This window comes from Amia ocellicauda, chromosome 4 (genome assembly GCF_036373705.1).
Source record: "Amia ocellicauda isolate fAmiCal2 chromosome 4, fAmiCal2.hap1, whole genome shotgun sequence".
In the NCBI taxonomy this organism is placed as follows: Eukaryota; Metazoa; Chordata; class Actinopteri; order Amiiformes; family Amiidae; genus Amia; species Amia ocellicauda.
This window is the reverse complement of record NC_089853.1, coordinates 52,726,468-52,870,646: the sequence shown is the minus strand read 5'-3', so window position 1 is coordinate 52,870,646 and position 144,179 is coordinate 52,726,468. Positions and strand designations below refer to the sequence as shown.

At 38.5% G+C, this 144,179-nt stretch overlaps 2 protein-coding genes across 5 annotated transcripts in view; both read left to right on the top strand.

Moving 5' to 3' along the window:
• The window catches only part of atp9a (ATPase phospholipid transporting 9A), a 79,616-nt gene extending 34,811 nt beyond the window's left edge, over positions 1-44,805 (top strand). Inside the window, exons 13-28 of the mRNA XM_066702750.1 lie at positions 1-95; positions 1,984-2,193; positions 11,394-11,555; positions 14,274-14,366; positions 14,796-14,879; positions 17,864-18,034; positions 19,978-20,076; positions 22,714-22,803; positions 26,528-26,672; positions 27,585-27,649; positions 28,175-28,330; positions 28,773-28,837; positions 30,109-30,217; positions 33,041-33,098; positions 35,040-35,243; positions 40,259-44,805. The exon at positions 1-95 is cut by the window's left edge and continues 18 nt beyond it. Coding sequence (XP_066558847.1) covers positions 1-95; positions 1,984-2,193; positions 11,394-11,555; positions 14,274-14,366; positions 14,796-14,879; positions 17,864-18,034; positions 19,978-20,076; positions 22,714-22,803; positions 26,528-26,672; positions 27,585-27,649; positions 28,175-28,330; positions 28,773-28,837; positions 30,109-30,217; positions 33,041-33,098; positions 35,040-35,243; positions 40,259-40,395 — 1,943 coding nt within the window. The 3' untranslated portion in view covers positions 40,396-44,805. The remainder of the gene's footprint in view (positions 96-1,983; positions 2,194-11,393; positions 11,556-14,273; positions 14,367-14,795; positions 14,880-17,863; positions 18,035-19,977; positions 20,077-22,713; positions 22,804-26,527; positions 26,673-27,584; positions 27,650-28,174; positions 28,331-28,772; positions 28,838-30,108; positions 30,218-33,040; positions 33,099-35,039; positions 35,244-40,258) is intronic.
• Positions 44,806-55,843: 11,038 nt separating this feature from the next.
• nfatc2a (nuclear factor of activated T cells 2a) lies at positions 55,844-139,002 on the top strand. 4 transcript variants are annotated; one of them, XM_066702746.1, is made up of 11 exons: positions 68,244-68,658; positions 70,222-71,158; positions 73,438-73,606; positions 88,516-88,718; positions 89,144-89,316; positions 94,620-94,760; positions 113,659-113,714; positions 114,036-114,168; positions 114,390-115,115; positions 133,249-133,330; positions 134,239-139,002. In XM_066702746.1, the coding sequence occupies exons 1-10, from the start codon at positions 68,514-68,516 to the stop codon at positions 133,290-133,292; spliced, it is 2,727 nt and encodes a 908-aa protein (XP_066558843.1). In that variant the 5' UTR covers positions 68,244-68,513; the 3' UTR covers positions 133,293-133,330; positions 134,239-139,002. The 4 variants fall into 4 exon arrangements, with proteins under 4 accessions (XP_066558846.1, XP_066558843.1, XP_066558844.1 ...); XM_066702749.1 differs by lacking the exons at positions 68,244-68,658; positions 133,249-133,330 and adding an exon at positions 55,844-56,286; XM_066702747.1 differs by lacking the exon at positions 133,249-133,330 and having other exon boundaries at positions 114,405-115,115.
• The last annotated feature ends 5,177 nt before the right edge of the window (positions 139,003-144,179 follow it).

Sequence of the window (144,179 nt, the reverse complement as noted above, 5' to 3'; positions counted from 1 at the left end):
AAATGGTTTTCAGGCGTCTTCACTTAGGCACAGTAGCCTATGGGATGGACTCCATGGATGAAGTGCAAAGTCACGTTTTCAGTGCTTATACTCAGGTAAGAAAGTACTTCCAGCTGCTGTCCACATAACCTAAATGTACAAAGCCATGACTAATTCAGACCACAATGACAAGTTTGCCCATAGTACCTCTGCGCTTACTGTATACATTGCACTGCCATTTGTTTTGTTAATCATTTATTAATCATTTAAAATAGAACTCCAGAATGAGAGTTAATAAGACAAGGGAGACTTGTTTATAATGATTTTCTTTCAAGAAATACTGTTCTGTTGAGTTATAACATGTTTTATTCAAATGTGCTCTTTGTGATGCACAAGTTTACCAGATACTTAGTGGGCAGTTGGGCTATAAAAAAAAAAAAAAAATCAAGCAATTAGCCCCTAATTATTATTTCTGTGAATGCCCCACTGACCTCTGCTGACAACTTTTGTCCCTTTGACACTAGAGGTTAGTGCAGCAGGAAGCAGGATTATCCTATAACCCAGCTCTGCCTAAGCTAATTTTGAAATTGCACAATTAACCCTGGAAACACAGCAGTCCTAAAAATAGCAGAACATTTTATTTACTGTTCAGTGTTCAGATTTCCTTAAGTTGGCATTCATATCTGCATTAATGTTACATGCCAACAGATGGAATATAATATTTTGCTAATCTCTGAATTCCAATTAATTGAATTCAAGATGTGAATTAACACTTTCTTACTACTGATTTAACTGGTTTTGAGTTGTGCTTTCCACTGCAGAAGGAGGGCTGATGAACTGGAAAGCATCCTGAGAAAATCTGTTCTCATGAGCTCAGAGGAGTGAATTGATCAGTAATTAATGCACTTTCTTAGAAGATGTAAGATTCCAATACAAATAAAATAAAACCTGTATTCTCAAAAAGGCAAATCACTAGCAGTGTATTGTACTTATAATTCAAACCGATATGAGGAGCTTTCATTCTTTTAAATGTTACCCTATTGCTGAACACAAGGGGGCAGTACTAAGTTAATTGCTCGGGCAGACCCTTGGAATGAGAAACGCGAGATCTGTATGAGGGATGTACTTGTGGTCTGTTAAAACGGTTCTTTGCATATAGATAAAGAATCTAAAAGCTAGTTTCATGTTGTGAAGAAATACAACTAATAGTATAATTAAAGGTTGCTGATGTATTTAAACATCTCCAAAAGACCTACAGTCTACATAACTGGGAAAAATTGAAGCACTTTGGTTTATTTCGTGTTTTGAAGGAAGGTCCTAACTTTTATCTTTGAGTTTTGCGATTATGAGGAAAATTAGATCACATACACAAGCTTTTTATTGTACATTTACTAAGTAGTAACTTAGGGGAAGGTGAAGTGATTAAACACTTTTCTAATATTAGTTAACTTGAAAAAGCTTAATGCACTTGTAGTTCAAACCAAATATTTCATAACTGAAAACATCTGCTCCTGGATAAATTATTTGTGTTTCTGAATAGTTGTTTACCATTAATTTGTCTTATGCTCTTCAAGACCTCAGAATGGTCGTACTTTGCTGTTCTGTGTAGTTGTGGTTGTTTAAGTGACTTCCTTCCACCTCTAATATGGTTTGGTTGTCACAGTTAACCCATAATTACAGTTTCACCATGATTTTATTTTGCTTTGTAGGAAATCCATAACCTCTACACATCTAAACTACCGAACAGTGCTTGATATTGAGTATTTGTTAACTCTTCACATTAATGGGTGCAATTTCTAATAAATTATGTATGCATACCACAGGAATAACACAGGCATGATGTTGACTTCATTTATAAGATTTAAGCACAACTTTTGTCTGTAAACCCTCTCTCTAACTCTGACCATAATCCCGTCGTACATGTGATTAACTTCAGAACTCGGAAGAAGTGTATCCCTCATTCTTGTGGTGTTCATATTGACCTTTTTCTTTTTGTTGTCCTAGCCCTCCCATGACCTTCCAGCTTCCAGAGCCCCAACTGCCACCAAAGTCAGAAAGACCATCAGCAGCCGTGTTCACGAGGCAGTGAAGGCCATCGCCTTGTGTCACAACGTCACCCCCGCCTACGAGTCCAACGGGGTGACGGACCAGGCCGAAGCTGAGCAGCACTATGAGGATGCTTGCAGAGTGTACCAGGCCTCCAGCCCAGATGAGGTATGGTCTAATTTTTTTTAAACCAACAGTCAGTTGCCTCTTACACCCTCCCATTTTCTGAGTCCCCAATTGTTAATGTCCTCAGCTTACTGTTAAAATGCCTGTGCTTATCGCGAGAGGGATGTCGGCAAGTAACACACACTCTCATGCACTGACACTCATGTGCACACCTGTGTCCTCAGAAAAGTGTGTTCCCAAGCCCTGTTTCTTTTCACACTATCAATCTACACCACACAGCTGCAGCATTATAGCGAGGACTTCTGGTTAACTGGACTACCTGATACAATCTAATTTAGAACCCGACTGTAGACCAACCCCTGAGGTTGTCTCCAGTTAGTTTCTCAAGTACACTATTCAGTTCTCTGTAGTGTAGATGCAACCATATTTAGCACTTTTAGGTTGGCTTAAATGCGTAGACATGGGCAAACGCTACACACTACAACCTTATCTTTGTATCAAACTGTCTGAGGGCCACAATTACAAAAATAATGCAGCCGCAAAGAGTTTGCATAAAATTCTTCTAAAGAAGTGTAAGACAATCAAAAAAGACAAACCCATTGCCTATAACGTTTCAGATTTTTCACGAGTGGAATTTAAGAATCCCAGATGATGATTCTGTTTTTTGCTTTATCAGGCTCCAGGCCTTTTACTCTAATCCGAAACTCAGTGTACATATCTAATACAGCTCCATCAGTCAGTGTGGTGCCTGACCCAACTGCGAGAATACAATTCGGGCGTAACCTGGAAAGACATATTGACTGGCCGATTGGCGGACAGCTCAGTCTAGCATCCAACCTGTAACACCGGAGATATTTTGCATAAATCTTCCACGGAGTCCACATATGTATTTAGATTTCGTAAATATTTATTCCTCTTCAAAGTATACAATTAAATTGGCTTAAACAACACTAAGGTCATGATGCACTATGTATTGGACGTTTCCATTGACAGTAGCCAGACAAACTTGTTACATCTAAATCTCCACGGGGTCATTAAAACAGCTTCATAGACTGAATATGCAATAAGAAAGATGCAGGATGACAGTTCTGAACAGTTAACGGCTTGTAAGATCACTAAAATACCATACACTCACCTAAAGGATTATTAGGAACACCTGTTCAATTTCTCATTAATGCAATTATCTAACCAACCAATCACATGGCAGTTGCTTCAATGCATTTAGGGGTGTGGTCCTGGTCAAGACAATCTCCTGAACTCCAAACTGAATGTCTGAATGGGAAAGAAAGGTGATTTAAGCAATTTTGAGCGTGGCATGGTTGTTGGTGCCAGACAGGCCGGTCTGAGTATTTCACAATCTGCTCAGTTACTGGGATTTTCACGCACAACCATTTCTAGGGTTTACAAAGAATGGTGTGAAAAGGGAAAAACATCCAGTATGCGGCAGTCCTGTGGGCGAAAATGCCTTGTTGATGCTAGAGGTCAGAGGAGAATGGGCCGACTGATTCAAGCTGATAGAAGAGCAACTTTGACTGAAATAACCACTCGTTACAACCGAGGTATGCAGCAAAGCATTTGTGAAGCCACAACACATACAACCTTGAGGCGGATGGGCTACAACAGCAGAAGACCCCACCGGGTACCACTCATCTCCACTACAAATAGGAAAAAGAGGCTACAATTTGCACAAGCTCACCAAAATTGGACAGCTGAAGACTGGAAAAATGTTCCCTGGTCTGATGAGTCTCGATTTCTGTTGAGACATTCAGATGGTCAGAGTCAGAATTTGGCGTAAACAGAATGAGAACATGGATCCATCATGCCTTGTTACCACTGTGCAGGCTGGTGGTGGTGGTGTAATGGTGTGGGGGATGTTTTCTTGGCACACTTTAGGCCCCTTAGTGCCAATTGGGCATCGTTTAAATGCCACGGCCTACCTGAGCATTGTTTCTGACCATGTCCATCCCTTTATGACCACGATGTACCCATCCTCTGATGGCTACTTCCAGCACGATAATGCACCATGTCACAAAGGTCGAATCATTTCAAATTGGTTTCTTGAACATGACAATGAGTTCACTGTACTAAACTGGCCCCCACAGTTACCAGATCTCAGCCCAATAGAGCATCTTTGGGATGTGGTGGAACGGGAGCTTCGTGCCCTGCATGTGCATCCCACAAATCTCCATCAACTTTCAGCACCTTGTTGAATCAATGCCACGTAGAATTAAGGCAGTTCTGAAGGCGAAAGGGGGTCAAACACAGTATTAGTATGGTGTTCCTAATAATCCTTTAGGTGAGTGTATATTGACATTGTAACACATCCTTGATCTCCCTACACAACAACAGCAGATTCTCCTATAACAATAAAGATAAATCACCTTTTTTAAAAATATATTTCAAGATACAAGTATAATGCAGGGAAGAACAAGTTTATATGGCTCTTTTTATAAATATTGAATCTATTAATAAATCAAATCATTTCATCTCAGGTAATTGTGCAATCAGTGAATAAAAAAAAAACCGAATCATGGAACTTTTTACAGAGGACATTTAACAGAGAAATCGTCACTTTAAAGATCTGTTATTTTGAAGAAGCCTAGCTGCATAATGCTCAGAAACATGATCACTCCCTAGAAGAATTGTACTGTGTTACAGTTAAATGGTCAGAGTAGGGATTTGCCTTGGATGTGACACAGGTCCCTGTATATCACTAGGACCTCACTCCCTCAGCTCTGATGGGCTGGCAGAAAGTTAGTGGTGGTGGTCAGGGAAGTTCAAATATCTGAGTTTCTTGATTGGAGAAAGCAGTTGTTTTTCTTCTAGACAGCCTGTTTGTTTATAGACCGACCTTTGATACAGAACAGTTGGAGGTCACAGGCTAGGTCTCATCTTTGATGATAATTTACTACCAGAAACTAGATGCATTTTTTAAAGTTAAGTTTGGCCACCAGATAATTATTATATATGAAGAACATCTGGTAGGCATGCATGTTCCAATTAACTAGAATGATAATTTGTAGGTTGGTGCCCATATTAATTCCATCCCAACTGTATCCTATTACAAAAGATGTTGATCCCATTGTAACATTACAAGCCTGCTCACCCATAGTCTTGATCTGCACCTATTACTACATTATGAATAGTCTCTACTGTAAGTGCTGGGTTGATGCAGACAAGAGTGGGCTGTAAGCACAGGCAGGTAACTCACTCACAGAGTTTATTCTTGAACAATATAATTGAATTGTTGCACAATGAATTGCCAGTACTCGGCAAGTTTAGAGTTGTCATAACTGTACCACCCATTCCCTCCCCCATCCCACAAGATTAATGTTTCCGTTAATTAACAACCCAAGTCTCTGATCACTGCCAATGCCTGAGCACCATGCATTTAAGTAAGGCCCCTTGTTTTCTTCATTTGGATCTTGAGGAATTAGAACACAATTTTAAAATAAGGGTTAGAAATAAGAAGAGGAATATAAAAAGAATATCAATCAGATTACACCTGTAGACCATCGTAACATTGTCATTTTAATCTTTTGCCTTCATTATATTCACAGTCATGTGCAGATGATTTTTAATAGTTGATGTTTATCCTTGTAATCTTGTCTATGTAAGATATTGTATTTGTGAAACCATGTAAGTCACCTTAAATAAAGGTGTCTCCTAAATAATGTGAAAATGAAAGAGAATTCTTAAATAAACAGTCATCTAAGAAAAGGCTCTCCTCCCAGCAGTCTTCTCCATCAAAGTGATGAGAGCCCATCGCAATTACAGCGGCCGTTGCCATGCTAACAACAGACCAGAACTTACTTTGTTATTCAGGTTATTGTCAAAACTCTCACAGGATTACTGTTTTTGGAAGTGGTTTTTTTTTTTTCCTGATTCCCGCAACAAGTTTCACCGTGCTAGTATGTCGTGTATGTTGGCTATCGTGCATTGTGTTTAATTTTGATTTTTATGACTGATATCGTAATTTTGACTTACTTGGAATGCGCAACAAGCGTAACAGGTGTCTGGATTTTTTTTAGCATTCATATAAGAATCTCATCTGAAACAATCTGATGTACCCAGATTTTCCAATGAATCATGTGGCTGCTTCAGCATTCCAAGTGTAAAGGCTCTTTAGTTTGATAGTAGTGAGACATAGTTTACAGTTGACAGTTTTGGAAGACCATCATTCCAGGTCAACAATATTTTTTTTAATGTTTTGACCAAACTATTGTTAGCTATGACAGATTTTAGTATAATTCTTGGAATAATTCCGGATCATGTTTTCTACTCTTTAGCATGAAAAAGTGGCAGGAGGGCTGTCATTACCCGTTGGCTGTTTTTATTTCTAGTCTTTAATTTTAAGATTCCAATGGATCCCAATGGCATGGAGCTACCATGGCACTTATTGTATTCTGTATTGGACAACAAGGGTAAAACAAAGCTCTTTACTCCTTGTTTTTGAAAGCCTCATACAGAACTATCAGATCCATACTATTTGGAAGAAGGAATTATCCATTCTTGATTAAATATTTTGGGACACTATTTGGAGCAATTTAAGTCATGCCTTTAGGAATTCTAATAATCATTTAATCAATTTCAATTTTATATATAGTACATACTTAACCTCTCGGAAGCAATTTCTGATGAAAATTGCCCCAATTCCCTTGTGTGACCTTGTGTGTGTTGTTCACAAGTGTAGCTACTGAACCCTGTGGGCAGACGTGATCTGGGAATGCCCATATGTGGCCTTGTTCGGGTCTACACAAGTGTTGTTACTGAACGATGGCTCTTCTATCGCCCTGACATTACAGCAAAGGAGGTTATGGTTGGCCGATTAGTGAAAAAGGGGGAATTCCTTTTTTATAATACTTTTGTCGTGTTATTGTCTATTCCTCAATAATAAACATTTGATCACCAAAAAAAAAAAAAATGCATTTCAAATTTAATTCTCATGATGTGAGATGCATTGATAGAGTAAGTTATGCTAATTGTAATTACAATTCATCTGCCTTTATCTAATGGCACATCACTTTTGCAGGACAAAGTCCAGGGCATTTGAAGCACACACACAGGGCTGTGGGGGAGTGCAGGGGCAGGAGTTGACAGATTTGTTTATTTCACTTTTACACTTTGCTTTTCATATTTCACACTTTCTACCAACCGATCTACACAGTTGAAACAAAGCACACCATCTAAAACCTTCTAAATGAATAAAAAAATAAGTACTGTTATTTATCAAATAAAATAAAGCATCTGACCTAATTTTGTAAAAGTTACATTTAAGTTAGTGTATTAAGATGCTGTGAAATTAGACGTATTTGTGTGTGGTTGATCTGTGAAGTGGGACAGAACCTTGTGTTAGAAATTAGCTGATCTATTTGGACTCCCCTTTGTGTGGTTTGGAAGCATGTGTAACATTGGCAAAGGTTTACCAGACAACTGCGTCAACAAAATGCATTTTTAAAAGCTTTAATTGAGTTCAGACATTTGTCTTTGCTTTGTTCGTGTTTTTGTTTCAGATCTTTACGTGAATAATTTTGAACGAGTACTATGTCACAGCCAAGTCCTTGACGTGAAGAAGAAATATATGCAAGACCACAACCACAATATTTGAGTCACTCATTCTTGTTTGAAATGGCTTTAGCCCAATTTTTGTTTCCATCAAAATTATTATCAGCTATTGAAAGTCCTAATGAGAAGTTCCCTACACAGACAACTGGTAAATAGATGCCCATGCTGGAAAGAAATACTTTATTCTGGGACCGTAAATCGCACAGATAATGTAGAGTGAGGTAAATACAATAGGGTGACACTGTGTGAGATGGAACAAAAAGGTGGAAGCATGTTTACAGACTGCATGGATGAGCAATTCAGTTCTGTGCGGTTGCTGCAAATTTTTGGCATGAGGGTTACGTATGAGGGAGTCCCAGGCAGTGTTATTTCATAGGCACAGTGGTCAGGGATAGCCCACGCAAACTCACTGTCCAGGGATTGGTCAGCCAGCCATTGTAAGACTTGTGGGACTGAGATATGTAATTTTCAATTATGAATCATGGGAGACCCTTTGGCCCAGTTTTAAATAGCAGATCAAGATAGTCAAGTGGGCCTACATGTTTTGCCAGAAGTGGCCTCTACCACAGCTGACGCACACAGTCTGAACACCCCCTCCTCTCTTTACAGCACTTGGATTTTTTTTCCTATTTAGCATTGGTTCATTCATTCTGCTGAAGGAGCAACTCCTTTATCTTACTATAGGCTTTGTAATATGTAGAGTATTTATTGATGTATTTTAATAATGTATTAATTTGTTTATTAAATTTGGCTCAGACTTTGTCCAAAGGCTTCACATTAAACAAGAAAACAATGTGCAACTTTGAGCATTTGTTTATACGTGGACACACGCATCCGTCATTTCAGAGGCTATTGCCACTTGCTTTTCCTCAAAGTATCATAGAGAGTCCCTAGGTCATGTCCAGGAGTGGTTTAAATTAGAATGTCTTTGATCAGACTTCCTTCATCATAATAAGGAAAGGTATTCAATATCTAAAAGTTTATATGAAACCCTTTTAGCAGCATTATGGAGAGACTAACTGTTCGAGTCTTTAAGTCCTGTAATTGTGATGCTGAAGGTTGCCTTGGATAAAGCAGTTAGTCAATTAATGAATTAATTGATCTTTAATGTAGTTCTTTAACAATTAATCATTGATTTAATTAAATTAATTTGTGTAAATGAGTCTTAGCTCCCTTCATCCCTTCTTCCAAATGTATCTAAAAAAAAAAATCCCAGTAGTGTTCTGAGATTGCCAAAGTGAAAATATAGGTCAGAGGTGGGTTTCCCTCTAGCGGTCTTTAAACACTTCCGTCCAGAGTGCGGTTTGGTGTTGTGACTCGCGCCAGTGCTGGCCGACGCTGGCTGAACACCCCTTGTCTAAATAAAGGACAGGCGCAACAACTGCCTGCCAGTGCAGGGAGAAAAATAGAGCGACAGTGTGAAGATTTAAGATAGTCTCTGTTGACTTGACATGTCATTGTGGTGTCCTGGGACGACCCAGGGGCTGGGGCCGAAGGTCAGAAGTCAAAGATGTAAGCCAAGTGGCCAATGTTATTTATGAGCCATAGGATCTACGGATTGAAACTGGAGCCTGCTTGTGCTTCGGGTGTGGGAAAAAAAACAAAAAACGCAGAGAGGCCAGATTGATCCCCTTTACATTGACATCTGGATTTTAAGAAATTGCATTAAACTTTGTTCGTAGCTAAGGGATAAGTGAATAAGGCCTTTGATCTGCGTCTAACCTCCACAAGTTATTGGGCAATAACTCGCTTCTTTAAGCATTATGAGTGAAAGTCATCCATCTGCTTCCCTTTAAGAAAGACAGCACTGTATCAAGGCGGGCTATATAAAACAAGGTTCATCTGTAATTTCTGACGCCTGTTCTGTGCACGTCACCAGAAAATATCCATTATGCTCACAAACTGGAACAATGATTTACATATCGCTTGAATTAACACAGATGCCTTTAATTAAGTGACCTGAAAGTTATCAGCTGCACAAATTTGATTTACAATATCAGCCAGGCTTTTCATGAGCTAGACCGATTCTTTGATCTTGATGTCTGTAGATGTGCATTATGGATCCAGCCGTTGTTTTGCAAACTGTCAGTCACAGCTTAAGCTGATTTTAATAAGATGGAAGTATATTTGACTTTGACTGTACAACAGGGCAGTGAATTTGTATAGATCATCAGGTATTCATTTTCAGATGCAGCACATTAGGTAGATTTAGGGTCAGTTAAACCTGCATTCAAATTATATAATTGGATTTGATGTCAGTTGCTGTAGTTTTTGTCCACAAATAGTGTTGACCCAACAGATATTTGAAAATTATGAGTAGAATATTGGTAATCAGTGCATTTAAGATTTTTGATTGACTCACTGTATTTTTAAACATTGATGGGAGACATCACATCAGCATAATTTAGTACTCGGACTTCGGTTTGCATCCTCATGTGAATCAGATTGCTTGTTCCAAACTGGTTTAATAGTCATATTTTTAGGACTTGGGAAGCCTGTGAAAAGAGACATTTTAATAACAAACACTGTAAGAGGATGTAATTGAGGCCCATAATGGAATTGCTGTTTTTATCTGTACTTGATATGTGATTGAAGGCACCTTAATGTGGCTACCTGTAAGAAAGACACACTTGGATAGTGTGGGAAATGGCATAATTAATCATCTGGGGAATATTTTTCAATGGGGAATCCCCAGTTCCTTTTTTTAATGATTTATTTTTTGTTTGAAAGATGTCTAAACTATTACCATGAAAACATGGAGACCAAACAACTAGTCATCTTTATTCAAAGGCCAGGGGGGAGAAATGCTTGAGTCAAACTGCTTTCAGACCCAACTTTCTAGCTTGTGCTGTTCTGCTACAATGACGTTAAAATCACTGCTTGATTTGGAATCATATGCACAACTTTCAGCCACCTTGCATATTTAGCATCCAAATTGCTTATTTATGAAATGCATGTTTCAGCATAGACCACTGTTCCAATAGCATTATCTGTCTTGAAGACAACTTATAGATATGGCCTCAGTGCAGTCTGGTATTATAGTTATTTAAGAGTCAGATAAGTGATTCCAGATTTTCAAAGGCTAATCTTGAATTAGAATTAAATTGGCTTTTCGTTGGACATACTGATTATACCTACATTTCCGTCCCTCCTTTGGTCCACATATCAAAATAATGTATTTTTAATTGAAGAGACGCAAATGAATCTTAAAACAACTCCCAAGTATTGCCTACATGTCTGTCTGTCTCCTATCTGTGTCTGTCCAGATGTGGAAGCTTCCCTCTCTGTCTCTCTGGATTTATTTATTTTTAATTTAACAAACACACTGAAATGACTTTTTCTGTCCCACTATCTAAGATATTCAGATTAATTTTAGTCATTTATTTTTCACTGTTGCTAAGATTTTGTGGTTTGCACATTCTGAACCAGCTACTTATTCATCTGTAGATTAAAGTCACAGCAGTGCCACAAGAAACTGAGGTAAAATGTCCTTTTTTGCATTTCATGGGCAAGGTGTAGAAGCTGATTCCTGTTGGTTTGCTTTTGTTAGGTTTTCAATGCCATGATTAAAAAAACATTCTCAAACTGTCCATCCCCTAGGCTTGTTCATTTAAATTACCTTTTTTCCCCCTCGTCCAGCAATCAAGATGACCTTTGTCCTTTTCCTGTGTGTATAGGTGGCCCTGGTGCAGTGGACTGAGAGCGTAGGCTTGACTCTTGTTGGCAGAGACCAATCCTCCATGCAGCTGAGGACACCTAGTGGACAAATACTGAACTTCACCATCCTGCAGATCTTCCCCTTTACCTACGAAAGCAAGCGCATGGGAATCATAGTCAGGGTAAGTGTCACCAAATAACACTTGAGAATCTTGTGGAGAAGGATGTGACTAACAGACAGTTATTTGTAATGAAATGTAATCTTATCTCAATTGGTGTATTTTTTCAACAAATAAAGAAGCAGCCATCACAAATTATGTATATTTCAGCTGAGACAGTGCCTTTACTGATACCAATTAATGTATATGGATAGAATGTAAGGTAAATGTTGTGATTTAAATGTTATTGTCTGCTTATGTTGCTAAGCTAATATTAATTGATATCTGGTGGCTGAATGCTTATTTAAAGAGAAGTTGAGAAATAGCTTTGCAGTTTTCTGACCCTGGCTATGAACAACTGCCAAACTCTCTCTATAGAAGAAAAACTTCAAGGATTTGAAGAAGAACTTGGTAAAATTAAACGGGACAATATAGGACTTGGTGAAATTAGAAGACAATGAAAATAACTTATTGAGCTGAAGAGTGGACATATTTTATTGTATCATGGCACAAATGATTGCACAAGTGGCATGGGATTTATTTCACACAAGAGACTGAAGAATAACATCAACAAATTTGACAGGACTTGTGACAGAGCAGCAAGAATAGTTATCCAGCTGAACTACTAGACTGCTGACTAACTTGAAGACAAGAGCTTGCCCCCCCACAACCCACCACCCACAAGATCAAGCAAATAAAGCTAATGAAACTTCATGAAAAAGGAAGAGAGCATATTAAAATCATCAATGCAAGAATTAAAAAAAAAAAAACTACATACATCAGTAGGTAAATATGGATGTAGGGACCGGAATGAAAGAGGTGATAGATTCGTGGAATTTGCAGAAAACACTAATCTTTTTATCACAATTTCTCTAAGAATAAACAATAACAGGAAAATGGACCTGGGGAAATCCTAATGGAGGAAACAGTGTAATAGATTGCATCTTAACGAACCGTGAACATATAATTGAAGATTGCACTGTCCGAAACAGATTCAATACTGCAAGCGACCACAGAATGGTTCAGTGCAGAATTCATCTCAATGCTAAAGTGTAAAGAAGAAAAATAATGAAGAAACCGAACAAGCCAATCGACATCATGAACCTCAGAAATCATCAAGCAGAGTACAAATAGGAATTAAAAAACAGCTTATATATACATATATTTATTTGTGTATATATTTGAGTCTTCTTCAAGGTTTTCTCACATCAATTACAAATGCCCAACAACTGAAAACCATTTAATCCACAATAACTATTGCATATTTAATACCCCACCCATGTCTCAAAGTAAATAAGGTTACGCTCCTTCCTTTTCAACTGTAACATAAGAAATAACTCTTTGGCTAACTAAAAACAGTCTCACTGACCTTTTTGATTTTTTAAATGTATTATCATAATTTGTATTAGTAGTAGTGGTAGTAGTAGTAGTAGTATTGCTGTTTTACATGCATCTACAGGTACACAGAGGACAGCTTTATTTTGTTTCCTATGCCTAACCTGTTGCCAAAGAGATCCCACTCTTGGACAGTACACTCCTGTTTAATCTCCGTCAGGGGAAATCTTTGTGGAGTGGCACAGCTCACAGTTGGATCCCTCTGCTGGCTTCATTTTTAGGGTTATCTGAGAAAGAACTAACCCTGCTTTGAACTCTAATATAGGAAATGACTAACCCGAATACTCAAATGACAACGTATTATCCTTGGCTTCTAGAGGCCCTGCTGCCTCAGGAAGCTAGACTTTTTCACTTGGCTTCCCAGATCAAATGCTTTTTTAAACATCACTTAAACACTAAATAAACCAAACAAAAAAAAACATGTCAACTCCAAAGACAAGTGTTCCTTTCTCCTGCACAAGAAAACAAAAATATATTGTGCGTACTCCTAACCAGGACCTGAAAATAGACTGAGGGAAACTTATTTTTAAGCGCAGTCAGTCTAGAGTATTAAGGTTTATTGTGGGGTTCGCCAACGCAAGACACAAGTCATCCATTCCAAGACTGGCAATTCAAACTGATAGTTCAGACGAGGCTAACAATAAAGTGATCTGATGCAATCATTGTGTATGATGTTTTGAAAAACAAAGGGAAATTTGATGCAAACAATGCCATATAATACAATGCACAAACAGTATAGTTGGGTTCAGTGTAAACACTGGAAAGTTGCATATAATTGTTGTGATGATGCTGATGAGTAATACCATTTGCCTGAGTTAATTTATTTGTTCAAAAGCCCTTGTGTCTCCCTAAAAGATGGATTGTGATTTAGAGTATGCATAGACCTACTCTGTTTTTTCTGTTTCTTTTGTTTCTTAATTTGGAATCTTTTTTTTTTTTAATATTATTAATTAAATAAGAAAAGCAGTGGTGGCATTAAGAAACAACAACAAACAAACAAAAAACAGACCATCCAGGACTAAGGACCCTTTGTTTTGTAGAAATAGAGACTTTTAATTTGACTGCCTTTTATCTGGGTTTAATGCTTAGAACCACCCATTCAAGAATATATTTTTTCACATAGCTTCCCTACATTGTCCAGTCAAGGACAAAACAATGACAATAACAAACTCCTCATGCCCTTTCATACTCAGCCTGTTGTGCCCACCTGTTTGATATAGGTTTTCCTTCTTAATGCCTTGTACCAGTCATATCCTGCAAAGATGTTGGGGTCCTGTGCCCTGTGATAGCAGATCATTAATCTGCCATCTTTGTATGTTAACGCTTCATTGAACTCTCTGTGTTCAGGATGAGACGACCAGGGAGATCACTTTTTACATGAAGGGAGCTGACGTGGTCATGGCTGGCATCGTCCAGTACAACGACTGGCTAGAAGAGGAGGTACCGTGGCAATATTAACAGTATATACAATTCAGAGATGCTTCGATTGGGTTGGAAACCATGAACAACTTGGTTGGTTTCCCTTAGGATTCCAGAATGACACATTTGTCATATACAGGGGCCTGGCAAAGATGAATAATTTATTTTCACCTAGTAGCTATCGGCCATAAGAAAATCCAATGTAAACATCTTAAAGAAGCCTAATTGAGTACTTCAATTGCAATATGAACAAATTGGCATTGCTGCCCTCCAGGAACTGCATTTGACACATCTTGTCAGAATACTTTCTCATCCAAAACATTGGCCTTTAAAAAAAACAAAAACAAAAAAAAAACATCTAGGGGTTTGCACTGGTCCATACCTGCTTATTTAGGGTTGTTAGTATTCTGTGAGTGTCTAATTAATACTTAACCAGTGTGTCTATTCCAGTGTGGGAACATGGCGAGAGAAGGCTTGAGGGTCCTTGTGGTGTCTAAGAAGTCTTTAACAGAGGAGCAGTACCAGGATTTTGAGGTGAGACCACTTTCTTGCATAAGAGACTACAAATGTCTCTGAATGGGATTCATGGATATAAGCAGCTGAAAGGACCGCTTACATACAGAAGCCTAGAAGTGAGAAATTAGTTACTATATACTACAGTAACAAAATAAAACTCCCCTCTGCCTGCAATGACAATATTTATTTAGATATTTTAGACAACATTGTGCTGCTAGCTTTCATCACATCCAAACACAAGGACTTGTATGCCCATCAACATGTTAATGCACCCTATGGCACACCTTGGGAGTGTAAAGGAGCTTTCACACTGGTAGTCACCGCAGAGCCCCTTGCATTCTGCATCATCCCTCTTATACTTTCATATTTTGGTAAGCCATTTATTGAGCTTTAATCTGCCCCTCCACCATTTATTGAATATCACTACAGTTTAATTTGATCGCAACAGTGCTGTTGCACATTACACCAAGCAATGTACTATGCATTACAACCAGGAATGTTTATAGTTGAAGTTAAGGATTTCTTCAATTTAACCACAGCTCTGTCTGTTTTCTCTAATATTCTATTTCTTTATATAATTAAACGAAAAAGCAAAACTTAGTATTGCCATTAAGGAGGCAAACTGTGAACCTGATTAGCTAAGTTTACTTTTAATTATATTTATTGGAGTAAATGAATCAATAAATACCAGTGATTCTAATTAAGGGTGTGTACAATGAATGCAACTGTACTTAATTCATTAGGCCTTCAAAACTTAGTGTGTATGCCAAAGAACACCTCTCTGAGAAGATTGGCGGCCAACAACCTATTAAATGCATTGACGGCTGTTGTTTTCCCAATACATCTCCCCCGAAATGTCTGCACACCTTTGCAGGGCACAGAATTTTTCAGTCTACAAGCAAATTCAATTTCTCTGCAAATGGTACGACCAAAAATATATATAACCTCAGCCACTTTAAATTCCCTTCATAAAAGTCATGTGAAAGACCCATTACTACGGTGACACTTACAAGCTGGCTGTCCACACCCCTCCCCTGTGAAATGGCACCAAACCAAAGGTGGAGCCTGTTTTGTATGGGACAATGGAATTACTCTTCTGAAAATATGTTCTGAGACAGTTCTCTCTCTTTAGGGGCTGGAAGTCTCTCTTAAACATGCAGGGCTAATGCTCCCTATCCACCTCGATGCAGTAGAATAGTCTTCGTATTGTCAGTTTCTGCTGCACACTGCACACATGGGATGAGTCACGTCTCAAAGCAGGGCCCAGCCCACCTCCACACAACATGCTTATATCAGGAAAGGCCAACATCCCAGATAGGATTCCAAAACAGTCAAGTGTTATCCTAACCCTTCAATGGTCATCTGTTGTCATCTGTCAATTTGTTTGTGAAAAAGATGTTCATTTTGTAGAAGCAGATTTTGTAAATTATTTAGGACTCCAAAGAGCAAACTAAGTTATTTTTTCTTTTTGGGGGAAATTAGAAAAAACTTGAGTATAGTAAATATTGTTTATTAACCCTTTTGAGCTAGAAATAGCGAATGGCTTTGACTTCAAGATTTGGAAATTGCTCCATCATATCTCACTGAAATCTTAGTTCAAAGTTGAAGTCATGATAATTATACATTTTTATTTAGAAAGCACTTGTTAAGCTATAGGTCAGGGTTTTCAACCGTGGTATATGCGTACCCCTGGGAGTATTTGAAAGCCTAGTAGGGGGCATGTGAATGAAAATGCGGTGACAGAAACCGCTGCCGCCAGCAAAATCAGCAGTCTGGGTGTGTGCGCGCTGTATGTTTTTTTTTTTTTTTTTGGTGGTGCAAACAGAAATTATGTATTATATATTACATATGATCTCTACCCTACTGGTGTTGATATACAGTAGGCTCCAGGAGAGCTGCAGTCTTATAGCAAGTGTTTAAAACACAGATTGGGATATTTTTACTGTTATAATTCTCCTCTATCTCTAGCTAAACTATGCAATATCTGATGATACATTTGATAGTTTACTAAGTCCAAATGTATCATGTGTTCAGTAACTGAGATTTTGATATCCTTAATAAATGCAAGAGCTTTAGTTTCGTTATTGCTTATACTATACAAATGTTGTTTTGCTTTTCATATAAAGTACCCTACATGGAGGATATAGTATTGACAAAAACACCTTTGGGGTTTTCAGAAATTGCTGGTGTTATTCACTCATTTGATATTTATAATACACAACCATGATTGAATACCAGTAGGTTTCCCTTAGATATTTAAAAAAGAAACATACATTGTGGCCTTTAAGTATATCAGTCTCTTTTGCTTGTGTTATCTTTGGTGGGGTGGTGAACTCGCCTGTGAAAGTATTTTGAAATCTCGCTGTAGCCAAGGACTGTGTTTACCGCGGTTCTGTGCCAGGCCGGGTGTCCTTTTGGAGTCTCTGGACAGTTGATACAGTGTATAATTGTGTAAAAGTGTGGGTGGCTGTGAGTCACTCTGTGAGTCAGAGCATGTTTTCCTAAGTGACTCACCAAAATTGTTTGGGTTTCATCACACTTTTTTCTTTTTCATATTTGGTTGATTCATCAACATTGGATTGAAACGTTTATTAATTGACTATTTTCTATGCAATTTTTCTATAATTTGCAACTTTTTATTTGATTAAGACTAGGTGATTGATATACCTGTATCATCATAGTAGTAGTAGTAGTAGTAGTAATAATACTTGCATCCAAGTCTTCCTTGATTAATTTTTTTTTTAGTACAGTATTTTCTCTAATTATTAGAATGCCCAAATTAAAATATTTGAATGACTTTCAGGGTTAACTGTAAATTATATGACAAACAACTTACTCTTGCACCTGTTATTTGATTTATTTATGTATTTATTTATTTTCTAAAGAGGCCTAGCCTGTGTTATCCACCAGCTAAGCTTGAGGTGAAGCAGATGACAAGGCAGTAAGGTCTTGAGAAAAAGTGTCTTTACCGCTCTGTTAAAGTGTGGAGATGTTCCTCACAGGCCCGGTACATGCAGGCCAAGCTGAGCGTTCATGACCGCTCCCTGAAGGTCGCCACGGTGATCGAATCCCTGGAGATGGAGATGGAGCTGCTGTGTCTGACAGGAGTGGAAGACCAACTGCAGGCTGATGTGCGGCCAACCCTGGAGACGCTGCGCAACGCAGGGATCAAGGTGTGTGTGTGTGGGGTGGGGGGGGGGGGCTGTTTTGCTGCTGCACAGTGCAAATAGAACGATTAATCCAAGAGAGTTTTCCAAGAGAGGTAAAGAATGACACGAGCCGAGGCAGTTGAAAAGCATCTGCAAGAGTTTGTGTTGATTCATCAACCCTGTGGGGTGGGGACGATGAAATGAGAGAAACTCATTCCCCTAGTGATAAAATCCTTAAACTGTGGTCAGGGGAAGAATTCTTCTCCGTCAGCATCCCTCAGTACATTACTTTGGCCTTTCCTGTTTCTTTGCCATGATATATTCCTATTCTGACCAGCTTTTGCCCTGCCTAACCTTTGGCATTTCTGGGACTGTTGCAAAATAATAAAAACTGTCTCCCCCACCAGCATTCCTCAGCATGGTCTGTTAATACTCAAGAGCGATTCAGTCGGCACGTGGACAGACCCTTTACTGAAGCTGCTTGGCAATCAATGACTCACTCACAGACAAGGAGAAAGTATCTGGGAGCAGGCCAGAGAACAGCCAGATCAATTCTCATCTCGGCCTGTAAGGACCAGGGTCTTAGCATCTGATACTGCAATTAGAATGTACCTTATTTTATTAATTTCAAAAAGAAATTCTGCATTTTACCTAAAAACATTTATCTACGACTTTACGTTAAAAGGAAGCTGAATTCTGAACTGAACTAAAATCAAATATTTAAAAGATGCTATGGCTTCAGGTTTTGACAGTTATTTATGGATTTTCAGCATTTAAGAAACATTCTTGCTGTGAGCCTGTTTCAATTGGTTTGAAGGCATTGTGGTAATAGGCCATTAATAAAAATGGAACCATATGTTAAGGGAAGCAAAAAAAGCTTGCATTATCAAAAGGAGGTTTTCCGTTAGAATAAACATTTGCTTGAGTATTATAAACTGTTTTCAGATGGCCCTTGCATTTTTCCCTCACCACAAGGCAGATCCCCTGATATCTAATTTCCATAAATAGATACTGTGGATAAAAGGTCATTCTATCATACAGACACATAAATTATAGGATAATTTATGTGGATTAATTTACATGTTAGTGAGGTTTCATATAATGATGCAACAGGAAAAATACTCAACAGTATTTACATTAAGAAGCATTGACGTGTAATTGTAGGAAATTGACCCCTTGGCCATATTTCTAACACATTTATCACTACTACCACCATCATCATCATCATCATCATCATCATCATCATCATCATCATCACCCCCTCTGTATATCGCGATGCTGGATTAAGGCCTCAAGATCTCTTCTCATCTTCAAAGTGGTCATCTCCTTGCTTGTTTGTCCCTTCCTGGGATCCATTCCAGAGCTTCTTCAGTCCATGTCTGATCTGCTCTTCTGGCGAAGTCTGACCTTTTCACTGTGTTAACATCTTTCTTTAAATTGCTGTTTTTAATCTCTTCTTGTTATTCCAAATATGCATCAAGTATAAGACAACCTTAATTTTCATATAAAACAAATTACAGAAAAGTACCCAATCATATCAAACAGATAGACAACTTCAGCAATTAATGGTGAAAGAAACATTTCTATGCAAACCATTAGGGGGTGTCAATGATAACATTTTCACATCCAATAAAGCTCTGATACTTGTTTGGAATGCAATAATCCAAGATTGTATTCCAATATGGTAAAATTCACTCACAAAAGAAAAAAAAAGACATGGTCCAAGAAAATTTTTAATTTCAAATTATTTTATTTCCAATTTTATTTTCCTAAAATAAAAATTTATTAAGAATGGTCTCATATTCAGGAAGATACAGTAAGTTCCTTTAAGTCAAAACTGAAGTTAAAACTATTACGCAGTTTCTCGGCAGAACCATTTATCCCTCCTGTGACCATTCTAGTCTATTGAAATGTGAAAAGAAAATAACACATTGTAAATGTTTCACTACTTTTGTTTTTCTGCTAAGGTATGGATGTTGACGGGAGATAAAATGGAAACAGCCACCTGCACAGCAAAGAATGCTCATCTCGTAACCAGAACCCAAGACATTCACATATTCAGATCTGTAAGTGTGCAATATAGAATGTATGTCAGGGCAGGCTGATTTTCTGACTGACGCACGTAATCATGGAAATGGAGTCGATGCAAAAACGCAGCAGTGACTGGTAACTTTCTCTTGGGATACCATGCAGGCTGTGACACATCCTGTAGTGCAGTAAAGTGCTTTGTCTGCCACCATGGGTGTTGTGTGTAGTGTTGTGTAGAAACTAGATGGTTATGCTTTATGTGAAGTTTGCCATTTCCCTGTTGCAGGGTCACTATGTTTGAGCTTGATAATAAAACTGAAAAACCCTACAGCTACATTGTATAAGTTGGGGAAGAATTGTTTAAAAAGACTTCCTTGCATTTGTTAGGTGATACAGGGGACACATTTAGTACTACACTGAACAAAAATATGAATGCAACATGCAACAATTTCAAAGATTTTATGTAGTTACAGTTCATATAAGGAAATCAGTTAATTGAAATAAATGAATCAGACCCCAAGCTATGGATTTCATCTATGACAGTTTGTGCAGAAATTCTTTGGTTGTGCAAACCCAGTTTTATCAGCTGTCCAGGTGGCTCGTCTCAGATGATGAAGAAGCCGGATGTGGAGGTCCTGGGCTGGCATGGTTATACATGTTCTACGGTTGTGAGGCCAGTTGGACGTACTGCCAAATTCTCTAAAACAATATTGGAGGCGGCTTATGATAGAGAAATGAACATTAAGTTCTCTGGTAACAGCTATGTTGCACATTCCTGCAGCCAGTATGCCAAAACTTGAAAGATCTGTGGCATTGTGTAGTGAAAAAAAACTGCATATTTTAGATGCCTTTTATTGTCCCCAGCTCAAGGTGCACGTTTGTAATGATCACACTGTATATGCCACACCTATCATGTAGATGGTTTATCTTGGCAAAGGAGAAATGCTCAGTAACAGTAACAAATTTGTGCACAAAATGTGAGTGAAATATGCTTTTTGTTCGTATGGAACATTTCTGGGATCTTTCATTTCAGCCCGTGAAACATGGGACCAACACTTTACATTGCATTTATATTTTTGTTCAGTATACTTTAAAATTAAACCTTTGCTTTCAAACATTAAAGGTATAATTGCCCTTTTGGATCTGCTGTAACTTTTTTGTTAATCCATGATCCAAGGTGCCTATATAGCTTGCTGGGCTTTGGTTTGGGGAGGACTGGAGCTTGATGTAACAATCTTCGCTTTTCTAAGAATATCATGGTGCTTTTCTGAATTCACTTTCAGCAGTCGACACATAGGGGAGTCTAAGCAACATTGCTAAAGAAGGGGAACAACAGCCTAACTTAATAATGAACAACCAAGGCAGTGAGCATCTTGACATGACCTAGAAGGACATGGATTCATACAGCTGATAAAAAATACGTAGAAAAATGGTTTTGATTCGACCCCGCCTCTAAATCAGCTTACTAGATGGCAGGGGCTCAATATTTCACTTTGTCGGAGGCTTGCTATAAAGATCACACACAGCTTGAACCGAACATGTGAACAGCTTTAAACTGCACACTTGTAGAAGTAGTAATTTGAAATTAATCTTTAATTGTATTCACCATCCTTCACAAAATAAGTAGAGAGGCATCACTGTTTAGTTAGCCTATAACTCAACTTTACAAGCATCTGTAAAATAGGATCCATGGTGCTAAATTTAGCAGCGGGCTTTGAGTCAAGAGGAGAAGCAGGCTTAGGACTAAAAGACAACAGCTTCCTAATGTGTTTTACAGGCTCCTACCTGCTCAGTTGCTTTGATAGCTGCTCTGGCTTCCTTTTGGATCATTTCCATCTCGAAGAGCGTTGCCATGGAAGGTTACAGCTTGCGTAAGAAAATTCTGGGGTTCCTGGAAAAGGATAACAATGGCTGGCACAGCTTGAAAACAATTGCCTTCTCCCCAGAGGGCATTTACTCTGTGCTGCAAGTCTCTGTGTGAATATCATTTGTATGCAAAGCTGCTTTGTTTGAAAATGACTCCTGAAGCTTTGGAAATATTACCTAGTAGAGTTCCCCTTGATTTTTCTAAAAGCTAAAAAAGTGCTATCCAAGAAAACACAGGCTTTGAGTTTGATATCTATATTTAGTGAATAACAGAAGCCAACGTGAAGCTTTACACTATGCTAATACGTGAAATGCAGTGTAACACAAAATGTAATGTAAAAGCAATTGAGTTACAGCCGTTAATGATAAAATCAAGTATTAGTTAATAGCAGGTCCATGGTTTTGAAGTGAAAGTGTACACTGACATGAACCTCTTAGGTAGTGATTTCTGGGTGGTGGAAACTGCTGGTCACAGTGTAAATTCTGATTCTCATAGAGAGAAAAGGGGGCCACTTTTGAAATGCCTCATACCAAGGCATATATCCTGACAGAAATGCATATTATACTCTATTGAAAGATTGGTTTTGTAATTGAGTTTAATTAATTAATTGTTAACCTGTAAACATAGGATATTGCAATATATTTTTGCCTTTAACTCTTTGAGTTGCTATAACATAAAGCTGGATAATGGTGTCTGTTAAATATCACCACTACTACTAACACTAATAATAGTAATAATCATAATAATAATCATCATCATTTTCTGTATTCCGCTCATATTTTGATCTGATAATTTATTTTTTACTCAGGTAACAACACGAGGGGAGGCCCACTTGGAGCTCAATGCTTTCAGGAGGAAACATGACTGTGCCCTGGTCATATCTGGGGACTCCTTGGAGGTGAGACACTCGTACCTTGTGTGTGTGTGTGTGTGTATATAATATATATGTGTGTGTGTATGTGTATATGTGTGTGTGTCTGTGTGTGTATGTATGTATGTATATACACTCACCTAAAGGATTATTAGGAACACCTGTTCAATTTCTCATTAATGCAATTATCTAACCAACCAATCACATGGCAGTTGCTTCAATGCATTTAGGGGTGTGGTCCTGGTCAAGACAATCTCCTGAACTCCAAACTGAATGTCTGAATGGGAAAGAAAGGTGATTTAAGCAATTTTGAGCGTGGCATGGTTGTTGGTGCCAGACGGGCCGGTCTGAGTATTTCACAATCTGCTCAGTTACTGGGATGTTCACGCACAACCATTTCTAGGGTTTACAAAGAATGGTGTGAAAAGGGAAAAACATCCAGTATGCGGCAGTCCTGTGGGCGAAAATGCCTTGTTGATGCTAGAGGTCAGAGGAGAATGGGCCGACTGATTCAAGCTGATAGAGCAACTTTGACTGAAATAACCACTCGTTACAACCGAGGTATGCAGCAAAGCATTTGTGAAGCCACAACACGTACAACCTTGAGGCAGATGGGCTACAACAGCAGAAGACCCCACCGGGTACCACTCATCTCCACTACAAATAGGAAAAAGAGGCTACAATTTGCACAAGCTCACCAAAATTGGACAGTTGAAGACTGGAAAAATGTTGCCTGGTCTGATGAGTCTCGATTTCTGTTGAGACATTCAGATGGTAGAGTCAGAATTTGGCGTAAACAGAATGAGAACATGGATCCATCATGCCTTGTTACCACTGTGCAGGCTGCTGGTGGTGGTGTAATGGTGTGGGGGATGTTTTCTTGGCACACTTTAGGCCCCTTAGTGCCAATTGGGCATCGTTTAAATGTCACGGCCTACCTGAACATTGTTTCTGACCATGTCCATCCCTTTATGACCACCATGTACCCATCCTCTGATGGCTACTTCCAGCAGGATAATGCACCATGTCACAAAGGTCGAATCATTTCAAATTGGTTTCTTGAACATGACAATGAGTTCACTGTACTATACTGGCCCCCACAGTCACCAGATCTCAACCCAATAGAGCATCTTTGGGATGTGGTGGAACGGGAGCTTCGTGCCCTGGATGTGCATCCCACAAATCTCCATCAACTGCAAGATGCTATCCTATCAATATGGGCCAACATTTCTAAAGAATGCTTTCAGCACCTTGTTGAATCAATGCCACGTAGAATTAAGGCAGTTCTGAAGGCAAAAGGGGGTCAAACACAGTATTAGTATGGTGTTCCTAATAATCCTTTAGGTGAGTGTATGTGTGTGTATATGTGTGTGTGTATATGTGTGTATATATATATGTGTGTGTGTATATATATGTATATGTGTGTGTGTGTATGTATGTATGTATATATATATATATATATATATATATATATATATATATATGTATGTATGTGTGTGTATATATATATATATATGTATGTGTGTATATATATATATGTGTATATACAGTGAGGGAAAAAAGTTGCTGATTTTGTACATTTGCCCACTGACAAAGAAATGATCAGTCTATAATTTTAATGGTAGGTGTATTTTAACAGTGAGACACAGAATAACAACCAAAAAATCCAGAAAAACGCATTTCAAAAAAGTTATAAATTGATTCGCATGTTAATGAGGGAAATAAGTATTTGATCCCCTATCAATCAACAAGATTTCTGGCTCCCAGGTGTCTTTTATACAGGTAACGAGCTGAGATTAGGAGCACTCTCTTAAAGGGAGTGCTCCTAATCTCAGCTCGTGACCTGTATAAAAGACACCTGTCCACAGAAGCAATCAATCAATCAGATTCCAAACTCTCCACCATGGTCAAGACCAAAGAGCTGTCCAAGGATGTCAGGGACAAGACTGTAGACCTACACAAGGCTGGAATGGGCTACAAGACCATCGCCAAGAAGCTTGGTGAGAAGGTGACAACAGTTGGTGCGATTATTCGCAAATGGAAGAAACACAAAATAACTGTCAGTCTCCCTCGGTCTGGGGCTCCATGCAAGATCTCACCTCGTGGAGTTTCAATGATCATGAGAACGGTGAGGAATCAGCCCAGAACTACACGGGAGGATCTTGTTAATGATCTCAAGGCAGCTGGGACCATAGTCACCAAGAAAACAATTGGTAACACACTACACAGTGAAGGACTGAAATCCTGCAGCGCCCGCTAGATCCCCCTGCTCAAGAAAGCACATGTACAGGCCCGTCTGGAGTTTGCCAATATCTGAATGATTCAGAGGACAACTGGGTGAAAGTGATGTGGTCAGATGAGACCAAAATCGAGCTCTTTGGCATCAACTCAACTCGCCGTGTTTGGAGGAGGAGGAATGCTGCCTATGACCCCAAGAACACCATCCCCACCGTCAAACATGGAGGTGGAAACATTATGCTTTGGGGGTGTTTTTCTGCTAAGGGGACAGGACAACTGCACCACATTAAAGGGATGATGGACGGGGCCATGTACCGTCAAATCTTGGGTGAGAACCTCCTTCCCTCAGCCAGGGCATTGAAAATGGGTCGTGGATGGGTATTCCAGCATGACAATGACCCAAAACACACAGCCAAGGCAACAAAGGAGTGGCTCAAGAAGAAGCACATTAAGGTCCTGGAGTGGCCTAGCCAGTCTCCAGACCTTAATCCCATAGAAAATCTGTGGAGGGAGCTGAAGGTTCGAGTTGCCAAACATCAGCCTCGAAACCTTAATGACTTGGAGAGGATCTGCAAAGAGGAGTGGGACAAAATCCCTCCTGAGATGTGTGCAAACCTGGTGGCCAACTTCAAGAAACGTCTGACCTCTGTGATTGCCAACAAGGGTTTTGCCACCAAGTACTAAGTCGAAGGGGTCAAATACTTATTTCCCTCATTAACATGCAAATCAATTTATAACTTTTTTTGAAATGTGTTTTTCTGGATTTTTTTGTTGTTATTCTGTCTGTCACTGTTAAAATACACCTACCATTAAAATTATAGACTGATCATTTCTTTGTCAGTGGGCAAATGTATTTGATCCCCTGCCGATTTTTTACTTTTTTCCCCTCACTGTGTGTGTGTGTGTGTGTGTGTGTGTGTGTGTGTGTGTATATATATATATATATATAGATATGTGTGTATATGCTTTTGTGCTCTCATGTTTACTTCCGTTAATACTATAAAACCAAAAGCTTTTTGCAGTGTTGTCATTTCTTAATTAAGACTTTGGAGGAGGTCATAGGGCATCCAAGAGGTTAAGGCTATGCCACCCGAACTGAAAGCACAAAGCATAAGAATATACATTTTCACTGTGTAGTAAATCAATAGAATGTGGATAGATCGATAGATACTGAAAGAACTGTAGTAAGTTAAGAAGCAGTGCACCCCTTTCTTTTCCAGAATTTGCTCTTTTAGGGTTCACCTCATGACTACTTAGCTTTTAAATAACATAGCAGGGGATATCATAGTCCCAATGAATACAGACTCCTTGTACCCATAACGTGATCACACCAGACCCCTTGGAAGATATTTTATGAGAATATGCCCACCAGCTAATCGGAAAGCAACTGTTATTAGGCTGGAGTATGGAGAACTGGTGATTTTGTAGTCTTCACAGTGTCCACAGTTCCCAGTGTTTTGAAAGTTTTGAACGGTATATGTGCTCCCTTTGTTTGTGTCGGTCTGTGTGACAGGTGTGTTTGAAGTTCTACGAGTACGAGTTCATGGAGCTGGCGTGCCAGTGTCCGGCAGTGGTGTGTTGCCGCTGCGCCCCCACACAGAAGGCACAGATTGTCCGGCTGCTGCAAGAGCGCACGGGGAAGCTGACTTGTGCCGTGGGTGAGTGACCTTTCATCATGAACTCCTACCCAGCACACTTGGACCGTCCACAGGGGTTTGAACTGCTCTCAGTATCAGTCTTGGCAAACCAGATGGCATCAACTATAGACAGTTGAAAGCACATAAGAGAAGACTCAGTTTAGCTGATGACACACATACATGCATACATAAACCTGCCCTGCATACCTACAACAGGGCTCTCCAACTTGGGTGCAGTTAGATAAATAGGCCATCTCAATCACTGCTTAAAAAAAAAATGAAAGCATGTTACTGATGAATGAATAAAAGCCTAGTTCATATAAGGGATATCGGCTCCTCAAGAGCTGAAGTATGGTGTTTGTTCCAAATTGTCTAAGATACTGCCTTGCCAAAACGCAACCTGCTTCATTGATCAGAAATCAGTGCTTCCCCGTCTTTATAAATTGATGGTGTAATTCTGATATGTAAAACCTGCTGAACTGGGCTTGGATATTCTTGGTTTGGAGGAATTCAGGGCATTTATTATTAATATATTTATTTGTTTTGTTATATTAAAATACATCACACAACATTTACATTTTTGTGTGTTTGCATATGTTTTTTGTTTTGTTTTGTACCTCAAACTCAAAGGCTCAGAATAATTGTATCTTTGTATAATTGTGTATTTTACTGTGAAGTTGTGCAAGATTAGTTTCCAGTAAGAAGAGGCTTATTTATATTTATGAGTGTATGATTACAATCAATTGAATGTATGAGCTATGCTGGCAGTATTGAAGGCATTCCTTAGAAAGCCTTGTTATTCTTGAATATTAAGTTTTTCTTTCAAATTAAACTACCACTGTTAAACTGTATTGTTCAGCAAACGGTACACAGGAAGATCATATAAACACTTTCAAAGGGCTAACCAGCTGCTGTTTTCTTACTGGTTCACAGGGGATGGAGGAAATGATGTCAGCATGATCCAGGAAGCTGACTGTGGTGTGGGAGTAGAAGGAAAAGTAAGCACTAATGATAACACTGAGCTTTTCTGATTACCTCAAGTCCAGATTGTCAGGGAATGCACAGCCAGTGACTGCAACCTGCAAATAAACATCATAGTTCTTATTTCTGAGGACTTGCATTGGTCCACTTGCTTAGTTATTTTTTATTTCCCAATAAAGTTATTGGGCTTTGCATTATATTCGGGGGTGGGGGGAAAGCCACTTATTTATGTATTATTTTTAAATTTCCAATGCAGTTCTGAATTGTGGCCCTAACAGAATGAGAGAGTGTAGAGTAACTGAAAAACCTCAGACCAAGAAACCCCTCCCAAAAAAGAAACCCATTGGTGCTGGCATTCACTGCATCTGTCCAAACTTTGAATCACAGCCACATTGGGAGCAAAGCATCAGCCTGCTTATTACAGCTTTCCCCTTCGTCTGTCTTTTGTTGTTTCTTCAACAAATATAGATCACAAAGCAGACCATAATATTGTGATTTCTTTTTTCATATTCATATTTTGTTCTTCACCCCATGTTCTACAGGAAGGAAAGCAGGCATCACTAGCTGCAGATTTCTCCGTGACTCAGTTCAAGCATTTAGGCCGGCTTCTTATGGTTCATGGGCGGAACAGCTACAAGAGGTCTGCTGCCCTCAGTCAATTCGTCATTCACAGGAGTCTCTGCATCAGCACCATGCAGGTAATCCAAAGTGCATTGAAGACTGGTGAAAACGGGGCCTGAGTCAGCCACAGGAGCCCCCACAGCCCCTGGGGAATTGGCCTTAGTGCCGCCAGTGACTCACTGGTGGTCGGCTCTGGCTTTGACCCCAGTGAACTGAACAGGGAATGTCTGCCTGCATCTTCAAGTTCTGCCCTAAGGAAGAGCACTGGGGCCATGTGAACGAAAAAAAAAAAAACTCAGAATTTCTATTTTTAAGCTCGAAGTTTCAACTTAAGTAAAAAACTAAATTCTGAGTTTTAAAGTCGAAAATGACACTTTTCTTTGGGTTTTCTTAAATCTCACCCGATGAGGTCCACCATATTAACTCCAGCCAATTGTTCATCTCAAGTATGAATGAAAGCTCATTGTAAATGCTTTGACTGAAGCTGACAATTGTGCTGTTTTGTTACACTTTTCCTAGGCTGTGTTCTCTTCAGTGTTTTACTTCGCCTCTGTTCCTCTCTACCAAGGATTCCTCATTATCGGGTGAGTAATTCTTGATAATTGAACATCTGTGACTAATATGAGGGTATACTTATGAGTTTCACATCCCTGAGTGTATCATTTAACATCAAGTAAAGTGTTACACACATTTTTTTCTTCTGTACAAATGCCAAACAAGTTACAGATTATAGAAAGCAATCCAAAAGAGTAGTCAGCATTTTAGTCCACATAGATCTTTGTTCGTGTTCAGTGACAGCCACTGCTTCTACAGCAATAGCATTTTCACAGGTTTGTTCATAATCTGATGCATTGTCTATGGAGACATACTCAGTGGCCAATAAGCACAAATAAACTAAAACTAGGGGTTCTCAAAACTATGGTCCCCTGATTCATTTAATTTCAGTTTCTGCTTTGTTGTAATTTTCAGTTTAGATTAAATCTTGACCATGAAATTAAAACTGAAATTAAAGCACACATTAATAACTGTGATCCTTGTATGGTTAGTGTGTCTTTTTCCATTTCCTGGAGATCTTCCCGAAGATTAATGATTCCAAATATGCAATATTAAACCATGTTCTGTCTGATCTGAACCACTGCTGTTAAAAAACCTAAAGGGATTTTGCACCTGATGTACCAGTACATGTTTGATCTTGTGACATCTCTGCTTTGTAGCAGTGGGGTAGAAATGGCTCTTATCTAGGCTTGTTCCCTTCCCACATCTTTTTTTTTTTTTTTTTTTTTTTTGAAGAAATTCCCATGGCAAAACACCTTGTTGTTAGTCATGTAAACCTGTGCAAGAGAAACAATAAATTAATTGATTTAAATACATAGTTGCCTTCTTAATAATCCCTTTGTTTTAGTAATAGATCTTACGAGAATAACCAGAGATCCATCTATCTCCCCCACATTGAATAAAAAACTGCATTGCCAGGGTGTGGTAGTTTTACGATTAATACCATTTACTTAAGAATCAAAAGAAAATGAGTAATTAATTCATCGTTATGGTATTAAACATAAAGGCTCTTGACCCCCTAGGCTAAATTGGCATGCTTAATATGTGCCTGAACTTGCTTGAACCAGGCAGCAAAAAAAGGGTAAGTGTTTTGTTATGGAAAGTGTCTGTTTTTAACAAAGGAGCGTACTCATAAATAGACCTGCTCTACAGGAATTACGATTTCTGTTTTTTAAGAACAACCCAGAGCTTGGGAATACTCTGGAAGATATCTCCCCGGATATTGCGGTATTACACACTTGCTTCTATTTGTCTGTTTGTTGGTGTGTCATTCAAGGGTGTTCTCTTTGTTGTATTTCAGTTACTCCACTCTGTACACCATGTTCCCCGTATTTTCTCTCGTCCTCGACAAGGATGTCAAATCAGAAGTGGCCATGCTGTATCCAGAACTTTATAAGGATCTCCTTAAGGTTGGTTTACATTCTGTGCATCAGAAGGCTAGGAATGACCACTATGTACAGTGAGGGGAAAAAAGTATTTGATCCCCTGCTGATTTTGTACGTTTGCCCTCTGACAAAGCAACGATCAGTCTATAATTTTAATGGTAGGTGTATTTTAACAGTGAGAGACAGAATAACAACAACAAAATCCAGAAAAACGTTATAAAGTTATAAATTGATTTGCATGTTAATGAGGGAAATAAGTATTTGATCCCCTATCAATCAGCAAGATTTCTGGCTCCCAGGTGTCTTTTATACAGGTAACGAGCTGAGATTAGGAGCACTCTCTTAAAGGGAGTGCTCCTAATCTCAGCTCGTTACCTGTATAAAAGACACCTGTCCACAGAAGCAATCAATCAATCATTCCAAACTCTCTACCATGGCCAAGACCAAAGAGCTGTCCAAGGATGTCAGGGACAAGATTGTAGACCTACACAAGGCTGGAATGGGCTACAAGACCATCGCCAAGCAGCTTGGTGAGAAGGTGACAACAGTTGGTGCGATTATTCGCAAATGGAAGAAACACAAAATAACTGTCAGTCTCCCTCGGTCTGGTGCTCCATGCAAGATCTCACCTCGTGGAGTTTCAATAATCATGAGAACGGTGAGGAATCAGCCTAGAACTACACGGGAGGATCTTGTTAATGATCTCAAGGCAGCTGGGACCATAGTCACCAAGAAAACAATTGGTAACACACTACACCGTGAAGGACTGAAATCCTGCAGCGCCCGGAAGGTCCCCCTGCTCAAGAAAGCACATGTACAGGCCCGTCTGAAGTTTGCCAATGAACATCTGAATGATTCAGAGGAGAACTGGGTGAAAGTGATGTGGTCAGATGAGACCAAAATCGAGCTCTTTGGCATCAACTCAACTCGCCGTGTTTGGAGGAGGAGGAATGCTGCCTATGACCCCAAGAACACCATCCCCACCGTCAAACATGGAGGTGGAAACATTATGCTTTGGGGGTGTTTTTCTGCTAAGGGGACAGGACAACTGCACCGCATCAAAGGGACGATGGACGGGGCCATGTACCATCAAATCTTGGGTGAGAACCTCCTTCCCTCAGCCAGGGCATTGAAAATGGGTTGTGGATGGGTATTCCAGCATGACAATGACCCAAAACACACAGCCAAGGCAACAAAGGAGTGGCTCAAGAAGAAGCACATTAAGGTCCTGGAGTGGCCTAGCCAGTCTCCAGACCTTAATCCCATAGAAAATCTGTGGAGGGAGCTGAAGGTTCGAGTTGCCAAACGTCAGCCTCGAAACCTAAATGACTTGGAGAGGATCTGCAAAGAGGAGTGGGACAAAATCCCTCCTGAGATGTGTGCAAACCTGGTGGCCAACTACAAGAAACGTCTGACCTCTGTGATTGCCAACAAGGGTTTTGCCACCAAGTACTAAGTCGAAGGGGTCAAATACTTATTTCCCTCATTAACATGCAAATCAATGTATAACTTTTTTGAAATGCGTTTTTCTGGATTTTGTTGTTGTTATTCTGTCTCTCACTGTTAAAATACAACTACCATTAAAATTATAGACTGATCATTTCTTTGTCAGTGGGCAAATGTACAAAATCAGCAGGGGATCAAATACTTTTTTCCCTCACTGTATGTCCCAGAAGCAATACATGGCAATGGTCTCCTGAATCTGGGGATGCCTAATTCAGTTATTTTTATAGATCACTCTAAATCAGTGATTCCTAACCCTGGTCCTAGGAGAGTCCCTGAGTCTGCTGGCTTTCTTTTTAGTCGCTTTGTCAGCTACCCTTTTCTCCTCCTTCACCTCCTCCCTTGAATCCCTGTTCTCTCACCTATCAGCTTTCCTGTCCATCCTTTCTTCAGGCCTGAGAAGAAATGCTGCTGAGAAGAAATGGGGAAAAAAAACAATCTCCCTGCAGCCCTCAATCTCTCTCATTCTCTCCCCTCTTAATTCCCTTCATCTCTCACTTCTGCTTCTTTACTTCTCAGACATTCTTTGAATCTTCTGCCATTATCCACCGCAAACTCTTCTCCACCTTCCCATCACTCCTGTTCCTACACCTTAGATCTCTGCAAATTACTTTGCTTCCTTTTTTCTCCTGTAAAATCTCTGAAATCTACAATATTTTCAACCTCTTCTCCCTCACAACTCCCCACTGAAGCACCAGCTCTCTCCATGTCTCTCACTGACCTTCCCTCCTTCTTCTCTTTTTCACCAATCTCTAACTCACAGTTCTTCTCTGTTCCAAGGCCACAAACCCACTACACGTGTCCTGGACACTTTCTCCCATGATTTATATGCAATAAAATGCATTTTGGCATGCTGTCATACCACAAATTGATGGGCCACAGACTCACTGTTCAAAATTATCTCTTGTTGACTAACATCACCAAAGCACCTGCTCAAGTGATCAAAATGTGTTGTTCCCAAGTCTTAAACTGGTGATTTAAGCAAGACCTCAGAAGAGAGCTTGTTTGGGCCTCCTGCAGGACCTGGGTTGGAAATTTGTCTGTAGTCCAAATCACATATCAGTTTATTAGTTTACATTTTTGTAAACCTTGTAAAAGTACAATTCATTTATTTGTAATTTTGGAAAGGTGTTTGATCAAATATTACCTCTATGATGATGATCTGAGTAGCATTTTTCCCCAGTTTATTTGACAATTATATAGTCTATTCTGTCTTCATTCTGAATGTCTCCAGTCAATTATAAATAAGGGCCATTGTTTGAAAATCAATCTACAAGCCCCCGAATCAAATCAAAGCACATATATATTTTAAACTGTTTTTCCTTTTTTTTTCTCCTTTTGCAGGGTCGCCCGTTATCTTTCAAGACATTTTTAATATGGGTTTTAATATCTATCTATCAAGGTAAGGATGTTCATATTGCATACCCTTCACATTTGATCAACTGATTTTGGTCTCTGGCTGTTTGAATGTGTGTTGGCCTGGTTTTCTGAATCATGTGCCAAATCCATTTATGCAGCATCGTAGCATTACAGGATAATACACAATTCAGCTTAAGAAGTGAAATATTAAAAGCCACAACACTTCTAGATCTTAACATTTGGCTGTAACGTTGATTACAAATTAACTGCTGGTTTCATGTAATTCAATTTTTGGTGTTTTCAAGTGTTATGTTTTTAGTTTTTAGTACCTATTTAGTTTAATTTCTCCCTTTTTCTGTCATAGAACCTTGCACTTTCTGGCTCATTAAATCTATTACTCATGAATGTCTTTTGCGTATTTGTTAGAATGAGAAAACAAACCTGTTCAGGGATGCCAAAATATAAGGCGGGAAATAGAGTGCAGAATGAGCAATATCCTCCTCCCCACCCCCACCACACCCTTACTCCCTCTATTTAACTTCTGGCTGTTATTGTATATGTTTATGCATGAGTTTGTCTGCATGTTAATATTTAAAGCTCCCAAGGTATATCAATAGCTACCACTCGAAAAACCTAGCTTTCCCACCCACACACACACAACAAAACAGTTCACGTATGTTTTGATTCAAAGGAAACCAGGCACATTTCAGATCGTGTGTGGGCGTGGGGGGGAAAAAGGTGAAAAAAACCAAAACAAGAACATGTTAATCTCCTTTGATGGATGTTGTTTTAAACGCCTCATAAAACCCACTTCAGCAATGCAACCAGTGCACCCCCCCACCCCGCTCTTCACGTTAAAACAACTTTATAGTCTGTCAATAGCTCTGTCATTTACCAAGACCCTCCCACACCTGTTATTCTTTTCTAAATTATCAGCAGTTATTTTTTTACTCTGGTTAAAAGTTGTTGTTTTCTCAAAAGGCCCAAGGTGGTTTTCCAGAGTCATCCTTCAAAACAGTCATTGTTAGTGTTTTTATTTCTTACAGGCGTTTCCCAGTTTTACTCAAAATTACACCCCAAAACTTGTGCCATCTGTAAGTGTAGCACTCCCCACACAGCCACCACCCCCTCTCTGTTTATTTTTGGTGCTTTTGGTTTGTGAGCAAGTTCAGTTTTTCTTGATATTTTTTGCTGGGCCAAGTTAGGTCTGATGAAATTCTTTGTACAAATGGCTTTGAAAACTCAATTATTTACAGTTTCATGGGGAAATTAATGTATTAGGATATTTACACTATTGCTTCAATGCTGTTCTCTTGCTGCTGACTATCTTTGTAAATGCTTTACCCTAAAACAGGGGAATACAGGACTGGCGTTGCATGTATTGGTTCTAAAGCACAGAGGTGGATTGTTGCATCACCATTTTCAGTCTTGGTGGATTAATATTTTTGGCGAACATTTTGGCAACAATAATTTTTAGTTTTCCAATTTCTGGTTAAAGAGTAATATAAAGACTTTGCTTTTCCGCTTAAGAATAAGGTTTCAGTGTGTTCCGAAGCACTGCTGGTGTGATCTGATTTGGTCACATTTTTAACATTTCAGGAAACGTTTTTTTTTTTTCTTTTTTCAACATTATCAGTATTTCAAAGGTCACAATAACAGTATAGCAGGAAGTTCTGGAAGAAATGTGAAGTTATGGAAAACTATGTTCCATTTCCTGTGAGAAAGTGTGTTTGGAAAGCAAATAATGAAGATTTTTTTATTATTATCATATTAAAAAAAAACATGCTTTTCTCAGTGTTATCGTCTCATTTTAGATAACCTGATATCTTTGAGTTATTTTCTCCAAACAAAATCAAAGCACACAAATGACTTTAGCACTCTAAAGGCTTGGGTAAAACATAAAGTGACCATGTTCTCACAGTTGGCGACAATCGGTTTGTTTTAATTTTTTCTTGACAACTTCTCTTTTTTTATGGGTTTCCAGGAAGCATCATCATGTACGGGGCTCTGCTGCTGTTCGAGTCTGAGTTTGTGCACATCGTGGCCATCTCCTTCACCTCTCTGATTCTCACTGAGCTGCTCATGGTGGCCCTGACCATTCAGACCTGGCACTGGTTGATGATCGTAGCAGAACTGCTGAGCTTGTCATGCTACATCGCATCCCTCGTCTTCCTGCACGAGTTTATAGGTGAGAACCCGATGATATCCACTGTGCTGTACTTCTTGTCCAAAAAGGCCTGAGTGCAGGAGAAATTCTTGTGCCCTTTTTGGATTCATGAATTCATTAATTACAACAGGATTTCAATATCTGTATGATCATGTTCATCATCCACCTTTGTCAATCCACTAGCACTGCCTGTTTTTCAGGTTACTTCAGCAAGGATTCTGATCTCATCCTCCTATCTTCCAAGCAGTAAAGCTCTTGACCTTTTTTCTTTGTCTCTTTGGGATCCATTCCATAACCATAGGCCAGCCTGCCTCTGAAACCTCAAACATTCAATAGATCTCAAAAGATCAGAGCAAACTGCTCACCGGAATTTCACTGGACTCTCTTGGAAAGCAAACCATTATGAAATTGATATATACCTTTATATATATAATTATTTAGCCAATATGACTTTTCAACACAAACAATGTGATGCCTACATATATATATATATACACTCACCTAAAGGATTATTAGGAACACCTGTTCAATTCCTCATTAATGCAATTATCTAACCAACCAATCACATGGCAGTTGCTTCAATGCATTTAGGGGTGTGGTCCTGGTCAAGACAATCTCCTGAACTCCAAACTAAATGTCTGAATGGGAAAGAAAGGTGATTTAAGATGGTTCAGAATTTGGCGTATACAGAATGAGAACATGGATCCATCATGCCTTGTTACCACTGTGCAGGCTGGTGGTGGTGGTGGTGTAATGGTGTGGGGGGATGTTTTCTTGGCACACTTTAGGCCTGCTACGGCCTACCTGAGCATTGTTTCTGACCATGTCCATCCCTTTATGACCACCATGTACCCATCCTCTGATGGCTACTTCCAGCAGGATAATGCACCATGTCACAAAGGTCGAATCATTTCAAATTGGTTTCTTGAACATGACAATGAGTTCACTGTACTAAACTGGCCCCCACAGTCACCAGGTCTCAACCCAATAGAGCATCTTTGGGATGTGGTGGAACGGGAGCTTCGTGCCCTGGATGTGCATCCCACAAATCTCCATCAGCTGCAAGATGCTATCCTATCAATATGGGCCAACATTTCTAAAGAATGCTTTCAGCACCTTGTTGAATCAATGCCACGTAGAATTAAGGCAGTTCTGAAGGCGAAAGGGGGTCAAACACAGTATTAGTATGGTGTTCCTAATAATCCTTTAGGTAAGTATATATATATATATATATATTGTGGTAGTGTGGGGAGTAGGTCCAGCACTGCCAGGGTTCTCAGGTGGGATTAAGGAACCCATAGACAGATTGTGCAAATTAATTATACACAAAACCAAAACAGACAGACAAAATGGTAAACAACACCCTAGTTCTTCCTACAGCCTAAACTAACACACATTAATGGGTCACTAACTACACAAAGAACTAATAATAAAGACGAGCACAACAAACACTATCAACCAAGCAAAGAATACAATCAAAGTCGTAATCAAGGTTCATGTACAGTTATCCTGTTCTCACTAGTTCTCTAACACTCACTGTTTCTCCAACACACCCTCAACCCAGGCTAGCCTCCTGCCTTCCCACACCAGAAAGCTGATTTGCTTTTCTATTTTATAAAGGCAGGGAGCCAGTCATGGGGTAGTAGCGTGTCAGGTGCTTCCCCTGTTAATTCACCTCCACCTGGGTCTGGGGATGCACAGTTTATGGCAGATCCTCACTGCCCCACCCAGCGCTGTGTCACAATATATTATCAGCTTTTTGTGACCAGGTTGGGGGGCCTGTTGCAAAAATGGCTCGTCATTAGAGTCTTGGAGGGGAGGTTTTGTAGTCTCCTCCACTAAAAGATCCGCCCTGCCCCAGACCGTACCTATATCACTGTCAAATTTTAAAGAAAAGAAGAAAAGTAAAATACAGTCAAGACCCCAAATCAAAAGTCGGTAACATTGAGCTGTGCAAAACAGTAAGGAAACGTATTAGTGAAGATGTAAGAAAGTTTAGCAATTACTTGATTAAAGAAAATAATAGGAACATCAAAAATGCAAAACATCTCCTAATAAGAAAGGATCGAATAATTACCCTGATGATGATGGCACAACAATCAAAAACAGGGATGTGATTACCAAGGGAGTGGAGGAATTCTATATAAACCTATACAGTAGTGATGACCGCAGTAAAGAAGTAGTGGTCTCAATGAACACAAGTGAAATACCAGATTCCAGAAGTAGCTTATGCCACAAAAAATGAAAAATGGGAAAGCGCCACAAGATGACTGAATCACAGTGGAGATCCTGAAAGAAGCTGGAGAAGAAATGGAGAAGATTCTGGCAAAACAAATCCCTGATAAATGGAACAATGCCACTGCCTATACATCTCATCTGCATGGAAGGGTGTATATTTGACATAACAAGAAGAGACGGAAAAACAAATACATGAATCGGAGAACAAACAAAAGTATGTGACATAATTGAAAGAGTGAAAATGCTATAATGGCAATGGGAAAGACTCATTCCAAAAGAACAGACCAAAGATGGACAAAAGAAGCATCCCAAGAGAAAAAAGAACTAGAAGACCTCGTAAAAAATGGGAAGGTGAAATAAACTTAGCTGGCGTAACCTGGAAAAGAAACGCTGTACATCTAAACAAGGAAACTTGGGGAGGCCTTCATCCAGCAGTGGATTGATTTTAGACAAGGCTGATGAAGATGAGATATGAATATACTGTCACCTACAAAATGATGAAGTGAAGACGCTGCACAAAGTTGACCTTAAATTTGAAAGACTTTGCTGATTGAGTGGCATCTCTAAAGACAACAGGGTTTCAGGTTGGTCAGCCGGTGTCACCACAGGGCCTGTTCTCGGTGTGCCTGCACTGAACTGTAATCGGAGTACTAGTGTGAATACCTGCCTATATCCCTTCCAGTGCTGTTTGCTTGTTCAGAGTATGGAAGAGGAAATTCCTTAGTGTGTTCTTAATTTCCTGCCTTGTGGGCCTTATATTGCCAAGGCCATTGTGTTTATTAGAGAAATAACAGCAAATCAAAACAGCAGAAAAGGTCACAAGGCTATTTTCTTTCAATCACAAGAGATGTCTCAGTCTTGCTTTTCATGACCAAGAAGATTATTATTATTATTAGTTTTAATTTTTTTGTTTCACTGTCCAATTTGTCCAATTAATGTCATCATAGACAAGCAAATTATATACATCTTAAACATCTTAATTATTCTCTACCAATATGTGCCACATTTTGTATTCAGAGAATTCTCGAGCATGTTCTCTGACATCTATGACTATGAAGTGAATCAGGGCCTACCCCCCCCCCCCCCCCCCCCAATGAATCAGCCCCTCCATTTGTTCAGATTGACCCCCCACTCCCAATAATGCATCATAATCCTGATTAATCAAAGCCAGGCACTGACCACATATGAATCCATACTGGATGCAGGACGGACTTGAAAAGCTTATTTCCATTATTATCTCCAATCGGGGAGAGATTACAGACACATTTTAAAATGGGTGAGAGTTCCCACTCTTACTGAATGGGGCGGCCAAATACAAATGGCCAGGATTCACAAAATTGTCTTCAGATGGAACTGGCTTCCTGTGATTATGATCTAGGCTAGCTCCCAATATTCTACTGTGTCTGTGGGGTGGGGGGGGTTGACATTAGCCACAACCACTGTAGAAAAAAGAAAAGGAAAAGAGTATGCTTGAATTGAACATTTTTGAAGCCTTCTTGACTAAAGCTGTCTTAATTGGTGTGATCATGTCTGTTCTTGTATATTGTTGATGAGTGCATTGTCTTCTGCACAATTGTTAATAAAATTCAGAGAAAAAATGCAAGCCACCTTAAATGACCACCTGTTAAATAATTAATTCAAGAAAGCTTCAGTATCCTTAGATGCTTGTTACTATAATGTTGTGATACAGTTGGATACATATTAAGCATGTTCAGTTCTTTACTTTCTTAGATCAAATACTTTGCAAGATGAAGGTGCACTGTGGCTTTTTAAAACGTTTCTATTGTTCATAGAGAAAGATTGGCCCATTTGGATTTGTTTCGGTTGTCGTTTGGGTTTATTCTAACAGGACTGGACAGAGATTTACAAAGTGATCTCACGATGATGGGCTAACCCAGAAAGTTCCATCATCTGGATCATCGTAGCTTATCTTTTGGCTTTACAGATGTTTTCCAGCTCCATTGTAGGACATTATTTATTGATTCATTCATTAATTTCTGTTGGCTTTCTACAAATGTTACTCTGGAGCATATTGTGATGTCAGAGTTGATGAGTGATGTCGTTTTCGCATAGGAAAGTTGTAATTGACTATATTTGGTTGTTGCAGAACCATTGCTCTCCATTATTTTTTCTTTCACTCCAAGTCAGTGGTTCTGAACTGGTGGTCCCAAGACAACTTTTACTATTCAAGTTAACTCCAAATAATCCTTGGAAGGCATCCCACATTTCAAGTGTGTCTTGTTTCCGTAGAATAGAACCCCTTCCCACATTTTAATATGTGATGAAATTTCATCCATTCCATGCCATATGTATTAATGAACACGAGCCAGAAAAATAGCCAATGGGCACCTTTTATCCGAAACATGTGAGCATTGTTTTATTTTGAATCCTCTTCTGACTATCTACTGGGTATCTGTTGGCAGTGCTTTGTGGGGGAAAAAAACAACAGTGCTAAAAAAAAAAAAAAAAAAGAGAATACAAAATCTAGCATATATTTCTGTAGACTGTTATAATTTTAGGGTTTTTTTAAATTTAATTTTGTATGTTTCTTTTCAGAATTCTGCTGAAAAAATGAAAAATGCCCCATACATAATTGCTTTTAAAAGGAAATGCATTGACACCAATAGTTAATTGAGTATTTTAACCATCTAACAAAAGACCCCTACTCCTGTTATTCAAATAAATAGTGGGGTGTAGTGGATATAGATTTTTTTTAACAATAAAAAATGAAATACTGCTCAATAAACCTTAAAGTTGTAACATACCTTTTGTCTTTTCTGGTCTCTCTCTTACCACAGATGTCTACTTCATTGCTACTCTGTCCTTTGTGTGGAAGGTGACGGTCATCACCCTGGTGAGCTGCCTGCCTCTGTACATCCTCAAATACCTGCGCAGGAGGTTCTCGCCACCCAGCTACTCCAAGCTCACCTCTTAACCGGCCATGGAGCCAGAATCCACGCCGCTGTAGAGAAGTTCTACCGAGGCGCTGCCGTCCGCCTTCTGGAATCCGACGGCTGGAGTTTATCAGAGACTGGGCTTTCTGACCACCACTGGCGCATGGTCGGTCGATTTTGCTTCTTTGTTTATTTTTAAGTTGTGTTTATCTGTGTTTATGCACTGCCAGGAAAGGGAGTGTGAAAACAGCCACCGCAAACCTGAAGGGAATTTCGAAAATATATATTCCAGGCGTCATCGTGTGGCGTTTTTGATACTTTGTATGTTGTGCTACTGTGCTTGGCTATCAGGCAAGGTTTTTGTTAGTTTCTTTATTTTTAATTTTTTTGGCGGAGGGTTGATGTCTATGACTTCTTCTCTGGGTGATATCAGCCCACTTCATTATTAAAGCTGCTGAAAGCCTACAGATGAAAAGAGCCATCAATAACATATTTCAACTTGAACAGACCACTTGGATAGAAAAATGTTAACATTTATTTTTGCCTGATTTGCTCACTTGTATAATATCCTGTTTGATTATGAAGTTTTTTTTTTTGGGGGGGGGGGGTTTGTGCTTTGGTTTTGTTTGTTTTTAAATGGAAGAAAGCAAAACAAATAAAATAAATTATTCATTGTAATCATCTTTTCAGGATTTGGCCCAAAATAGATTTTTCAAGATCTTTTGGAATCCTGAAATACTGAATACTCCTGCATTTCTTCTGTTATGTCTTTCAGTACTTCGGAAGCAATGTGTGGTTGTCACTAAACCCTTTTGTCAAAATCCTCTTTATTTTAAAAGAAAAGAAAGCAGACAAAACATCTGGGATATTATCTGTTATTTGGTTATATTTCAACCTGTCTATACACTGATAGAAGAAGTCATATACATAACTGTACTGTGATTTCATTTTGCACAAAATAATAAAATGTGAGTTAGAGAACACTGTACTGTATGTAAAGAATTGCAATTTTTCATGCATTGGAAAAAAAAAGAATAACAAGGTTTTCATTATATCTATACCATTTATGTCTTTAAATGTGATTGCATTATATATTTGGTATACTGACACTATGATGTGTTTATCTTATTTTAAATATAGATTTCTGACTTTGCTCTTTTACACAGAACCACTATGAATACAAAGGATGAAGCATGTAACTTTACTTTGCTAAACCACAACAAACCCTCCTTAAGGGGCTACTGATGTATTTAATTCATATAAATCAATTTAATTGTACTGATGTACACAATCTTCCCCTTGAGACTATGAAGTGCCAAAGATTAAGTATACAGGCAGTGGCAGTTTTGAAAAACACAATTTGCACACTATTGTATCCAGAAAGGAAGAAGCTTCCATAGGACTGAGGATACACTGAATACTGAATTTGCTTAAATAAAATCCGTTGTAATTAAAACTCAGACATAATAAGAACATGGCATGTGACCTGTAATACACTCATTACTTTTGGTGATTTAGTGTGCAAGGGCTATTGGTGTTGGGGAATGCCAATCCAGGGTCCATAGACCTTGGCTTTGCGCATGAGTCACAGAGAACACTGCCCTGCAGGTTTGGGTTTTCTCCTGCTGTGGGTTGTAATTGTTAGTCATTCTGCTTTCTTAGCACAAGCATAACACATGGAGGACCACTGAAGAGGTGGAATATCACGCTTAGAGAAACAATAATGTCTCTCTTTCTGGTGTAAATATGGATTTCTTAAAAGATAAAATCTCAGAAGATTTGCACTTATATTCTAGGCCAGTTTATATTAAATGGGACTTTTTGTTTGTATTTACAATAACAGTAGTCTGAACAAGATTTTTTTATTTTTGTCTTTACCTTGCCCAGCTTACTACAGGAGCAACCTGATGAATTTATTTAATGGCAGGGCTTTAGTTTGGCAGAAGCATATCCTATGTATTAATCTCTCTGACTGACACTTTACATTCCAAGAGAGTGTGCATTAAACAGGTCTTTTCTTGCAGATGTTTGGAGACTTTTAGGAGTGCACTGCCATGCAGCAAACTGTAGAGAAATTAACAAGGCCTAGTCAGGTATCCTTGGCTTCCAAACTTCAGTTTCCCCCACTAACTGGCCCGTAAGTCATAAGTATATTGAAAGCAGTTGAGAAGAGAGTAAACTTTAAACCACCTTTCCCCAAGCAAAGCATGTACATTAGTGTCCTATCATAACGCATGGTTCAATCCTGTTTCATGTAAAGCCCCTAGTTTATTCTATCATTTGGATAATTGATTATATTTTAACAGATCGACTGTCCTTTCAGAGACAGACAGAGGAATGCAAAAGTTGCCCAACAGTGGCGCACACACAGGGCAGAGATGGCCTCACCCTTGATATTATAACTGGAGTCTGCTGCCTGTACTCCAAACTCTTTCCAGAATACGTCTCTCCAAAGGTAACCAACCCCCCAACCCCCTTCCAGAACTCATAAGTCTTTCTGAGTGTATATTTGACTAGACAGATATGGCCAGGGCTGCAGCACCTTTTATTTGAACCATTTCAATTGTCAGATGCCAAATTTGTGTATAATTTAAATTCCCTACTGGATGTTCATGTAGAAGCTCAGTTATAAACCTATTTTATATTGTACTGTAATGTACATGTTACTTAGTTGATTACATACATTCATTTTTATTCTGTCTGAGGCAGGTCTGTGTCTCAGGGTGTAAAGCGCTGCTTTAGATTTAATAAAGTTGTGGATCTACCCTGGCTGCTTTATGGTCTCTCTCTGAAATGCAGTTTCAGATCTGAATATATTTGAATGCATGACTGGCTCATTTACATTGGTTTCAGTTGCTTGATTTCTCTTGATTGTGCGATTTCTGTTTTTGTTCATTCTTCTGCTGTGTAAAATATCATTTTATTATGTAATTATGGTTTTGTGAGTGAATATAAAATGTTTATTCTATTCAAAACACAAATGGTCAAGTAGAGTATAAGCAGGGGAGAGAAACACCTATTGATAATTGTAGAACCCAGAAGAGAGTGGCTGCTCTGTTATTAACCCCACCGGAGTAAGACTTGTAAAGCTTATGTTGACCAAATGTACCTGTTATGTACTCAAGTCACTTTGCTTATGATTATTATTTTTCACAAAACCACTGAAGTGATGATTATTGCTTGATCAACAACAGTATTTTCTATAATTAATATATATATATATATATATATATATATATATATATATATATATAATTAGACCTATATGGAGCTCTTCCCACAATCTCACTCACAAGATAATTGTGAAGTTGGCCCAGCTCTCTTTCCCTTCCTTTAAGGCATGATCGAAACTAGGCCAGTTACACAGGATGCTATTCCCTGGGAGACTCTTCCTTTCCCCATATGTCCTGTGTGCAGCTGTTTTGGAACGTTTGTCCTTGTCTTGTGGCTACTTGTGACGCTAGCATTACCCCACACTGTAACATTGCATGGCTCAGTAGATGTGGCATGTGGGAGGTTGTAATTGTAATTATCTAGTTATGGTTACGATACTCAGACCCCACCTCCAGTACTACTACTCTTTAAGGTATTAGTCAGCCAAAAAAATAAAAATCCAGCCAACTACCCTATAATCACTTTTGTTTGCTTAAGGACAGCACAGATCTCCTGTTAACCGACAACAAAAAAGGAAAGGGAGATTTTTTTTTTTTTCCCTAACACTTAAAATCCCCCTCCCCCATTTGCGACTTGTAGTAATTCTGATCATAATTCAAATATGCATAATTTATTTATTTATGAAGAAACAGACTTGTGCACAAAGTCTTTCTAAACAGCTAATTGCATGGACATTAAAAACAAATTCAAAGCTTGGCAAAGTAGCTTTTATTCATACTGTGAGTGTTTTTTGCAACTTAACAGAACCAATGTGATGAATGCCTTTGGTAAAATAATCCCAGTGTATAGTAGAATATCTGCTGGTTTCAAGACTCACATGTTTACATTAGAGCTAGAGTTTACTTTTAAAGCATTTTTGTCCTCCTTTGTTTGTATTAGATGCAATGTTTTTTTTGTTTTTTTTCTCTTGCAATCACAACTGTGAGTCATGAATTGGGGGAGCTGGGGAAAACTCCCAGTAAAGATACCCCTCCCTTTTATTCTTCTGCTGTTTGTCAATGTAGGCCTTGAGATCATAGGTTGTGCCAATGTCTCAGTCTAAACCTTGTGTCTGAATGAACTGTACTGATTGTGATGCCAAACTTGTTTTTTTCTTTCTTTTCCTTATCTTAATGTGGCGTGAAGTGACCAATTGTAAATAAGGTTTTGGCCATTATTTATTCTTCTTGTGTTGTTGTTAATGTTAATTGCACAAAAACATGTCTCAAGAACAAAAAAAGAGAAAAAGGGATGATTGTATTAACAAATAACAATGGTAATAAATACATTTTACGTTGTTTCTTGTCCCTCAAACTGTAACTTATTTGTTTCAAATGAAGATAATTTATTGTGGAAATAAGACATAAATATTAATTGAATTGTTCTCCTGTTAATTAGCATGCTCTTTTATGAGATGGAATATGGTTGCAAAACCTTCCAACACAGCTTTCATCAGTGAAAATATCAGCTGACTTTCTCACACAATCTTGTACAATCTTCTGAAAACCTTCACAGGGTGTTTAAATTAAGTTGTTGTGTGGCAGCTACTCAAACTCTTGCCCTGTCACACATTTTATTAGGATATTGAAATGTGTGTCCAAGTGAGTGGGATAAAAAAATATATATTTTGTGTGTTCTCAGTCCCAGGGGATTGAGTCTGTCTTCCTACAGGGAAAGATCCAATTGCTACTGATCTGTAATTGGAAAAGAGACAACATTTATTCACGGACAGAATGAGCCTTTTTGGACGAACAGTGTAGAATTCAGCTAAAGTGTGGGGTGGAAAAAAAATTGAAAGAAAAGGATGACATTTTTTTAGAGTTGCTCAGACTTCGCCAGACTTAGCTTGTCACTGAGTCACATAAATTAGAAGAACTGCAGATGCCTTCCTAAAGTTGAAAAATATCATCTGAAAGCCATCCCAAACCCTAAAGCATGTACTACTTAGTCTTCATTCTTTAGTGTTACACTATGCCTTTTTTATTTAAAAAAATACATTTAAGATGGCTTGCAGCAGTTCCATTTTTACAGCTTGAGGAACAGGTGGCTGCTGGCAACCGACAGTATTCCTGTCACTTAAGATTTTGAGTGTCAAATCCTGTTTATGCAGCAGGGGGCGCTACTGTACTGATCTCAGCCGATAACTCCCAATTGCACTCCATGCAGAGCTTTCAGTTAGAGAGATTCAAAATAACAGATTCACAGGTGTCACAATGTGTGAGTTTTTCTGTGCATTCAGTCAACTGGTGTTCCTACACTAATATACTTCCTGACCCTATTCCATCTAACAATGTGTATTAAGTTAGAAATAGGTAAGTACCATTACATTTGTACTGTTATCAGATGTTGTCTTTTAAGCTGTCCTGTTCCAAAGTCATCATACAAGGCCATAAGGTCAAAATGTTTATGCCAAATGTTTGTATTAAAAAATGCATGTCTCATCAACCTACTAGGAAGTAGTGTGGATGGCCAGAGCTGTCCCAGTTCATTAGGGTAAAGAATGAATGGACTGGCTGATAGTGTGGGCGCAGAAAGATTGTTAGAAAGCAGGACAATTGTCGAGTGGTGGAGTATTCATTTTAATTCGACAGGGTTAAAGAACAGATTTAAAATAAAAATGAAACTCCCATTTTTCTATATTGTTGATTGTCATGTTGACATTTCGATCATTTCTACCTTTTCCTTCCTAAATATAATAATCAGGTATTCCCATCTGGACCATCTCCGAAAACCCACAGCTATAGAACTATCAGTTGCCCAATTCATATGCAACCTCAATCTCATTATTTGGTTTTACTTTTATTTTAGTTTTTCCATTTCATTTCTTCTACTTATTTCTAGCAACACAACCTCCGAGCAGGTCATTCAGGGTTTTTTTTTTTTTCTTGTGTTTTTTGTGTGTGCATAGTTCTGTATTTCTGGTCCAATAACTGTCCAAAATGCAGTCCTGACACAATGCAGAAAAGGGATGAAATAAGAAAAAATTATTCTCACATGTGCAAGAGTCAATTGCTCTAGAAAAGGGTCATCATAATCAAAAAAATTACATTGTTGATAGTATGTCATGGATTTAGTTGATCTTTTTAATCTTAATATTTTTGGGGGTCCATAGTGTGCAAGTGCCAACTTGTTAAGATTTATTTAAACAAATATATGTTCTGTCTGTCTAATCTGTTTTACTCTGCTGGGGTAGGTAACCATTAAATCTGACCATATGTTTTGCTGGGAGGATTAAAACCAGTTCATAGCGTTCATGTGGGTTGGTCAGAAAATCGCAATCCTTTGACAGTCGTAGTGTTTATATTGAGTTATTATAAATTTAGTCTGAATTTTGAATGCGATGTACCTGAAGCAACATTTTTTTGGTGCTTCGTTTAATACTACTTTAATCATGATCACACAACAGGACATTTTCTATAGCAGGATGAATTCGGTGAGCCCATCAACCTACACGGCTTATGACACCCTTATTTTTCCGTGAGGATCTACCAATATTTACCTTGACAATAGCAAACAACACCATTCAGGCAGGTCCTAACTTTCCCTAGGCTGTTCAGCTTGCACTACATTATTCCAGTTGGAATTAAATCCTGGCTTTCTTTCAAAAGCTCTAATAAACACAACGTGGAAGCAAGTACTGTTTTAGAGCTAATATTAAAATTCTGCTGTTGCTTCCAGGATTTTTATTTTTTTTTTTTCCGTGGCATGAGTAGTTTAAACCATTTAAAAAAATTAAAAGAAAGAAAACACACACACAGTTTCTTGAAGTTTGCCCTTAAGTTAAATCTTCTTAATCTGGCTCATAAAAATTGTAATTCCATCTCCAAATTCTCGTGACTCCCATAAATCATTTCTGCTCCACTCCTGTGGTTCCAATACAACCAAGCTTTTCAGCAGAGCTACAATGTTATTATGCGAGACTGGCAAAATTATGACCCTTTAATATAACATTTGTCCAACACAAAAGACAAACTCAAATTTGACTAATTCAATTTAGGGCTTCTAATTCGGTCCTTCATGACAATCCAGGACTGGGAGGTAGCCTACATCAATTTGCTTTTTCTTATTTTTGTGAATGCTTGTTGCAACTACGTTGTCAAAGTATAGGAAGAAACCGTGGATAGGATTTCGTAGACTGCTCTTGAGGGTTGAGTTGTTATGAAAGATGACAGCTGAGGAGTCTGTGAGTCAGTCACAACGGTTTCGGGACATGCAGACTCATTTTAATGCATTTTACTGATACTGTTTATTGATGAATGTGCCACAATATTTACAGGTATTCCTGGGCTGAAAGCCAGTCAGCTGAATGATGTTAGTCTCTGAGGATGAGGTTATGAAAACGCCCCGACTTGGACACAGCTGAAGTGCTAAGGAGAGTGGCGTCGATATGCTAGGAATTGAATCCTGGGAAGGAAGGTCTGATGACTCCTACTTACCCCTAATCATGAGGTTCGGTAAATACAATGAGTTTGAGGTTCCCTTGTCTACCTGTTAGAACATTGTTTTCAAACTCCCATTGACAAGACTTATCCAACATGTGAAGGCAATATGCTGCATCTGTATTGTAATTTTCTGAGAAATAGGCCTCTTTAATTGTTCAATTGCATTAAATGAAGGTCTTAAACCGAATGGAATTTTTTTTCTTCTAACATCGCATGCGCACAACGCCAATTAGCAACTGTGCACACGCTCTCACTCCCCATCTGTTCCATATGCCTTTAATATTGAACAGGGAATCGCCTGTATTAGAAGAAAAATCAGTACCCATGCTAAGGTACAAGTGCATGGAAACGTACAATTAAAAGATTTTTCCAAGAGGAAAATGTAAGATATCCCAGCACCTGTGTCCTTGACTCCGATATAAAATTAGCTCACTTGGGTCTGATTAATAGTGTGTGATTGCATTGGAGGCAAAGCTTTTTGGTATAGAGATTGTGACTTGGGTCAATTGTGCTAGTGACACATGCTTTTTTCATTAGAAAACAGATGGATGTGTTTGGCTTGATACGATATGATTTAAACAACATTGTCAAGTACATGGAACTGTCTCAAAGAGAATGTATGCAAACAGTAATGTGAACCATAAGTGGGGGAACTCGTGCTTTTCATGACATTGACAAACGGCGCCTGTGTTGTCAGCTGTAATGTGCTCACCATGACACTTGGAAACCGTGTCAGCCTAAATCCCTATATTAATATCTCTGAAAAAAGAATTGAGGCAACTAGTTAGGTGGAATAGTGCTAGCTAAAGTTCACAATGGTACATGGTACTAACTTACCTGTGGAGTCAGGTTTTGTTTTTGATTTAAAGTTGGTGTCAGTTGACAAAAAATGTCCTCTACATACTCTTCTTATTGCCATTGTTCATTTATGTATTTATCTGGGCTGACACCTTTTATCCTAAGCAGCATGCATTCAGAAAGGTGCACAGCTTTGTGAGCAGGGGTTTAACAAATATACACACTCACTTCTGTATTATGCTGTATACAGTTCCTTGCATTTCAGTTTGAAAATGCCAAACAAATACATGTCAGAAAGTGTAAGGGAAAATGAGAACCCCGAAGTTCATCTGTCATTACAACTTTGCAAAGAAACTGCTGACTATTAGTGTCCCATCTCTTGTAAAAATACCTCCCTGGGTTTTAACAGTTTAGAAAGCATCCCCTACCCCCCCCCCCCCCAATATCCTTGCTTTTGATCTCAATAGCAACAGTAGCCAAATCCCATTGGAAATATTGCTTGAAGTTGTGACTTTAGGAAACTGTAGTTCTATCAAAGACAAAAAATGTTGACTCTTGTATGGGCTGCATTAAATGAGCATTCAGATAAAGGAAAACAATGAAAGTGACCAGTAAAAAAAAATAAGCAAACTGATATAATTTCTACATTTGAAAAAAGCTTTGACCGTAATTGACCGTATATGTCGCTTACTACATTTTTTTTTCCATGTATATCTTCCTGTACATCTACCATGGAATATATATTGTTTAAACACAGGATTACAGTGTTGAGTAGCTGCTCAATGAAAACTTTTGCTTGAACTGTCACACGCCCTTACCCCACCCCCCTGCTATTTTTAGGTTGGCAGGATTATGCTGCTTTAATTAAACTTTGCGCCTGTTCCGTTTTTAATTTCTTCTTCTTCCATGGGCGGAAACAAACTGATTTTTTTTTTTGTGTGTGTGTGCATGTTTTTTTTATTCTGCTTGTTTGTTTTATCCTGCTATATCCTTTCAGTAATGCAGTACTGCATACCTGACTGGTATACTCATGCCAGCAATGTGAAGTGAACAGGTAGGTCGTTTTTTTTCCTCTTAAGCACGTGAAGCAAATTGCAAACCTTAATGCCTTCAGGACAAGTCTGATCAACAGCACTGGAGATAAATGTAGTGTGGATTAGCAGGCTTTTATTGCAAGGCTTTTATTAGCTCCTGAAGTTTCTGGACAGATTTAGAGTTCCCTCCTAACTGCAGGATTGTCACTTCTACATTTTAAAACAACCCCTACCATTGCAGTGTTATCCATTAAAACATTGTCTTATTAGTTTATCAAATATTGTTCATGAATCCACAAATCAAATGGCATTCACAAATGTACACACCCCCTCTCTGAACTCAAGATTAATCGACTGGGATTTTGACCATTTTCTCTGGGCCAAATTAGTATTGAACAGATTCTGAAAAAGTGTCATTGCTATTTAAGTATTCATCAAACCAATTCTGCCTATATGATCTGAATAGCTTGAAAGGTGTAATCGTTTTCATACAGAATTTGTTCTGGGCACTCTTTTCATTTTGTCCTGTAGTTAGGAAAATCATTGCGTATTGTATTGTATTTATTTATTTATTTATTTATATAGTTACTGCTGCTTTGCTATGTTCAGTTTTATTAATCACTCACAGTCTAAGGCTTGTTCTCAAATTAAGCAGGTAATTAGCCCTAAAAGCTAACTAAATGAAAACAACATGTCTTTTAAGAGGAGGGCCAAATATTTCCATCATCTTCCCTTAAGATGATGTATTTTTAGAAGTTGTGTTGGGCACCGCTAGCTATTTTCAGCCTAATTGCTGAGGGAAGCTTTTTGTTTCTGTGTGTGTGTGGAGTGAGGGGGGAGTAAGGAGATGAAAGGAGCAGTTCAAACTTGTTGCAATGTTATGTCTTCATTTCATCTTCACCTGCACACAAAGCCCCCATGTGGAAATATTTGGTGCTTATTGTAGATGCATCCTTGGTTTCTTTAAACAAAAACAAAATGTTTTGCTTTTCTCCCTTTGCAGTAAACCTAATTTCTCCTTGTCTAGGAGGGGTTCTTTTTCAGTGTTACAGGAAAAATGTCTACTAGCCTTGCTGTATGCTGACTGCAACTTTTAACACAGAGGACAAAAGGGGGGGTGTCTGGGAGGTGTTCCATTTAATGGATTCAGCCTTCCCCCCACTCCCTTAATGGAAGTTTTACTCTCTAGCAATGCAACAATGTCACTAAGGTCCTGGCCTGTTCTGGGTAGAATTCTGGTCAGAGGGGAAGGGAGATATCACGTTCATAACTTCACACCATCAGACAGACAGCCGAGAACGAACGAACCCAACCCAATTTCTGTATCGGTTAACATTTTTACTTTCTTATTTTCATCTTTTCAGGTTTTCTATTCATGGCCAAGAGGTGTGACGTCCAACTGTTTTAGGAACATTGCCAACAAGAAAACACCTTTATGTTTTGAGATCCCCATCAGCAGTGTAAACAACCAAAGTGGAAGTCATGGATCAGCACCATGATAGTATGTAGTGGGTTGATTGCGTTAATCCTGTCGTTCTAAAACTCAGGTTTTTTCACATTGCAAAGTCAGCGTAGGTGTCTTGCTTGGTAGCAAATCCCTCTGGGTGTGGAATAGGGTAGAATCACAACTTTAACTCCTGCTTTGATGTACATTAATAGACTGGTGGGTGAGAGGGGTTTTATCAGTAATCCATTCCTTTTCTTCTCTTCTATGGAAAGACATATGAAAAAACACACCAGGTTTTAAATCCTCGCTTTCGCGTAGGTGCCAGAATGAAGCCAACTGAAAAATTCAGAATCGGAAATAAGTGTAGGGTTTAAAAAAATTAACATTGAAGTGGCCAAAACAACAAAATGGCTTCCGTCCCCTTTTTCGACACAAAACTGCATTTCCATCTGTTTTGGAATTTCTTTCGAAACTGGTAAAGAAAAAAAAAAAATTTCATCCATACACCTATGTACACCTAAGTTGACCAAATCCTTCTTGAGGAGGACTCTATTAGGACTGTATGAGGACTAAGCTACTACACGCTGAGGTGGGGGGCGGAGAGGACTAACTAGTTACAATCACTCGAAAAATAATTTAATAGACTACCAACCTTTAAAAGTCTCAGCTGGGATTATGAGACAAATCCTACAGATGACTACAAGTTTTGGATCTGAAACTCATTGAATGTGACCCATATGCTTCCTATGCAGTGATACATAGGGGTCCAGGTCTGCATTGGGCAATGGTAGGCAGTGTTTCTGAAGAGAGACCATGGTTCTTGCTTTCTGTTCCAATTCATCTCTGAGTCATGTTACTGGACCATGTTTGAATTTTAAGTTGACCAAAGCTTTGTTTCCTGGTGTTAAACAGGAGGGGAAGTAGAGAGGCCAACAAACCCTGTAGGTCCTTTAGGACCCTACTATTGGCCTACATTGTCCTGAGCTTGATGAACAAACACCCCTCCTGTCTCCCTGGCCTATCACTCGTATAACTAGGAGTTATGGGCAACACCTACACCTGTGATGCTTGCATTCAGGATTAGCAGTACAGTAAAATGTTTTAGGCACTGAAAACTTGGGTGTCTGTGCGTACATGTGTAAGACTTTGGTTCCCCTAGACAAACCTTAACGATATAGATTCTGATTGGAATTTAAAATCAGGATGTCAAAAAAGATGTTGTCTTCTGCCCCCCCCCTCCCCCCACAAACACACATCCTCCCCCTTTCCTCCTCTGTTTTATATTGAAGCTGCAAATGTTTCCCAGAGATGCAAAGTGATATAATACGGTGCCATTTTCCATATCAAGCTTCCAGCACTCCACCGTAAGCTCAAACGCATATGTGCCCTTGGAAAAAGCCATCCAACACGCATGGAGAGACAGGGGTGCAATGCAATAACCCAGACACTGGCTGATGGAAATTACAGCATGGAGTCTCCTAGCAAAAAGCGGAAGTGCAAACTCATCTCAAAGTACTTACCCCCTTTTTTCATGCCTCCCTCTCAGCTCTGAAACTTGTATTAATTTACTCATTCAGAATTTTCAGTTGCGTAAGGATTTGTTAACAGTGCAGGAATGTACATCTGGTAGACAAGGTTTTCTCAAAGTAGCCTTTAATGTATGTTCTGAATGCTGTGGTTTGCTGTCATTACAGACTGCTAACTAACCTGATACTTTTAACCCCCCCTCCACACACACACACACACACGCACACAACTCCCAAGTGAATTGGAAACAGAACCTTGGTTTGACTCGAGTCTTTTTTTTTTGCTTGTTTGCTTTTATTGGTGATGCCAGTCCACAGATTACCCGAAAGGTCCTCATATATCTATTTGAATTCTTAGCTTTTGGTGCCTTTCTTTTCTGTCTCTCTCTTTTAAAATCCTGACATTATTTGAGGAAGGAAAAATAATTTGCTGACATAACCTTACAATATTTAAGACAATTATGTATTGACATTTTGATTGTAATTTTTCATAACGGACCATTTTTTTTAAGTTGCTTTATTTTATTTAAATCTTTTTAATCAGTTTGCACAGTTCAAAATTGCAATGTGAAACATATATTAACTGAAAATCATGACCCATACTTTGACGTTGAATAATCCCAAAGATATTACCCCACTTCTCTCCCTTTCAATCATCTTTGAGAGGTTGTTTTTAATTTAATTTTGTTTCTGTATTTTATTGCCACACTTCTGACACTTATTAATAATTAAGCCTAAGCGGTGTCTCGTAACATTTCTAAACTTCCTGCATGGAAATCGAGAAATAAATCCAATGTTAATTTGCTAAATAAAATAAAAAAATACCTTAGACAATTGGACAGGGGAGCTTTTATAGTGTCCAAGATTATGTTTCTTTAGAAGCTTTGTGTGACACTAAATTGCATCCTACCTTGAAGAAAGGATATTTTTTTACTGAAATATTAAGCCACCATGTCAAATTGTATTCTACACACAAAGAAAAATGACAGAGATTGTTTTGGGAACATTGATGGCACTATGTCAGACTGTGCCACAAGTCAGGAATTGAGCAGGAAGAAATGGAAAGTATGTGACCTTAAAGGAGAAGGGGACATTTAACCACATTTCTGGTTAACTGATCATGAATATAAGAAGCTGGAAATGTAATAAATGAATCCTCTCACTCTAATCTTCTAAATTTTTCAACTAATCTGCAACAAGCATTTAATCTAAGGCTTCAATGGGAGTCTCCCCCACAGAGTTTGTCACAGTTAACCATACTCAGTGTGAGGACAATACTGATTCTTACAAAGACCTCTGGATGAATGCCCTCCAGAGTGTGGTAAACTGCCTCCATATCTTATTCCACCACCTTATTCCAGTCTTCAATCGGTAGCTAAAGACCATATTAATCTGGTCTGATTCAGCTATGATATGATTTTTTTACTTAGTTGGAATGAGAACTAGAAGATGTAATAGCTCACCAGGTCCAGCCCTGGAGACCCCCTTATTCCATTAATTTGCTGTTCTTGATCAGACCTATCCATGTTCCACCACCACAGAGGAGCTATGAAGGTCTCATTCTGCAAAATGCCTACTGCTTAAATATGGCATTTCTTTATGTGGGGTGAGATTTACTGCAGTGATTTCCTAACCTGGTCCCAGAGAGCCCAATCCTTCAAGATTTATAGTTTTTTTTTTTTTTAATGAATGTAACAAAGATCATGTTAATCTCAACTAGTTAATTAATTTCTTTAAATTATTCAGAATTTGTTTAGGAATAAACTGTAAGTCTCCAGCAAGACATACTCTGAATGAAGACTCATGTTCAGTAAAATAGCTTCCAGTGGGCAATTTTGTAATTTGTGTCCAACTTTCTTTCTTCATGAATTCCTGAATCTACAGAATTGCAGTTGTGTCCCATCTATGTCGTTTCTGGGTTGTTATTCCTGTGTTTGTCTTCACAGGTTTGTGTGTTTTCATTGGTTTTATTTGAAAATGCAAGGATTCTCCCTCAGTCCAGATTTGCTTTCTGGCATTGGTGCTTGTGAGTGCCAAGCAAGTAACAGCAGAGTATTCACGAATTACAGTTTTACAAATGCGTACACTGCTGTTATTATTTTTTATTTCACTGGTATTTCCTGTCTGACATGAAACATTTCCTGCAGTGGAATACCAATTGGGGGGGGTGGGGGTTTGGTAGATTACAGGTCTTTATGAATATTGAGAATTGCAATGCTTATGAAGATGTACACTATAGCCTTCCATTATTATGAGTAATTTCAAAATCCAAAATCTCTTTCAACAAAACATTGCAGCTAATGAAAACTTTAAGGTGGGACAGTTTTGTACATGCCATACAGTAAAAGAAACTGTACATGTTTAGGTAAGCATCATCATAAGCATTTGATATAGTAAATGTATTTTGAACCACCCCAAAAAAGTAATTAAAAAGAGAACACGAATACAATAGATTAAAAACTGTTAGATTTAGGAACCGTTATTAAGAGTTTCAACAATGATATAACACAGGCCAATGCGGCTTGAATACTTTCTTTGTGTATGTGTTTTAAACGTTGCAATTAAAATAGTTGGGGGTGGGGTGGGGGGTCCTCATACCCAATTTAAATTCTGCACAATTGTAAAAGTAATTAGCGTCGCGTAGTTCGAACGAACGAAAGCACGTCAATTTATGTTATTTCCATAAGGTTCATAAAGGTGGAAAATGGGGAAGCCGCAAAAAAGTTTCCATGTACGAAAAAAAAGGGTTATGTTACCGAATGTAATCGATACTTTGACTTTAACCTCGCCCCCCCAACCCATTCAAACTACTATTCCTGAGATTATGAAGCATCCTGAATATATGTGGTTTCCTACCTGAAAATATTTTAAAAAGCAACAGTAGTTTTATAGTATTATATATATATATATATATATATATATATATATATATATATATATATATATATATATATATATATAACATCAGTCCCCCATCCCCCCCCCCCGGTCCAGTAACTTTTTATTCCTACAATGAAGGTCTTGTGTGCCAGTGTCTGAGAGAAGCCGCAGAAAATGCCTTGGCTCGGATGCCGGAGACGTCATGGATTCCTGACTGTGGGCTCTGCAGGAAAGCCCTGAGTCTCCGCGATGGAGGCGCTCCAAGTTACCATGGCGAGCTGCATAAACAGGAGGAAACACTGAGGGAATCCCGTTATTTTACAGCATTCAACCATTATAAACACCCAGACCGGGGAAGGAAGCTGCCTTCTCCTCTCCTAATGCGCAACGCGACGGCTCGTAGCATTACCATAGCCAGCCGTTTCTATTTTAGCTCATTTTCATTTAAACCAAGGCATATGTTTGTGTGTGTGTGTACTTGTTCGGTTTTAGTCTCTTTTTTTCTACATAGAGGTTTAGCATTTGAATATGAGTTTTAGAAGAACACTTATTTTTTCTTATTGAGTTTTTTTCTTCTCCTCCTTCTTCCAAATGTTCAGAGAGTCGTCCTGGAGACTGGCACAGTATCACATCATGAGGTCAATGGATCAAGGTAGGATGCCCGTCCGCCGCCGGATCTCTGAACTCGCTCAGTGCTTTTGATGTTTTCTGATTATTTCTGCTTCTTCTAATGAACGGATTATTTATTAAATGCGGCATTGTTACTATTTCATGATTAAGTTATACATAATCTGGTTTCATTTAGCGAGCTGTACAAGCTTTTAGTTATAATTAAGATGTCGTCTGCGGTAGAAATTATCCATACTTGTGCACTTTATATACGGCATAATTTCCCTAAAAAACAAAACTACACTTTGTGGTAGCTTGTGTTCTATGTTTAAAATGATCGTACGGTGTGTATTTTAATTATGTTCCAGGTACTAAGGAGTTACTGTCGGCATCTATTGTAAGGTCAGGCTTTACGTCATAGAAAGCAACAGGCTGTGCAATGTGGAGAAGTTGCCGCGCTGTGCGGGTTCGGGTTCGGGTTCGGGTTCAGCTCCCTTCTAACATTACAGCCACCAAATCGCGTTGATATCTTGAGCAAACCATTTCAACAAACCGCTCTCCGGGTAGCCCACGTTTCGATTTATACCCAGTATTGTTAGGACTACACGTCAACAGAAAAGATGAGGCAAAAGCTTCCCTGGTTGCACGGCTGGTACTGACGCGGACCGACTCACTGACTATCGCTACCGAAGTAACTCCCACATTTAACAGCTTAGTGGCTTAACACACTGATGCCGATGACGGTTCAGAATAGACTGGCATGGTGTCTGTCTCAGTGACTGTACGTGGATGGAGTTCTACTTGTACAACGGTGCGACGCTAACGATTCCTTCTTAACGTGTCAAACCTTTCTTTTAAGATGCCTAGCGCTCTGGCAGACTTGTTTAAAGAGACAGCCATTGGACGCAGCGCTGCTTTACAGTGCGGGACACTGCGCACACGTGTTCATGAAATGTAGCCTGATTCAGGGCAGTCCACGCCCCCTTGTCAGTGCTGGCATCATTGTTAGGAGAGCATGCTCTGAAAACGTTTGATTCGCTTTTCATTCATGCTTTCAGACAGTCCACTAATTTGCGTGTACAATTTTAAACCAAAGTACAAAGTGTAAAACCAATATACTCCTAGCATCCCATTTATTTTTTCCTTTCCCTCTTCTTTTTTCTTTCTTATATATATATATCACACATCCTATGCTACTAGTGTCAATGCCCTTTATTACATCTAAAATACCAGGTGCTTAATACCGTTCAATGAATCACGAGTCTGTGTGAAGACATGATATAGTGACAATATTCCAATTTGAAGAAGAGGCTGACCGAAGGTGTTGTCAGAACTGCCGTGAGGTGCTTAATTGTTTAGTACATTAGGCAGATACCACAGGAATGTTATAAGTTGGAGCATATGCGAATGAGTATGTCATAGCCCCTATTTAAACTCAAAGCAGTGCCCTGATCCATTTCTGTCTCAGAACTAGTACTGCAAACCCAGACAGAAATAGATAGGTGAATAGAAAAAATATATAATTAAAGGTTATGTAATAACCAAATATGTGTCTGAACCTAGGGCTGCAGACCTCTTGGATATATGGTTAACGATGCTAGATTTTAAGAGGCAGTTTGTCAGCTGAATTGTCAGTGCATAATAACGCACCAAAATTCGTGCACCACTACTTGTCCCCAGCAGAGGGCACTCCATCCCTTTGCCTTACTTATGGTGGGGTCCACAAGCCTTATGACAGGCTGAAATATACATCCTGGATTCCCACTTCGTGCAAAATGGAATCTGAATTCCACATGCACCATATAAACAGATGGTTGTGCCACCAGTAGGGGGCGGTGTACTAATGTTAAAACTGGCATGTGCACAATTTGCTGTTTGGTTTAGTTCATCTTCTTTCGGTGAAGTGTGTGATTTGTCTGCTGCTGAAACCACTGAGAGTAGATATGCAGGGATATGTGTGTAATGTAAATAACTGCATACCTTAGTGGGAGACTAGGCATTTTATCAAGGCATCAAATACTGTACAGAGCTGACTGACCTAGCCTTTGTCGATAATAGCGTTAGTGTTTTCTCCCAGGTGGTGGTGATTGGCCCCCTGACTGCAGTGGGTGAATGAAGTTTCATTCTGTGCTATCATTGGTGTGTTGATTATCCAATCGGACAACTGGGAGGGGTCACCTCCATCTGTTTAAAGACCAGGACAAGTAGTCATCAGTTTAGCTGAGCTCAAGTTGTGGTAGTCTAGGTCCTGCTGAACACAAATCCATCTTTGGATCCTTCCCTACTACTACACAGGCAATCCTGCACATACATTTTACAAATAAACAGACAAAAACTTATATATATATATATATATATATATATATATATATATATATAGTTTCCTTCGCAGGGAAGCCACAGAGTGCTTTACATATTGATAAACAGACAACAAACAAAATAAATAAATAAACCATGAACAATTTTTAAAATACACTAAAATAAACCATTAGGCATGGAGGAGAGAAAAACAAAAACTCCTGTGGTAGGCAGATTGTTATAGAAGAAAATAAATTTGGGGGTCCATGGCTTAAGGCCTAGGCTTAATGGTTTCCTCCCCCCAAGGTAATATAGTTGTTACAGCAGCAAGGAGATCAGAAAGTTCTTAAATGGTGTTGTGGGCTGTGGTCTTGGCTTTGGCGGGGGCCTCTCTCTGGCCTTTGAGGGGGGGGGACATCAGCAGCCCTTGGGTGGTGATGACTCATCAGTCCTTGGGGTGTGGGTGCACTTGTTAGCCCTCTGTGGTGGGTTGCCTCGTCAGCCCTCTGGGGTGGGTGGTGCCTAGTCCAGATTCCAGGGTGGGGGTCAAGGTGCATGGTCAGCCCCTCAGAGGGGGCTATTGCTGTGCTGCTGATCATAAAATGCAGGAGATGACAGAATACATTGTGCATAGCATGGCCATGGCACACCAGCGTCACTATGGGTTATAGTGACTAGAAAAACTGAGATTGTGATTTAAAGGCTGAGACAATCAATCCATAGTTTCGGGGCCCTATAACTAAATGCTCTGCCACCTGCGGATTTCTTGTGTATTTTAGGGACTGAGATAGTTTTGTTGAGCGATTTTGACTAAAGCAGAAGAGTGTATGGTTGGAAGTAGGTAACTTCTCTTTGCAAGAAAACCACTAAAAAGCCAGTTTCAAAGTGATGGAGGTATGTTTGTTGTGTTTTAAACCCATATTATATTCTGCATTTTAAAAGTAAAGAGTGGTTTTTTACTTGACAGGTTTTTTTTACCATGGAAAGTAGCAACAGATATCATCCATTGTGGAGGTGTGGGAATGAGGGGCCTGATCCTTTATCTTTACCCATGGGTCCCCAGGAGTCTATCCTGGCCCTTTGACCCATTATTTATGTTTGTGTGCATGAAACTGAACTGAAAATTGTTCTACCTGTATCTCAAGTACTGGTGTCATAAAAGGAAGCCTTTATTTATTTATTTATTCATTTATTTTTAAGCTGTTTCTTTTAAAACTTTTATTTCCGTCTTATTTCAGAAGATGGACTCGCTGAACTGGTGTTGACAGTAGGGCCATTGATTCCTTGTAGCACACTGTGGTAAGGTTTCTTAAGGAAGTAAATTCCAAACATTCTTTAATAATTATTATTTATTCTTTCTTCCCTAATTGTTACATTATATCTTTTTTAATATACAAGGAAGAAGCCTTTGAAATCAAAGTATCCTAGTATTGAGGCATGCACAGAATCTATGAGTATGAGATCATAAGATGAGCACTTTCCCTGGCTCTTTCATTGTTGTTAATTGTAACCGCCAGGGTATTCTTGTAACAAGGAAAATTTCCTTTTCTGAAACTCGGTTTCAATGTGCCAACATGGAGTCAAGGTGGACTGTACTGAAGAAGGTGGCATCTTTCTGATGAGATTTGAAACAGAGGTTTCTTTCTTTGGTTGTTTGTGACATTGCAATGTAGTCTCTGCCCAGGCCAAATTTAGCTTGCTTAAATATGCTCCCTTAACCCACCCACATACACACCAATCCTATTCTGTTTTTTTTCTTATTGTCCTAGCTTCTCTTTTGAATGCTGCTGCAAAATGGCTTCCAGGGTCTATCCCTTAGTTGAAATGAAAGTATGTGTATGAATATATAGTAGCAGTATACAGTGCCTATAGAAAGTCTTGCCTTTTCACATTTTCTTATGCCAGTGCCTCAGAGTTTCATTGCATTTAAATTAGGATTATTTTCCACTTATCTGAACACCCATACTCCACACTCTTAAGGGGGACAAGTTTTTATCATGAAAAAATATACAGCTCTGGAAAAAAAGAAGAGACCACTGAATTGATGTCTGAACTTGGAGTGGTCTCTTATATAGAGCTGGATATATTTGAAAAATACAATACTGAAATATAATAATTTGATGTCTCCAATTTTTAGCACCTTTGGCAGCAATTACAGCTGTGAGTCCACCACCAACTTCGCACACATTTTCAATTGGATTTAGATTGGGGTTCTGACTGGGCCACTCCAGGACATTTACCTTTTTGTTCCTTAACCACTCAAGTGTAGCTATGGCAGTAAGCTTCAAGTCTTTTCATGCTGAAAGGTGAACTCATGTGCCATTTTCAGCTTTCTTGCAGAGGGCAGCAGGTTTTCCTCAAAGAATTTTCTGTACTTTACTCCATTCATTTTCTTGGCTCCTATCCTGATCAGTGTCCCAGTCTCTGCCAATGAGAAACATCCCCATAACATGATGCTGCCACCACCATGCATAAGAGTAGGGATGGTGTCCTTTGGGTGATACCAAACATAAAACTTTGTATTTAGCATTTCAAAGTTTAATTTTAGTTCCATCAGACCACAAAACGTTTTGCCGCATGGCTACAGAATCTCTTGAGTGTTTTTTTTGGCAAACTTCAAATGGAATTCAAGATGGACTTTATTGAGTGGCATACAGGTGAGATTTGTGAAGTGCTTGGGCTATACATATATATTCACCACTGACAGGTGAAGTGAATAACACTGATAATCTTGTTATCATGGCATCTGTCAGTGGGTGGGATATATAAGGCAGCAAGTGAACATTTTGTCCTCAAAGTTGATGTGTTAGAAGCAGGAAAAATGGGCAAGCATAAGGATCTGAGCGACTTTGACAAGGGCCAAATTGTGATCAGAGCATCTCCAAAACTGCAGCTCTTGTGGGGTGTTCCCTGTCTGCAGTGCTCAGTACCTATGAAAAGTGATCCAAAGAAGGAAAAGCGGTGAACCGGCAACAGGGTCATGGGCGGCCAAGGCTCACTGATGCACGTGGGGAGTGAAGGCTGGCCCGTGTGGTCCGATCCAACAGACAAGCTACTGTAGCTCAAATTGCTGAAAAAGTTCATGCTGGTTCTGATAGAAAGGTGTCAGAACACACAGTGCATCGCAGTTTGTTGCATATGGGGCTGCGTAGCCGCAGACCAGTCAAGGTGCCCATGCTGACCCCTGTCCACTGCCGAAAGTGCCTACAATGGGCATGTGAGCATCAGAACTGGACCACGGAGCAATGGAAGAAGGTGGCCTGGTCTGATGAATCACAAGTTCAAGTTTTTGAATTGGCCTCCAAAATCCCCAGATCTCAATCCAATCAAGCATCTGTGGGATGTGCTCGACAAACAAGTCCCATCCATGGAGGCCCCACCTCGCAACTTACAGGACTTAAAGGATCTGCTGCTAACGTCTTGGTGCCAGATACCACAGCACACCTTCAGAGGTTTAGTGGAGTCCATGCCTCGATGGGTCAGGGCTGTTTTGCCGGCAAAAGGGGGACCTACACAATATTAGGCAGGTGGTCATAATGTTATGGCATGGTATATACACACGCTGAACAAAAATATAAACGCAACATGCAACAATTTCAAATATTTTACTGAGTTACAATTCATATAGGGAAATCAGTCAATTTAAATGAATTAATTAGGCCCTAATCTACAGATTCTTGAGGGAGTGTGCAGTTGGCCTGCTGACTGCAGGAATGTCCAACAGAGCTGCAGTCAGGTCCAGACACTGGTGAGGATGACGAGCAGCAGATGAGCTTCCCTGAGACGATTTCTGACAGTTTGTGCAGAAATTCTTTGGTTGTGCAAACCCACAGTTTCATCAGCTGTGCGGGTTGCTTTCTCACATGATCCTGCAGGTGAAGAAGCTGGATGTGGAGGTCTTGGGCTGACGTGGTTGTATGTGTTCTGTGGTTGTGAGGCCAGTTGGACGCACTGCCAAATTCTCTACATTTTTAGATTTGCTTATACTAGAGAAATGAACATACAATTCTCTGGCAACAGCTCCAGTGGACATTCCTGCAGTCAGCATGCCAATTGCATGCTCCCTCAAAACTTGAGACACCTGTGGCATTGTGTTGTGTGACAAAACTGCACATTTTAGAGTGGCCTTTTATTGTCCCCAGCACAAGGTGCACCTGTGTAATGATCATGCGGTTTATATATATTTAGCTTATGAATCTTCTACACATTTCTAGAATATGAGGGTAGGATGTGTTGATAAATGGAAAATATAGGCTAGATATTTTACTGCATTTTAATTCCAAGCTATAACGCAACAAAAGGTGAAATTATTTAAAGGGGGTGTAATCTTTCTTTAGGCAACTGTATTCTTGTGTTCTTATATATGGTATACATATAGCAGTAGTGGATATAGTATTATATATCATTAATATTATTATTATTATTACAAAACTTACACAATATAAGAGCAATACAAAGTGCAATAATACAGTGCAAGGCATAACACATTTGACAAATTCCAATTTACACAAGTGTAAACGAGATATACAGTAAACAATATATGAGGTCTTACATCCTAGATTGTAAAAACTGGTAAGTGCAGACAAGATGTTAGGTCACAGTCAAGGGCCAGGGGAAAGGGAGCATAAGGGAAATCAAAATTAACAATACGAGTACTAGTAAAGCAAGGCAAGCAGTATGACAAAACATCTAAGTGCAATCTTACAGGAGAGAAAATGAATAAATTACAAGTACTGTCTGAAAAGATGTGTCTTGAGTGAGTGCCAGAAGGAGCTCAGGGACTCTGTTGTTTTGACTTCAATGGGAAGGCCATTCCACCACTTAGGGGCCAGGGAATAGAAGGAGCGGCTCTGGAAGAAGGAGAGTGCAGAGGAGGCAGATTTAGTGTGCTGGCACTGGAAGACCGCAGTGGTCTGGAGGGGATGTATGGAGAGATGAATGTCTGAAGGTAGCTCGGTGCAGTGTGGTCGAGACAGTGGTAGGTGAGGGTCAGTGTCTTAAACTGAATGCGTGCCGGTATCGGGAGCCAGTGGAGGGAGCGGAGCAGTGGAGTAGCATGTGTGAAACGTGGTAGAGAGAATACCAGACGAGCTGCAGAGTTCTGGATGAGCTGGAGTGGGTGGGTAGTAGTTGCAGGCAGGCCGGCCAGGAGGGAGTTACAGTAGTCCAGGTGGGAGGGGACCAGGGACTGGATTAGCAGCTGAGTCTAGTAGTTGGTGAGTTGGGTCGGATTCGGTGTATGTTGCTCAGGAAGAATCTGCAGGTGCGTGTCAGTGTGGTGATGTGCTGAATGTAGGAGAGCGCAGGATCGAGGTTGACTCCTAGGTTCTTAGTGGAAGAAGAGGGAGAGTGTCGTAGATTCCAAGGGGATTGAAATGGAGAGATCAGCAGAAAGGGAGAGGGGATGACAAGGGTCAGAGGAGGGAAAAGACAGGAAGAGCTGGGCATCATCTGCATAGAAATTGTAAGAGTAACCATGGGATATGATGAGGGGGCCCAGGGAGCGAGTGTAGAGAGAGAACAGGGGGAGTCCCAGGATGGAGCCTTGGGGTACAGTTGGGAGAGGTTGGGGGCTGGATGAGGAACCTCACCATGTCACTTGGTAGGTCCGGTCGCTGAGGTAGGAGGAGAACCAGGTGAGAGCAGTCCCATAGATTCCAAGGTCAGCGAGGCAGGAGAGGAGGATGGAGTGATCGATGGTGTCAGATGCTGCAGAGAGATCAAGGAGGATGAGGACTGAGGAGAGGGAGGCCGCCCGAGCACAGCTAAGGGAGTTGGTGACTGCCAGGAGAGCAGTCTCAGTGGAGTGAGCTGAGCGGAAGCCGGATTGCAGAGTATATTATCATACACTAATATACACATTGTTTGTATGTATAATGTTGTAGTTGTAGTATTTATCCTTCATTTGAGAAAATGTTACTCATTTAGTTTTATAAACATTTCTCATTATATTTATTTATACACTGATACTTAAACGAAAAGATTGAACAGTTAGGCCTAACTCTTTTGACTGTTTCTCCAGATAAATCAACTGGAAGCTATTGTTTTTTCAATGCCAAACCAGCATTCAGATAGACTGAAACAATCTCAATATTAAGTATAGTTTAATGAACAATATGAATTTAACATAAAGATAATTATTTCAATTTCTTTTCAGCTGCCACAGTATACACTCACCTAAAGGATTATTAGGAACACCATACTAATACTGTGTTTGACCCCCTTTCGCCTTCAGAACTGCCTTAATTCTACGTGGCATTGATTCAACAAGGTGCTGAAAGCATTCTTTAGAAATGTTGGCCCATATTGATAGGATAGCATCTTGCAGTTGATGGAGATTTGTGGGATGCACATCCAGGGCACGAAGCTCCCGTTCCACCACATCCCAAAGATGCTCTATTGGGTTGAGATCTGGTGACTGTGGGGGCCAGTTTAGTACAGTGAACTCATTGTCATGTTCAAGAAACCAATTTGAAATGATTCGACCTTTGTGACATGGTGCATTATCCTGCTGGAAGTAGCCATCAGAGGATGGGTACATGGTGGTCATAAAGGGATGGACATGGTCAGAAACAATGCTCAGGTAGGCCGTGGCATTTAAACGATGCCCAATTGGCACTAAGGGGCCTAAAGTGTGCCAAGAAAACATCCCCCACACCATTACACCACCACCACCAGCCTGCACAGTGGTAACAAGGCATGATGGATCCATGTTCTCATTCTGTTTACGCCAAATTCTGACTCTACCATCTGAATGTCTCAACAGAAATCGAGACTCATCAGACCAGGCAACATTTTTCCAGTCTTCAACTGTCCAAGTTTGGTGAGCTTGTGCAAATTGTAGCCTCTTTTTCCTATTTGTAGTGGAGATGAGTGGTACCCGGTGGGGTCTTCTGCTGTTGTAGCCCACCCGCCTCAAGGTTTTATGTGTTGTGGCTTCACAAATGCTTTGCTGCATACCTCGGTTGTAACGAGTGGTTATTTCAGTCAAAGTTGCTCTTCTATCAGCTTGAATCAGTCGGCACATTCTCCTCTGACCTCTAGCATCAACAAGGCATTTTCGCCCACAGGACTGCCGCATACTGGATGTTTTTCCCTTTTCACACCATTCTTTGTAAACCCTAGAAATGGTTGTGCGTGAAAATCCCAGTACCTGAGCAGATTGTGAAATACTCAGACCGGCCCGTCTGGCACCAACAACCATGCCACGCTCAAAATTGCTTAAATCACCTTTCTTTCCCATTCAGACATTCAGTTTGGAGTTCAGGAGATTGTCTTGACCAGGACCACACCCCTAAATGCATTGAAGCAACTGCCATGTGATTGGTTGGTTATATAATTGCATTAATGAGAAATTGAACAGGTGTTCCTAATAATCCTTTAAGTGAGTGTATATCTGCTGATAATAGGATGTCCTATGAATAAGTTTTTTTTTTTAGGGCTGCATGTCAAAGAAATCATTATATATACATGAGAGTGAATGATTGGTCCAAGAAATCCACAACGCTGGATATCCCTTCTGTTGTGAAAGCTGAAGAGTGTGACTTTCCATTGATAAAATTATTCATTTTGGTGCCAGAAAAAATGATTCACACTGTCACACCCTGGCATTCATGACCAAGCAATAACATCTGGGTTTGTTTTGTTGATATGGCACAGCTACAAATAACACAATATAATACAAATGTATTGTTATAAAGTTAGTACTCTTGTGCCCTGCAGAGATGCTGTGAATCAAATTTGCTTTTGAATGTACAAAAAACTGATTGTTTGATTGAAAGTAAAACAAACAAACAAACAAAACAAAAACAGGCGCCTTGGCCTTGGTTCCATACTGTAGAAGACTGAAATACAACATTTAATTAATTTGGCATACCAGGTTCTAGTAATCATTTCCACTGGGAACACACATTCTTTGCATAATAACCCTATATAGTGAAGACATTCGCTAAAAATGGTATTGTACAAATGTGGGTTAATGCTGTTACAGGAAAACCAGCCTCAGCAGGCAACTGAAACCGGGAGATGGGTACTTTAAAACAGAATAATGATTTAAAAAGTATTTTGTAGGCTACTTTTTACATGTATTGATGCCTGATGTTGGATAGGGAGGGCATCTAGCAGAAAATAAAAATTGTTGCTGCTAAATAACAAGTGTTGCATAGCATTGCGTTTCTGGGACTGGCAATTCTCACAAGTACTAAAGAAGGGTGACAGGAGACACTGTGCTGCAGGAAGTGGTGTCTTTTGGAGAGGATTTCAAACTTGTGTCTACTTGTGGTCATTAAAAGAAGCCTAGGTTTTGTGTACTGGCGGAGATGTGTTAATTCTGGTTCAAATGGCAAAACCAGGTTTTCTCAGTTTGGCCTACATAATTTTCCCCCTCAAGGGGAGTTGACTTCAACAAGCTCTCCCTTCAGCATCTTACCTGCTCTGTAGTTCATCAATTAGGGGAAGAGTGCCTCCTTTGTCACCCCCAGAGGGTGCTGTACTTAAGCGGTTGCTGAGGTGAGTGTCCTCTCCCTCGAGGGTGAAAAGCTATATAAACTGGGAGGTGTTATTATTAGATCATTACCATCCAGGCTAACTTATGACATCAGGAAAGTCATGACAGCTAAGAGGCTGCAATTTTACAGCTAAAGCACAGTAGCATTGTGGTGTGAAGTGCCATACATAATGGTTGTTTTTTTGTTGTTGTTATTTGTAAAGTAAAGGAGGACAGGTGTCAGCTGCTGAGACAAGGAGGTTTGGGATGATAAGCTTCTCATGATCAATGCAACCATGTTTATTTAATTTCAAGAGATGACTGAGTGTTTTTCAGATGGAAGAGGTTTAGAGGGGTGTCTTTTAAGAGTATATGACAGGGGGATATGGAAAATTACATCATCTAAATCATATAAAAATGGAGAAATATATTGCGTCATTTTAACTGGAGCCCATAGCCTCCTCCCCAGACCGACCGTGTCTGACCTTCTGACTGTTCATCAGTTTACAGAACTGCACAACGTCTATTTTCTCTTTGGCTTTTGAAACCTTGCCATCAACGAGCTCTGTTCTGGGTGCACTGTGCATGCGACGACAAGCAAATGATTTATGTAGGCGAAATTTGTGGACACCGGTCCAGAGCAGTATCGTATTATCATTTAATGGCTTTCTGCTTGAGAAACGTAACAGCAGGTACACAAAATATAGCAATAAAACGTTGTTGTGAAATCCGTAACTTTTGCAAGGACACTGTTCAGTTACGGAGCTGAGTTGAGCAAGATGCCTACTGGACTTAAGCTTGTACGATAGAGTAACTATTTCAAATGAAAGCGTGCAGTCTAAATTTGGACGCCAATGAAACCACTTTTTCTTTTTTGCTTTGTTGTACAAAGTGTTCCTTTCTTTGCGGAACCTGTCACATTAACTTTACAATGAGTGCTTTTTTGGTTCCTAACCGGTGGGCAGTGAAACACATTTTAACCCCTAACATGTTTCAGAAGACAGTAGACACACACAGATACGTATATATTGGTATATATATATATATATATATATATATATATATATATATATATATATATACATCATAAGCACTCTTTCGGTCGTTCTGTGTTTGATCATTAGGAGGCGTGTTCACGCTACGTTTGCATTCCTACTGTAGGCTATATATTTACTTTATGAAAGGGTACGCCTATTAACGTGGTTAATTTGAAACAGGAAGCTGCCATTGTGAACCTGGTTAATTTGACACTTTTTTTTGACAGTCGGCAGTAGCTCAGACGTTTTATTCGTTCAAGAAGCTGCGTCGGTCGAACGAGTAGTATTATTATATTTTCTTTAATCAATTGAAATTGAAGGCGGAGTCTTCGGTGGGGGAAATACAATTTCTGAAGATTGGGATTGCTTTTAACGAAGAACACCACTTTGTCAAGGATTCCCCCAACCTCGTTTTTTAATTGCACATTTCAAGCCTGGAAAGTAAGACAGATGACCTCCATGTACGAAGACAAGGACCCTAATAACTTAGGGATACCCGAGGAAATCAACCAAGTGAACTGCTCAGATGAGTTAGACTTTTCCATTCTGTTTGAATATGAACCACCTTGCAGCGATTACATTTCAGCTGGACAAGGTTTGTACCTGCTTTGAAGTATTGTATTAACGGTTTACGGAACACACGCGTGCTTTTGATTAATAGAAAAGTATTAAAACAACCAACACTGAAATACAGTATCAATATCCCAGTAGCCTAGTTTACAAATGACAAAACGTAGACAATAGTATTTAGTTCATGTTTAACAATCTAAACACTTTCATGCACTTTTGCATGAGAAAGAAAAGAAGAAGTAGTAGATGGTTGGTGGTTCACGGCTGAAAAGGACTCCCACGCTAACGGTGCATGTGCTACACCTGCTAGTTGAAAGTGGATTTATTATAATAATTGGTCCTTTTTCTGTGTTATAAAATAAATAAATATACATTTTACACAGGAGGTCTTGATGTTAAAATTATTATATTTTAGTCACGTTTGAACTTGGCTGCACCTGCCTAATTTGATTTAATAATAGTAAATTCGTTCTGCTTCGTCAGTCACACGTTAATAGTACAATATTTGCGCATGTCACTATAAAATGTATAGATTAGATATGAGGAGCTACTGAACAAGAAACGTACAGGGAAACACAATCGTGAGAAAAGAAAAAGTCATTGTCATTCAAAAAAGCAGCAAAGCGTCACTGTCCTTGTCACTTGTTAACCGTGAGACATAATCTAGTCATTGTCTCAACAATTACTGTTCACTGCGAAGCTTGTAAATGTAAATACTCCTTTGTAATAATCAAAATACATGTATTGCTTAAAGTACAACTTTTAACAATATTTTCACTCTATCTGCCAACAACAAAGAGAAGTGTTTGTAATTACTTGTCTTATTTAGAACACAGCATTCAGAGAATCTGCCAGGATTGGTGTATAAAATAATTTTAATTTACCAATTAACATATATTTATACATGAATTGGATAGGCCTAGATCTTAAACGCCTGGTGCTGTTATACTGTGCTAAGTGTTAGATATAGTATATGAGGCACAAAATGAGATTGTTTTGCGGGATATCTTATCCTTTCCTGGATTCTATTCAATTTGCCATTGTTTCATAATGCATAGTGACTTGGCAAGTCACAGGTGACATATCAGGGAATTAAATCAGTGATGAACCACAGTGGTTTGTCAGTGAGCTACAAACGGCATAGTGCAACTTTAATTTTGTGTGCACTTGTTGGCAGGATTCTGCAAAAAGTCTGTTCAGAAGCCAGTTTTGCTGATACAGAAAGTGATAGGATGGGATGTAACATCAGATGGGAGACTATATGAGTAGGCTAAAGTCTGAATGGGTTGGAATGGTGTGAAAAAGTCTGTATAGCCCATGTAGAAAGAATAGAGCCCCAACACAGCCAAGAGTTCTCTGCCTGGTTTCTATGCAGCCTTCCAACATTTGATCTGAAGTGGTCATTCTTGTTTCATGCCATATTTCTACCTGAAGTGAGTCAGACGTGTTCCTGGACACCCGCTAATGCATTTCAGACATGCTCCACTATCTTTCTAAATGATCTGATTCCCCCCACCACCCCCTCTCTAACCCTGTGCCTCAGTTGATTGTTTTCCTTCACTGTTGTTTCCCATTCCTTTTCCTGCAGATGAGCCAGATCTATCTTCCCACAAACCCCTCAGCCCTCCGTCTGGAGTGGCCTACCCGCACGAGGAGGTGTCACCTTACAGCATCAAGTCCTGCAACCCATCTCCTTACCCTGAGCTACCACAGGAGCCCCTGGGTGGTTACGGACATTTGGAGAATAAAAACTACTTGGACCACAACAGGGTCGGCCCCCCCTCGGCTCTGAGCCCCAGAATCGAGATTACTCCATCCCATGAGCTTCTTCAGCACAGCAGGGAGTCTTTACAGGGGTACCTACTCAACACCTGCCCCAGGTTTACTCTTCCCGTGCCCGGTCATGAGAATGTGGCCTACCGGGAGCCCCTGTGCCTGAGCCCAGCGAGTAGCAACTCCTCCACCAGCTGGCACTCGGAAACCAACTACTCTCCCTGGGCATCCCCCTGCGTCTCTCCCAACAACGGGCAAACAACTGAAGACCTTTGCCCCCGATTCCAGAACATCCACGCTACCAACTCCCCCCGGACCTCGCCCAGCACCTCACCCCGTGCTAGCATCACTGAAGACAGCTGCCTTGGTCCGCGCTCCCCCTCCCCTCGGCCCGGCTCCCGCTCCGCTTCTCCACAGGGGAAAAGGACCTACGACGAATACAAGAGCCAGAACCTCTCAGCAGCCCAGCCCCGCTCCAGGACCTCGTCTCCCCTGAACTTCTCTGAGGACATCCCTTGCCCAGCCAACCTAGAGGACGCCATGAATGGCCTCAGCACTGGCGGCATGGCCTCCATCCCCCCCAAGATAACCAAAATCAATCAACCTGTTTACCCCTTCTACACCCCGGACAACAACCTGGAAGCATACACGGTCTACCGTGAGCAGGATGTTAAGAGAAAGCCTGGGTCTGAGCCAGTCTTCCTGGTCCCACCCAACTGGACCAAACCGCTGGTCCCTGGGATCCCTATAAGGTAATTTTAAAGAGAAACCATCTGTCTCTGTGCTGAAACTTGTAACGCAGTATTTCCACATCAGTTGTAATCCACTAGGAAAAAATAAGTGATGTTGAATGAAACTGTCACTGCTACAGCCAGTGCTGAAATTATAACTAAAATTATGAGTCTCCAAATTAGAACTACAGAAAAACAAATCCAGTGATAGTATGCCCTTTCCCTGGTAGAGACTTTATAGCAGTGCTTTCAAAATATCCACATTGATTGAGAGACCTGTTTTTGATATTTTTCTTCTTCCTTGTATCTGGTTTCTAAAAGTCAGCAGAAATGTTCCAGCCTTTATAGTATTTCTGTCTTGTTTTGAAAGTGTTTTTGTTGATGCCCAATCTGAGATGCATATCACATGCTTGTTGATAAAACTGATATTAATAGCCTTTTCTCATAGGAGGTTGCTTTTAAAGAACTATGCTGTCCAACCGGTTTAAAAAGTCAGTTTTAGGGCAATTGCAAAAGCTTTAATGAATACCTGTAATAAGCCATTCAATATATTTTGAACTGAAAGATCCACACACAAAAAAACAACAAAAAAAACTGTAGAAGGGAAAGTAAGCTTGACAAATATGCATATTTTTTGCAATAGGAGTTTAAAGAGTAGAGTGAGTGCAAAACATTTATCCCACATTCATAGCACTGAACCACAGTGAATGCACAGGCCGTTAGACAGACCACAAAAAACACACAACTGTGATGCACGTTGAAGTTGGCTACAAAGAAAGATTGTATTTTTTTTAAATCTCTGCTCCAGAAATAATTGAAATAAATTAATAGTCAATGCAGAAATGTGTTAACAATTTTTGGTAAGCATTTTATAATAGCGATTATTGTTCCTAATTAAAAACAGAATTTCTTTGCAAATTGTCACCACTTACTGTTCCAAAATAGTCAGACTGCAGCAGTGTTGCTACTGCACTGTTGCTTCTGATATGTATAGCTGTGTGTTTGTGTGTGTGTTACTCGTTATTTATTTCGAAGATAATCTTTTCCAATTTCCAGGGTGACTTACAGTTGAAAAACAACAACAGCAACAACAAACCTACATGTAATATATTTTAGCATACAAATTGTAGTGCACAACTAGAAAGTCTTCAAAATCAGATCGTGAAGTGCATATACAAAAAGTAAAGTGTACTAACAATAATGATAGACTATTTCTTTTGCGATCCAGCCAGTCCAAATATAGTCAACAATAGACAGGGTGAGGCAAAACAGAGCACAGGAAAGATGACACTTGCTCTGGGTGTAAAGATAAAGGATCACACAGCGATTGCATATTACAAGCCAATATGCAGGTGAACTCTTCAGTCTTCAGTAACTTTGGTAAAAGACAGCAGCATTAGCATCCGAGAGAGCAGAAGAAACCAGGCAAGACAGACAAGGAATCTGAACCACCTTTTGTACCTTCAGAGTTAGATGCTTCAGAGGTCCTTCCAAGTGGAACATCTCCACGTTTCTGTGATTCAAAGACCGGGTGGGATAGGATAGTATGCTATGGAAATGTCTATAGTGTCAGAATCTTGATAGTATATTTAACCAGATAGACCTGCAACACAAGTCCTAAGACTTAGGCTAAAGGCACGAAAAAGGGTAAGCTCTCTTGGTTCCCTTTAAAGGTATTATTTAATGTTGAGTTGGGAAAGAGCAAATTTTAAATTGCCAAACCACTTCAAATTCATTTGTGAATGCAGGTGGTCCCTCACTGTATGGAGTGAATCTGATGATATCGAATTAAAGTATGTGATAGCTGACCTCAAAGGTCATGCAATTTATCAGTATGCAGATAAGCACTTGATCATGTTTGGAAATCAGGCCCTAAGTGGTAGAGTATCAAATGCAGTGGATGGTGGACTCTGGCATTTTGCTTTCCTGAAGGACAAAGTGGAGAAATGTGATAAACAAAAGATCTATATATTGTTTATTTTTTGTGTGTGTATGTGTGTGTGTGTGTGTGTATATATATATATATATATTTTTTTTAAACTTACATTACAGCAACCAAAAAAAAAAAATCCCAAACACAAAAAAACATTTAATTACTTGATGAGCCTAACACAATTTTACACTGAATTTCACACCAACAGCAAACAAGAAGAAAACGCATGTAATTAAAATAAAATAAGCATTTTTTTCTTCCCTAGCCATTTCAACTTCTGGGTGGTATAATGCCTTACAGACATAATTGCACAGAAAGGACCTACAACTACATGAGGTGTATATTCAGTTTTGTCTTCTCTTTACAGCATCCCAGTGTCATCCCTACCTTCTCTGGAGTGGCCCATTCCCAGCCGTACTGAGCAGTATGAGTTGGAAATCGAGGTGCAGCCCAAACCCCACCACCGTGCTCACTACGAGACAGAAGGCAGCCGGGGTGCAGTGAAAGCCCCTACCGGAGGGCACCCTGTGGTTCAGGTACCACTTGTTATCTTGTATATCTGGAGAGGCGTGTGTGTGTCATGGCATTTCCTAATACTTGTGTAGTAAGATTTTTCTCCCGGGGCCAGGTTTATGAAGATCTGAAATCTGCCATCTTTCTTCTTCTCTTTCTCTCAATTCATTGCAATTTGCTTTATTGGCATAACAAGAAATTATAAAACAAACAATCATGTAAAGCCATACTGTCGCCACCCCAACCCAAACCTCCCTGTTTCACCTCCCCCCACAATTTACCACTATCAGAAAAAAAGAAATGGCAAACCCAGGTTTGGAGAAAGAAAGTGAACTCCTTTCCCAGACTTGGTAGCAGAGTTCTTTCAGAAGCATTGCTTGTGGTTGTTAAACACCTGTTTGATCTGCCCTCCCCTAAATCTCTGGTCTTACAGTATTATACGGCCTACCATAATAATGTAGTCATGGGAACTCTGGTTTAACCTGTTGTCATGAAGACAAGGTTTCATTTTATTAGATTTTTAATATGACAACTACCCCGGCAATATACAGTATTTACCCAAGTGCTTAGATTTTGTGTTGTACAAGGAAGCTAATCTTCTGCTTTTTTGACCAGATTACTTTTTAATCTTAGTATTAGTATGTAGGGCTGTGTCATACAATTGCGGCTGCTTCCTTTCATGAGAAGTGTAATAGTTGGATAGAAAAAAATGATATTGCATGGCTCCTGCAAGTTTGAAGAATATTCCTATAGGATTTAACTTGATGGCATGCGACCATTGAAATATATCTGTAAATCAAAACTTATACTTTAAAAAGGATAACTTTCATCGATATCCTGGCTACTGTAAATACCTCAAAGCAGAGCTCTTAAGTGTTTCAGGATGTGACATTTCAACCCTGACTACATCTAAAGAGCGCAAGATTTGTCTTTCCCACAGCAGCTACATTCAGTGGTAGTGTGACCACCAGGACACTTTGAGACGTCAAGGGATTTTAAAGTAGCTTTTAAAATGTAAAGACATGAACACTGTTGCCAGTCTAAGTCCCGTCACACTGTAGTAACTACATTGAATAAAGCATTGGTATTCAGTTTCTTATTTGTTAGCCAATATTAATGCGTTAATATTGTATTTAATTGTAATTAATATGTAATTATAATTATAAGCACTAAATGTAATTATTCCTGATCTATTATTATTATTATTATTATTATTATTATTATTATTATTATTATTATTATTATTTCTTCCTTTGCAGACACCCTTATCCAGGGCAACTTATAAAATATAAGAGCAATACAGAAGTGCAATAATACAGTACCCACTGTACGCATACTTTTTTCTTCACATTATCTATACTGTATATTGTTGTACATTGCATTTTTAATTTATTGTAATGTACCGTATTATGTACATCTTTTGATGAGTGTATTTTGTGACAACTGTAAGTAAGAGTGTCTGCTATATAATTCAATGGGAAGTTTCTCATAATCCAATGGGTTGTGTTGCAAATAATGATCATCTGATCATTGTTACTTGGTGGCTGAGCTCGGAAATTAATCATTCAAGATGTAACTCTGTTAACATCTTTTAATACTACTAATAATGATGATGATAATCATAATAAGACAGAAATAATGAGGATGAGGATGAGGATATATAAACCAAACAGTTTAGGCACTTGGCTCTTTTCCCTTTAATGACCACAATGCTTAAAGTATTACACTTGTTAACTATGTAGTCTTTTCAATTGGCCTCAGCAATCAGTTTTTCAATCATGTCTTTTTTTTTTAATAGATTTTCTTAGACAAAACTGCTGTTTTAACTCTTCTACATTTACATTTCTAAAACAGTAATTAAAAATGGTGGTGCATCTGTGGTGATATAGATGCACCTTGTTTAGAAAATTATACATATGATAAAATGTAAGTATTTTGATTTAGAACGTGGGTCTTTAACAATGGAGTTAATATCTTTGAAGCCAAAAATTGGAAGTTTTTCTTGTAGGCTCTTTTATCCTGAGATGAATTGTGAGTAATCTACATATTACTCCAATATTGATTCTCCGAATTAGCTTTCTGTCTCCACTTCCATCCTGTCCCTCCACCTACCTTGGAGCCATTAACAAATTAACAATGTCTGGTGTCTTGTTAGAACAATGTCTTGTTGGTTTTTATTTAGCATGCATTGTGTACAACATGCAAAATCTTTTATCTGCTTACCATTCATCACATTTAGCCTCAGGTGTTCGCTTACAGCTGCAAAGTTAACTTTGTTTGGGAAAAACGTTTGTCAAGATTATTTTCTAGCACAGCAAATTAATAAAAGGCATTTGCTAGAATATGACAGTGTTCTGTTTATTTTCTGAAATGCATATAGAATTAACTTTGCTAGTTTGGTTCCCTACTACAAAGTTAATAATCTACCAGTGAACAAGTACATTTCAGAAGTCAAGTTTTGTTTTTTTGTACCTACCCACAATAGGAAGCAGTTGGTATTTTAGATTTTTAAACCAATGACAAAGCAGCAGCATAGTTTTCACATGTAAATCATGCAGAAAGCAGAAGAAAAGGGACACAGGGTTACACTGAAGTTAGCACATGGAATTGGCCTACTTACTGTCTTCAGGGTTGATAATATTCCTGCAATTATGCCCTGCCTTTGATTTCCTAAAGTTGTGAAATACTGCTTCCATTCAAGTCTAGACACGAGGTATTGTAAAGCTGTGGAATAAGACTAGGTTTCACATATAAATTCGTCTCAGGTCTATAATTGAAGCACAACGTAAAGAAATTGTGTATTTGTAAGCGCAGACGTGCATTGAGATTAACCTTGGAAACAGCCACAGACGAAACTCCTTTCCAATGAGTCAGGCTCAATTCTGGGTAATGTGGTGCAGGTTTAGGGGAGGAGTAAAGACAGGTTTTATTTAACCACAATTGACTCTTGCTTGTGCTTTATACAAATGCCTTTTTTTTTTTTTAATAGCCAGGCAGATGTTTGTCACCCTTCCACTTTTTGTCGCTCAAAGTCATAACTTCTTTCATCAGAACATATTGGCAACGTTCTTCTTCTTTTTCCCTCATGTGCGAGACCAACTCTGACACATCTTGTGGTGTAGCCAGTACTGTTAAGTCTCCTCCCTAACTTGAAAGTTAGTGGATAAAAATAGCTTGATGTGCTAGCTGTCTGCAAACACAGAACAAGCCAAAAGCTGGCTGTAATCCTAATGTGAATAATTAGAAAGACATGAGCTGTAAGTCAAAGTATTTGGACAAGGACAATACAAAACACTCGCTGTTTGCAATGGATAACATATGGTACACACCCACTCTTGGCCTTACTTCCTGCATCCTTTTAATAGAAGGCCATATTAATAACCTTCTTCCTCCAGTAGTTCCTAGTGCACAGTGAGTTTGCTCCAGATGATCCCAGAGGTGTTCTATGGGATCCAAATCAGGAATGTGAGTAGGTCATATAATGTTTTCAACCAGATTCCCTTTGAGTCTCTGATACCATGCCATGTTTAGTGATGTGGTGTGTCATTGTTATGATTGATTGCTGGTTGTTCAAAATATCACCTATACATGCAAGTAGTAGTAAACCCTACATTGATCACATTTGTTTTTGCAGTACTGAGAGGCTATTCCCATTACTTCTGGTAGTAGTGCAGTTTATGCATTGTTTCCAATTGGTTTTCCATAAAATCGGTAATTGATCTATCACTGTTATTGACCTGTTAATCATAAGGGACAGTGTTGTGAAAATACTGGCATTATCACATTTATTTATTATTATTATTATTATTACAATTGACAGCTATGCTCAGACTGAATAACCACTACTACTGTTTGACTATGTTGATCCAAGCCACAGGAAGACTCGCAGCACAGATTTCTATCTGGTAAAACTCTTCATGGCTCTGCTATATTAAAGCTTGTCAGTTGTGACCTGGAGAAAAACCCAGAATAAAACAAAACACGCAAAAGAAAAAAAAGATTCATGTAGTATCCGAAAACTTGGTTTGGAGTATCATAGAAAGGGTGGCACCGATAATTATTGCAGAGTCAGCTCCCATGGGCATTTTAATGTAGGAAGGCACCATAACTATACAACAAAAGTATTTGCTGTCTAGGGAATGAAAATAACGCAGGCCCTATTAAGTATACAGTTCTCTCTATAACAGTTGGTCAGGTCTGGTATTATAATGTTTGTCATTCCAGCAGCTTCACAAAGCTGCTTCACAAACCTTGAATGCCAGGCATTGAAATGAAACTCGATGTGTTCACATTGTTATCCAGGAAATATCAGATGAAGATTTGAATATTAATAGTATTCATCACTCTGGTTACCAATTGTCAAAGCAGCATGTCTTTCATACACAAATACCATGTGTGGGTCTGTACATGCAGCTGTAGTCTAAAGTACTATTATTCAGTAATTCAGTTGAATAAATATTAAATATTAAACAATATTCATGCCGTACTAATCTTTTTAGAATGATCTCACTCAGCCACAAGGTAACTGTCCAGATACCTGTAACAATTTACTGATGAAGTGGAGTGGCATTCAAAAGTTTACCTACTCCCATGTATACTCTGTATACATTTTCTCACTATTTTTGTCACAGGAAGTTGCATCAGTGCCAGTTTTTTTTTGTTTTGTTTACTGTATATTTAGAACCTAGCTGCTTTGACTATCATGGCAAACTGCTGTATCAGGGTTTGCGTTTTTAACTTAAGGGTAGCATCACTGCATGGTTGCCTGTTACTGTCTGTTTCCTCTTATTTTTCTTGAATCTGATGGCAGTCACTTTAAAAGTTAAACTGCATGATAGCCAGGCTTTATCATTTTATCTGGGCAATGAGGAAGTGTTGGTTGAAAACTGATCTGTACAAACAGTAGATGGTGAGTAAGAGACTTCTTCTGCTCACCTTGTTTGTGCAATCTGTCTTGAACTCTAATATTTCTGGGGAGCTCAGATATGTTCCGAAACAGGTGGACCAGTACTAAATGTGCTCTACTCAGAAAAGGGTGATGCAAGCCACAAAATCTACCATTCTGATTTTGGATAAGACAAATTATATATATTTTTTATGCCAGCAGATGAGAAGGTAGGACTCTATATTGAATAAATAAATATAATAACTCATTGTTAACTGTAACCTTTTCTCTCGTATCAACAGAGATGTTTCACCATTTTCGCTTTGAATTTCAATTTCAACTAAATCTCATTGAAAACCAAACCATTCAACAGCAAAATATAAAATCTGAAAGGAAGACTAAAACTACATGGCATTTTACAGCTTCTGCATTGCACACACATGCTGGACAGTGCATACCATCTCCACAGAGCTGTGGAAAACATTCTGTTGAGTGCTTATGTGTACTGAACAAGAAATATAAATGCAACAGGAAACAATTTCAAAGATTTTACTGAGTTACATTTCATATAAGGAAATCAGTCAATTGAAATACATTCATTAGGCCCTAATCTATAGATTTCAAGTCTCAAGTTTTGAGGGAGCATGCAATTGGCCTGCTGATTGCAGGAATGTCCAGCAGAGCTGCAGTCAGGTCCAGACCCTAGTGAGCATGGCAAGCCATAGATGAGCTTCCCTGAGATGCTTCCTAACCGTTTTAGCTGAAATCTGTCCGGGTGGAGGTTCTGGGCTGGTGTGGTTAAATGTGGTCTGCAGTTCTGTGGCATTCAATTCTGTGGCAATTGAATTCTCTGGTGGACATTCCTGCAGTCAGCATTTGCAATTGCAATTGCAAACTGCCCCAAAACCATAGATTAGGGCTGATTTATTTAAATTGATTTATATAAACTGTTATTACATAATATAATATAATGTAATAATATAAATTATTACATGTTGCGTTCATATTTTTGTTCAGTTTATTTATTTACTTGTATGTTTGATTTTTACCTTCATTACTCCTTTGTTTAATAAAGTAATAATAAATAATAATAATAAAGTTGTAATAAAGACATTTTTAGGAAAGCAACACAGTGTCTGTGATACTGAAATACACCTACGTACTACAAAAAAGATGGTTTAAATTTAAAATCTAGCTGAAGAGTATTATGCCAAACAGTATTTTTTTATTTTATTTTGTATTTAGTATTTGTGAATAATGTTTTATGAAGTATATGCATTTGAAGAATGAAAAATATTTACTCATTTACTAATACATATAAATAAGTTAATTTTCATATTTTACAGCTGGTAGTGGACAGTTACTGATTGTTTTTATTATTTTGTTTTTCTTAATGCATCAGCGAACCATAACTGGAACTCCTTACAGAGGCGCTCAACTTTATCTGATATTTAGTCTCTACAGGTCTTTGGTTGAGTGTTAGAAAACATTTTCTGAGTTACAAACCAGATACACACACACACACACTCACACTCACTCACTCTCTGTGCTGCTGTTTCATACCTTGTGGTTTCTGCATGCTTCCTTCAGTGGGACTTTTTTGGCCAGAGATGCTGAGCGTTCTGCAAGCAGCCCATATTTGCTGTGAGAGCGAAAGAAGAATGGCTTGTTTGTTCGAGAGCAGGCATCCCTTATGTTTTGCATCTCAGTGAGACCTTTCTAAAGTCTCTCAAACTGGAGCGTTTAATGAGCTGCCTATGACCACCCCTCTTCATGAACAGAAATTAAAATATTACCAAAAAACCAGTAGTGTAGAGTGATTTAATAAATATAATGAATTTATTGCTTATTTCAGTTACAAATATGCTTGGTGAGGCATATTGGTGAGTTTTTGTATCATAATGGATTACTTAATGTAGGATACAATAGGAGTTATACAGTGAAGCAAGATAAGAGTAACTACAGTATATACTCTTAGATCTAATGTGTTACATTTAACACATTATATTTTTGTTCAAGGATAAACACAATTTTGTGTTAAAATTGACCAAAGCACAACACAATGCATATTTTCAACACAAGTTTAATACAAGTTTAATTTAACTTATTAGTTCTAGGAGAGTATGACATTAAGGATTACAAGAAGATTGACTTGGATAAGAGTTTATAGGTTGCAAGGCATAATTATTAGTATATTTATGTGGTTTTGTAATGTAATTGCTTTTACCTTGATAAGTAAATACATTGATCTACCAGCTTGTTCTCCCTGCATCCAGCATTCTAGGTCCTGTATTTTGGTTACATAATTTGAAATAATGCCATAAATTTGATGATCAACATTATTCTAATAGTTGCAACTCAACAATTAGAATGAAAACAAATAGGTCTAACACACATGGACTTCGCTTCATTTGTATTAGTTTTGATCTGTTGTTGTGTTTAGGTAAAACAAGCACTGGCAGGTGACTACCTGGTCTCTTAATCTCAACTGAATACATTATTTATGTAGATATAATGTTTCAGTATGTATTTATATCTGTTTTTAACTGATTTAATCCCAAGTGTATTTTAAAATATCCATGGAACCTTCATTTCACTGGGGTGGCTTTGCCAATCTCCCTAACCCAAAAAGGCATCCGGTTTGTTAAACCAGGACTTAAGAAATTCACTTGTCCTCACCTCACTCCTCCGCTATGATAGTTGAATGTCAGCACACTGCCATTACACTATGCACTATTATTTCTGTAGTCTTTTAAATATAAACCTGGCTATATTCCACATTATTTGCATCTGTTTCTCTCCTTATCTTTCACTTTGACACTCCCACTCACTGGGATGAGGCGGCAGGGTACCGAGTATTTTGTTTCAAAATATCGACTACTGTAGGACAGCGATTTTGTTTATGGAAATCTTATCGTTGCTCCTTTTGTAGCTATTGACAGATGTAGGCCTAAAAAATAGGACACTGCTGTATTCCATACTGTGCACTTTGGAAAGCAATTAAAGTACTGTCAATTACAAACTATAAACGTGTGCTTCATAGCGGTTACATTTATCGGCAGAAGGAAAAAGTATCTAATAAACAGTAAAGTGTTTTCCATTTTTCAAGTTTGATTTAATCCCAGCCGAGGCAGAGGCTGAGTCAGGGTTTTAACTTGGAACCTTCTAACAAGGATCCACTAGACTGGGACCCCAGATCTTAATTTCTTAATTTAACTAATTATTGGGATAATCGGTCAAATAAATATAATATACTTTCTGTTGTTGTTGAAAGCTTTACTAATATGTATATGTATATTTATGTGTGTGTGTGTGTGTGTGTGTGTATATACACTCACCTAAAGGATTATTAGGAACACCTGTTCAATTTCTCATTAATGCAATTATCTAACCAACCAATCACATGGCAGTTGCTTCAATGCATTTAGGGGTGTGGTCCTGGTCAAGACAATCTCCTGAACTCCAAACTGAATATCTGAATGGGAAAGAAAGGTGATTTAAGCAATTTTGAGCGTGGCATGGTTGTTGGTGCCAGACGGGCCGGTCTGAGTATTTCACAATCTGCTCAGTTACTGGGATTTTCACACACAACCATTTCTAGGGTTTACAAAGAATGGTGTGAAAAGGGAAAAACATCCAGTATGCGGCAGTCCTGTGGGCGAAAATGCCTTGTTGATGCTAGAGGTCAGAGGAGAATGGGCCGACTGATTCAAGCTGATAGAAGAGCAACTTTGACTGAAATAACCACTCGTTACAACCGAGGTATGCAGCAAAGCATTTGTGAAGCCACAACACGTACAACCTTGAGGCGGATGGGCTACAACAGCAGAAGACCCCACCGGGTACCACTCATCTCCACTACAAATAGGAAAAAGAGGCTACAATTTGCACAAGCTCATCAAAATTGGACAATTGAAGACTGGAAAAATGTTGCCTGGTCTGATGAGTCTCGATTTCTGTTGAGACAATCAGATGGTAGAGTCAGAATTTGGCGTAAACAGAATGAGAACATGGATCCATCATGCCTTGTTACCACTGTGCAGGCTGGTGGTGGTGGTGTAATGGTGTGGGGGATGTTTTCTTGGCACACTTTAGGCCCCTTAGTGCCAATTGGGCATCGTTTAAATGCCACGGCCTACCTGAGCATTGTTTCTGACCATGTCCATCCCTTTATGACCACCATGTACCCATCCTCTGATGGCTACTTCCAGCAGGATAATGCACCATGTCACAAAGGTCGAATCATTTCAAATTGGTTTCTTGAACATGACAATGAGTTCACTGTACTAAACTGGCCCCCACAGTCACCAGATCTCAACCCAATAGAGCATCTTTGGGATGTGGTGGAACGGGAGCTTCGTGCCCTGGATGTGCATCCCACAAATCTCCATCAACTGCAAGATGCTATCCTATCAATATGGGCCAACATTTCTAAAGAATGCTTTCAGCACCTTGTTGAATCAATGCCACGTAGAATTAAGGCAGTTCTGAAGGCAAAAGGGGGTCAAACACAGTATTAGTATGGTGTTCCTAATAATCCTTTAGGTGAGTGTATATATATATGTATGTATGTATGTATGTATGTATGTATGTATGTATGTGTGTGTGTATATATACTCAATATGTTGACAAATAAGAAGTAGCCACACGTAGTTTAATCCGTAACTCGATGTTTGATAAAATGGCAACATTGGAGAATCACGCGAAAATGTATCAGACTATTAGAATAAGAAAATGTGGGATGTATGTGCAGACTCACTGACAGGCGTCTTATGCCGTTTTCACAGAGACGGATGTTATGGAAATGTGTTGATGGTTCGAACCAGTAATTTATTGAGGTCACCTCAGTGTGCTTTAGATAGGTTGGGTACATTTCTGTTTTGACTTCTCAGATACATATGAGCCAATCTGTACCAAAAACATTCCCCTACAGCCAACAACAGAAAGTATATTTATTTTCGTAAAAAAACAAAACAAATTTCAATCGAATCTTTCCTAATTCTGGAATGTCTAAATCAGCTTCTTTCATTATCACATGTCTACGTGCTATGCTGACAACTGTTTTATTAGGGTACATGGCTCAACTTTTTATTAAATAAAGGAGACCGATTTTAATGCAATGCGATTTAAATAAATTACAATGCGTGAATAGTATCGACCGTCTAGTAAGACGTTGCCCTGGATAACTGATATCTGGTGCAAAAAAAACACAAAAAACCCCCAAACTTTTCAATTGTATAGGGTTCGCATGCAGTTATAGGCTACTTCCTTGTCCCCAAAATGGAGTGGTGAACCTGTCGATAACAGGTCACAATTTTGAACTGAAAGTTTATTCTTGTTGTCATGGTTTCCAGTGTTTGTGGTTTCGTAGTAGGGGTTTAGGTTTAAGCCTGTACGAAATTAAGTAGACGAGACATGGAGAAGTGTATGCATTGATGACGTGTTTAATTATTATTAAAGCAGAACAATGCTTGATTGGCGTTGTCGGCAGTCCAAACCCGACTCTCCTGCTTTGCTATATTCAGCCGAATAAAGAACCCTGTTGTGCAATTGCACTGCCACGTACAAGCAGAATTATATTGAAGCAGAATACGAGTTTGAAGCCTGATACGGCCAAATAGCTCATGCATTTTACAGTACAAATCGGCACAATCGTAGCATAAAGGACAGAGACCACTTTTAAGTGATTAAAATACAATGTGTAATATCTCAAGAACCATGTTGGTACACACAATTATTTTTGCTGCACAAAGCAGCACTTCGGATCGATTTGGAGTTTTATGGGGTGCTAGGTGACGTCATCGCTGATAATTAAAAAATGAGTATCTAAAAAACTATAACTGCACTGATGAAAACAAATACGGCACAAACGTAGCACAAACGAAAGAGACTGTTTTGGTTCGATTTGGACGTTGATGGGGTGCTGAGTAACGTCGCAGCTCATAAAATATAATCTTTAATATCTCGGGAACCATACCGGCACGAACGATGATTTGTACGTCACAAACCAGCACAAATGCAGCACAAACGAATGAATATACACTCACCTAAAGGATTATTAGGAACACCATACTAATACTGTGTTTGACCCCCTTTCGCCTTCAGAACTGCCTTAATTCTACGTGGCATTGATTCAACAAGGTGCTGAAAGCATTCTTTAGAAATGTTGGCCCATATTGATAGGATAGCATCTTGCAGTTGATGGAGATTTGTGGGATGCACATCCAGGGCACGAAGCTCCCGTTCCACCACATCCCAAAGATGCTCTATTGGGTTGAGATCTGGTGACTGTGGGGGCCAGTTTAATACAGTGAACTCATTGTCATGTTCAAGAAACCAATTTGAAATGATTCCACCTTTGTGACATGGTGCATTATCCTGCTGGAAGTAGCCATCAGAGGATGGGTACATGGTGGTCATAAAGGGATGGACATGGTCAGAAACAATGCTCAGGTAGGCCGTGGCATTTAAACGATGCCCAATTGGCACTAAGGGGCCTAAAGTGTGCCAAGAAAACATCCCCCACACCATTACACCACCACCACCAGCCTGCACAGTGGTAACAAGGCATGATGGATCCATGTTCTCATTCTGTTTACGCCAAATTCTGACTCTACCATCTGAATGTCTCAACAGAAATCGAGACTCATCAGACCAGGCAACATTTTTCCAGTCTTCAACTGTCCAATTTTGGTGAGCTTGTGCAAATTGTAGCCTCTTTTTCCTATTTGTAGTGGAGATGAGTGGTACCCGGTGGGGTCTTCTGCTGTTGTAGCCCATCCGCCTCAAGGTTGTACGTGTTGTGGTTTCACAAATGCTTTGCTGCATACCTCGGTTGTAACGAGTGGTTATTTCAGTCAAAGTTGCTCTTCTATCAGCTTGAATCAGTCGGCCCATTCTCCTCTGACCTCTAGCATCAACAAGGCATTTTCGCCCACAGGACTGCCGCATACTGGATGTTTTTCCCTTTTCACACCATTCTTTGTAAACCCTAGAAATGGTTGTGCGTGAAAATCCCAGTAACTGAGCAGATTGTGAAATACTCAGACGGGCCCGTCTGGCACCAACAACCATGCCACGCTCAAAATTGCTTAAATCACCTTTCTTTCCCATTCAGACATTCAGTTTGGAGTTCAGGAGATTGTCTTGACCAGGACCACACCCCTAAATGCATTGAAGCAACTGCCATGTGATTGGTTGGTTAGATAATTGCATTAATGAGAAATTGAACAGGTGTTCCTAATAATCCTTTAGGTGAGTGTATTTTGATTCATATTCTGAACACATGGGGTGCCAACTTCACGGAGGTCTCATACACACTAGACGTTTGTTTCGTATTCAGTGCGGTTTGGTTCTTTAGAGAAGAGTGTGAACAACACATTTCGATTGGCAAACGAACCGAACCGAAACAAACTGAGACACCGGAAGAGATGGTGTCGGTCCGTTTGGCAAAATAACTGAGTTCGGTTCGCTCGAATGTGACATGGGAGAATTTTGTATTCATTTTGCGGCTTATTTGTACTTTTGTTTGTATGAGAAAGTGTCAGAAATAACGAATTGCTTTGAAACCCTTCATCTAATTGATTATATAAAGTAGCAGTAAAATACCCCTAGATGGTAGGGGACGTCACACTAATGTATTAATATTTCTGTATAAGCAAAACAATCACCATTCGGCAGCGCAACACTGATTATAATATTCAGAAGTATAGCAGCCTATTGTTGTATTCAATAACTGCATACAGTATTTTTAAATGTTGGATACGTTCATTATACAGGCAATAGTCACAGATTGTGAAAATGAATTGCTTTGCGGGTCAGATCTGCAGATGCTGAACAACGTGAACGTACATAATTATTATTCGGTTGCATCAAGTAGACTGTGAAATGTGTTTGGTGGACTACTGTATATAATTACTTAATTACCTTTATAAATGTGTTATTGTAAGCGGCATGCAACCATTTATTATACGCACTAATCATGTAAAATGTAAATATCTGTTGTTGTTTTTTTACTTGATTATTACAACGAGGAATAACACGGAAGTGAATCTCGAAAACGAACCCGAGTTCGAACTCTGCACGTTTGTACACAAGGCCAGTGTGAACAGCAGCACACTGATACATTGTTTCAAAGCAAACGAACCCAGGCCGGATTAAATCAAAACGTTGACACACCCGCTAATAGAAAACTGCAAACCTGTACATCATAGCGGTTACATTTATAATTCGAAGAAATCTTACTAAAATTGAAGATGCAACTGAACACAGTTCTATAGTTTTCTATTAGCGGGTGGGTCAAAGTTTAGATTATTCAATCTGAATCTGCAGAGTTTATTACTACTACGTCCACAATATTGTGTTTGCAATAAAATACACGTATGAGCCTCGTTTGCCCTGTCAGGACAGTGGCAGATGTGTACACTATATTACCGAGTAGGTATTAGGGATGTGTCCAAAAATAAGTATTTATTATTATTAATAATAATAATAATAATAATAATAATAATAATAATAATAATAGACTCCAATCGATACGTGTGTAGGCGTGTTACCAGTCAAAACATGTCGTTCTTTATAATTAATATTTCCCACCTTATGTTGTAAGTAAAACCACATATATAAAATACTCCAGCCTGTCTTGTGTTTAGAAGTATTTTTAATACCTACGAAAACAACAGAATGACAATACCTTCATCTGCTGAAGCACGTTTCCTGGTCTGCAGAATTGAATACTGGTTCCTCAGCAGAGATCCAATCATTTTTTTCTCCAAAGCCCGCCTATTTTAATGGTAATTTCCTGTATAGAATTCGTTTTAGTTTGCTGCAACTATTTTAAGTTTGCAGCAACTTTTTTAAGTTTGCTGACACTTTTTTTAATGTTGCAGACACTTTTTTAAAGACTTTGCAGCATCTTTTTTAAGTTTGCTGGTGTTTTGTTTTAATTGTAAAGTCATCTTTTTTTTTATTTGCATGTGTTTTGCACTTCAGGGCCACCGTACGACAACCATATGATTAAAGATTAGCAAAAGCACTGTCTGGATTTGTGAGGCTCCAGATGTTTCTCATACATTTTCACTTTTCAGTTCAAGTTTCCAGCAGCTCTTGTATTGGTTGGTGAGCATTCCCCTGAGCTGTAGCAGTTAGATTCACACAGATATATATAAAAAAAAACAGCTGTGACCTCTGACCTTTTGGATCTTTAGGTAGAATCTCTTCATCACAGGACTTCTGTTGGGGTTCGAGGTTACAGAGGAATGCTAATGTTTTAAACAGTCACTCTAAATCATCAATACCTGTCTATATGCCAAACTTATTCTTAAAAATGTCTAGTAATGTCTTTTTTCCCTTTCCTTTCACAAATGCAAAGACTAATCATAGCAAACTTCCAATTTTGGCTTCTGTTATTACTTGGGGAGTTTTAAAGTATATATGACATACAACAGTACCTTCACATGAAAATAAAATACGTTTTTGTTCTGTAGATTAAAATGTTTGTATTGGATGTGGGTTTCTTCTATTATAATTAATTTTAATCCTCCACGTAGTTTGGTGAATGTCATAAAGGAACTATGAGCACGTTCACTTTGGTCTCCTTAAAGAAAAATAATGCAAAAGTGCAGGTTTACACATGTGCAGGTCTACACATAAACTGTAGCTCAAAACAGATAATTTGAATATCTGATACGGCACTACATGCAAAACCTGTGATAAACACCATGCAGATGTTATATATAGATCAGATTTAAAGTAAGAAAAGAAGAACCTTCAGTCTTCTATACCTATTTTAGTTACAATATGTTTTTTGTCTGCTAAATGATCTGTGGATATTACCAAAAACATATTTAATAGCTAGGAGCACATCAAGTACAAAGTCTAGGAGGCGAGGGTAAAGAGGAGACTCAAAATTGAATTGGTAGTGTTGTTTCATTCCCTTTTATTTATGTGTGGTGTGTGTGATGCACAATGTGGTATTTATTTGCCTGCGCTGGCAATAAACAGAGGTTGTTTGCATATGGCTGAAGAGGGTCTCTGTGTGTGTTCCAGCTTCATGGCTACAGGGGGAAGGAGCCACTGGGGCTGCAGATTTTCATCGGGACGGCTGACGAGAGGATCCTGAAACCGCATGCCTTCTACCAGGTCCACCGCATCACAGGCAAAACCGTCACCACCACCAGCTACGAGAAGGTCGTCGGCAGCACCAAGATCCTGGAAATCCCTCTGGAGCCCAAGAACAACATGAAAGCTGTGTAAGGAAACCCAGGCCTCTCAGACTTTTTCTCAACGTTCTCAAGATTAGGTCTCTGAGTCCAGGTGTACTGTCTCCCCTGACACTAAGCACAAGTACAAGTTTTTCCAGTGTCTCAATTTCAGTAAGATATTTAAAAACATTAAAAAATATATATGCTTCCATTACACTACATAAATAAGGAAACAAGAGAACTGTAGTCCTTGAAGGCTGCAGGGGATTGAAGTGTTTGCTCAAAATGATCCCTACACGACTGAATTTATCAAAACCCCTGATTTTGTGTAATTAAAAGTCTTTGTAAATTGATCATTTAATGGGGTGACCTATAAATCCTGCTGGAAGGGAGGTCTCTGTGAGCAGGGCTGGTGACCCCCAACACATCTGAGCCATCTTGACCAATACCTCTCTCCTGATGTTTCCCCACAGAATTGACTGTGCCGGCATCCTGAAGCTGAGGAATGCGGATATCGAGCTGAGAAAAGGGGAGACGGACATTGGCAGGAAGAACACGAGAGTACGCCTGGTCTTCCGCATTCACATACCTCAACCCGGGGGAGGCGTGGTCTCGCTCCAGGCGGCGTCGAACCCCATTGAGTGCTGTAAGTCGGCCCAGAGTCCTTTCTGTCTGCACCAATATCAACTTAATTTGCTATTGGTGTTGAAGGTAAACCAATAGGAAAACCACTGTGTAGCTGATTGCTGCATTTCAGGTTTCACAAACTCTTGTATACAATATACTGATGAAGCAAAAAATGTAAATGCTACTGTACATCCTTATGTCTGTGCAAATTCACAAATTCTAACCAGCAGTGGATTGAGTCCTGTAGAGTGGTTCACTGAATTCTTCTGATGCCAGGATAGGTCCCCTGTTATTGCCTTTCACGACCAAGCACACAAGTAATGTTGCTTTAGGCACATATTGCATTCAGCTTCTTACACAATTAAAAACAAATACAGTTAAAAACGTTCTGGTTTTCATAGGATTAATTTTTTTCTGCCTGTTAACTTGATTTGGTTTAGATGAGCAGATGGCTATTTTTGTTCATATATTTACAAACTAGATGTAAAATAGCTCAGGTGAAAAGGAATGTGATAATTATATTGAACAGCCTTATTTTATTAGGTCGTTCAGTATATATCTCACACACATCAAACATAAGATGTAGATCCAGCACCCAAGATCACGGTATTTTAAAGCCTCTGCTTATTTTGTACAAAGCTTCTGTTATACTTACAAGAGGTGGTGTTATCTAACACGATCACCTGTTACAGGCAGTCCAATAATTCTATGAGAGGGGAAACCGAATGTACATATTTGGGCAAATAAAGGTGAGCTGTTTGAACAAATTGAAGGCATCCTGCTACCCTGTAGATGCATGGGATTCCCCAGAATGGTAAAACTAAAAAGCCTTTGAAGCAAAGACCAGAGATGAAACGTGCTGGTTTGCTAATTTATGACGGCATATTATGCATTGTTTCCACAGTCATATATTTTACAAGAATCTTGTTTGTCTTTCAATTAATTAAAAATCCAAAAATAAATAGGTGACTGTCTAGTTTAAGCAGTGCTCTTTTAGCCAGACAGGAGACAAACCTGTATGATTCTGATTATATCGATGATCATGGCAAGACTTCTAGTTACAGATCGCATTGTATTGTAATCATTTACAACCAGCTGAAATTGTTGCCACTTGCAGCACGTTATTTTGTTTTAGATTAATTTGCTTCACTGCCAATGATTATGTCCTTCAATAGTGCAATCTATGGATCATCAGGCTTACAGAACTGATAAGCCATTATTAAAAGAGGGGCAAGCGTGTAGCAGGTAAACACGGATAGCCATCTTCATGTAATATTTAAAGAGACCAGTCACTGGATGTATCCTAGTTTTGTTGACTCAAGCAAATTATCTCAGACTTCCACTCTGTGCAAAGGTCACATGAAGCAGACACCCCAGGGAAACACAAGCTGTGCTGTCATTTTTTTTTCCTCTCTCCAAGGAAGCTTTGCCCCTTCTCAGGGCTTGTCCATTGAAAGAATAAGGTTTAGTTTCCAATCCCAATACATTTTAATGGAAACATACAATCGTTTTTTTTTAAAACAATCTGTTACGAAGCACTCTCAGATGGGCTGTGCAGTGTTATGTATCATTGTACATGGTCAGTAAATATGCAATATATTCATGTCAAAAAACAACCAATAAAACATTCACTGCCTTTGTTTACTAATAGGTTACTAACAACTGATAATTCAACAACTTCAATAGTAAACAAAATGCAGGGCTGAAAATTTGTCAAAAACGTTGGTCATATGGACAGATTAGGGACCCAAAATGATAATTGTAACATTAGTCAAAGGTAAAGTGGGTGAATAATGGTTTTATCATTTTCTGTAATTGAGACTCTCAATATGCTGCATTGATCTGGCAAGAAGTAAAACATAAGCCTTGCTCATTTGGTTTCTAGTAGCCAATCCATTCCAAAATCATAGAGAGAAATGTATTCAGTGAAAAACTAGAGAGTCAGTGAATAGGAAGGGAGCTATAATATTATATTTGTAGAAAGAAAGAACATCCCTGTAATTTGAGTGAAGACTGAAGCAATATTTATTCATGGCCTTTCTGTAAGGTGGGTATGATTAAAGACAGGATATTATTATGGAACATTGTCTTTATTTATTTTAGCAATCTCTTAATGTGGTTCCATATAACTGGTGAATCAAAACCAGCTCCATTGTGGCGATTCTGTTGTTTTATATTCATTTGCAATTACAGTATTCTTCATCCTCAGGTCACAAAAGCACAGTTTATCGGGCAGCCTGAATTTCTAACTTGCATAAAAGACTGCATCCTTCAAAACAGTAGAAAGTAATGATGTAAAGTATTAGAACTGAATGGAAATTATAATTTGAATCAAAGAAATGCAGACTGAGTTACAGTTTACACTTGTTGATTGTTTTATACAGTAAGGGACATAATGATAACATTACTATAATTTTTCCAGCTCTATTCCAAAAATAGATTGCATCTCAATTGTATTATCATATCTCTTGAGGAAAGCTTTTGGTGTAAAATTATCCCAGTATATACAGTAGTCAGTCGCTTATGTAAAGTCCAGTCTCTCATTCCTCTTCCTCTGTTCAGTAAATGTGAGTTTCACCACACTAGATTTGTAAGTGAATTCCTGTCAACTCTACCACAGACTGCTCATTAGAGCACTGATTCAGCAGTCTGAAGGCTTTGATTCCAGTTGCTTTTAATTTATTTGATTGAGCACGTACATGCAACCTGTATAAGGAACCTGTAAACAGTCAAGCATGTATATGTAATGTAGAAATGTTGGATTTAGCCAGTGTATGTGTTTTGTGAAATAGCCAGCAAGCTCTGAAACAATATATATGTTTCCAAGACAGCAACACTTCCCTTTTTTCCAACTGACTGGTTTCTGTTATTCCTCTTTTATGTGACAACCTCTCCAGAAGAATAAACACAAGCAATATAGTGAAAATACATACTAGCACTCGATTTGTCATTTATTTATAGGTGCCCACATTAATTAATTACATACATTTTCTGTGGAAATTTGTTCCAAACCACATATTCAAAACTCAATAGTGTTTCATGTCTTGAAATATGAAGATTCTGCTCAGTCAGCCTATCCCAAAATGACAACGGTTTCTTCTAATGACTGATACCCTCCTTCCTTACTATCTAAAATCATCTGGCATAACCAATACCTTAATACAGTTTGCCAATCTGTCAATGATGTGCCCATTTTCACAGTCGGTGCTTTGATGCCATGTGCACAAGAAAGCAAATCTACTGAGGGACTTTCTACACAACAGCTTATAAAGTGATATCAGTCTTGGTGATCGGCAGACATCCAGCCCAGAAGACAATTTAAATGCCCTTGTCTAATCTGCTTGTTTATTTCGGATTACATAGCAGATAATAATAATAATAATAATAATAATAATAATAATAATAATAATAATAAAATAAAAACAAGTGCCCTTGCATGGAAAGTACATTATTTCTTAGAAATGGTTGTGTATGACGATGGATATAACCTTCAAATGAGTCATGCTCTTGAAGGTGTGTGAAGAGGAGGGAGAAAAACAACAGTTTTGATCTTTTAACTTACATTACTGCAAATCAGATGGCATAAAAGTAGCATTGATGTAAGCAGTGTTGTGTGTGTCATACTGTGATAAAGAAGAAAAGTAACCAGCATCTGAAATCATCAGCTATTGCTTACAAGAATAATTGTCTATAAAAACAATGTATCAGGCCTTAAATGTGATTTGAAGTTGCAATAGTTGAGTTAAATCCTTCCCTTTCAGCTTAAATCGTGGGAGGAAAACATTCAATATATGCTAAAGCTTCCAGATTAGCGTCCTATAAATAGGAAAGAATCAGTTGACAATGGACACTTCAGTGTGAAGTCTGAGAATCCTGCAATTGTCAAGGTAGCTTTTATTTGTATTTTTGCATTTTTCATGTTGCCAAGTGCCGGATTAAATAAAAACTTTGACCCACCCGCTAATAGCAAACTACATACCTGTATATCATAGCGGTTACATTTACGATTAGAAGAATGTGGCATCTTACTGAAAATGAAGCCACAACTGAGTACAGTTCTGTCATTTTCCTTTAGCGGGTGGGTCGAAGTTTTGATTTACTCTGGCCCCAAGACTGTATTTAATAGTCATGCCTTTCAGTTTTTCTTCCCTTTGAGCGGGAAATCAAAAACACAGTTCAAGTACACCTGAAATCTAAAGACGTGACAACCTGCATGAAGATTAAAAAAATGTAATTGATTTCAAAGGGAAAGAGACAGTTGGCTAACAAAGAATATATAGCATTCAGTCTTCTGAACAAGTGTATTCTGTGTATTCTGTTAAACAGTATGCACTACACAAAGAAAAGAGAAAGTTACACTGGGTATCTTATTGTAGTAGCATCCAAGGCCTTCTGAGAATAGCTCAGCCAGTCATTTTGTGTTCACTCTATCACTGTAGGAAAATTATTTTATAAAAACGTTTAAAAATGTGTGTGTAACTGCACAAGGCACTAAGTCAAGTGGCAGGAAGCTTATAACAAAATCAACCGCTATAGCACAGACCCCTCTCTCAATCAAGAGTTGTAATAAACTTGCAGGAGTAACATACTTCACAAGTGAGTCAGCGGGTGGTAGTGACCAAAACATAGTGTGGGATTGAAATAGTTGTTTTCCTTGATTAACCTGATAGACTGTGAATTTGTAAAGGTTGCAAAATCTCTGTGTGATTGCTTTTATTTTCCACAACATGACTACTGTACCCTTGTTTGTTTGTATCGGTGTCTGCATCTGTGCTACTATACAGTATTAATAGTGATTGTGGGTGGGCAGTAGGGACTGTGGCCAGACAGTCATTTATGCTTCACTGACAAGCACTTGCGGTGAATTACACTTTAAAACAATTGCCGTTAAATGTAGTAATTTTAAAAATATCAATTCCAAATTACCACAATACCTGTGATTACCATTTAATTGTATTGCTTCAATATTTTACATTTTAAATAGCTACAGATCACCTGTAAAACCTCCAGAAACAAAGATCACTTAATTTGAGACCATTTAAAATTGGTAGGTCATAATATTTTACAGGCTAATGCAATAAAAAAAAGAAAACACTTTTGTTATGAAACATTTATTGATCCGATTTCACTGTTGTTTGGCTAACAGTTGATGGGCAAACCTGATGATCTGAAAAACGTACTCTCTTACTTTTTGCTGTTAATGTGCTTTCTCCTTCTCAAGAACCCGGTTTGTATATGGAGGCCCCTGTTTGAAAGCCCATGAGACTTTGCTTGCTCTGGGTACCTGATGTGTCCTTCTCACTGTCCCCTCTCTGTTCACAGCCCAGAGATCTGCTCATGAGCTCCCTATGGTTGAGAAGCAGGACACAGAAAGCTGCTCCATCCTTGGGGGGCAACAGATGATCCTGACAGGGCAGAACTTCACCTCTGACTCCAAAGTGGTGTTCACAGAGAAGACACATGGTGAGTCTCTTCTCAACCCCGCCCGCCCCCCACCCCCTTATTTTTGGAAATGGAAATAATACACTGAAACGATATAATAATAAACAATGAAGAGTAATTATCAACTAAAACTCAGTCACTATCAAAACCTGTGCCATCACCCTCTTGCTCTGTGACATTTTTTGAAATGTATAATACAACAAGCTTGGAAGACTGCGCTACAAATGCGCTACAGGGCTCTGCGCAGCATTGTGATGGATCTGGCTGCCACAGATGCTGCTTCATTGCCTTGTATTCAGTACTGTTTTCTGAGCGTATCTCATCACAGCACTGTATAGCTTTTGCTAAAAACGACATAAACTATAACGAAACAAGTACAACTAACAATAAAACTTGCAATAATAATATAAAACTATTTATATACTTGTTAAAGATGAATGGATTGTCGCAATATAGATGAGACTTCTAGATGCGCACAGGTAGGCTGCATGGGCTCTAAATGATGTGCGTTTCTAGAAAAACATTGCATGATCGCCCTCCCCGGCTGTCAATACACAGTGTACAATACGAGCACTGCCTTTGGGAATGAAACATGAAACGCTGTACTGAGAAGCCGTACAATCATACAATCCAGACCTTAAGTTTAACTGTGAATAGTGTGATTAAACCAGAGACAGCTCCTTTGAGTCTTTATGCCACCCTGGTGTGGAACCCTTCATTCTAAGGAAACATTGACAGCATCCCGAAAACACAGGCTTCCCATGCAGTCTCCATCCAGTTCTCTCTGCATGCAGTGAACAATGATTGACAACCCCTCCAATTCCATATCTACAATATGTGGAGGAAAACATTATACCCTGACTTATAACACTTCCCAATAACATTGTAGAGCCTTCATTGCCACTCACTGAAAAACTGGTTTATTTAGTTTTTACATTTAAAATGTAACACCCAGAGAAGCAATCAGAATTAATCTTCACCTTCACAGACATCATTATTTAATAAAAGAGGTGCAACAGTCTCAGATTACAAAATCCAAAGGATAAGGTTACAGTCCTCCTGTCCTTTAGAATAATAATTCATTGTCACTGTCAATTTAAAGTCAGTTTTAACAACCTCTTGTTTATCTTTAATCTCATGGGGGGTGGGGGCACTTCCTTTAAATGTTATCTCTTTTAAATCTGGCCAGTTCTGCAGTTAAGCAAGCATAAGCAGGATTATACTAAATTTGTGGTCTCTATTCACTCTGAAGTACCACTTATTTGCTGGCTCAGTGAAGTAATTGCCATTTTCTTTCATTGCATTCCTGTATTTACTTTACTTTTCTAATCAATGGTATATATAATATATATTTTGTATTTTATTTATTGATTTATTGTAAAATCTATACATGCTCAGTGGTGCTTGCATTCCACCAAACATGAAAAGAAGTTAAACTTAAACCTGGAGTTACCAGGTTGTAGAATTAATTCTGACAAACTGTAAAGTACCGTAGAGGAGGAAATCATAAGAATAAATAATATGGCATCTGAAAAACTGCTGATAATTATGTGGTCAGCATATATAGCCTACTCAGCATTGCCATTGCAGCAATCTCACTGTTTCTTTAAGAAAAGGCTAGTTAAGATTTTGAACTCCAGTTCAGTGACCAACAGTACATTTGAAAATACTCTGCCTCGAGGCAATTCAATGTGATAAGCAAAATATTCTTCAAAACTAAATTTAATTTTGTATAATAATACTTAACATTGAATTAATTATAAACTGAAAGAAAATTAGTCTGTCACTATAAAAACCTTTGCTGTTAATATCATCTGCAAAATAGGAGTTAGAAGCTACTGTGCCAATCGCCAATTAAATTGAGTGTCTGGGTCCCCACACATCTGTAGGAGTGGGATGACATAGATCTGCTGAAAAAGATTCTGTGTTTCCAGCTAAGCTGAGGTATAGAAAAGGCCACAATATAACCAACTGTAGAAATTTACATACATCTGATATAATTAGTACCAATACTTTCCCTTGACCTTTTCTGTCTGTCTTTATCCATCACTCATAATATGCCTGCTTGTTTTTTTTTTTTACTATGGGAAATGTTAAACAGATAGTACATGAGTTGCTGTACTTGATATTGCGATGTGATGCAATCATAGAAATAAATGCAGCTGTATATTAGTTTGATGCAGCAAGAAGTCAAAAGGATCTAGTTACTCAGACTTCTCTTAGTGTTATCATAGAGTAGTAGCCATAAAATAAATGGGTGACATTCTGTCTAGGGCTGGGCAATATACTGAGTTTTTGAGATATAGTCGATATATTATTTTGTGCAAAATGAAAAGTGCTTGTATCATGAGTATCAAGTTTTTGTAATTTTCATGCAAGTATGTATAGTTGCAGATCCGGAAATCATGGAATGTGGGAGGAGTAACTGTCAATTTTTAATGCAGCCAATTACTTTCTAGGAAATGCTTGTCAATCTCTTTTTATGTGGCCAATCACTTGCAGAAGACAATTATCAGTAATTTTTTATGCAGCCAATCGCCTTTATAAAAGTAAGACAGAAGAAGGAATGAAGAGGATGGAGCAAATGTTCTTGGTTACATGTTTATTTTACAATCAGACAGGTTCATGGAATTATGATCTTGAATGTTAAACTCGCTATATAAACATTTTTAAAAAGCAATGGAAATGAATTAACAAAATAATACAATTACATTTAATGGCATTTTTGAATTACACAATAACAACAGAAGTGAATATGGATTTATATATATATACAGGGTTTCCTGCAGCACTATTCAGTGAGCGAAAAAAATACAAAAAAATAACAACAACAAACAAACGTTAAAGCACATGCTCAACCCCCCCACTCTCGTTTGCCAAAACTAAACCTGATCTGCAGTATGCAATATATAAATATTTATGATAGATATAATTATTGTGTGTATATATAGTTTAACACATTATATCTATCTATCTCTCTCTCTCTCTCTCTCTCTCTCTCTCTATATATATATATATATATATATATATATATATATATATATATATACTCACCTAAAGGATTATTAGGAACACCATACTAATACTGTGTTTGACCCCCTTTCGCCTTCAGAACTGCCTTAATTCTCCGTGGCATTGATTCAACAAGGTGCTGAATGCATTCTTTAGAAATGTTGGACAATATTGATAGGATAGCATCTTGCAGTTGATGGAGATTTGTGGGATGCACATCCAGGGCACGAAGCTCCCGTTCCACCACATCCCAAAGATGCTCTATTGGGTTGAGATCTGGTGACTGTGGGGGCCAGTTTAGTACAGTGAACTCATTGTCATGTTCAAGAAACCAATTTGAAATGATTCGACCTTTGTGACATGGTGCATTATCCTGCTGGAAGTAGCCATCAGAGGATGGGTACATGGTGGTCATAAAGGGATGGACATGGTCAGAAACAATGCTCAGGTAGGCCGTGGCATTTAAACGATGCCCAATTGGCACTAAGGGGCCTAAAGTGTGCCAAGAAAACATCCCCCACACCATTACACCACCACCACCAGCCTGCACAGTGGTAACAAGGCATGATGGATCCATGTTCTCATTCTGTTTATGCCAAATTCTGACTCTACCATCTGAATGTCTCAACAGAAATCGAGACTCATCAGACCAGGCAACATTTTTCCAGTCTTCAACTGTCCAAGTTTGGTGAGCTTGTGCAAATTGTAGCCTCTTTTTCCTATTTGTAGTGGAGATGAGTGGTACCCGGTGGGGTCTTCTGCTGTTGTAGCCCATCCGCCTCAAGGTTGTACGTGTTGTGGCTTCACAAATGCTTTGCTGCATACCTCGGTTGTAACGAGTGGTTATTTCAGTCAAAGTTGCTCTTCTATCAGCTTGAATCAGTCGGCCCATTCTCCTCTGACCTCTATCATCAACAAGGCATTTTCGCCCACAGGACTGCCGCATACTGGATGTTTATTATTAGGAACACCTGTTCAATTTCTCATTAATGCAATTATCTAACCAACCAATCACATGGCAGTTGCTTCAATGCATTTAGGGGTGTGGTCCTGGTCAAGACAATCTCCTGAACTCCAAACTGAATGTCTGAATGGGAAAGAAAGGCGATTTAAGCAATTTTGTGCGTGGCATGGTTGTTGGTGCCAGACGGGCCGGTCTGAGTATTTCACAATCTGCTCAGTTACTGGGATTTTCACGAACAACCATTTCTAGGGTTTACAAAGAATGGTGTGAAAAGGGAAAAACATCCAGTATGCGGCAGTCCTGTGGGCGAAAATGCCTTGTTGATGCTAGAGGTCAGAGGAGAATGGGCCGACTGATTCAAGCTGATAGAAGAGCAACTTTGACTGAAATAACCACTCGTTACAACCGAGGTATGCAGCAAAGCATTTGTGAAGCCACAACACGTACAACCTTGAGGCGGATGGGCTACAACAGCAGAAGACCCCACCGGGTACCACTCATCTCCACTACAAATAGGAAAAAGAGGCTACAATTTGCACAAGCTCACCAAAATTGGACAGTTGAAGACTGGAAAAATGTTGCCTGGTCTGATGAGTCTCGATTTCTGTTGAGACATTCAGATGGTAGAGTCAGAATTTGGCATAAACAGAATGAGAACATGGATCCATCATGCCTTGTTACCACTGTGCAGGCTGGTGGTGGTGGTGTAATGGTGTGGGGGATGTTTTCTTGGCACACTTTAGGCCCCTTAGTGCCAATTGGGCATCGTTTAAATGCCACGGCCTACCTGAGCATTGTTTCTGACCATGTCCATCCCTTTATGACCACCATGTACCCATCCTCTGATGGCTACTTCCAGCAGGATAATGCACCATGTCACAAAGGTCGAATCATTTCAAATTGGTTTCTTGAACATGACAATGAGTTCACTGTACTAAACTGGCCCCCACAGTCACCAGATCTCAACCCAATAGAGCATCTTTGGGATGTGGTGGAACGGGAGCTTCGTGCCCTGGATGTGCATCCCACAAATCTCCATCAACTGCAAGATGCTATCCTATCAATATGGGCCAACATTTCTAAAGAATGCTTTCAGCACCTTGTTGAATCAATGCCACGTAGAATTAAGGCAGTTCTGAAGGCGAAAGGGGGTCAAACACAGTATTAGTATGGTGTTCCCAATAATCCTTTAGGTGAGTGTATATCTACAGTGAGGGGAAAAAAGTATTTAATCCCCTGCTGATTTTGTAAGTTTGCCCACTGACAAAGAAATGATCAGTCTATAATTTTAATGGTAGGTGTATTTTAACAGTGAGAGACAGAATAACAACAACAAAATCCAGAAAAACGCATTTCAAAAAAGTTAAATTGATTTGCATGTTAATGAGTGAAATAAGTATTTGACCCCTTCGACTTAGTACTTGGTTGCAAAACCCTTGTTGGCAATCACAGAGGTCAGATGTTTCTTGTAGTTGGCCACCAGGTTTGCACACATCTCAGGAGGGATTTTGTCCCACTCCTCTTTGCAGATCCTCTCCAAGTCATTAAGGTTTCGAGGCTGACATTTGGCAACTCGAACCTTCAGCTCCCTCCACAGATTTTCTATGGGATTAAGGTCTGGAGACTGGCTAGGCCACTCCAGGACCTTAATGTGCTTCTTCTTGAGCCACTCCTTTGTTGCCTTGGCTGTGTGTTTTGGGTCATTGTCATGCGGGAATACCCATCCACAACCCATTTTCAATGCCCTGGCTGAGGGAAGGAGGTTCTCACCCAAGATTTGACGGTACATGGCCCCGTCCATCGTCCCTTTGATGCGGTGCAGTTGTGCCGTCCCCTTAGCAGAAAAACACCCCCAAAGCATAATGTTTCCACCTCCATGTTTGATGGTGGGGATGGTGTTCTTGGGGTCATAGGCAGCATTCCTCCTCCTCCAAACACGCGAGTTGAGTTGATGCCAAAGAGCTCGATTTTGGTCTCACCTGACCACAACACTTTCACCTAGTTCTCCTCTGAGTCATTCAGATGTTCATTGGCAAACTTCAGACGGGCCTGTACGTGTGCTTTCTTGAGCAGGGGGACCTTGCGGGCGCTGCAGGATTTCAGTCCTTCACAGCGTAGTGTGTTACCAATTGTTTTCTTGGTGACTATGGTCCCAGCTGCCTTGAGATCATTAACAAGATGCTCCCGTGTAGTTCTGGGCTGATTCCTCACCGTTCTCATGATCATTGAAACTCCACGAGGTGAGATCTTGCATGGAGCCCCAGACCGAGGGAGACTGACAGTTATTTTGTGTTTCTTCCATTTGCGAATAATCGCACCAACTCTTGTCACCTTCTCACCAAGCTGCTTGGCGATGGTCTTGTAGCCCATTCCAGCCTTGTGTAGGTCTACAATCTTGTCCCTGACATCCTTGGACAGCTCTTTGGTCTTGGCCATGTTGGAGAGTTTGGAATCTGATTGATTGATTGCTTCTGTGGACAGGTGTCTTTTATACAGGTAACGAGCTGAGATTAGGAGCACTCCCTTTAAGAGTGCTCCTAATCTCAGCTCGTTACCTGTATAAAAGACACCTGGGAGCCCGAAATCTTGCTGATTGATAGGGGATCGAATACTTATTTCCCTCATTAACATGCAAATCAATTTATAACTTTTTTGAAATGCGTTTTTCTGGATTTTTTTGTTGTTATTCTGTCTCTCACTGTTAAAATACACCTACCATTAAAATTATAGACTGATCATTTCTTTGTCAGTGGGCAAATGTACAAAATCAAATACTTTTTTCCCTCACTGTATTTATAGATATATATATATATATATATATATATACACGATTTTACATTTTCTGCTGGCTTCTATGACGTCTATTCCTTAGGCTTGAGTGTGTATTCTGTGCTTTTTCATCAAAATGTATTTTGATAGCAAGTATTTGTTAATTTGTGCTTTGTTTTTACAGGGATACTAGAGGCATTTTGTTTTTATGAACTAATTTAAAGTCAGGTTAAACAAAAATCATATTTACCATGGCAGCCTGGCAAGTGGTATTTCCTAGTTTTGCATATTTCATGATTAAAGAAAGACTTGTTGTTTGAATTATAATGTGTTTGGTCTTATTTTGTTGGTTGTTGGGAGAAAAAGAAAGATCGAGATATCCCAAAATTCTAAAAATATTGAGATATTATTTTTAGGTCATATCGCCCAGCCCTACATTCTGCTACTGATCTGTAATGTTCAGATCCAAATTAATTTCAGAAGCAGTATCTCAATAGGCTTAATGCTCCTCAAATTCTCTGTGAGGTATTGTTGTTTTGAATCTGAACAGGCCTTCTCATCTTGTAGGGACACAGAGAATCCAAAGAAGCATATAAGCATCCTTTTGTCTAGAAATGCAGCTTCACCTTTTTATGAATTTGCAGTCATTTATTTGAGTTGTGCTGGATATTTCACGTTTGTTGTGGGATTTGTATTACAGTACATTTGCGTACACATGCCTGTGACATTTAAATGAATGTGAATACATTCCTTATTTTGTTTAGAATTTTTCTGTATTCTACCATATGGTTGTGACAAACTTTAAAACCTCTCCTATCAATGTACAATGGGACTATGAACTTTCACATAGGAATTATGACTGAAAAAAATATTTTAGAAACTGTGTGATTACATATTTTGCAATTGTATTGTTACAGAAGCACAACATGTAATCTTACTGCAGAAAAGTTGTGGGGAAAGAGCATTTTACAAAAAACAAATATGGCATGGCTTTATGGCATCATCACCACTGCAGCCATGTGATGGCCCTGAGTCATATCTGGAACTATTGAACGTGTTAACAGGAAGAAAGGAAGGAAGACAGACATATAACTGTGTAGAACTGCCACTTTTTACTGTGTTTGGCAGAAAAGGCAGTGGGGTAGAAGGACAGTCTGAACCTGCCTGCATTCCTACCCATAATCACGATACCTCCACATTTCTTTACCTCTGTGTTTGAGAGTGGATGCAAATTGGAGAGCAATAAAACATAAATTGACAGCTTTTCTAAAGGTGGTGGTCGTGTTTTCTTAGGGACACCTTTGGTTACAACTGACAGTTTGCACAGTCCTAGTTGATGACAGCTGCCTGGTAGATCCTGTATCTGTAATTAATATGCCAGTAGAAAAGCCAGCATGGCTTGAAATTGAATTGTGACCTTTCTAATCAGGCGGACATTTAGTTTGCATGAAGTTTAGATTTCAGATACATTCGGATGACATTGCTTTTGTCTGGTGGGAGGTATTGCTTTTGTCTGGGCAACAGGAATTACACATGTACACAAGAGATTCACAGCAGATATGCGCTTCAATCAGATTTTGACTGCTTTTGCATGATCTGATCTGATTTCTTTTCAGCCTCCCTTTATTTGTTGCATGTAAGTTGAATGCTGTTAAATAATGGGCAACAAAAAGGGCTGCCTTGAAAGCTTATTGAAACGATGCAAGTGTGGCTCAATTCGGTCTGATTGCTTTATTTGTCAAGATTGAATGCATGCAATTTCCCTGCTCCACTGCTGCCCTTTTAAACAGTTTGTCTGGGAAGGTATTTTGCCAACATGCTTTCTATCAATGTAACCGGTCTCTATTCTTCATCTTCTGGGGGCTGCGTGCAGGTTTCTGTTTTGTGTCCCAAGAGCTTTTACAACAGGTAATGCGTGACTTGACAGGCATTCATTCTCGGGCAGATGTAAAATGCTGCCTGACAAAGGAGCCCTTTTTCTGCTGTGTCACCTTTCCCTCCAGGTGCAATGTCTTGTGTGAATTGTGGAAGCAAAACCACACCCCGCATTGCTCCAATACCGTCCCATTTATTTAAAAATCTTTATCAGTTTTTGTTTTTTTAATAGTAAATGGCAGTTTTCTCCTTCAAGACCTGCCATGAGTGTGCACTTATACTATCATGTTCCTTACAATCCTTAGGCCTCTGTGCAAACAGTTAAAAAGAAACCCTTGATGGTGGTGGCATACTGAAAGATGTGTCTTAAGATAGGTGTCATTTCGAATGATATACTTATGAATTAGTTTTTTATCCATAGTTTCCTTATTGTCCCCCCAATGAGTTCCACTACATAGTCCGTTTTCTGTTATTTTTGGTTGCTTTGCAAAGTCGTGTCCCATTGCAGCTTTTTCTTATTCTTTTTGTTTTCCTCTTTTCTTTTTGGCGGAGTTGTCTAGAGCTCTGAAGATCACCACAGTGATTCAGTTGTGCTGGTTTGTGTTTAAGACTACCCCCCCACACAGTTGCATTCTGACATTTAGTAGTTAAGCTGGATGAGCTGAAATGTATAAAAGAACGGGATTGCCATTGTTTTGGAAGGTTTCCTTGTATGACACACAGAGCTGGAACAGAGTGTCTGTGAAATCCTCTGGAAAGGAGAAAGCTGCTTTTGGCTTCAGTCCTATGGCTCTTCTCAAGTTTCTGCTCTGGGACTAGAGGACAAGCCAAACTGGGCTTCATTGTAACTTTTGAGGTTGTTTGAATGCCCAATTATAAACACACATTCACACAAAAGGATGCCCTAGCTGGATGAATGTGGAATAATAAATTACAATGCAGCGTTAGTGACATGCAAAGAAAAAAAAAACATCACCTGCTGTTACCGAAATGGAGCAAAGTCATCATAAAACAATCTCAGAGAGAGAAAAAATCCTGGCAAAAGGTACGGAATTCCCCTCCTTCTTACTCATACCATCCATATGCAATTCATTTTCGACTTGACAAGGGGTTTCCCATATAATATACAGCAATTTTTTTTTTTATTTTTTTTTAATGTCATGAGTAATACTGCTGAATTATTATCTTGCACTGTTTATAGTTACAAGTAATTGTGATTGAGCCCAGCTTTTAGATTTTTTAGTTTTTGCATCAAAAAGGGGGGGGGGGGGGATCTAAAGATAGGGTTGGGGGCAGTTTATTTCCACCTACATAAGATTTAAACTGTTTTATTTTCCAGTTGTGGTTTCCTTAGCTTACTTGGTTTAATGTAGATATTTTTTAAATGGGGTCAGTTGAGCTACAAGAAAATGAACAAGCTGAATTTCAGGTCAGAGTTGACACTTCAACCTACTGCCTCTTAAAGGTGTCAAAGCCCCAATGCTAAAGATTAAGGCTATCGCAGGAATAAATATCCAGCCTTTAGCCTCAATGTTTCTTTGTCTATTTTTTGTGTTAATATAATAAATTATATATACAATACAAAGACTATATTTTGTATCTTTTTTGATGGATTATGATTATGTAGCTTGTATATATGAAGCTTCAGAATGAGAATATTGGTAGTATTAATCTGAATTTTATGTTATCCTCAAGTTTAGGAGCTACTATAGCAGCTGCCATTTGACCTCTGTTCATGTCTGTGCAGCAGTGGTACCCCAGTTTTGCAGCAAAATCGATCATTGTTTTAATTTTGTTTCCTTTGCCTAGTACTAGGTCACAATTTGCCAACTACAAGCATCAAATAAAAAAACAGGCCTATCAGCAGGGGAGAGTAGTTACAATGAAGTCCATTTAAAGTGCCAAATGGTAATACATTAAAATGAAAAATTGAGGACCTGAGGAAGCTATTTAAGAGCTGAAATAAATAAGAATACAAGAATTACAAAAAGTGGAAAGTGATGCCTTTGTCCCCAATAACACCCCTCCCAGTTCACTCACTAGGTTTAAGTGTGTAAAATAATGACAACTCTGTTTCCTGCCTCCGGAAATCAATTGCATTACCGCCTGCAAACACTCAAAAGGATGCCTCCGTGTTGCTGCATTTTGCTGAAGTGTCCTTGCATGACTTAACACTGCATGGTTGGACTAGAGCCAGAATTAGTTTGCAATTCAGTTTACGTACACTCCTCTGCTACTGCTATACACCTAGACAGCACAAGGCCTCATTATTTTATATTTTTATGCATTTTTACTAAATATTTAATGATGACAGCATACACATTTGTAAGCATCAAATGTCTGTAAACTGCACACAAACAACTTTAATGAGCTTTTTTTTGTTTTCTACAATGTGCAAACTCAAAAATTGGTTGTCTCGTGTAGTTTTGTAATTGTGGGCACACTAAAAATGCACCACCCCCTACTTAAAATTTACAATCCTAAGCTTTTTGTGTAAAGGAGGGACAGAAACAGCCTTGTAATTTAAACCAGTATTGAGACCACAGCACAGCAGTGGTGCATTAACACATATAAACACACACGCACCCACACTCTTACACAAATATATATTTAGAGAGACTGGAGCAAATTAAGTTTTAAGTAGGCTACATTGTTCTTGCTGAAATGCTGAGTTGACTGTTAGAGTCGCGGTATTGAAGAGGTGTTGAGGCTCACATTTGTTTATAAATAAGGACATTGGCAGAATTATATACACAATGTGAAGTAATAATAATGATTTAAGTGTTACTTTGATAAACAAAAAGAATCTTTGTTGAGTTCCAATTCTGAGACTCTACTATCAACCGATGCATTTGATCCAGATCAGAAATGGCAGCGTAAACGTGCCTGTTGTGACACAGTTGTCTTGAAAGAAGTCTGCCACATTGTTTTTCTCCCCTGACTCAAAACAACCCCAATGGAAAGTCATGACCCCTCCAGGGCATGTAAGAATGTTGTGTAAATCGGAGATGAAAAACAAAAACTGAAATTCTTGTGAAATTACACCAAACGGCTGGTGTTTTACAGAAGTTCAATTTCCCATACAGCTCAAGTCATTCTTGCCATTAGTGCATATTTGCAAGAAGACTAAAATAATAAAATATTATTATGCAAAACATACTGCATTTTTCACAGCCACAGTGGTTCCTAAATCATAAATAAATACAACTCAATTACACAATAATACAGGAAAATAGCTGGTCCAATCTTCCAAAGGTTGAAAAAACTGCTAAAAAAAATAAATAAGAAAAAAAAAACAGATTTTAATAATAAGTACCATGCTAATTATTTCAAGTCTGCATTTTTATTTATTTATTTACATGTGACAGTTCCAGGGGTCACTAATCCAAATGGAGAAGGCAAAAGAAAGTAACAATTGATACTAAAAGATGACCTGAAATATAAGCAAACTTTTGTATGTCTCTTTGAAGCATCATAGGGCTGCGTATGAATACTGAATAACCAAAATGTCTATTTGGCTTTGCATACACAACACAGTCTGTTTCTTCAGATTTTTCAGAAAAACAAGAGGACCATTAAAAAAAAACGAAATAAACTTACCTGTGTCCTGTAGCCTGACCACAGTGAGTCAGTGGAAAAAGGGGATTCCTCTACAAGGCCTTTCAGTGCTGGCAACCCCCTCCCCTTGTTATAATTGGATGTGAACCAAGAGCTACCTTAAAGTAAATAAATAAAAGCCTGTTCTCTTTTGTCAACACCAGCCTCAGTGATTAACTATGGCCTTTGGTTGTGCTGTAATATCTTACAAGGAAAACTCTGGAAAGCTTGTACCAAAATACAGAGCCCTGTCACATTCAAATAAACATAGATAACGGAGGCATGAAGCAATCCCTTCAGTGTGTATCTGTGAGCCTCTTGACAATTGAATTGCATAATTTCTTAAATTAGCTATAGCAGCTTTGCCCTTAATCTATTGACTTCAGGTGAACTTGCAACACCCTTCAAGGCAAGACTTAACACAGATGCTTAAAACATAGCATAACTAAAGAAAAACATAACTTAAATAATTTTCAACCATGCTCATAGATGCTTGAAATATGCTTTCTTCTGAGATTGTTATTTTTCTTCTGTCATTGTGTATGGATAAGACATGCCCATCCCTATGTGTGTGTGTGTGTGTGTATATATATATACACTCACCTAAAGGATTATTAGGAACACCTGTTCAATTTCTCATTAATGCAATTTTCTAATCAACCAATCACATGGCAGTTGCTTCAATGCATTTAGGGGTGTGGTCCTGGTCAAGACAATCTCCTGAACTCCAAACTGAATGTCTGAATGGGAAAGAAAGGTGATTTAAGCAATTTTGAGCGTGGCATGGTTGTTGGTGCCAGACGGCCGGTCTGAGTATTTCACAATCTGCTCAGTTACTGGGATTTTCACGCACAACCAATTCTAGGGTTAACAAAGAATGGTGTGAAAAGGGAAAAACATCCAGTATGTGTCAGTCCTGTGGGCGAAAATGCCTTGTTGATGCTAGAGGTCAGAGGAGAATGGGCCGACTGATTCAAGCTGATAGAAGAGCAACTTTGACTGAAATAACCACTCGTTACAACCGAGGTATGCAGCAAAGCATTTGTGAAGCCACAACACGTACAACCTTGAGGCGGATGGGCTACAACAGCAGAAGACCCCACCGGGTACCACTCATCTCCACTACAAATAGGAAAAAGAGGCTACAATTTGCACAAGCTCACCAAAATTGGACAGTTGAAGACTGGAAAAATGTTGCCTGGTCTGATGAGTCTCGATTTCTGTTGACACATTCAGATGGTAGAGTCAGAATTTGGCGTAAACAGAATGAGAACGTGGATCCATCATGCCTTGTTACCACTGTGCAGGCTGGTGGTGGTGGTGTAATGGTGTGGGGGATGTTTTCTTGGCACACTTTAGGCCCCTTAGTGCCAACTGGGCATTGTTTAAATGCCACGGCCTACCTGAGCATTGTTTCTGACCATGTCCATCCCTTTATGACCACCATGTACCCATCCTCTGATGGCTACTTCCAGCAGGATAATGCACCATGTCACAAAGATCGAATCATTTCAAATTGGTTTCTTGAACATGACAATGAGTTCACTGTACTAAACTGGCCCCCACAGTCACCAGATCTCAACCCAATAGAGCATCTTTGGGATGTGGTGGAACGGGAGCTTCGTGCCCTGGATGTGCATCCCAAAAATCTCCATCAACTGCAAGATGCTATCCTATCAATATGGGCCAACATTTCTAAAGAATGCTTTCAGCACCTTGTTGAATCAATGCCACGTAGAATTAAGACAGTTCTGAAGGCGAAAGGGGGTCAAACACAGTATTAGTATGGTGTTCCTAATAATCCTTTAGGTGAGTGTATATATATATATATATATATATATATATATATATATATATTAGGGCTATCAGTCAATTAAAGTATTTGAAGAAAAAAAAACACTAAATGATTATAAATCAGCAAACTAAATTATAATCGCTACAGCAAACGGATGTTTTGCTCACAAATGATACTATAAACTACTCACACTGCCCTTGTAAGAAAAGCATTCCTTTGCAAATGAAACCGAAAACCTGTCTTTAATGTTTCCTTACAAATCCAGTTTGAATCCAAAGCTAGACTGTACTTTTCCCTTTAGCGTCTTGTAACCCTGCAGTTTGTGTGTGGATACTCTACTGTAGCTCTCATGATGTGATATCTCGCATGATTTGCATTTATAATTTAACACTAGAAGGGCAGGGCTGGTCAGTTTGACCGATTTTAATTTAAATTACTCTTACTTAAATTACTCCTGATTTAATTTAACATACCTGTTCTTTACTTTTCCTAAATATATGTATTAAATATGCAGCGTTTTAGCTGCATAGATGCAAACCAAGTTCAAGTCGCCATCTCTACCTCGCCTGTCTGCAGTCTTTCGTGTGCTTGAAAAACACACTCATTGTATAGCATTACAAGTGCCTTACAACTGTAGTCAGATTGAGTGGATACTGAGAGTGATTGCGCTGCAAATAAACACTTGTTACATTTATTTGTTTTCACTGTGCAGTGTACACGTTTAGAAAAAAAGTGCTTTGATGTTATTTATTCCAATCATTGTAATGTTTTATTTTTATATTACATTTAAATACCATACTCCATTTGTTCTAGTTTTATTCGATCATTTGCTTTTCAGTATACCACAGCGTTTAAAGAGGTTAACACATTTTAAAGGTTAAAATGGTTTTGGCTCTTGTAGGTAGTTTTAAATGTTGGCGCTTCTAGTGTTAACAGTATAATCGCCAGTCATTGTAATGAAGGGAAAAAAAAACTGCTTGATTAAATTGAGATTTTTTTTTTATTGTCGATCAATTCATTAGTTGATTAATAGACCCGATGAATCGATTAATCGAGGGAACCCTAATATAGCCTACATATACACTGATCAGCCATAACATTATGACCACTGACAGGTTGAAGTGAAAAACACTGATCGTTATCATGGCACCTGTCAGTGGGTGGGATATATTAGGCAGCAAGTGAACATTTTGTCCTCAAAGTTGATGTGTTAGAAGCAGGAAAAATGGGCAAGCGAAAGGATCTGAGCGACTTTGCCAAGGCCCAAATTGTGATGGCTAGACGACTGGGTCAGAGCATCTCCAAAATTGCAGCTCTTGTGGGGTGTTCCCGGTCTGCAGTGGTCAGTTCCTATCAAAAGTGGTCCAAGGAAGGAAAAGCGGTGAACCGGCAACAGGGTCATGGGCGGCCAAGGCTCACTGATGCACGTGGGGAGCAAAGGCTGGCCCGTGTGGTCTGATCCAACAGACAAGCTACTGTACCTTAAATTGCTGAAAAAGTTAATGCTGGTTCTGATAGAAAGGTGTCAGAACACACAGTGCATCGCAGTTTGTTGCGTATGGGGCTGCGTAGCCGCAGACCAGTCAGGGTGCCCATGCTGACCCCTGTCCACTGCCGAAAGCGGCTACAATGGGCACGTGAGCATCAGAACTGGACCACGGAGCAATGGAAGAAGGTGGCCTGGTCTGATGAATCACGAGTTCAAGGTGTTGACTTGGCCTCCAAATTCCCCAGATCTCAATCCAATCGAGCATCTGTGGGATGTGCTGGACAAACAAGTCCGATCCATGGAGGCCCCACCTCGCAACTTACAGGATCTGCTGCTAACATCTTGGTGCCAGATACCGCAGCACACCTTCAGAGGTCTAGTGGAGTCCATGCCTCGACGGGTCAGGGCTGTTTTGATGGCAAAAGGGGGACCTACACAATATTAGGCAGATGGTCATAATGTTATGGCTGATCAGTGTGTGTGTATATATATATACATATACACACACACACATATATTTCGGGTATTTCGTACAGGAATTAACATATTTACATGAGAAATATGATAATCTAAAAATGTACCAAATCTGTAGGGATGAAATGCTCCCATATCTTTATACATTGATTGATACACTGCAGCATCAGGGATAGGATTAACCTAAGAGCTCATGATGCAGCTGGGATACAGTGAAGCTGGTGAGATACAGAAGAAACATCCTTCGACTTGATTTCCCAGTGCACAGAAAGGATAAGTAAGCTAACGGCTGTATTTTGTGCAGTGGAGGGTTGAGAGAAGTGATAACTGCAGTTACAATAATGTTTTATAACTATGCTTCATTATGCTTCTGCTTACTTATACATTGTTCGATCTCCTGTTGTTCACTGAGATTTCTCCTATGCCCCCTTCCTTCACACTTATCTAGGACTTGACTGCATCATGTCTGCACTTGTCACCTCTTTGATATAATACTTCTGCACTTTTGTAGTCCTTAAATTGAAAGTTGCATTAATGTTTAATTTAAAATTTACACACCATCAGCCTTCACATGCCAATTGTTTCTGGTTAACGATCTCCCTGATCTAAATACAGGAAATCAATCTAGACCAGGATTTGTCAATTCCTATTATCTCCCGGCTTTCTCTACATTACAACAGCCAACACTGTTTGGGCATTCATGATCACAGTAGCCCAACACCGTCACTGAGGAGTCTCTTCATATTAAAGGTCTTTGGTGTCTGACTCAGATATACTGTTAGCAGGAATTTCAAATGTACCTTAGACAAGTGCAGTGGTGATCACAGATCCATCAGGGGTATTTACTGTTGGTTATGTCCCTGCTGCTGAGCTGATCTCTGTTATCATAGTGTTTTGTTTTGACTGTTTGTTTGGAACCTTTGTATATTGCTTGCATAAGAATAATGTGTATATTATTTTTAAATAGGGAAAACATCAATACTTTTTATATCCTCAACATTCCACATCTATCATGTAAAAGCAGAAACAAATTAATAAAAAGATCACAAATTTTAAAGGTTAAAATACTACAATAAAATATAATGATTATTATTATTATTATAATTATCATATTTTAACCTATTATAAGTTTGTTATTATTATATATATTATAATAATAATCATAATAGTAATAATAATACTGAACTTATACTAGGTTAAGATATACTAATAATAATAATAATAATAATAATAATAATAATAATAATAATAATAATATTATTATTATTATTACTACTTTATAATAAAATGACTAATTTACTCAACAATTACTTTGCAAACTCATGTTCATATTTTGTAATAAAATGTGGGTCAGTGCATGCAACAAAGAGAATTATTAAGGTAACAGGACTAAGACGATTGAAAGTAACATCAGCATGCTGTGACTGTTGTCTGCACAGTGAAGCTGCATTCAGTTGCGGGAGAAACTGGAAATATATTCCCACGCACTTTCATGTGCTTAAAAACTAAACCGCAGCAGCCAGTCAATACCAGGAACCAAAAAATGGGGCAATTTATTGTTATTGAGCTTCGAAACATCAAGAAATAGATATTTATCGTAGGCAGCGAATGCCCACACACTTCCATATGCATGCAAATGAAACTTTCATACATTTAGAAGCTAAAAGGCTAAATTGAGTTCTCTGGCGAGGGTGTGGAATATATTGTTTGTTTTCAATCATTCTTTTATTTTTATTATATATAATTATTTAAAAAAAGTTCTAACACTTCCGCTATCTCAACTTTTATAATTTATAAATAAACTTTGTATGCGCTCTTTTTCCTCAGAGTAATGATGGGAGGAAGGTTAATATGGAAAGGAGGGTTAGACATTTTATTCTTTCTGCATGTGGTTTCACCTTCTGAAACTGATTTATAAATAGGCCAGATACCTGTCTTCATGATTACTATTTCGGATACAACCTACCCCATTTGCTACATGGTGTTTTGGACAAGTTCTGTGTTTCTGTGGGCTGTATGTCTAATTATAGTTACACCACATGATTGGGTTCAGCTTAAAAGTTCAGATGAAGTAATCAGGTTATCTGCGCAGTATGAGGCGAGTTGCATTCTCCAGAATACGTTTGCTAATTTTGATGGTTCATGATCCTTAAGTCATTTTTCCTATTTAGCTGGAATCTCTTTTGAAGGAAGAGGAGTGTAGAAGTAGTAGTCCTTTCCTGTAGATTACGGCTTGAGATGCATGTTCATATGTTTGTGCATCATTCAAAGTAAATATTTAAACACTTTAGGGGTTAAAACCTCTTTGATGGTTGATATGTGAATGTTTTCTAAGACCTTCAAAGCACAATCACACAACAGTCAATTGTGGAGTTTTGTAAAATGTACTAGACAGTAAGGGGTTTTATTAAAATAGTTTTCATCTTAAAGAGATCAATATGATGAAGTGTCAAAACCTCAGTTTCACCTCAAAAGTTCAATTAAAATAAATTAGTTAGTACTCTATCTGGTACTCTCTACTGCCAGTGGTATTCTTTCCATAGCAACCGAGATAAACAGGAGTCCACAAATCCTGCCAGTTTTGCTGGGCTCTTTGTGCCTTTCGCAGGGCTTTGCACAAAACGCTAAGGTGCTGTCTCTTCTTTCACTCAACTACAATGAACGTTTCTTTCGAAATCCATAAATTGTTTCAATTCATGATGAAAACATTTATGATGGGAATGCCCAGCTCTTCTACATATGTGCACAAAATCTATAGTGTGCTATTCTGTTAAATTGTAGTCTAACCTATAACTAAAAAGTGTATTTTATCATCAGGCCTTTAACATCTGAGTGATTTTTTTGTATATGTTGTAAAGTGCCTTGAGACACTTTTAGTGTATATGGGGTGCTATATAGATAAAGTATGATTGATTGATTGTATTATCTATGTGTGTGTTTATAGATGGACAACAGATCTGGGAGATGGAGGCCACAGTTGACAAAGATAAAAGCCAGCCTGTAAGTTTTCACATCATTATTCTTCCACTTTTTAAAATAATTTTTTGCCAAAAAACTAATAGAATATACAATCAAGAATGATTATTCAATCAAGCACCTTTATTAAAAGTCCTTTATTTTCATTTACTTCAAGAATGCATCTTGTTTTTTCTTCTAGCAAAAAAATCTAATTAAACCATTCTAATTTAATGAAGCTTCCAATTAAGTGATTTAGAAATAACAAAAACAAATCAGAAGTACACTAGGATCCGGGCTAAAAAAACACCTGTACTAATTAATATAGAAAAAGTATATAATCTAAAGTAATATGCTGTTTTCCAGAACATGCTGTTTGTTGAAGTCCCGCCGTATCGCGACCCCTCGATCTGCCATCCTGCCAAGGTCAACTTCTATGTCATCAATGGGAAAAGGAAACGCAGCCAGCCACAGCACTTCACCTACACTCCTCTGGCAGGTAGATATCCTCTCACATTGCAATGATAAGTACATGTGTGTCCCTTGAAGCAAATGGAACATGTGCCCGGTTTACTCAGCTGACTGTTGATTCTGTAGATTCTTGTTCTAATTTCAACTACAGTTACCACCATATACCAGGTTAACCTGGGCAAGTGCCGTTTACAGGGCGGTATTGTTTTATTGGAAATATGTGAATCTCACTGCTGGGGTGATTTACAGGTCTTCCTGTTTCAGTTCCGGCCATTAAAACTGAGCCGGATGATGACTACGAAGCAACACAGATCGGCTATCAGGTGACCCAGATCCTTGGATCGAGTCCCCAGTCCTACTACCACCCTCGTGGCATGATCAACACAGACGGCTGCCTGCTGCCAGGCATGGCTCCCTGCCAGCAGGCTCGCCCGGGGCTCTCAGCTCCAGACTCCCGCTTCCAACAGCAGAGCCCGGCCATCGTCTACCCCCGTAGCAAGAACCTGAGTAGCGGCCAAGTGCTGTACCCCCAGGTGGCGCTCATGGGCACTCCTGGTGGCATCATTCCTGACACCCACCGCTCCGTCCTGGTCCACAAAGGCTCTCCAGTTCAACCTGCCATGATCCACCACCAGTCCGCCTCACCCAACCAGCACTCCTCCTCCATCATCCAGTTCTCACCCACCAACCACCAGCTCCGTGGGGGGGCCATCCAGGACCACCAGCACATCATGTACTGTGAGAACTACGGTGCCCGCTCCCCCACCCCTCCTGTTGCTCACCCCCAGCAGGTCAGCCCCAGCCACTACCCCACTGTCATCCAGCAGCAGCCCTACGTGCATAAGATGCCCAAGAGCAGGTCCCCCCCCAGCCAGGTTGACCCCCAGCGCTGCCCTCCGAATGACCAGAGAGAGAACCAGCCTGGACGTGTCACTGTGAAGCAGGAAAACCTGGATCAGGCGTATCTCGATGATGGTGAGCATATCTGAAACTCTGTTCCTCATCCCTTCATAAAATATCCATGACATCACTGGCTCACAGTCCTTGTCATGGAGGTCCCCTCTTTTGTCCAGGCTGAGCTAATGGTTGATGAACCGCAATTTGAACGGGACTACCTTCAACTGTGTCTGGGCAGCCAGTCTTTAAAAATTAAGGTATTTTAGTTCAATTAAGTCGTTAGGAGCCCTACTGCATCACAAAAAAAAACAGGACTCCCGGACCAGGGTTGTGGGCCGTCGTTTGAGTCGGTGCAGTGCATGGCTGCTTCTGTATTTTGTTCTGATCTCAGGTCACAATTTCTTTATTGATTAAGTGAATTTGTGTTACACAGACATCTTAAGCTAATGGCATATTTTAAGCACTCAAATGTAATATTTATATATTTGTTATATATATATATATATATATATTTTATCAAATCAAGCCTAATTGGGAGTACTCAAGTCCATTTGGAAAGAAAACGGAAGATACTGTATACTGTACTCTGTATACACACCTTTCGCAGGAATGGAGATGAATACATGTGCTTTAGATGTTAAATTGTAAGTTTTGGGATATGTCTGGAAACACAATAGTGGATTGATAATCTAAAGGGATTTTCAGACTTTGAGTTATAGCCAAATTAGTCACATGGTAGATTAGATGGGGAGTTTGGGAGTGTTAAACTTATCCTTTCTCATGTGTGGCCTACAATGTGTTAACATGACATCCGACCTGCAGAGGAGCACAAGGTGAGAACTACAGTACATGTCACTGTGCATCTGCAGAAGAGGGCAACCTCTGACAATTTGAATTCTACTTTTCAGTTCCGTTAAATGAGTAGCCTTTGTATGCAAGTTTAACGTGGATTATTGCTTACTTATAAATTGTATTGCATTGTTCAAAGCCAACAGTCTAAAAGCCTGCGTTCCTACATGCATGTTGGCGATTTTGGCTACAGTTACCTCCCACACACATCTAAGGTTGCTTTCACAGTAAATCTCACCAATACATATTTGAACTGTGCTGTTGTCAAAACCGTGTTGGCAGTAACAGCCCACTGAATGTGGTAAGAGGACAAAAAACTACGAGATCCATATCTGAATTATCATTAGAGATTTGTTTAGATATGCATCTCTAAAATGTAAAAACATTATGTAGCATGCTGTTTAAGTTTGACAGTGTTCCCAGGTATAATGCTAAGTGTGCCTATATTACTCTCCCTATATGGGTTCAATTTAAATAGAAGGTAAACATGTGGTAAACTTAAACATGATTATGGCCCATTACATTTCATAATAATGAATTAAACAACACATTAAGTTAACTTTGCTAGTAAAACACTCCTCAGGATGAGACTGGTTTCAACGAATGCATCAGTAGTGTGCACATTTACTTCCGACTGACTATGGCAAATTGCTGCAGCCTTAATAATAAATCACTATAAAAACAACAATGTGATACTATTAATATCTTGAGGTGAAACTGAATATTTAGTAATTGTTTTAATTTTATGTTTACTAAACAACAGGAAAGAGTTGGCTACTGTTGCTATTGTCTTTTGATTTGTATTATGCCACACCATATCACAAAGGAATTACAATGTATTTTTGTGGTTTCCATTAATTAATTAACATTTCTAAAGAACATTGACTGTGTTAGCAGTTTACTGTAAGGTGATTTCATTTTTTTCCAACTTTCAAAACCTCTTGTTTTCAATGTCACATTTCCCTGTCGTTTTGTGTCGCCAACCATAGCAAAAGTGGTTCTTGTATTAAACTGACACACCCACAAAGACTGTCTTTAGGCTCTTAAAGACGAAAAGACCCTAAACTGCACTCGTTATTGGCTATACCTCCTTCTTACAATAAGCGCATCATTCTGGCATATAGTATATAGCCACGTATACATCGAAAATATTCCCATTCTTTGCTTCAAACAATGTTAGTTGGTGATTAGTTTATTAGATACTGTTAATTAATCTACAAATACCACTAATAATTTAAGAGTTTGTTCAATATTGGCTTTTAGTCTTCATCAGAGCAAAACAATTAATAAAGTTTAGATTTAATGTGTTAATAATAATAATAATAATAATAATAATAATAATAATAATAATAATAATAATGATAATAATAATAATAAATAAGCTCTTGTGATTTCATCCAAAATTAAATAAATAAATGACTAACTCAATTTGCACCAGAACTACATAAAACACTGTCTGGGTTACATTAGTACTGCGTAATAAAAAGATATCAAACCCTGTTGCTTCATTACTCAATCTTTACACACATCTCAAAATTGAATTGTTCCAGTTTAATAAGGGATCAGTTATAGAGCGACAAAATGAATTGCTCTACTGCCAAAGGATAGCTGTCAAGCTTATCTGGATTACTTTAACAATAACTGTGCAAAGTCGGGCCAATTAAACCATTAGGAAAATAAGGTCATACTTGGGAAAATAACTGTAAACATCCAATGCACCTTTTATCCATTATCCATTATCCATTACCTTGCTATTCATGGTAAGTTGCCCTTCAGGCATGTGGCTTGTAATCGTTGTTTTCTCTGTTTGCTGTGGGTTGCTAGTAACTGACCAGTTGCAGACCAAAGCTATCTGTTTTTGGACAGCTTTCCTAGTCCTGATGCATGTTTATATTAAACAGGGTACCTCAGTGAGTCTCAGTACACAACAGCACCAAGCTGTATGCACGTCACATATGAATCAACTTTCTTATACTTTGTGCTGTCCTGAACATGAACAATATTTCCTCAGCTGACTTCATAGCTTGCATTCTGTTTTTCCTTTTTGTACTTCATCATTCAGCATTCATACTCCACCTTATAGTTGGGTTTCTGTGTAGTATTTTAAAAGTCCATCTACACTGAGATGGGTCCAGTGCCAAACATAAGATAATAGTAAGCATACTACCGAATCTTCACAGCTGAACATATGTATATATAATTTTCCTTCCATGACAATAAAGGCTACAACTGACTGAAAAAACAGGGAGCCATGTTTCTTCAGGTATTCATATGAGAAAAATGAAGAGGAGGAGAGGCAAGCCAGTAATTAAATGCTCAGGCTTGTATGTCCATTTGGTCCTGATTTAGTTGTGATTTAAGGTTGGACATGGCAGCATTCCCATCAGCAAAAGATGATCATTTGTACTGGCACTGGTCTGGGAAATGTTGGTTTACATTTTTCAAATTTACAAATTTACATTTTTCATCTGAAAATGTTGAAAACCTACGTGTCAGTAGGTCCCTATATAGTGAATAGCTGAATAAATTAAATGAGTGAGGTTCTCCATTTGTTAACGGAAGAAGCTGTGAAGAAGTTGTTTGTCCAGTTCTGTTGGATTTGTTGTTATTTTTTCTTTTATCATTAATATTCTGGCATCGACAGAGTTCACTGCAAGTTATAACTTGATAATGATAATGGCAGCTCTGTCAATGGCAGTTCTGTCTTTATCATTTCTGCCTTGTGCCTCAAGCAACTTTAAATACCATGCTAAATAGTTTTAACTGTTGGGTGTTGTCTTAGTGAGGTAGTGCTGACATTGTGGTGTCAATATTGTAGGTACTTTCATTTTTGTTTCTTTCATCAAGGTTGTGTTGTTTGAAAATGTTGAATGACCTTTTCACATCATATTTCTATTTTACACAAAGGAAACATTTCTGACTAAAAGGATTAATGAAACCCCCGCACTTTGGCTTCTCTAAAAAACTGGCAATATTTGTGTGAAAAAAATACAGCTCTGGAGACCACTTAACATTGATTTCTGAACTTAGAGTGGTCTCTTATTTTTTTCTAGAGCTGTATATTAATAATACAAGCTATTGCACATTATTTTAATTACATCTAATTTATTTTTTGCAATTCAAGCCACCACACTCAGCTGAAGTAAATGTGAAGTTTGCTTTTTAAATTGAAGAAACAGATCTGTCACAAATTGTAAGGTTTTTTTGTTTGTTTTTTTTGCATTCATGCTCTTAAAAATAATGAGGCTATCTGAAAAACAAACAAAATGAAGAAAAAGTAAAAGCACTGTCTAGACAGAAAATTACTCCCAAAAGTTTAAAATTGGCCCTTTAAAAAAAAAAAAAAAAATTGCCCCAGTTAATCGGTTCAAGCAAACAAATGTTCACATAAAATATAACTTCCAGGCCGGGCCTTCTCAGTCATGTTAGTTGTGTTTGTGAGACATTTTCCACAAGCACCCAAACTGCTGATGAACAGTAGCTAAACTGTTGATCCTCAACTTCTTCCAAACACTTCTCCATTACAGAGGACAGTGTCTGTTTAAAGTGCTGCAGTATAGTTTCCTCAGAGCACACCATGGGAATTCGTTGGCCATTACTAGTGGTTGATATGAAAAGGGAAATCATTAACTATCATTCTGAACAACACTCTCCCATGAATAGCATACCCGGGGGCTGCAGGACAATTCCACAAACACATTCAGACCCTCCTCTTTGTGAAATCTTTTATCTCCAGCATTTGACAAATGCAGGCAAATACCAGCTTCCCTAACAGCATAAGCGGTGACAGAAGAAAGATTTTTTTTGTTTTCTTTTCAAAGAGTAAAGGTACTTGCCGTCACGTGTATCCCCAACCTGCATTTGAAATTCTTAAGCTGAATCATTTAGTTATATTCTTCATTGAACTATACTTATAAATTATATTGTTTTATAGTTTGTTGAACAGAGATTCAAAACTAAAGATTCCATGAAGAATGGGTAAAATTTGGTCTACCTCTCCATAAGAGCATTGACTTCCAAATGTTAAAGTTCTCCTGTCTTAACTGAGTTCCAGCTATATGTGTTTGTGTACATAGGTATGTGTATGTAACATACAATATAGTAAAATGTTAAATACCACCCCTCTGCATTAGTTTGTTCTGTGTCCTGTTTTGTGCCTAACAGGGGACACTTTAACCTATATCAAGTCTGCTTGTTTAGAGGGAGAGAGAGGAAATGTAACTATAATATTTTGATAGATCAGTTATCATTCACCTCCTCATTAGCATAGCAGGTGCTTTTAACCATTGATTAACCCCCTCCTCCCTAAAGCTAATGTTAAAATAGTATTCAATAATGTGTGTTAGAAGCATTATTAAAAATAATATATATATATATATATATATTTTTTTTTAAGCTAAATTCGGGTGAAGTTTGGGGGAGAGGATGTGCATCATTTAAAAAGCAACAACTTTCTTTCTCTCCCTTTTCTCCAGCATGTTGTTGCGAGATGGCAGCAATGATAAAGCGGTTATTTGAGATATGGGGGCGTGCGAAATGAGCCTGCCTTGTATTGTTCTGGAGTGTCCACAAGCTCTCTGATCTCGGTCACGTATAGTGCTGAAAAGACATCGAACCCAGGCCTTTTGTGTTAAAAAAAAAAAAAAAACAGGCCAGTCCCACTGTCATTTCCTCTCAGAATTGAAAGGATGCCAAACGGAAAAATAAATAATTAACAAACTAAAAAAAAAAGAAGTTGGGAGTGAGAGATCAATATCGGCTACAAGCTTGTGACAGACAGTCTGTCCAAAAATGTTTGTGTGCCCATTCCTCATCCTCAGCCCACAGTGCCTGTTGTTCCAAAGTGATGTCTTCTGATCACATTGCATGTCAGTGCCATGGGGCCATCAGTGCATTGACCTCTCATAATTACCCAAGCAGGCTTTGAGAGAACACAGAATAGCTCGGCACAATGTTCGGAGTCCCCTCTTTGTGGCACCCAGACAGCAAGGGCCTTGGCGCAGCGACAGGCCAGGAAATAAAATGTTCTTGTCTGCAGAAAGCAGCAGTTCTCCTTATTGCCTGGATATGTCAACACTGTTATGATCTCAAAACAAGTTCTATGGCAACCATTGTCAAACAGTGGAAGCGGGTGCCTGGGAGAGCCGGGGAAAGCCTCTTTGTTTGTTATGTTTGGCCGGGATTCCCCTTGGCCTTGCGCCCCTCAATTCTGTGGGGGGAACCCGCAGGAGAATTTGTTTTTCCATACCAGACATTCTGCCAATCTGGCACAAGAGCTTCCTTCTATTTGCAGCTGTTCTCCTTCAAACCCCACTGTGATCTCCTAAAGATAGCAGTAGCAGTGGAGGGAGTGGGAGGTGGCAGAGGAGGAGAGGAAAGCGGGATGGGGGGGTGAGTTGTTAAATGGAAAAAATTAAACTGCAGAATGGGCTTGCACTGGAATGCTCATGGATCACCTAGTGGGCTTTCCTTGTATAAACAGCAGCCGTGTTTTCTGCTTCCATGCTGTGATCAAATTAACCTCCACAGTTACCGGGGGGATCGTGGGGTGCTGAGGTCTTCTGATCTATCCATTAAAACCTAAAGCTCACAAGGCCTTGGCTGCCTTTATTGCTTTTCCTGCTTTTTTCTTTTAAGTTTAACATGTTTCTGGAAGTCAAATACATTTTCCAAAAGCAGGGAATTCCCTTTGTTAATTCCCTGCAAAAAAAAAAAAAAAGGCACAGAAACTGGAGTGTCTTGATTTTCCAGTACAACCCAAACAACATTTTTAAAAACTAAACAATTAAAACAATTCAAATCTTACAGGAACTACCCAATTTGATTAATTACTTGTTGCCATTAGTCTTATGATACACTTATTCTTCTATCTGTGCCCAGTGCTTTAACTCCACAGCCACTCCACAGTGTGTAAAACCACTGATTTGTGGTAGTATATACATATTAAAATCCTAATCTGGCTTCTGACTGAATATTTGTTGATGTTTTAAACTCAAGTAAGATTTGTTTCTCAGGTTCTCATTTATGTATTTCTTGTAGTGGAGGGTGTGTAGATATAGGTATAGTGCGATAATGTGTGTGTTTCTATTCACACATACACATCTTCGAGTCATTTCAGAAACCTGCAACTGCGAAATGTGTCTCTATCGATTAGTGTTGCTGCTTTTCCCTTGATCTCTTCACATGAAGGACTTAATCAGAATGTGTAAATCCAGACGTTCTCTGCAACTGTTAAGTACATTAACAATTTGAACCTTTTTCCGTATTTGTATGTCTATACATACTGTTGAAGGTCTTATTAAAAAATGGAACAGCTGCTTCTATGATGTTGTTTAGAAACATAAGCAGGATAAACTGCACTCAATTAAAAAAAAAAAAGAAAGTCCTAACACTTTGCATAGCTTACAGTTACACCCACAACCCCTGTGTGTGGGTGTTGAATTTCACAGAAATAGAATAATTAGATGAGTAAGTTTATTTAGTATCCTATTCATTTTTGAGTCATTTGATTTTGGGGTAACATGATTTCTCAGCTATAACCCCTATTACCAACTTTGCATGGCAACATCCTAGTAGTAGTAGGGCACCACATTTTTTTTAATACAATGTAATGCTGTTGTCCCTAGGTAAAATTCTGGACCTAAATGCAGATTTTGGAAAGCTTACCCAGACTTTTGTGCAGTGCAGCAGCCAATCTGCTTTGACTTTAATGGTGCATAAATATAGGCCCTGAATGAGGCTGGAGCTAAATTGAGGTTGTCATTAATCCTGCAAGCTCAAGTGCAGTGAGATAAAGCACGCACAATTGCCAGGAAACTGCTAAGAGTCGACATTAGATTTGGTTCGGTTGAGTCTTCTGAAAAGCACTAGATCACAGAGGAATAATTTGCAACACCTCCTAAATCTCACCAGCGAGAAGTCCTTTCAGACTGTCTAAGAGTCAAGGCTGAAGAACCATATGATCAGCTTTCCTTAGATATAAGCTCTGATAACATAATGCAAATCTTATACAAAAAAAAAAAACTTGCCCAGTTGTTGCAGACGAATGGAATACTAGCACAGTGAGATTTTGAGATTACATTTGAAAAGGTTTGCCTTTTCCAGAAATGGCTTTTTGAGGCTGGAAAATATATATAAAGCCATCCATTACAATATATACAGAGTTGTGTGTAAATTGTCTTGATATATATATATATATATATATATATATATATGCTGATCATTTGAATAGTTTAATATATATATATATATATATATATATATATATATATATATATATATATATATATATATATATATATATATATATTAAACTATTCAAATGATCAGCATTAGCCAGTACTGTACTTTTTACATAATAATAAACATCCTGCATGATTCCTATTTTTGGCTTTAACATAGAATTTCTGCTGCTTCCCAACTCACCAACAAAAGTCTCTGATAAAAGTTGGGGTGTTTATAATACAAATATTCAAGTGGAAAATTAGACGTGCACCATGCCTTTTTGTGCAATGTTAAAATCTGCACAAAGTGCATTCATGTTTTTACTTATAAATGGACTGTTTTGGACACCATATTACAATTGCAATTCTTAATTATAAAGTTAGTGAACAGTTGTTAAAATGGTTTGGTTCTGTATTTATGATTTGCCATTGAAACCTAATAACACAATTTATATATTTTTGCTGCAAGAACCTGGAAATGTAACCAGTTTCACTGATGACACATTTCTTAGTTAAACTCAAGATACACACATTTCTTAAACGGGTATCAACTGAGCTGTTCTTAGAGGACATTTTGAAAGTCAGATTACTTCTATTTCAGTGCTGAATTTGTACTTTTTATAACCATTTTTCGCAAAGTGCCATACTGTGATGGAAAACAATAAAAGAAAAAGACAAAATGCCAAATTGCATCTATTACTAGGTCATTCCAGTCATTTTTTTTAATAGACCAAATAACCATGCCATTTAATTTTCTGAGGATCTGTCTTTCAAAATATATTTGGAATAGTTACTTGGCACATCACAAAGGAATCTGGGTGATGACATGAATGACAGGAAACTGGTACAAATACAGCATTAAATGGTGAAAATAAAATCTTAAAGGCAAAATGTGAAATTGTGGGTGACCACAAATGCTGCTATAGGCCAACTACAGTTTAAAGGAGGGACGGAAGCTGCGTTCTTATCAATCCATCGTCTCGTGTTATCTTTTCCCTCGTACTCAGTAGAGAAGTAAGGAGGGGGGAGCTTGTGGTGTCTGCACTTCCTGTCAGACTCTGACTGTTGTGCTGTGAGTGTGTCGTTTTTTGTTTGTTTGTTTTATATTGGAAGTGACGAAAGAGGAAGGCTCGCAGTTGTCAAGGTCACTGTACGGGTTTTGCGCGTGTCTCCCCTCGGGGCTTAATTGTAAACAAACAATACAGAAAGCAGAAGTGGCCTGCTCAGCCCTTGCTATAGATGGCTCATCTGTTTTTCCTTGGCCACCATTCACTCTCACGCCAACGTGACACAACCTTCACTGCACTAAGGGCTGCCCACTGCTCCCTATTGGTTCTGCCCAGCTTTGCATACTGAACAGATTTTAAATACGTGTTGCTGATTTGTTTCCTCTCCATTAAAAAAACTGCTGTATTTTGAGACATGGGCAAAATTTGAATGCTGTCAATCCAGATCTAGCTAGTATATACCTTCATTTAGCTGTTTATAGTTACGGTGCCCACAAGGTTGGAATTTAGAATAATAGGCCATGTTTTTTATTTATTTTGCACATCTGCTAAGAATCAGGTATTCCAGTAAAATCAGACGCACGTGGGAACACACACACACACACACAAACACACTATCCGCAGTAAGCTTCCATTCTTAGTGTGAGTGAGATTGAAATACCACTGCTATTCCCATGCACTATGTTTTTTCAATTAGCAGTTGGGCAGACTTGAAAGATGCAGTCTTCTGCACTGCACTTGTTCCCATTTCAAAATAAATATGCACTCAAAAAACCTCCAAACCACGACACCGAAGAACCACACTGAGAGGTGTTGAGTTCTACTCTATCGTCTCCAATTGCTTTGAAACCTCCAGTTGATGGGAGCCCCCTTGGGAGTCAAGCAACTATTCCAGTGGCTTAAAATAGACTGGATGTTGAATGATTAGCCAGTGCCCAAATGCTGAAGTCTGACAGATAACTACTGAAGGCTGTTTTGAGCTGCATTAACCCAAGCAGAGATTAAAACAGACATAAAATAAGTATAGCACAATTACATCAATACATGAGTTTTAACTGTTTCACACTCAATTTCCAAACTATAGCAAAGAATAAAACTTTTTAGTCTGTTTTTGGGCACACTTGACAATAATGGGGACCAATTCGTAATTAATTGATATATGAATAACATAAGAAAGTTTGCAAATGAGAGGAGGCCATTCGACCCATCGTGCTTGTTTGGTGTCCATTAATAACCAAGTGATCCAAGGATCACATCCAGTCTATTTTTGAATGTTCCCAAATTGTTGGCTTCAACCACTTCACTGGGGAGTTTGTTCCAGATAGTGAAGTGTCTCCTATTTTCTGTCTTGAATGTGTTTAAGCCCACTTTCCATTTGTGTCCCCGGGTCTGTGTGTCCCTGCTGATCTGGAAAAGCTCCTCTGGTTTTATGTGCTCAATGCCTTCCATGATTTTGAAGACTTAAATCAAGGCCCCACATAGTCTCCTCTGTTCCAGGGTGAAAAGGTTCAGTTCCCTCAGTCTCTCTGAGTAGGACATTCCCTTCATACCTGGAATAAGTCTGGTTTCTCTCCTCTGAACTGCCTCTAGAGCAGTGACATCTTTCTTGAAATGTGGTGCCCAGAACTTTATTAATATTCCAGATGAGGTCTAAAGAGTACATTGTACAGTCTTAACATTACTTCCTTTGTTTTAAATTCTATAGTTTTGACAATATGCCCTAGCATTTTGTTTGCCTTTTTTATTGCATCCCCACATTGTTTGGATGGGGAAAGTAAGTAGTCCACATAAATGCCTAGGTCTTTCTCATGCGTTACTTCTTCTAGTTCTGTTCCTCCCATAGTGTAATTATATTATATTTTTGTTACCTGCATGTAATACCTTGCACTTGTCCACATTGAATTTCATCTGCCAGAGTCCAAATCATGAATATAGATTAGAAAAAGCACAGGCCCTAATACTGATCCCTGTGGAACTCCACTAACAACCTCACTCTAGTTAGAAGCAACTCCTCTAATCGACACCCTCTGTCTCCTATGCATCAACCAGTTCATAATCCATCTACTTACATTACCCTGAATGCCTACAGCTTTCCAATTCTTTAGTGGGGAACCTTATCAAAAGCTCTTTGGAAATCTAAGTATATCATATCATATGTTTTCATGTGATCTACAGCTGCAGATGCATGTTCAAAAAATTCTAATAAATTAGTAAGAGATGATCTGCCTCGTCTAAACCCATGTTGACTATCTCCAAGAATATGGTTTTCATTAAGATGCTCCTTTTCCAATCAGTTGGCACATCCCCTGTTCTAAGTGTCAATACCTTATGCGCTTTTGCTGTTAATAAGCTTAGAGTCAGGGTTATGGATAGGGTGTCAGAATAGGTTTGGGTTTAGGGCTTATACATGTGATCAACATCAGAACTCAGTGGAAATGCATGAGGCATTCATATGTTATTCCTGTGTGATTCACACATTAATGCATTTAGAATTAGTGCCCATTATTGTAAAGTGTTACCTAGTTGTTGTTTTTCATTTATTCTTTTGTTTTACTTTGAAGAGGAAATAAACACAAATGATCTATATACAAAACATATATATAAAAAAATAACCTTTGTGTTAATATATTTCTATACTCTTAAAATAAAAATATTATATTTTGTTAGAAGAAATTCAGGTAAATTGTCTGTGCTTGACATATTAAGGTTGTAAGGTTGTATCAGTAATTGAAACTTTAACTAAATATCCCCCCAACATTATACACTCACCTAAAGGATTATTAGGAACACCTGTTCAATTTCTCATTAATGCAATTATCTAACCAACCAATCACATGGCAGTTGCTTCAATGCATTTAGGGGTGTGGTCCTGGTCAAGACAATCTCCTGAACTCCAAACTGAATGTCTGAATGGGAAAGAAAGGTGATTTAAGCAATTTTGAGCGTGGCATGGTTGTTGGTGCCAGACGGGCCGGTCTGAGTATTTCACAATCTGCTCAGTTACTGGGATTTTCACGCACAACCATTTCTAGGGTTTACAAAGAATGGTGTGAAAAGGGAAAAACATCCAGTATGCGGCAGTCCTGTGGGCGAAAATGCCTTGTTGATCCTAGAGGTCAGAGGAGAATGGGCCGACTGATTCAAGCTGATAGAAGAGCAACTTTGACTGAAATAACCACTCGTTACAACCGAGGTATGCAGCAAAGCATTTGTGAAGCCACAACACGTACAACCTTGAGGCGGATGGGCTACAACAGCAGAAGACCCCACTGGGTACCACTCATCTCCACTACAAATAGGAAAAAGAGGCTACAATTTGCACAAGCTCACCAAACTTGGACAGTTGAAGACTGGAAAAATGTTGCCTGGTCTGATGAGTCTCGATTTCTGTTGAGACATTCAGATGGTAGAGTCAGAATTTGGCATAAACAGAATGAGAACATGGATCCATCATGCCTTGTTACCACTGTGCAGGCTGGTGGTGGTGGTGTAATGGTGTGGGGGATGTTTTCTTGGCACACTTTAGGCCCCTTAGTGCCAATTGGGCATCGTTTAAATGCCACGGCCTACCTGAGCATTGTTTCTGACCATGTCCATCCCTTTATGACCACCATGTACCCATCCTCTGATGGCTACTTCCAGCAGGATAATGCACCATGTCACAAAGGTCGAATCATTTCAAATTGGTTTCTTGAACATGACAATGAGTTCACTGTACTAAACTGGCCCCCACAGTCACCAGATCTCAACCCAATAGAGCATCTTTGGGATGTGGTGGAACGGGAGCTTCGTGCCCTGGATGTGCATCCCACAAATCTCCATCAACTGCAAGATGCTATCCTATCAATATGGGCCAACATTTCTAAAGAATGCTTTCAGCACCTTGTTGAATCAATGCCACGTAGAATTAAGGCAGTTCTGAAGGCAAAAGGGGGTCAAACACAGTATTAGTATGGTGTTCCTAATAATCCTTTAGGTGAGTGTATAATATATATATATATTTTTTCCCTCAATCGACCAAACTCAAACTCATTTAGAAAGGCATGAAAAAACACAAAGATCCACCCCTCTGGCACCTAACGGGCAATTATCATTGAACGATTTAACTAGTTTTTATCTGTTAACTTTGTAGAGCTGAATTAATGAACAGATGGAGAATACTGAAATGCTGTACAAAGTGTCAAATCTTACATAGGAGGTAAAGGGATGATGGGTGTACAGACACTGTGTCGGTTTGCTTCTGTGTTTTGTATTTTTTGTTTTGTTTTTTTGCTTAACCTGCTTTTTTTTTGTTCTCGTAGTCATAACCTTATCCTTCTCACACTATGTAGGTCAGAGCTTTAAATAGGCTTTCCAATGACAGCTGAATATTGAGTTGCCTGCTTTTGTAACATCAGTCCCAAGACCATTGGGTCCATTTCTGTGTGAGGTTTTTGTTTTGTTAGATTTAATTTGTAGAGTAAAGAAGCAGACTTTTTAAAACATTTTATAATTGTTAACACATGTACATTCAGGAAGCATTTAAGAGGGTGTAATATGTGGAGATAAGCCACAGTCGCTTTCTAGGTAGGTGAAGTCTGATTGGCGCTAATGAAAGATTTTTAAAGGATTATCTTTTTTTTTTATTAACTAGGACATAAGATTAACACTCAGCCCTCAGCTAAATAGAACTGACTGGAGTCCTATAATTCAGTAAAATCCTATAATCCGGTAAAATTTAAAACAAATACTATATATTGCTGTATTGCAGTCAATGACATGACAAAGACCAGCATTTCAATTCAAAGCAGTTTTTGTGTTTTTTTTTTTTTTTTTTTTAAGTAATGAGCTAGAATTAGCCTGGTACTTCAATGTCCATTGAATGTCCAATGTCCCTTCAGAGTATGTCTATTCTTACCTCGATGTTTGGGAACACTAAAACTAGACAAGCATTTTTCGGACTAACAGACCATTTAAAATAAATAAATAAATAAATAATATATTTTATTTTATTTTATTTTATTTATTTGTTCTGTTCCTTTGGCATTATCATGTGCCATGATTTCTCACAGATATTTGTAGTGATGCCACACGGATTGTCGTTGTTATACAAGATGCAGCTGCCAAGGAGCCACAGAGTCTACTCCATGTTTGGGATTAAGTCAGTTAGACCATAAACTGACCTTAAAAACTGGTATCTGGATGCTCCTTACAAGCCTGTCTGCATATGTGCCAGGAAATTGGGTAGGAGTTACTACCTCCACAGATAATGAGCTATCTGTGTTTTTGTGGACACCTGCAGGTGACAAGGCCTGCTTTCTAAGAAAGTTGCTGCTGTGTGGTCAGATCATCAGATTTCATGCATCAGCTTTACAAATACAAGTTGCAACCTTTGTTACTTATCAGTTTGTTTTTGTTTTTTCACTCTCTAGCTCGCAATCTTACCCATATGTCTGTGCTCTCTTTTGGCGTCACTTTGTAAGCATATCAGTTTCTAGAATCTAGATGGTATCATGATTATGAACATGAAGATGATTATGAAGATGAACATGAAGATGATTATTAACATGAAGATGCAGACTGTCCACTTTTACAATGTTGCTATAGAAACTGGTCAGAAGTCAGACATTTCTACACAGAGCAATGGTGGACAGACGTGTTTCAATGGAAGTTAAAACGTAATAGTTTCCATATTGTATTTTGTTTGTTCTTATTTTGGAAAATGTACAAAGATGCATCTACTCAGTCACACGGTCCTTATAGATAAAGGGAGGTGTTCAATTAAGTAATGTTCATCTTCATGTTCATCTTCATAAACATCTTTATAATCATGTTCATCTTCATAATCATCTTCATGTTTGTAATCACATTCATCTTAATTTTGGCACTGATTGCCCTCCATACCTTTTTATCCCATTCCCTTTACTGAATTATTTTGGACATGCTAACAATTACAGCTTCATAATTTCGCAGCATCCACCAATGTTTCTTAATCCAGTACAATGTTTGACAGACTTCAACCAAAAAAAACAAAAACAAAAAAGAAATGTGAAATGATTGCAGCACTGATTGCAACCAGCACCAAACCTAAAGATTGTTTGCTAAAACTGAATGTCTTTTTCCAGAAGCATGGTACAGGAATTTTAGGTTGTTTACTTCTTGATTATTGTAATAATAATTCTGGCTCAGTGATTTGAAAATACTCTTTCCATTCTTGGTATATTGACATTTATTCTGCACAGAGACGTAAGGCTGTACTCGACAATCCAATTGTTTTACATTTACCTCCAGAACACAATTGATCATTACCATAAGATTGCACCTATTCCTGAATGTGAGCTTTGTTCCAGCTTAGAGAATAACTTCTACACTAAATGAAAACTGGGCACCCTGCTTGGTATTTCAGATGTAACACACTTCCTTCTTTTACATCACCAGTGTTCACAACTGCTTGATTCTACCTTTGTTGTGCTACATTGCACTTCAAATACAGAACCGTGTGCTAGAGGCTTCCTTACACGAGCATGATAAAACAATGTTGTGGACCTGTGTTGTCCTCCAGTGCAGGGCAACATTTCCTCTCACTTGAGTGGCATCAGATGGACCATAAGTGGATGGCGCCAGCCAGAGTGCCAGAGTACACTGTGAGGCGATATCATTGTGTAGCGTCTGCCTAAGAGGGGCTGCTTTCATCCCTGATTAAACAGAGCTGTTGTTCAGAGCCGGAAAACAGAGGAAGCAGGAAGTGACTCTGGATAGGTGACATGCCCCACATTCTGCACATTCTTTTGTGCTGAGGTTTGGCATCTAAAAGCAAATCCAAACACTGTGACGGCGAAACAACATGCTGTAGTTCAAATGTCTGTGATCTTTGTGTATGTGTATACAGAGTCATCAAGTCTGTGTTATTGTGTAAAACAGGCTGTGTTTCAGATTCAGTAGAAATTTTCTCAGTGCTTGATCATCGTTAGTATTGTTTTTGTGAAATATCGCCTTCGCATGTTCTTAAGTAGTGTGTACCAAAGAGGTCACCATACAGAATCTAGAAAGAAGTAGGAAAGGTTTTGACTTCGGAAGTCTGTGTAATCAGCAGCATACATAAGGTTAATGTAATGTTCCCAGCTAATACAAATAAATACCTAGCCTTCCTGATGAACTGTAAATGAAGCCTTGCCCTCATTCAACATCCTTTAAAGAAAACAAGGAAAGAGAAGAGGTAGAAAAAGAGAGAAAATGTAAAAACAGGTAATAAAAGAAGTAATACTTTTATGGTTCAGGAGTCATACATGTATAGTTGAAAGTATTCAGACTCTTCATTTGGAATAGATAGGCAGTGATTTTAGTTTATTTATTCTCAAATATATATTTATTTATCATATCTATATTTTCAGTTTGTTGAGCACAGTTTCAGCCTGGAGTTTACACATCCTTAGGTTAACCAACTAGAAACTGGAATCCAGTCTCACACTTGACTGGAATATAATAGGAACATGATGTTCTACCCAGGAAAGATACAGCAAAATGTTCAGACAAATCGTAGTTTGTTCAAATACGGATATAATAGCTTGGGCAATATATTAAATAAAAAAATAATAATTAATCATATATTGGATTTTTGATTTATGTGTTCATTTATTGTTATATGATGTGCACTTGTTTCTATTGCTACTTTCTCAAGCATTCATATTTAATACCGTTATCAGCACAGTGCAACTGCCCAAAGACATCTCCGTTTGGAACAAAATAAGTTGCTCATTAATATGCAGAAGCAAGCATTTTAACACTTGGTTTGCTCAACTCTCTTTTCATAAAGATACGCAACATTTCTGTTTGCCAGGTTTTAGATTTTTTCTTTCATAATGTTTTTTGTTTAAATAAATCTGAACTTTTAAGATTTAAATAGGTAACAAAGTTTGTCCTGGTTGTACTAAATAAGTTTAAGTTAAGTTAGTCCTTTGTTCCATCTGTTCTTTTCTTTGGGTGAAAGTAGAGCTTCTGTACAGTGAATATAAACTGACAGTTGGAGCATGCTGACAGGAAATACAACTTCAACGCCTGTCAACTTTCATGAGATCGCACTGATGGGAACTCAGATTTAAAACTATATGTATATCTAATCATCTCAGGTCATATATTTTACTAAATAAACCTGGAATCAATCCGTTGTAAGGTTATTATAATATAAGAAGTGAAAGAAGCACAATTGCAAGTGATTGTGTGCCACTATAAATAGGGTGGTGTATATTGTACAGCATGTGTATTTCTTTTGATTGAACTACTTAGGTGCGTACTATAACCTTTTCCTATCATTGCAAACCAGCTCTTCACAATGCAGAAAACCCATATGATTGTTGGATTTGTTGGTTAATTTAACAATAAAGAAACTCAAAAGAACGATGGAAAAGTGCAGATGCACACCCCTCCTTTCCACATTTTACATGAAAGGAGAAAAAGAAAAAAAAGAAAACAAACACAAATAATACCCCTATGTTGCCTACATCTATTTTTAGAATCATGAGGTAGTAAAAGTTTCCATTAATACCCTCCCTGTCACTTCCCTTAGTTAAACAACAGGAAGTACTACCAAAGAAATGGTTCCTGGGAGTGGCAAACAAACAGAACAACTGTATTCTACCTCCTTGTGGACAACTGTAGTTAGTGCAGTAAGACCAGTGGAAAAAATAATTGTCACATTGCAACTTTATGTAACAACAGAACTCAGTTTGGTGTCACAGTGTTCACAACAGGGTTAATCTCAACTATTGCCCTCATTTAGACAATGATTGTGATTGTGTCTCCTTTTTTTATGATGGAAAAGCAGGGCGGGGGGTGCATCTTCAGCTGAAGGAATGGGTTTGCCTAGACTTAATATGCTGAAAAGTACACCCCAGATCTTAAACATCAGACTACAGTGGTAGGAGATGATATTGGTTTTTACTGCGTCTTCCATTATGACTTTGTCCGAGAGAAAATCGCAGATCAATATCAATCAGTTTCAAATCTTAGGTTGTCCTGATGTGAGAAGGAACGTGGAACTGAAGCCCGAGCTCTTGTTGCCGTGATACCGGGCAGAGCCGTGTTGGAAGACGCATGAGACAGAACTCCCCTAATAACTCTGGATTGTCGGCTTAAACATCTGAATGTACTTCTCAGCATTTTCAGGTTACCTTGATGAAATCTGGGCAACCCATTCCTAACCTGGAGACGTACCCCAATCCCTATCTGCTACCTGAAGGTGATGCAATAATTTTGTACACCCACTTTATATATTTACAACCCCTCTGCATTTCTAGCATATTTTTATTATTATTAACAATAATAACCTTTAACGCTGAAGTATCCTAAATTGCTTTACAATTAGGTTGGGATTCACTTCAGCTACCAATTAAATGTAGCAGCCATTTTGCACCAAAGTGAGGAGTGATTTAGCATGTTAAGCTCCAGGGGGATGTTTTTATTTTATTTTTATTTATTTATTTTGTATTAACGTAGCCAAGATTGAGAGAGGCTGATTTGGAATGCCAGAACACCAGGGTTAACACCCCCAATGGTTTTGTGTGGTGCCAAGGGATATTTAATGATTTAATGAAAATCAAATGGCAAGCAACTATTATAAAAACATATACATCTTTATAAATTCTCAATTAAGGCCAAGCTAAAACCTTGAATAGCAAAAGCGTCTTTTTTTTGTTAGTTTTTTTCTCCCAATCAACCCTTTGAAGCAGAGGAGATGAATTAAAGACACTCGAGTCTGGCTTAACCATCAAAGAAAAATGTACAGTAAAAATTGGAAAAGGGACAAGATGCCTCCTAAAATGAACGAGCTCTTAAAATCCAGGCAGCAGTAGCAACATGGGACCTGCGTACATGGAAAGTTTACACATAGCACAGTGTCTGCAGTCATGGATAGTTCAGAAAGTCGAACACAGTGCACAGTTGAAAACGAGACAACCTTCTGTTCAAATGAATAAATACATAAATAAATAATGGTTCCCTAGAGCTCAAGTAAGAAAAAAAAACATGAATAAATTAAAAGACCATAAGAGAGCCATAAGCTGGTATATGTGCAGTGACATGCTCCTTTCATGTCCTTTTCCCCTTTTCTTATTTTCTCCTCACAATTGTATCTCCCTTTCTTTCCAGTTAACGAAATCATAAGGAAGGATCTGACTGGAGTCCACGGCAGAGGTCAAACATAGAGGAACGATCTGTCAGGAACCTCCCCCCCGCCTTCTTTTGCTCTCTCTGGGATGTTCATGTGTATATCACCTTGGGGACCCCGCTTGGGCCAGAGTGAGCTCCCGCTATCTCTCCAGCTGCGCAGCGCTTGGCTCGGACCTTCGCCACAGAACAATGCTTTGGCAGGAACCTTTCTGGCTGTCACCAAAGCCACTTTGCGTGACTTTTTCCTGCCATTTATCACCCAGCTGGTGTTTCCCAGGGAAACCCCACAGTGCAGACTTCAGGGTCGTGAACGAACATTATACCTTGTTTTTTCTTTTTTTCTGTTTTGTCTCTCATTATTGCTTACAAGAATTTCAGGTCAGAAGAGCACGTCAATGTGGAAGCTTTGTGTGTAAGTGTATGTGTGTGTGTCTTTTAAGTTGAGCATTTACATGTACTCTAAGAGCAATGGTACAGTACATATTATGACTCCACAAAAAAATGCCCTAAAAAATAGTGATTTTCAATCTAAGCAGTATAGTTACTGGAATTAGTGTAAACTTACCTCAAGAATATGACCAAAAAACTGTTTAAAATAAAACACAAATGACAGAGCATTTATGTTATTTTTAAGCTTTAAAGGCAATTGTATACTGTAGGGTATGAATTATATATTGCTATGGCAATAGTTTTTAGGGGGCTTCAATTTGTTTGTTTAGCCCTCTTTTTTTCAAGTATGTTTTTTATTCTCAAATGAAGGGTGTGAATACATTCAACTGAAAATGTCCACATGCACACATATGTAATTTGCATAAATATGTTTCTCAGTTTGGCTACCAAATATGCTTTAACGCTGTCTGCCAAATTTCAAATTTAAACAAGACTCTTCATATTTTTAAGTAAATATGTTTTTGTAAGGAGAGGAATCCTACTTTTATAACTCTTTGGCTTGCATCAGGTCACTAAGTGCATCAATAATATTATTGAACCTAGGATCTATATGCCAGAAAATAACATGATCTAGCCATCTTAGAGAATAACAGAGCTATGGAGCAGGAGATAACACATTTTGTATGGTAATATGTTTAAAAATGCTTTTAGCGCATTACAATTATTTAGCAGGTATAATCAATGACAAGCCGCTTACAAGCACAGCAGAACCAAATCCAAAAAATAACTGGATGCTTTTCAGCTGGATGTCTTTATGATTGTTACTTGCAGCAAAGTTCTTCATAGAGAAAGCAATTTATATATCAGCCATGTAAAGCAGATTGTCTTGACCTAGGCTTTGCATTACATATAGTAGTAGCGAAGATTTTCTTTCTCTTGATTATTTAACCTTGAAAATACTAAATGTTATCTGATCATATCCCTGCCATAAAAACTCCCCTTATTTGTTGATCCCTTATTTCTTCCCCCTGGCCTTTTGAGTCATATGTACAGTGACTTAAATGTAGATTTTTGTATTATTATTATTATTATTTTGAGATACGTTTGAGAGAACGATGCTATTAAATGCTATTTAAATTTGCAGCCATGGAAAAACTGCATTGCGGTTATTTTCTAAAGAGTTTAGAATCATTTCTGAAGGAACTTGATGTTGAACAAGGTTCTATTATATGTGGAATTAGGAGTCTGATACTAAACTGCTTTTCCAGGGAAAAGTGAAATTATATAAGCATGTAAAATATTCAAAGGTATCATAAGCCATTATAAGGGTTAGCTAACTGGATTACAAAAGCTTGAAGCTTTGAGTGAAAAGAATGGTCTTAAAAAGTGCCTTAATTCTAAACCTGTTTTCTTTCTTTTATTGTCAAACTTTTTGTTTGTGTATTATGTGTGTGTGTGTGTGTGTATGTATGTATGTATGTATGTATGTGTGTATATATATATATATATATATGTATGTATGTATATATATATATAAAAAATATATATACACATACACATATATTTAAAGGCTAAAATTATATCTTAACTATGCCCCACTTGTTAAATGCAAAACTTCCAGTACTTGATGGCAGGTTTCCATTAAGAAGTAGACAGTAGCCTCTTGCAAAATAAAGTATTAGATTTGTAATTAGCAATTGCTTGATGGAAATTCAATATTATTGCACAGTACTCCCTAAAGATACCGTTTTATATCTTTAAATAAATTAACAGCAGTCTTTTTTCTTAATTTTTAATTTTAATTTTTCTTACATTCTTCTTAAAATGTAAAACCCAGCCATTTTTGTATCTGTAGCCTCAGTAATGTCTTAGGTATATTCTCCTTTTTATATTCTAAAGTTTGAATAAACAAAGAAAATGACTCTATTTAAACAGACTTTTTATATATATGTGTTTTCGGTTTGTTTTACTAATTATATGACATACCCAAACTATTGCACATTTTGTTTTAGTGTTAAAACTGAAACATCTGAGTAATTATTTATTGATCAGCTCTCAAGCTGAAGAATGTACCAGGAGATAATATCTTTGCTTTCCTTTTCTATTCCTCTTCGTGTCGTTGTATGCTGCATTTTTAAATTGTACATTAAATGTCAAACTCCTAGTGCCTTCAGATTAAGTTAATTAGTAGATAGGCCTATTGAGATTACATAGTTCCTTCCTATATAAATACTTGTGTGAGAAAGGAGACTACCAAAGATTGTAATCTTTTTATAAATATTTATTTTACAGATGTTCATTATTTTTCTTGAAACCTGAATTACTTTTTATAGAAGTCTAATTACTAGGCAGGTTTTAACTGATGTTGTGTATGCCCACAATGCATTCTATTCTGCTGCCAGCTTGAGACACAAACCTTGTCAATCTAATTGTAAACTAGTTCCTGGTGTGTGAAAATGGAGGCCAAATATCAATATTTTAATCTGTGAAATTGATTCTCATGTTGCTTTGCCGGCCCTTTCCATGTAAGGGGACAGTGGTGCACATGGACAGTGATAACAATTTTTGTGTTGCGTTGGACAAAAGTAGTTCCAACAAAACTGCGCTGTGATTTACCACCAGCATGTTTTAATTTCAAACTGAGAATCTAAATTAATTCACTTTGTGATTGTACTCACTTGGATTAAAAATGCCTGAACGGTCAATTTGGTGGTCCTCACTATTCGCCTGCTGTATTGGGTGTCTTTGTGGACATTGTTTAGACCATTGTGCGTGGTAGAATTAGCTCATCCGTTGTGTTCATCCCAAAGTTGTATGCCCTGGCCTTGTATCATGTGGATGGTGGCCTTACTTGCACTTGAGGAAACTGTGTTTTTCCTCACATATCTAAATATTTTTCTCTGGTGCTTTCCTGCCATTGTAATGAAGTCTTTATACCCGTTGCCTGCCAAAGCTATAGCTTGTATTTTCCATTCACTTCCAAAGCCTTAGACCCATAATAGCTTCAAGTTTAATATGATGAAAAAGGCTTCCTTGTTCTCAAGCAATAATAATAATAATAGCAGACTTTATCAGGAAAAATAAAAGTATGTACAATAATTCAATTTACAAAAAAAAAAAAAAGAAATCCCCCCCCAATATAGCTTTAATTGCCACATTTATAGTTGTTCACCTCACACTTAGTCTCCCCTCCAAATCATTTTAGTTTTTAGCTTGCCTTCAGGATTACACAACTCAAATTAGACTGGTGTTGAATGTGGTGTTGTCTTGGGCATTCTCCTTACATATCTAAACACTGCCGATGTAGACTTTGCAAGCAAAAACATTTATTGCTAAAGCATTCAATGAAAAAACTATAGGCTCTATAGAGAAAAAAATTAGGCTGTTGAGTTACAGGGCTGTCAAATGTCAAATTCTTGTCTTTAATATAGTAATAAAATAATATATGTAATTATCATCTTGTTGGGATATTCTGTTTTAAATGGTATTTCTTGTCTTTATGTAAGTGTTATATGTGACTTGCTTTCTCAAAACCAGGCTTTGGCTTTTTTTTTATTTTAATTTGGATTGCAAATTGCTTCAAGCAGATGAGGCCTTAGATATTTTTTTTCACTATAGGTTTGGGAGTAATATAAATAAATTAACATTAAAAATAAATCTGGATGTGCCTAGTTTGAAACAAGCAGTTCACAAATATCTGTATGGGGCACTTTTAATGCCAATGGATTGACGTCCAAATCCTAATCCATAAAAATACAGTTGTGCTGCAGCTTATAAAATTTCTTTCCATCTTTTTAATGTACAGCATTTACATCCGTATTCTAAGCAATACATACTCTGAATGTAGACTTTATTCATAAACTGAATTTTATTCCTGTCTGTAAATTGACTGCTGCTTAACTTTGTATAAAAAGTTCTCAATTACCCTTTTAATATTTTTATTTTATTTTTATTAAGTGTGTAGTTAAAATATTTCTTATGAACTGCATCAGTTGTTGTCAGCCCTTTTTTTGTTAATCAAGGCCTTATTAATATTTTGAAATATATATATATATATGCCAAAGCTATTTTATTCTACTGTAATAATAACCAGAGTTGTGTGTCACTCAGATGTAAGAGATCCCAGCCTTGTTTGAAATGAAAGAACAAGGATTATTAACAAGCACCTAGGAAGGTTAATCTAATAAACCACATTTTCTTGAATGCATTTATATTGCTATGCAAACCAGTTACTGCAGTTTTTTCTAATGTATTTCTATCCTAAGACAATATGATGTTGCCATTCTTTTTTTTTTTTTTTTTTTTTAAACCTTGTATCTATATAATTTAGCAATAAAAGTAAAATGGTCATTTTCAAAATGGTGGTCTGTTGTCTGTTTTTGAGGACTGTATGTAATTTAAACCAGGAGTAATCCACCCACTGAGCATTGCCAGCTCCAAATGGGTCACTTGATGCAGGATTACTCTTTGACAGAATCTACTTGCTTCTAATCAATCATGATCTATTATGTACTTTGTTAGTATCTTAAAAGATAATTTAATCCTGACTGTAAGAACACAAATTTACAAATTTCCTTCTTTCAGACCTGTAAATCTATACTATAAGCTACCCTGACTTCCCATTATGTGTGCATATCTAAGCTCACATTTAGGAGTAAGTGGTTGTAGTGTGTTATAAAGTGTTAAACGTACCATACATCATACAAGCTATACTGAAGTTATAGGGCTTAATGTGAACATGAGCCTCTGCCAATTACATCACTCTCTTCTTTGTTTGGTACTGTGCTACTGGAGGCATGCCCAAGGCCTGTGATGTCAGAATATACCTTGTTTCCCTGGCCAGACTTGACTCCAACTGAGCACTTTTGGGAAGAAAGTCATTACCATCAACCATAGATCATATTCTGCTATGGGATCTTAAGTAGCCACAGGCATTTCTAGCCCCGCTCTGCACTAGAATACTCCAGGCATTTATTCAGTTGAGTTGGTGCTGTTTTCTTGCGGATGGGTACTGAATTCTGAAATGTGCCTCTTATCCATCCAGCAAACTCTAGTCAAAGCCATTTTTCAAATTGTACTGTCAAGCGTGGTACATTTACTGTGTTGTTTCACCAAGAAAGTGTCAGTATATTTGGGAGTCACTTGAGAGAGGAAGGAACAAGGAAATTAAAAGAATCAAGGGAAAGGAGTTTGTAAGGGAGAGAGAAACCTGAAAGCTCTTTGACATTTTGGCTTGCTTGCTCCCACCAGATCCTGAACTTGCATCCCCATATTCTCAGTGGGATAATGTAGGCTGTGTGTGGTTACAGCCCTGAGGCAGGACAAAAATAATACAACATGAACTTGTGGTCCCCCCGGTTTTGCAGTGTAACCGCATCCATGAAGAAGCCACAAGTTATGTACAATCACGAACAACCATGAGAGAGAGATGTATACATGTAAAAAGCAGAAGGGTGTCACATAAGAGGAATGGTCGCATGCTATCCATCAGTGAAAGAATTTCACTCTCTGTGCACTCGTGGCTTTTTTATGTTTGTTTTGTTTAGGAAAACAGGCCTCAGAGATGCATCAGTGTCAGTGAGTCAGAGGGAGTACTCACAGCGGAAGACACTTTCTTTTTTTTTGAGAGAGCGAGAAAACCACAGAACACATTATTATCATGGCCAGAGCAAGGGGTGGTGATTTCTCCCCCACCCCCCCCAACCCCAAACAAATAACAACAAGCAGTCTATAGTCCTTCCCAGTTGCTAGGCAATGGCTTGTTTAGATCCTAACTCTGGTAGCTTGCCTAGCACTTTGTGAATGAACCCTGTGTTATGGAAGCCTCTCTGTATGACATCACTGGTTATAAGAGAGAGAGAGGGACAAAAAGGCTTATTTGGAGGAATATTTTTCTCTTTGCATTTACAAATATGCTGTGAGTCATGTGACCTTTTGCTGCAGATTGGAGTGTACCATCAGGACACATACAGTGTGTGAATTGATCTTCATGGGATTATTCAAGAACAAAGATATTAATGTGGAGCTGAAGTCATGCATTTCAATTGCATTATAAATGCTTAGGCTAACATTACTGTATATTTTCTCATTTGGGGGATATTCTGCAGATGACCTGCTTGATGATCTTTCCAAGATCTCCCTTGTTCTTTTATATCCCCTATATCCCAGACTCAGGGTCTTCTGATTTTTGTTCCAACCCAGCTCCTAGTTACTTCATTAGTCTGATTAACAGATTAACTGGTTTAAAACATCTCTACTGACATCTCTACTGACTGCATATTATGGTATACATTGTGCACCTTCAATCAAAAGAGTTTCTTAAGTCATCATATATATAGGCCTATGCATATACAATATACATACAATTGGTTGATGTCCACTAAACATTAATAAAGTAACTAGGTTAATAAGGTGACTGACAGGTACAGTGTGAATCAGTTACAGAAAATTATGAGACACTCTGGGAACTCAGTTTGGGAGCACTGCTATATTATTATTTATTTATGTATTATTATTTAATCTTAGTCTGGCCAATTGCAGATCAATCGTTATCATACTAGGCGGCAGATAAGCAAGGGTTCCATACATGTAAAAGTCACCAAACTACAGTGAAGTGAAATGCAAAAATGCAAAATCAATGATTATTTAAATAATTCCAGAACATGGATTGTTATAAAATAGCCTTTTCCTAGTTATTGATATATTTTAGTACTATTTTAGTACATCTAACTAAAAGGATTAAAAAAGCAAACAAACAAAAAACCACCCACCACATTTGTTTTACACAATACTGTCTGTGGTATGTATTTTGTTTCAGAAAATAATGACTTCCAATGGGTTTGTAATTTGATTCATTATAATTGGAGATGTTCAAATGTTCATCTCAACTGATCATATTACTTTGTTACATGCAACTGAACAAAACAAACGTGTTCAGATGTTCTGAATTGATCCATTAAAACATTAAGGATGTAATGTCTAATCTTTTTTATATATATACTTATGGTATTTGGAGGCATGTTCCATTTCTAATTAATATTTTCCCACCCCCCAACAAAATGATTCATGTACAGGCTTATCAATGCAGATGTATACAAATAATGTCTACCAAATGAGGGGGGGGGGGGCGTATTTGAAAAAAATATCTATAAGAACCTAGTTACAGAAAAAATAACATTCCCCCATTTCAATCTCAATGGGGGGATTCAGATTTTTCCCATTGTTCATTTATTGTATTAGTTCAGTTGCACCAAAATTAGCTTCCCTGAAACTGACGAATTAGAAAAAATAAGGGGAGAAAATGTAAAACTTTGTCATGTTTAAAGTTTTAAATGAAGACAACAGAAGAACCCTGTATTTGAACATGCTGCACTCAAAAGACCAAGAAAGTTCAAATTGAGAAGCATATTTCTGCAAAGTTGGCAAAGTTCCCACCTGTATTATTATGACAAATGCTAAGTGCTTTGCTTTACCTTCTCTCTCTTTTTTAAAATAATTAGATGCTTTTCTGTCTGTCAATTGACTTTTTTAAAACCAAACGAATAGAAAACCATGCAGGCACTGGAAAGTGGTTAAATGCACAGGCCCAGTGCTCTTACTAAAGTTTCTGAGACACATATAATATTATAAGACTGTTCATTGATCCTTGGCACACCTGTCTGCTTAAGACAAATTCTGTACTTTTAACAAAAGTTAAAGGAATCCACTGCATGATATTTCAAGCCCCAAAGCATGAACTATACAGTAACAGTGCCATAACAAAAGACTGGCAAGGAGTTTTGTCACCGGTGTGTGTGTGTGTGTGTGTGTGTGTGTGTGTGTGTGTGTGGTTTTTGACACTGATTGTTACAGGCAGATACATGGGAAGATGGTCACATTTCAAGAAGAGTCAAACTAAATTTGTGGAGACAACCTCAAAGTCGGGTTTGTATTTGCATTTGATTTCCTTAGCGGTTGTAGATCTCAAAGTAGGACGACTGCAGTGCTGCAGTGTAAATAGTGTGCTGAGGTTGTGTTACTGTGAGCTTACTGCCTACAGGATGTGCCTAAAGTCTCCTTCCTCTGTCTGCCTGACTGCTGGCAGCCCCTGCTTCACATTATGACAGCAAAAGAGAGTCCGAAGCTTTAACACCCCGACCAACAGTGATGGCTTGTTAGTGTGGAATAACGTCTTGCTTGTTTGGAAGCAGACATGCTGTTTAAAGTGACTGGTTTGTCAGAGACATGACTCAGTTTCCTGGGGCTGGGCTGGGCCTGGACTGTGGAGAGCAAGGCTGGATTGTACCATGAAGACATGAGCCAGCCACAAGACAAGCAGTCTGATTTGTGGTTTCTTTTGGTCAATTTGTAATTACTCGTACAAACCTTGCTTTCCTGTAGCTCCCCCATGTTGCACTCACTTACTGGTTTGAAATCATGGTTGATGTTTCTACATTATCACTAAAATAAACTTGCATTATTTTTCTTTCTGGACAACATGGTCAAGGAGGCATGCCCATATAAAATATTCTGGTGTAATAACTGGCAGCAGAAATATATGATTCATAAGGCTATTCCTTCCAGAAAATAGACTTTTGAAGAGGTATCTTAAATGCTCTGTTTTTGTTTAGAAGATTCATCTTTTGAGGTGTCAAAAGTAGAACTTGCTAAAACATTGGCCAAAATGGTTTAACAGAAGCATGCAAAAACATATCAAGAGAAAGAAAATGTCATATAGCGCATAAAAAAAGAGATAGAGATGAAACAAAATACAAAGAATATGTTGAACTGCAAAGAGATCTTAAGAAAGGGATCAGGAAAGCAAAGAGGGAAATAGAAAGAAACAGCTCTTGGAGCAAACACTAATGCAAACATTTTTATTCAATACTACAACAGCAAGAGGTCAATAAAGGAGGAAGTGAAACAGATAAAGGGCAAACATGTCAAGTCAAGTCAACCTTTATTTATAGAGCACTTTGAAAAACAACAAAAGTTGAGCCAAAGTGCTTTACAGATCAAACAAACAAAATAACAGAGTAGCATAAAAACTAATTAATTTAAAATGAAATATATAACAAAAATAAATAAATAATTGGAATACAGCATCATAAAATGTATCAATTTCGAAGTATTCAATAATCTATTCAAAAGCTACATAGTAAAAATAAGTTTTTAAAGAAGATTTAAAAATGGCTAATGATGAAGCTGACCTCACATGGAAAGGGAGACTGTTCCAGAGATTAGGACCTATCACAGAAAAAGCATGATTGCCCTTAGATCTATAGTGACAAGAAAAGACCCTTAATAAAAGTTGATCATACAACCTAAGCACTCTGATAGGGGAATAAGGGTGTAGAAGATCACTGATATATTGGGGATCCCTCTTTCTTGACCCTACTAAAAGCCTAGCTGCCACATTTTGAACTAGCTGTAGGCGGGATAATGCAGTTAAGGGCAGACCAATGTACAATGAATTGCAATAGTCTAACCTTGATGTAATAAGTGAGTGGATCACAAGTCTTTATAAGAAAGAAAATGTTAAATTTTTGCAA

Excerpts from the sequence above, each read along its gene's own strand:
- nfatc2a (XM_066702745.1), top strand. The coding sequence starts at position 68,514 with ATGACCTCCATGTACGAAGACAAGGACCCTAATAACTTAGGGATACCC. Across the intron at positions 71,159-73,437 it reads GTCCCTGGGATCCCTATAAG|CATCCCAGTGTCATCCCTAC; the intron begins GTAATTTTAAAG and ends TTCTCTTTACAG. Across the intron at positions 113,715-114,035 it reads ACAAAGATAAAAGCCAGCCT|AACATGCTGTTTGTTGAAGT; the intron begins GTAAGTTTTCAC and ends GCTGTTTTCCAG.